At 47.3% G+C, this 103,914-nt stretch overlaps 2 protein-coding genes and 1 long non-coding RNA gene across 8 annotated transcripts; 1 reads left to right on the top strand and 2 right to left on the bottom strand.

Annotated features, from left to right (window-relative positions):
- Positions 1–323: 323 nt before the first annotated feature.
- DSN1 (DSN1 component of MIS12 kinetochore complex) lies at positions 324–25,807 on the bottom strand. 3 transcript variants are annotated; one of them, XM_081898167.1, is made up of 12 exons: positions 25,688–25,807; positions 24,668–24,704; positions 23,100–23,157; positions 21,598–21,960; positions 16,211–16,284; positions 5,748–5,820; positions 4,541–4,628; positions 3,958–4,017; positions 3,216–3,287; positions 2,416–2,563; positions 1,892–1,979; positions 324–922 (listed from the first exon to the last, which is right to left on the bottom strand). In XM_081898167.1, exons 1-12 carry the CDS (start codon positions 25,717–25,719, stop codon positions 825–827), a joined length of 1,191 nt encoding a protein of 396 aa, XP_081754293.1. In that variant the 5' UTR covers positions 25,720–25,807; the 3' UTR covers positions 324–824. The 3 variants fall into 3 exon arrangements, with proteins under 3 accessions (XP_081754293.1, XP_081754294.1, XP_081754292.1); XM_081898168.1 differs by lacking the exon at positions 25,688–25,807 and adding an exon at positions 25,486–25,618; XM_081898166.1 differs by lacking the exon at positions 25,688–25,807 and adding an exon at positions 25,371–25,426.
- Positions 25,808–30,367: 4,560 nt separating this feature from the next.
- On the top strand, positions 30,368–36,525 carry LOC309362605. The gene is made up of 2 exons (XR_014165032.1): positions 30,368–30,803; positions 35,327–36,525. It is a non-coding gene; the product is annotated as an uncharacterized lncRNA (long non-coding RNA).
- Positions 35,659–78,130, bottom strand: PBX4 (PBX homeobox 4). Of its 4 annotated transcripts, XR_014165002.1 has the most exons (10): positions 77,915–78,123; positions 66,705–66,778; positions 46,404–46,645; positions 43,282–43,472; positions 41,907–42,042; positions 40,229–40,385; positions 38,505–38,611; positions 37,369–37,455; positions 36,610–36,783; positions 35,659–36,485 (listed from the first exon to the last, which is right to left on the bottom strand). XR_014165002.1 is itself a non-coding variant. In XM_081898164.1 (9 exons), exons 1-9 carry the CDS (start codon positions 78,106–78,108, stop codon positions 36,393–36,395), a joined length of 1,281 nt encoding a protein of 426 aa, XP_081754290.1. In that variant the 5' UTR covers positions 78,109–78,123; the 3' UTR covers positions 35,659–36,392. The 4 variants fall into 4 exon arrangements, 2 of the variants coding, with proteins under 2 accessions (XP_081754290.1, XP_081754291.1); XR_014165001.1 differs by lacking the exon at positions 38,505–38,611 and having other exon boundaries at positions 77,915–78,130; XM_081898164.1 differs by lacking the exon at positions 36,610–36,783.
- Between the last annotated feature and the right edge of the window lie 25,784 nt (positions 78,131–103,914).

The following is a 103,914-nucleotide window of genomic DNA, read 5'->3' as shown; positions in this document are numbered from 1 at the left end:
GGAGGCGGGCAGCGGCTGGAGGGCGGTTCCTCCGGTGGGGAAGAGGCAGAGGCTGGCTCAGCTGGCCGCTTTGTGCTGCAGTGGCCACAGCAGATGGAGGCTCTGGGTGTGGCGCTGCTTTGGCATGGCAGAAGCAGGCGAAGGCGGCGAGCTGATGCTGGGAGGTCCAGCCTCCACCTCTTCCCTGGCGCCCTTCAGAACTTGGTGTCTTGGGCCCCGCGGCACTAGCCTCTATGGGTAAGACGCCCCTGCTGGTTATGGACTACATACATACATGCACCTGTGGATTTAAAAAAATGAATGAAGAGGGAAAGAGCATTGGACAGTTTTATCTTATTTTAGCTCTGTGACTAAAACCATGGCATCATATTATATATATATACACACACACACACGAAGCTGTGATCTGCAGCCATTACCAAGTGTTTCAAGCTAGACTCCTATTACCTATCAGGTCAAACCTGTGAGTTAGAAAAGAGAAAGTAAAAGCCAGTACCATTTTACAGCTGCAGTTAGGATTGTGATTGGAAAATCCATTGTCATCCTCTTTTAAGTTTGTGGAACGATGAGTGTCCTGTGCTTCAATGCAATTGGGGGTGGGGAGCATTTTCTTATTTGGTTGGAAGAATGGAAGTATTACTGTCCAGCAAGGATCTGTCCAATAGGATAGAACATTATTTTCATCTGCCCCATCCTTTTGCGCTGCAGGACAAGAATGCCACCGTCCCTGAAGTGCAGATCAAACCCAAAGCGGGCCATAGTGCTGAGAAGTGGGCAGCTGCAGAGTTGCATCCCAAGCTTGCAAATGGAAGAAGAATGCAGCTCTACCCCTCTGGAGGCTGGATCACAGATGGGGTTGTTGGGGGAAGTCTGAGCAGTTTCCGGGCTGGTGAATTTTCTAAGTTCTGGAAAGTCCCTGATGCTGAAATTGAAACAATAATCCTTAGTTGTCTCCAGATGCTTCTCATGGTTAGAATACAGCAAAAACAGAGACCATCAGATTGCACATTTATGGCAAATTATTTATTTGCAAGGTTTCGTGTTTGTAAGAGGAATAGCTAGCTTTTTGACTAGCCTAAGTTGTGGGAACTGCCACATAGTCTCTACGGATTAAGTCAAAGTACTCTCTCTCCTCAGCCCCAATTATCTGTATCTGTAAATTGGACAAATAATGTATTCAGTCTCTCCCAAATATAATTTGCCTTCTAGACTTCTATTTATCAGAGTCTGTAAACCACCTAATCATAAAAACTGCTAAAGTCAAAAATTAAAATTCAGCTTACCTAAAAATACAAAATAAAAATAGCAATTAAAATATACATTAAAAAATAATGGTCAAAGAGAATTACACCATTTCATGTGTAAGACAAATAGCTATCAGCTTTGAAGATTAGGGGATGTGTAAGCACATGGAAATTCGCAGTATAGGAAAGAACAACCCAAGACTCTGCATTAGCACCTTAGGAAAATGAGAGACCTTTATTACGTAGATCCAACAATCCTGGCAACTTCAAAAATATTAATTAGAACAGACCTACAAGCCAGGGATATTTAAAAAAACCCAGTAATAAAAAACTACAGGTAGGGCTGAAAAGATCAAATCTGAACTAAATTTGTAAGATGTGAGAACAAGTGATCACTTTCAGTTTTCTACTTATCCAGGAATTGAGACAAAGTTCACATAGGATATGCAGTGTCTTCAGAATGCTGCAGGTGTAGCAAAATACACCCTTGCACAACTCTCTGATGGAAGGGGGGTGCACCCCCATGCATCAGAAAAATGTTGAGTGAGCATGCTCTTAATGGGGAGAAGAGGGTTTTTTTAAGGCACTATTTTACATTTGCTGGTTAAGCAGCCATAATCAATGCATGGCTAAAAATAAATACTTACCAAGTTTCACTGAGAGCTTCTGAAGATACCGTGTAACATCTTCTATATAACTTTGACAAACCTTCACCATCTGATGGACTTCATCCAGCTAAGGAAACAAACATTTTAAAGGTCAGAACCCAACAATGGGTTTCATCTGGATATTCCTAGGTTTTGCTTTTCAGAAGAACATCCAGATCTATTAAGCAACAGAAATCAGAAGCCACCTTTCCATGGCGAGTGGACCCTGTCACCCTCTGCTCCATTTAAACCTTAATTCTATCTATGTTTTTAGCAGTTTTTACCTTTAAGCTGCCTTGAGCCCCGTCAGGAAAAAAGGCAGGGTATAAATAAATATATAAAATAAATATATAACTATAACAACACCACAGCAATTGTGGCTAGGAGCCACGGATAGCCTTATCCTCTGTGAATTCTGCTAATCCCCTTTATGGCCATCACTACAGCTTGTGGTGACAATTTCCATGATTTAACTGTGAACAAGGTCTTCCTTTTGTTTGCCCTGGATCTTCAGCACGACTCACCACTAGCTCCATGTAGTCAAAGACCTCTCCTTGAGAATCCAGTATTTTCTGGTAGTCTGGCTTGGCTTGAAGCACATGGGCCTGGGATGCCCCAGTATAGCTATAAGGCTCCTCTGGCACTTGCTTCAACTTGTACTCCTGTAGCTGCCTAAAAGTCAAGTTTCAGGGCTTAATAGCTGATGCCATCCAGCATACTAACATCAGTAAGCAAGTTTATAGGCTCATATCTGGGGGCAAGGCAATACAGGCAAGGCAAGACAATACAGCCCAATAGACTGATCTAGCATCCACATTTGTATTAGCACTGTGAGCATGCCGAGAAGTTCACATATATAAGTGTGTAACTGCCTTCTGGCAAACATGATGAGCCTGCTTTCATCATGGTAAGAATAGTCCATGCAATTGCATGATAATCCCTGCCCCTTGGCCGGCTTCACAGCTGAATTGCTTGGTCAGAGTGTTGCTGAGGCACTATAATTGTCCTGTACCTCCCCTGCCTCCCCACCACCTTGTTCTAGCTACAAACTTGGAACTAGGAAATGAAGCAAGGAGGCATAAGGTCAGGAACAACTAGAGAGGGCCCTGGCAACCACAAACTTTGACCTGGGTACCAAAGTCAGGCATATATTGTGGACCTCTGTCCGTATTTAGTTCACTTTTTGCACCCCCCCCCCTTAAGCTTCTCAAGTTTCTTTTCACTGAGTTAATTTTACAGCCTCTGGGTTACTTGTGCTCTGCTCAAAGTTCAATTTAGTGACCACCTCCAGTTGCCTTGTCAAAGGGAAGATGGCCGCTCTAACCTGGATATATCCTCTGCATTTTTCTGGTAAGACAGAAGCAGTTCCTCCCAGGCTTGATCCTCTGCAGAGAACCTGGAGAATGAAGAGAAAGACAACAGACTGTTTCCTTTAATGCTAAGGTCTGAGCACAAGAGCCCTCCCCTCCTCTCCTGTGGTTTCCAGCAACTAATATTCAGAAGCACACTTCTTCCAACTGTGGAGGAAGAACATTGCCTCCAGTCCGTGAAGGCAGAACACAACCTCTTTCATAGATCTAATCCTCTTTCAAAGTCCTCTGAGTGAGTGGCCATCACTGCCTCCAGGGGAAGAGAGCTGCATATTTTAACTACGTGCCGTGTGAAGGACTTTCTTTTATTCAGCCTCTAGTACGCCCTACAAGCAGGGCAGGAGTGAGTAGCTTTGCTCTGACGGGACAAGATTGCACATAAATTATACTCCTCCGCAAGTTATTGAGAAGTTCCAAGATATATGAATAAAATATTCAAAATAAAATCATAGGTCATAGAATCATAGAGTTGGAAGAGACCGCAAGAGCCATCGAGTCCAACCCCCTGCCAAGCAGGAAACACCATCAGAGCACTCCTGACATATGGTTGTCAAGCCTCTGCTTAAAGACCTCCAAAGAAGGAGACTCCACCACACTCCTTGGCAGCAAATTCCACTGTCGAACAGCTCTTACTGTCAGGAAGTTCTTCCTAATGTTTAGGTGGAATCTTCTTTCTTGTAAGATTCCAGGTCTTACCTGACTGTCGTCTCCTTTAAGGCAGCCACCATGGAATTCAGCACCGGATCTGCTAAGCCCCTAAAATAGAAAGACTTAAATGGTTATGAAGTATGGCAGAGGGGCTCCTCGTAACTTCAGTGTAATTCTGCGGTGTTGTACTGTGGGCCCACAACTAACGCGAGGGTTACGTTCCAGGGATCGCACCTGGAGTCAAAATCATGTTTAGTCAAAACCCATTCGGTTCAATGAAGGGTGGCATTGTCAAAGTCATTTTTCCTGGAAGCCTGCTCCCTTTCTATTTTTGTTGTTGTTTTTAATTACCATGTGTGTATTTTATTCACACGTTTTTATCTTATGCTGGTCTGCAACCTTCATAAAGTTTGATGATTACCATGTGTGTAAAGCTGAATGCACACAAATTAAATGTGTGCAAATTGTGGGTTTACTGTATCTGGTGCTGCTCACAGGCCATTGCCTGAAGCTTAGCTGAGATTTTACTAGCCTGAGTGACAGCTTCATGTGATGAGGTGAAAACCAAGAAGGCAATCAACCCAGGATTGTGTTAAGTGCACGATTGGGATGAAGGGCAAGTAGCCATTACCCCTGGGAGTCCTCAAGGCATTTTTGCAGAGTTCCATCTAGTTTGAGTTTCTTTGTACAGTGGTTCAGATCTTCTGAAAGTAGGTTCACTGAAGGTAGAGATAAAGAGAAACCATAGTAAACAAAAATTCCATGTGAGGGGCCAACTTAATATGGGCTGAAACAGTTGTTTTTCATCTCTGTTCCAGGGAGCAAGTCAGCGTATTCTATGTTATATGTTCAAATAATGTGACAGCAGGGTCAATAGCTCAATTTGAACCTCTGGCTCTCTCTCCTTGCATGACTACAACTCCTATCAGCTTTATATGGCCCTACTGGCTGAGGCTGACGGGTGTTGTAGTTCAGCCACTTACAGAGTGCTGAAGGCTCCCAACCCCTGGAGTAAACAGTACCAGGCAAACGGAACCATGGTCACCTAGCTGAAGTTCATTTCATATTCCTAGCTAGAGCATTGCGTGAACCAGATATGCACCCCAGAATATACCTCAGAATTCCCTGCAATGAACAGAGGTTCCAAGGCACACAGGAATACAGAAAGTTTCTGACATCTTTCCCCGTTGGGGATTGAGACTTAGACCTTCTGCATGCCAAGCAGGGCCTCTCCCTCGGAGTCAGGGCCTTTCTCTTGAGGCTTTTCTCCACAGACAAGTCAACATGGAAAAGTGTTCATTGAAGGTGAAGAGTAAGATAGCCAGTGCATTCTAAAGACTGACACGGGAGTACAGTGAACCTGCAACATGGGGGTTAGGTTCCAGGGATCACACCTAAAGCCAAAATCATGTATAATCAAAACTCAATGGGTTCAATGGCAGGTGGGTTGCCAAAGTCATTCTTCCCAGAAGCCTGCCCCCTTTTTTTCTTTTTTTGCCACAGAACTAAAGCTGAATGCACCCAAGCTAAATGCACATAAGTTGTGGACTTACTGTATTGCACAGGATTTCCTATGCACCCATGGTAGATCCTTAACAGATGGCCCTAGCTTTCTCAATTACTTCACCAGAATTGAAGTTCAACAATTTAAAGCAATGGGGTTATAGGGAAAGCAAAGGTGTATAACAGCAACAGTGTACTACTGGCCTGCGTCTTTTGCAAAGCTACTTCAGTTCCGGGGCAGTCATGAATAATTTTTAGGCCCTCAATAAAACTGACTTCCATGCATCCTTCAGCTATGCCACACTTTGTTTAAGTCAACTGATGTTAAGACCCACCTTTCTGTTCAAAAGTTTCAGGATCAAAACCTTCAGACTGCTTTAATGAGCACTCAAGTTTCCGGGCAGAGTACTAGGAGGGAGGGGAAAGAAAAGTATTTGTAAGCGGGGGCATTTGCTTCCATAGTGTTCACAGCATTCAGATAGAGAACTACTAGAAGGGAACAAGGCAGATATCAAATAGCACAAGAAAAGAGGAGCCACCAGCAACAAAAACCAATGCAGGCTTTTCAGTATTGTGGCCAAGGCAGCATCTTTACTCACAAATGCCCTTTTATTCTCTATACCAGGAATGAGCAACCTGTGATTCTCCAGATGGTGTTGCATGCTGATACTGTTGCAAACTGCTTAGAGTGTTTTTTTGTTAAGATAAAACATCAGTTGGGCCATGAGGACCCACATAAAATTGGTTTGGAGGCCCTCAAGCAAGTTAACCTTCTTAGTCAATGCTAGGTTAACAGCTCCTGTGTCTGGCACATCTCTCTCTGGGGCTTTGGCCCTGCCTAAACCCGCTGCTGGATTTCCACCAAGCCTCAGATGAAGACTGCTGGCCGAGGCACCACACTCAACACATTACTGGGCCATTTTTTTAAAATATGAGACAGCAGACAAAAAGCTTTCAGATGCAAGGAATGCCAAGCTTTAAAGAGTTCACAGTGCCCAAGTTTGGGTGTAGAAACTCAGAAATAGTCAAGTGAAGTTGGGATCTGAGCCAGAGCTCCACCGGCATATGAAGTGACAGGTCAAAGAACTTTAAGAGGGCAGGTGGAGCCTCCAACTGCGGAGACCGAGGTTCTAAAGCTAATTTTAATACATTGCACCTGCCAGTTGGAAGAGGAAATCCACTCCAATGATGAGGGGAAAGCATGACAGAAATGGATAATTAGAACAACATCAGCAACATACATGGCATTTACAGCAGTGGCAAAAAAGACAGGCACAACACAACAGCTACGTTTGTGTCCCAGGAATCTTACAATCTAAAATTTGGGAGTGGAGACCACAAGGTAGACTGAAAGACATTGAAAGGGGGTGGGGGCAAGGAATGAATAAGACCAGTGATTTTTTAGTTTACTGCTTTTCTTAAGTCATCCCACCAAAAATACAGAGCAGCTAACAACTGCAAACTTAAAATCCCTTATCCGGGAGAAAATCCACTAAATTAAATAGGACTCACTTCTGAGTAGATATGGTAAAAACGACACTGTAAAGCCACAATTAAAGCCTCATACACTCACATAAAAATGAATAAACAGTAATAAAGCCAATTTTATTCTATGCAATTTGGGTCACCTAATTTTTTCTGTGACAGACAGTAAAACAGGCAAATTTAAAATCCTGACTCAGCAAAACTATAAATAACTAAAAGCCATCTGTAAAATAATAATAATTTAATAATAATTTATTATTTATACCCCGCCCCCTGGCTGGGTATAGATAGACAAGATGGAAACTAAAATCCAGGCATAAAAGCTGAAGAACTGCCAAACTACTCTTATTTTGCAGAGACAATAATAAAATAGTATCAGCGATGTTACGAGATCTTCACCTGGTGCCAAAGATACAGTAAAGTAGGTGTCGGGTTAGCCTCTCTAGGGAGAGCACTCCAGCTAATGTGTGTGGTGGTAGTAAATGTGACTGCTGAATGCAGTTTCACACACGTTAGCTTGGTTTTACAGAAACACGTTGCAGAATAATGACATTTTTATTATTTGTACCCTGCCTATCTAACTATATGAAGCCGCTGGGAGAGATCATCAGGGGGTTTGGGCTGGGTGTTCATCAATATGCGGATGATACCCAGCTCTACCTCTCTTTTTAAATCAGAACCAGTGAAGGCGGCGAATGTCCTGTGTGAGTGCCTGGAGGTGGTTGGAGGATGGATGGCGGCTAACAGATTGAGGATGAATCCTGACAAGACAGAAGTACTGTTTTGCGGGGACAGGGGACAGGCAGGTGTGGAGGACTCCCTGGTTCTGAATGGAGTAACTGTGCCCCTGAAGGACAAGATACACAGCCTAGGAGTCATTTTGGACTCAGTTATCCATGGAGGCGTGTGTTCAGGGCTGCTACTAGCTCCATCTGGTTCACAGGCTGAGACCCTACCTCCCCGCAGACTGTCTTACCAGAGTGGAACATGTTCTGGTTATCTCCCGCTTGGACTACTGCAAGGTGCTCTACGTGGGGCTACCTCTGAAGGTGACCCAGAAACTACAACTAATCCAGAATGCGGCAGCTAGACTTGTGACTGGGAGGACTTCCGGGTTAGCGCGATCAACTAATGGCGGATTCCCTCTGAGCTCCGGAGGGAATCGGCTCCGCAGGATTGGGTCTTGCCGCTGCGGCGATGCGGGGACCCTCAAAAATCACAGGTGGTGAAGCCTGTGAGCATGGTGACTCGGCGGGCACCATTTGCACCCCCCAAGCTGCGAAGGAGCCTTTTTAAAGGCTCTGGAACAGGGAAGGGGTGAGCGGCGCGGTGCTGAGAGTAGACTGCTCCTTCTGCGGAGCGAAGCCGCATTGCCATGGTCGGAGAGCACTGACTTCTTCTTGTGAACAATTGGACTTTAAAGTAACAACCCGTGAGTAGTACGGAAATTGGGATTCTTAATTTTTTTCTACGAATTAGGCACGAGTGGGGAAGGCTTAAACAGGAAGTCAGGCCCCCTCTTTGTAAATAATTTAAAGCAAAGGACTTGCTAACTAAGGTCGAGAGAATTCTTTTTTTCCCTTTTTTGGTAAAAGACTTTAATTTCACGGTTTGGCATTATAAGAAATCGTACTGGAGGATAAAGAACTAATTTTGAGAGCTGAAGTGTCACCCCCCCGGAGCCGGGAGTGCTCGGCGAGAGAGCCTGCTGATGAGGTATTGAAGAGTTTGACAGCTGTCAAATTAGCTGTCAAGACAGAAAAAGGAGAACTTTGTTTCTGTGGCTTCTGCTGGTTATTTTTGTTACAATTCGTTGAAAATAAGGAAGAGCTGATACAAACTAACTTGACTTTTGGATTTGAACTGAAAGAAACATTTAAGGAACCAAAATCCCTCTAGAGGGGGTTTTGGGACATTACAAGAATGGCTGGAGGAGGGAAATTCCAGGCTGAGCTGGGCAGAGTATTTGTTCTCTTGGGAAAGTTACAAGGCCAAATTGATGTTTTGGCTACAAATGTTACAACTCTGGACTTAACAGTAAATAACTTCATTGAATTTGATAAGGATTTGAATCAGGAAGCCTGTGCAACTGGACAAACAGAGAAACTCGAGAGATTTGAGAATTTGGAGAAGGAGACATATGTTGCTTCTGAAAAGGAAGGAGGAGCTGTAATTTCGCAGATGTCAAAAGAGAGTTTGAGGCCTGATATGATGACAACAAAGGAAAATAAAGACTTGATGAGGAAAGTCTGGCCTGAATTGGAGATTGAGAAATGGAGAGATCTTCTTATGAGGAGATCTGAAGACCTAAGGATTACAAATTTGATTAAGGTAGAAGTTAGAGCTTTGGGGATTTTTGGACTTTTGCTCTACTTTTAAGTATGGAGGTCTGGCTGGAAGAAACATGGATCCTGTTGGGCCAGAGCTTCTCTGAGATTTGGTGTTCAATATTAAGGACTATCAAAAAGACTGGCAGAGAGGAACTGAGAGAGAATTAAGAGCCTCAGACGTGAGATCTCCAGGCTGATAGTAGATCAAGACTGATGGACACTTGTTGGGGGCTGAAACCGGGAAAGGGGGGGTGGAGTTTGGGAATCCAAAGGGTTCATAATTACAATTTAATCTGTTTTTATTTTGTTTGTTATTAGTATGAAAATTGGGAAATTCGTGGAAGGGAATCTTGGTCGATCTTAGAAAAAATGTTTTAAGAATAAGAATTGATGGATAAGTATTGATGTTTAAGTTTGGATAAGGTAGAATTGGACTTTAAAATGAATTAAATGAAATGAAAATAAGGTTAGCAAAAATAAATTGAGGAAAGGGATGAAGGAGAAAAAGTAAAATAATATGTTAAGATAAATTATTAAGTTAAAGTTGAGAAATAAGTAATACGGATTTGCTGAGCTAATAATTTGAATTGGAATACAAGAAGGGGAGGTGTGAGGAGGTCTGAGAAATAAGTCAAAAGAAATTAAGCAATTGAAATTTTATGTGTTTTTAACTGTTTTTAAGTTTTGTATTTTTGTTACTTTTTGTTTTTTTGTTTGTTTTTATTGTGGAAAAAGCTAATAAATATTAATTTTTTAAAAAAAGACTTGTGACTGGGAGTGGCCGCCGAGGCCACATAACACCAGTCCTGAAAGACTTTTTTTTTAAATGAATATTTATTAGCATTTTCAAAAAGGACAAAACATATAACAAAAACAAAAATAAACAAAAAAATACAAAAATCCAAAACTTAAAAAAAACCAATTAAAAACACCTGACAGTTCAAATACTTATTTTCTTTTAACTTGTTTCTCAGACTTCCTCACACCTCCCCTTCTTGTATTCCAATTTAAATTATTGGCTCAGCTAATCCTTAGCTTACTTCTCCATTTTAACTTAATTTAATTTATTCTAACATATTATTATTTAACTTTTCTTCTTTCTTCCATTTCCTCAATTTATATTTACAGACCTTATTTTCATTTAATTTAGACCATTTTAAAAGATCAATTTTAACCTAACCAAATTTACACATCAATATTTATACCTCATTATTTTTTCTTAAACATTTTTCCTAAAGTCGACCAAAAATTTCCCTTCCATGTCTTTCCCCATTTCCATACCAATAGCAAAGCAAAGTAAAAATAAAACAAACTATATTTATATACCCTTTGGATTCCCAAACTCCACCCACCCTTTTCCCGGTTTCAGTCCCCAACAAAAATCCATCAGTCCCAATATACTGTTTAGCCTGGAGATCTCACGTCCGAGGCTCTCAATTCTCTCTCAGTTCCTCTCTGCCGGTCTTTTTGGTAGTCTTTAATGTTAAACTCCAAATCTCGAAGAAGCTCCGGCCCAACAGGATCCATATTTCTACCAGCCAGACCTCCATATTTAAAGATAAAGCTTACTGGGTACTTCAAATCTTGTCTTATACTCCTTTCAAGTCCAAATGTTCCCCAAGCTCCAGCTTCCACCTCCAATTCAGGCCAGGCTCTCCACATCAGATTTTTATTTTCCTTTTTTGTCATCATGTCAGGCTTCAAAATGCTGCTCTCCTTTAACTTCTGCAAAGTTTCAGCTTCTCCTTCCTTTTCTTCAGGGACAACATCTGTCACCTGCGCCATATTGTCAAAGCTCTCCGTTTTCTCTATTTGTTCAATTGGATAGGCTCCTTGTTTCAAGTCCTTATCAGGTTCAACAATGTTCTTTACTGCTAAGTCCAGAGTTGTAACATTTGTAGCCAAAACATCAGATTAGCCATGTAGCTTTCCCAAGAGAACAAATACTCTGTCCAATTCAGCCTGGATTTTCCTTCCTCCAGCCATTCCTGTAATGTCACTAAACCCCTCTAGGGGGATTTTAGTTCCTTAGTACAGTGTTTCCCAACCGGTGTTCCGCGGCACACTAGTGTGCCGCTGGACGTTGCCTGGTGTGCCGTGGGAGGGAGGCGGGCGAGTCGGGCGGCGGGAGCAAGGCTTGCGGACGGCAGCCGGCAGCGCGGAGCACGGCGCGCCCTTCGGAGGACGCCCCGTGCTCCGCGCTGGTGTCGGCAAGCCTTGCGCACCCGGGGGATCTCCCCCCGAGAGCGCAAGGCTTGCGGGCGGCAGCTGGCAGCGCGGAGCACGGGGCGCCCTTCGGAGGACGCCCCGTGCTCCGCGCTGGTGCCGGCAAGCCTTGCGCACCCGGGGGATCTTCCCCCGAGAGTGCAAGGCTTGCGGGCGGCAGCTGGCAGCGTGGAGCACGGGGCGCCCTTCGGAGGATGCCCCGTGAGCACGGGGCGCCCTTCGGAGGACGCCCCGTGCTCCGCGCTGGTGTCGGCAAGCCTTGCGCACCCGGGGGATCTTCCCCCGAGAGCGCAAGGCTTGCGGGCGGCAGCCGGCAGCGCGGAGCACGGGGCGCCCTTCGGAGGACGCCCCGTGCTCCACGCTGGTTTTGGCCAGCCTTGCGCACCCGGGGGATCTCCCCCCGAGAGCGCAAGGCTTGCGGGCCGCAGCCGGCAGCGCGGAGCACGGGGCGCCCTTCGGAGGACGCCCCGTGCTCCGTGCTGGTGTCGGCAAGCCTTGCGCACCCGGGGGATCTCCCCCCGAGAGCGCAAGGCTTGCGGGCGGCAGCTGGCAGCGTGGAGCACGGGGCGCCCTTCGGAGGACACCCCGTGCTCCGCGCTGGGGTCGGCAAGCCTTGCGCACCCGGGGGATCTCCCCCCGAGAGCGCAAGGCTTGCGGGCGGCAGCTGGCAGCGCGGAGCACGGGGCGTCCTCCGAAGGGCGCCCCGTGCTCCACGCTGGTTTTGGCCAGCCTTGCGCACCCGGGGGATCTCCCCCCGAGAGCGCAAGGCTTGCGGGCCGCAGCCGGCAGCGCGGAGCACGGGGCGCCCTTCGGAGGACGCCCCGTGCTCCGTGCTGGTGTCGGCAAGCCTTGCGCACCCGGGGGATCTCCCCCCGAGAGCGCAAGGCTTGCGGGCGGCAGCTGGCAGCGTGGAGCACGGGGCGCCCTTCGGAGGACGCCCCGTGCTCCGCGCTGGTGTCGGCAAGCCTTGCGCACCCGGGGGATCTCCCCCCGAGAGCGCAAGGCTTGCGGGAGGGAGCTGGCAGCGCGGAGCACGGGGCGCCCTTCGGAGGACGCCCCGTGCTCCGCGCTGGTGTCGGCAAGCCTTGCGCACCCGGGGGATCTCCCCCCGAGAGCGCAAGGCTTGCGGGCGGCAGCTGGCAGCGCGGAGCACGGGGTGCCCTTCGGAGGACGCCCCGTGCTCCGCGCTGGTGTCGGCAAGCCTTGCGCACCCGGGGGATCTCCCCCCGAGAGCGCAAGGCTTGCGGGAGGAAGCCGGGAGCACGGGGCGCCCTTTGGAGGACGCCCCGTGCTCCGCGCTGCTGTTGGCCAGCCTTGCGCACCCGGGGGATCTCCCCCCGAGAGCGCAAGGCTTGCGGGCGGCAGCCAGCAGCGCGGAGCACGGCGCGCCCTTCGGAGGACGCCCCGTGCTCCGCGCTGGTGTCGGCAAGCCTTGCGCACCCGGGGGATCTCCCCCCGAGAGCGCAAGGCTTGCGGGCGGCAGCTGGCAGCGCGGAGCACGGGGCGCCCTTCGGAGGACGCCCCGTGCTCCGCGCTGGTGCCGGCAAGCCTTGCGCACCCGGGGGATCTTCCCCCGAGAGCGCAAGGCTTGCGGGCGGCAGCTGGCAGCGTGGAGCACGGGGCGCCCTTCGGAGGACGCCCCGTGCTCCGCGCTGGTGTCGGCAAGCCTTGCGCACCCGGGGGATCTCCCCCCGAGAGCGCAAGGCTTGCGGGCGGCAGCCGGCAGCGTGGAGCACGGGGCGCCCTTCGGAGGACGCCCCGTGCTCCGCGCTGGTGTCGGCAAGCCTTGCGCACCCGGGGGATCTACCCCCGAGAGCGCAAGGCTTGCGGGCGGCAGCCGGCAGCGCGGAGCACGGGGCGCCCTTCGGAGGACGCCCCGTGCTCCACGCTGGTTTTGGCCAGCCTTGCGCACCCGGGGGATCTCCCCCCGAGAGCGCAAGGCTTGCGGGCCGCAGCCGGCAGCGCGGAGCACGGGGCGCCCTTCGGAGGACGCCCCGTGCTCCGTGCTGGTGTCGGCAAGCCTTGCGCACCCGGGGGATCTCCCCCCGAGAGCGCAAGGCTTGCGGGCGGCAGCTGGCAGCGTGGAGCACGGGGCGCCCTTCGGAGGACGCCCCGTGCTCCGCGCTGGTGTCGGCCAGCCTTGCGCACCCGGGGGATCTCCCCCCGAGAGCGCAAGGCTTGCGGGCGGCAGCTGGCAGCGCGGAGCACGGGGCGCCCTTCGGAGGACGCCCCGTGCTCCGCGCTGGTTTTGGCCAGCCTTGCGCACCCGGGGGATCTCCCCCCGAGAGCGCAAGGCTTGCGGGCGGCAGCTGGCAGCGTGGAGCACGGGGCGCCCTTCGGAGGACGCCCCGTGCTCCGCGCTGGTGTCGGCAAGCCTTGCGCACCCGGGGGATCTCCCCCCGAGAGCGCAAGGCTTGCGGGAGGGAGCTGGCAGCGCGGAGCACGGGGCGCCCTTCGGAGGACGCCCCGTGCTCCGCGCTGGTGTCGGCAAGCCTTGCGCACCCGGGGGATCTCCCCCCGAGAGCGCAAGGCTTGCGGGCGGCAGCTGGCAGCGCGGAGCACGGGGTGCCCTTCGGAGGACGCCCCGTGCTCCGCGCTGGTGTCGGCAAGCCTTGCGCACCCGGGGGATCTCCCCCCGAGAGCGCAAGGCTTGCGGGAGGAAGCCGGGAGCACGGGGCGCCCTTTGGAGGACGCCCCGTGCTCCGCGCTGCTGTTGGCCAGCCTTGCGCACCCGGGGGATCTCCCCCCGAGAGCGCAAGGCTTGCGGGCGGCAGCTGGCAGCGCGGAGCACGGGGCGCCCTTCGGAGGACGCCCCGTGCTCCGCACTCGTGTTGGCAAGCCTTGAGCACCCGGGGGGCGCGTGGGGCACCCTGAAACAGAGGGTTCCCCATGCTGCGGACTGTAGCCTGCCGCCCGACGCGTGGGGCGCCCTGAAATAGAGCGCCCCTCGCGCCAGGCAGACATGGGCCAGCCCCACAAGCTCGGGGGACAGCGGGGAGGCGCAGCACCGTCATCCCACTGTTCCCCGACCTAGTTTTGGGGGGGGGAAATAAAGGGAAAAAAAATTTCCTTTATTTCCCCCCCCAAAAAAAGTAGGTGCGTCCTATTTCATAATAAAGTAATTATAAAATACTTTCTTTGTGTTTATTTGATGCCTATTAAAGAGAGTTACTTTATATATAGTCAATATAGGCACACAGTTAATTTTTTAAACATTTTCTAATGGTGGTGTGCCTCAAGATTTTTTTCATGAAACAAGTGTGCCTTTGCCCAAAAAAGGTTGGGAAACACTGCCTTAGTATTCCTTTCAGCTCAAGTCCAAAGGTCAGGTTATTTTGTATCAGCCCTTCCTTATTTTCAACAAATTATTACAAATTAATCAACAGAAGCAACAAAAACAAAGTTCTCCTTTTCCGTCTCGACAGCCAACTTGACAGCTGTCAAACTTTCCAGTCTTTCATCAACAGGCTCTCTCGTGACACATTCCCGGGTCCAGGGGGGGGGTGTGAAACTTCAGCTCCCAAAATTAATCTTTTTATCCTCCAGCAAAAATTCTTATAATGTCAAAACTGTGAAATTAAAGTCTTTTACTAAAAAAGAAATGATTCTCTTGACCTTAGCTAGCAGGTCCTTTGCTTTAAATTGTTTACAAAGAGGGGGGGTGGACTTCCTTTTTAACCCTTCCCCGCTCGTTCCTGATCTGCAAAATTTTTCTTTAAAATTCCAATTTCCGTATTACTCACGGGTTGATGTTTTAGAGTCCGAATGTTCCAAGGAAAAAGTCAGCACTCTCCGATAATGGCTTGCGGCTTCACTCCACAGATGCAGGAGTACTCTCAGCACCACGCCACACCCCATACCCGTTCCGAAGCCTTTAAAAAGGCTCCTTCACGGATTGGGGGGGGCGCAAATTGTGCCCGCTGAGTCACTACGCTCACAGGCTTCTATGCCTGTGATTTTAAAGGTCCCCGCGTCGCCGCAGCGGCAAAACCCAGTCTCTGCAGAGCCGATTCCCTCCAGAGCTTGGAGGGAATCCGCCATTAAACGATGGCGCCAACCTGGAAGACCAGTCCTGAAAGACTTTCATTGGCTCATAGTACTAACCTTCAAAACTCTAAACGGCTTCAGCCCAGTATACCTGAAGAAGCGTCTCCACTCCCATCGTTCAGCCCAGTACAGTGCTGAGGACCTTCTGGTAGTTCCCTCACTACAAAATGTGAGGTTACAGGGAACCAGGCTGCACCCGCCCTGTGAGATGCCCTCCCATCAGATGTCAAGGAAATAAACAACTATCTGACTTTCAGAAGACATATGAAGGCAGCCCTGTTTAGGGAAGTTTTTAATGTCTGATGTTTGATCGCTTCTTCTTATTATTATTATTATCATCATCATCATAAATTCTGTTGGGCTGGAGAAACCCAGCCAGATGGACGGGGTTTAAATAATAAATTATTATTATTAATACTTCCAACAAATATAAAAGCATAATAAACATTACACATTAAAAGGCTTCCCTATACAGGGCTGCCTTCGGTGTGGGTGCCACTACCGAGAAGGCCCTATGCCTGGTTCTCTGTAACTTCGCTTCTCGCAGTGAGCGAACCACCAGAAGGCCCTCGGGAGATGGACCCCGATGTCCGGGGTGGAGACACTCCTTCAGATACACAAGGCTGAGGCTGTTTAGGGCTTTAAAGGTCAGCAGCAAGAACTAATAAAGAGTAGAAAGGAGAGCGTTTTTGTGAGACAGACAGCCTTACCCGGAAGCTGGAGTGGAGAAGTTCCACCATTCTGTCTGTCTCTGGCAAGTCCAGGCTGATTGCTTTACTCAGTTCTGAAAGTTAAGCACAATACCACTTAAAGTCCAATAATACTAGCCAGATAATTGATAATTCAATTGTGCATTTTTAACATATTTTCAGTACTGTACAGTACATTAAATAGTTGCATAATCAAAGCATACCTCATTGCTAAGCTGTAACCATTTGCCATCCACCACAATTTTATCGCGGGTGGCGCTGTGGGTAAAACCTCAGCGCCTAGGACAGTGTTTCCCAACCGGTGTTCCGCGGCACACTAGTGTGCCGCTGGACGTTGCCTGGTGTGCCGTGGGAGGGAGGCGGGCGAGTCGGGCGGCGGGAGCAAGGCTTGCGGACGGCAGCCGGCAGCGCGGAGCACGGCGCGCCCTTCGGAGGACGCCCCGTGCTCCGCGCTGGTGTCGGCAAGCCTTGCGCACCCGGGGGATCTCCCCCCGAGAGCGCAAGGCTTGCGGGCGGCAGCTGGCAGCGCGGAGCACGGGGCGCCCTTCGGAGGACGCCCCGTGCTCCGCGCTGGTGCCGGCAAGCCTTGCGCACCCGGGGGATCTTCCCCCGAGAGTGCAAGGCTTGCGGGCGGCAGCTGGCAGCGTGGAGCACGGGGCGCCCTTCGGAGGATGCCCCGTGAGCACGGGGCGCCCTTCGGAGGACGCCCCGTGCTCCGCGCTGGTGTCGGCAAGCCTTGCGCACCCGGGGGATCTCCCCCCGAGAGCGCAAGGCTTGCGGGCGGCAGCTGGCAGCGTGGAGCACGGGGCGCCCTTCGGAGGACGCCCCGTGCTCCGCGCTGGTGTCGGCAAGCCTTGCGCACCCGGGGGATCTCCCCCCGAGAGCGCAAGGCTTGCAGGCGGCAGCCGGCAGCGCGGAGCACGGGGCGCCCTTCGGAGGACGTCCCGTGCTCCGCGCTGGTGTCGGCCAGCCTTGCGCACCCGGGGATCTACCCCCGAGAGCGCAAGGCTTGCGGGCGGCAGCCGGCAGCGCGGAGCACGGGGCGCCCTTCGGAGGACGCCCCGTGCTCCACGCTGGTTTTGGCCAGCCTTGCGCACCCGGGGGATCTCCCCCCGAGAGCGCAAGGCTTGCGGGCCGCAGCCGGCAGCGCGGAGCACGGGGCGCCCTTCGGAGGACGCCCCGTGCTCCGCGCTGGTGTCGGCCAGCCTTGCGCACCCGGGGATCTACCCCCGAGAGCGCAAGGCTTGCGGGCGGCAGCCGGCAGCGCGGAGCACGGGGCGGCCTTCGGAGGACGCCCCGTGCTCCACGCTGGTTTTGGCCAGCCTTGCGCACCCGGGGGATCTCCCCCCGAGAGCGCAAGGCTTGCGGGCCGCAGCTGGCAGCGCGGAGCACGGGGCGCCCTTCGGAGGACGCCCCGTGCTCCGTGCTGGTGTCGGCAAGCCTTGCGCACCCGGGGGATCTCCCCCCGAGAGCGCAAGGCTTGCGGGCGGCAGCTGGCAGCGTGGAGCACGGGGCGCCCTTCGGAGGACGCCCCGTGCTCCGCGCTGGGGTCGGCAAGCCTTGCGCACCCGGGGGATCTCCCCCCGAGAGCGCAAGGCTTGCGGGCGGCAGCTGGCAGCGCGGAGCACGGGGCGCCCTTCGGAGGACGCCCCGTGCTCCACGCTGGTTTTGGCCAGCCTTGCGCACCCGGGGGATCTCCCCCCGAGAGCGCAAGGCTTGCGGGCCGCAGCCGGCAGCGCGGAGCACGGGGCGCCCTTCGGAGGACGCCCCGTGCTCCGTGCTGGTGTCGGCAAGCCTTGCGCACCCGGGGGATCTCCCCCCGAGAGCGCAAGGCTTGCGGGTGGCAGCTGGCAGCGTGGAGCACGGGGCGCCCTTCGGAGGACGCCCCGTGCTCCGCGCTGGTGTCGGCAAGCCTTGCGCACCCGGGGGATCTCCCCCCGAGAGCGCAAGGCTTGCGGGAGGGAGCTGGCAGCGCGGAGCACGGGGCGCCCTTCGGAGGACGCCCCGTGCTCCGCGCTGGTGTCGGCAAGCCTTGCGCACCCGGGGGATCTCCCCCCGAGAGCGCAAGGCTTGCGGGCGGCAGCTGGCAGCGCGGAGCACGGGGTGCCCTTCGGAGGACGCCCCGTGCTCCGCGCTGGTGTCGGCAAGCCTTGCGCACCCGGGGGATCTCCCCCCGAGAGCGCAAGGCTTGCGGGAGGAAGCCGGGAGCACGGGGCGCCCTTTGGAGGACGCCCCGTGCTCCGCGCTGCTGTTGGCCAGCCTTGCGCACCCGGGGGATCTCCCCCCGAGAGCGCAAGGCTTGCGGGCGGCAGCTGGCAGCGCGGAGCACGGGGCGCCCTTCGGAGGACGCCCCGTGCTCCGCACTCGTGTTGGCAAGCCTTGAGCACCCGGGGGGCGCGTGGGGCACCCTGAAACAGAGGGTTCCCCATGCTGCGGACTGTAGCCTGCCGCCCGACGCGTGGGGCGCCCTGAAATAGAGCGCCCCTCGCGCCAGGCAGACATGGGCCAGCCCCACAAGCTCGGGGGACAGCGGGGAGGCGCAGCACCGTCATCCCACTGTTCCCCGACCTGGTTTGGGGGGGGGGAAATAAAGGAAAAAAAATTTTCCTTTATTTCCCCCCCCCCCAAAAAAGTAGGTGCGTCCTATTTCATAATAAAGTAATTATAAAATACTTTCTTTGTGTTTATTTGATGCCTATTAAAGAGAGTTACTTTATATATAGTCAATATAGGCACACAGTTAATTTTTTAAACATTTTCTAATGGTGGTGTGCCTCAAGATTTTTTTCATGAAACAAGTGTGCCTTTGCCCAAAAAAGGTTGGGAAACACTGGCCTAGGACTTGCCGATCGCATGGTCGGCAGTTCGAATCCCTGCGGCGGGGTGCGCTCCCATTGCTCGGTCCCAGTGCCTGCCAACCTAGCAGTTCAAAAGCACCCCCGGGTGCAAGTAGATAAATAGGAACTGCTTACTAGCGGGAAGGTAAACGGCATTTCCGTGTGCGACTCTGGCTTGCCAGAGCAGCTTCGTCACGCTAGCCACGTGACCAGGAAGTGTCTGTGGACAGCGCTGGCTCCCGGTCTCTAGAGTGAGATGAGCGCACAACCCTAGAGTCTGTCAAGGCTGGCCCGTACGGGCAGGGGTACCTTTACCTTTACAATTTTATCAGACATGGATACAGATTGTTTCTTCACATCAATAACACTACTACAGATATCTCATCTGGCTCCCCATTATGCCCAGCATTTGTGACTGACCTGGCCTGCAATCCTACACACACTTGCCTGGGAGTAAGACCCACTAATCACAGGGATACTTACTTCCAGACATGTATAATAGCATTGCACCATTAAGAGTAACACATATGCCTTTCCTTAACACAAATTAGAGAAATTGAATCATCTTCTGGACCAATGAGGAGGAGGCCTGAAAGAGATTTCCCACAATGGATTTCATCCTGCCATTAATACAAGTCTCTACTAGTCCATGCAGGAAGTGCACTTTTTGGACATCACAGTGCATCCATAACCACCACCTTATTGAGTAACAAGCCACTTCCAGCTACCATCCAGAACACACTACAAGTGATAACCGATTAATGCCTGTCCAAAAGACTCACAATCACGTGCAGCACTGAACCCGGAAGTGACCGTAAACGTCACCAAAAATATCATTAAAAGGGCGTAATAGGGCAGGGTAAGATGTATGTGTGTTCCACCAATGTGTGAGGTGACAGGGAACAGAATCCTCACGCGAAATGGTCATCAACTGCACACAATCCACTATCTTCAGTCAAAACCTACAAAATATTATTTTTTTCTCCTGTTTTTCGGAAGGGGGGGCACACCTCCACAGTATCATGGATTTTTAAGGAAAAACTACAATACTCATCTAGGAGGTAAATAAAGATCAACAATGGGCAGTGTGTCCCTATGAGTCACCTACAGTAGAAGCCCAAGTGCACCACTGCAAGCCAGATTTTCCTGAGATCAAATGAAACCATGATTTGAAGTGGTTGTGCCTTCTGGGGACCTGGTTTGTTAGGTATTGTTTGCAATAGCACACATGTAACATAAAACCATTATAAACACCAGGGAGGAGGAAGGGAAATCATTCCACAGAGGTCCGTGCTTCTGAGGTTGATTTCCAAATTGAAAATCATGGTTTGCAGAGAACAAGTGTTACATCTGTACCAGACCTGTGAAAGGTCTATATGTAGCTGAGCACATTAATTTTATCCAGAGAACAGAAAGGCCCTTCTTATGGAAGTACTGAGTCCAGTCAATGCAGGGTTGCATCTGTTCAGGGATAATACATTTAGCTGCTGCTGTAAGTAATGAATATTTATTCTATAGTTCCATAGGAACAAAGGTGAAAGCTGTTCCCTAGTTCTGCTGGATCTCTCAGCGGCCGTTAACACCATCGACCATAACATCCTTCTGGACCATCTAGAGGAGCTGGGGGCACTGTTATACAATGGTGTTATAGAATTATAGAATGCGGCAGCTAGACTGGTGACAGGGAGCGGCAGCCGAGACCATATAACACCGGTCCTGAAATACCTACATTGGCTCCCAGTACATTTCCAAGCACAATTCAAAGTGTTGGTGCTGACCTTTAAAGCCCTAAACGGCCTCGGTCCTGTATACCTGAAGGAGCTTCTCCACCTCCATCATTCTGCCCAGATGCTGAGGTCCAGCTCCGAGGGCCTTCTGGCGGTTCCCTCACTGTGAGAAGCAAAGCTACAGGGAACCAGGCAGAGGGCATTCTCGGTAATGGTGCCCGCCCTGTGGAACACCCTCCCATCAGATGTCAAAGAGATAAACAACTGCCTGACATTCAGAAGACATCTGAATGCAGCCCTGTTTATGAGTGACATTTGTTGGAAGCCGCCCAGAGTGACAGGGGGAGCCCAGCCAGATGGGCGGGGTACAAATATATTATTATTATTATTATTATTATTATTATTAACCTAGCCCCAGCTTAAGGGACGCAGGTGGCGCTGTGGGTTAAAGCCTCAGCGCCTAGGACTTGCCGATCGAAAGGTTGGCGGTTCGAATCCCTGCAGCGGGGTGCGCTTCCGCTGCTTGGTCCCAGCGCCTGCCAATCTAGCAGTTCGAAAGCACCTCCGGGTGCAAGTAGATAAATAGGGACCGCTTACCAGCGGGAAGGTAAACGGCGTTTCCGTGTGCGGCTCTGGCTCGCCAGAGCAGTGATGTCACGCTGGCCACGTGACCCGGAAGTGTCTCTGGACAGCGCTGGCCCCTGGCCTCTTAAGTGAGATGGGCGCACAACCCCAGAGTCTGTCAAGACTGGCCCGTACGGGCAGGGGTACCTTTACCTTTACCTAGCCCCAGCTTAGTCGTGACATTATGCTGAAAACATACCAGAAACATCCATGTGAAGAGGAGGCAAAGACTTCCGGCGATTAGTGCCCAGCTTCAAACTGTAGCGATTCAAGGAATGACGCATGACTCGTGGGTTAGGGAGATGGCCAAAGGATTGGTTAAACGAAGTAGAAGCCTGTCCTGATCCAGGACGAAGAATCTGCAGAGGTCCTTTCTTAGGGCTGGGGCCGTGGGCATCCCCTTCGTTTGGACTGGGGCTTAGATTGCATTTTCTCTTGCCAATTTCTGCTAACACCTGAGTGTGACTGGCTCCTGGGTCACTCTGGATACCACAGCTGAATCGAATGTTATCTGGCTCAGAAGCACATCCTGCCTCCGTTTTCTCCTGACTGCACACATTTTCTAGAAAGAAGGGAAAAGAGGAAACACTAAACAAAAAACTTGAAATACTATGAAGTGCAGATCCAAGTATACACAATGGCAACAAAGTATACAATGGCAGTTGACATTTAAATTCATGCATGAATTTAATAAATGCATGAATTTATTTTGCATAACAAAGGGCTTGAAGGTGCCATAGGAATACACTGTGAATCCACCAGTTTGAATGATCAAGAGGGTGAAGAGGAGAACTTTGGCTACCTGAGAACAGCTTCTATGCCAATCAGTGCCAAAGTTCATGTTGTAGCACCATAGCATGTAATGTGTAGGCACACTAGTTCTAGTTCCTTCTTCCACAGGCACATCAAATTTATTACTGCAAATATAACATGCCTTTCAACCTACCAGGGGCAGTGAAGGCAGCTCACAAGATAATACAATGCAATCAAAACTATGTATCAGATTTTAAAAGCCAAAACAACTTTTTCTAAAAATAGAATTGCAGGATCATCAGCAGCAACGAACCTACAGTTGTAAATGTCTGGGAGTACAAAAAAGGGTTTGCAAAATGTCCAGGTGGGCCTCCCCAGGAAGATGGAAGGTTGGGGGGGGGGGAAATCACTAAATGGTATCCCTGCTTGCTTAATAGTAATCTGTCAGATTACCATCCTGACAGCATTGTTGTCTGGTTTAGTGCTTTTAATTCCAAAGCGTCCCAGTTGAGGGAAGAGCCTCAACTGGGAAAGCAATGCTTATGAGCTGAAGCTGTACAAGTTTAAGGCAAACAATTTCAATCATCAATTTATTTGTTTTTATTTTCTGATCTCCCCATTACCATCAGTGGAGTTTATTCCTAGGTTGCAGAGGACTGCAACCTAAACTGCAATTCAAGGGCTGTGAGATTCTAAGAAGTCCTGTGGTGTATAGAGAGGATACAGATGGGAAGTATGAATTTGCTGCATAGATTCCAGCTTCTTACCTATTAGCAGAGTTTAGTTGGCATACTTTTGAGCTATCAAAATATTACATTTCCCCCTTCAATCACAATTTTATTTTTAAATAACTGGAAATGAACTGTTCAGTTTCTCCTGCCTCAGCAACAGAGCATCCATGCATACAGTAACCATGTAAAACAATTCAAAAACTATCAATTCCTTTACCTAATGTTGCAACATTTTTTCTATCTTCAAAGCCAGGCTGATTTTCTTTAGAAGAGTTCTAAACAAAAAATGAATATTTCTCATTACACATTATCAGATATTTTTTTCCTCCTCACAGGATTCTACAGGTTTTGCAATGATGTAATCTTGCAAGATTTATTATTTTCTTCCTAAATTTCAGCCCAACCTTCAATGCTCAATGTAATAACTTGTTAAATCATTTAAAGCCTAATCCTGCACACATTTTACATGGAAGCAGTCCCAACAAATTCAGTGTGTTGTATCCGATGACGTCCCATTAGTGCAAGGGTCTCCCTCCCTCTGAGCAACATGACTTCCTTTCCTTGCATGCCCACAGCTCCAAAATCTCCTCCGGGGCAGGGGCAAAACAGAATGGGAGGGTGGGGAGAGGAGAGGAGAGAGAGGTAAGTCCCATTGTGTAAAATGAAGTCCTTATGGGACAAATTCACTGGATACAACCCAGTAAAATCTGCACAGGATTAAAGCCTCAGATTATGGTTTACAAATGTGAAGGCAAACCCAAAAGCAACAATGATCCATCCACTGAAAAAAGCAAAAACCAATAACACAAAGAGCAGCTAATAATTCATACCTATGGAAAAAATAACCAATGCCCGGAGATTTAGTCAGCCATTGTTACAAGAAACTAGAAAAGAAACTAGAAACACAGTGTTTCAAACCGTGTTTATATTCCAGTATGGTTATAAATGCATCACATTCCCATTAAACTACATTCCGTATAAAAAAATTCCTTCCAGTAGCACCTTAAAGACCAACTATGTTAGTTCTTGGTATGAGCTTTCGTGTGCATGCACACTTCTTCAGATACCCACGAAAGCTCATACCAAGAACTAACATAGTTGGTCTTTAAGGTGCTACTGGAAGGAATTTTTTTTGTTTTGACTATGGCAGACCAACACGGCTACCTATCTGTAACTACATTCCGTATGTGATCCACATCTGGAGCAAAAAGTGAGCATTTTAAAATTACCTCAAATAAGTTAAAAAAGAAAAGGCTACCCTTGAAGAAAAGATTAGAAATGCCTCCCTGCAACACTGTCCAAAATCAGTCGTGACCTCAAACATGATTAGTGCCCCAATTTCACATAATATAATTAGGACATGCTTTTTTTCAAAAAAGGGAAATGCATAGCCAGACCTGACACTTGTGTTACAGATATACTGCACACTAAACACCCCACTTTTCTGCTACAAAGAAATGGGCACAGTATTGTCCTTTTGTCATGTACAGATACTTATTTTATTAACTGGCTCTCACACATTGGCCTATTATTATAGTAGAAATCGGACTGCCACCGCGTATGTTTTTAGCATAGCTTAATGTCTTTTAACAGCTGCAGCAACTGAACAGGTGCAGCATTCTCAAAAATGCTGTGCCTGTTGGGTTTCCAATTTTCTTGCAACTATTTAAACGAAGAATTCATCAGGAAAGCAAGTTAGCAACCCTAAGTATGGATTGCTTGGAATTTGTTATTGCGGCATTATGTTTTATGCACTTTATAGCTGGTAAAGAACACTTGTGTTACCTGTTGGGTGATGCCCTTTGGAAGACTGTCTTCTTTACTGAAAAGTTAAACAACAAAAATTAAGCCTTGGGCTTCTACCCCATTGCTCCAATACCTCATGCACTGCACCTTGCATTTCTCCCACACCACATTCTGCTCCCACAACTAGGACCAATTCACCTTCCACTTAACTTTTGCAAAGCACCTACCTGTTACACACCTGTGTTATCATTAGCATTTCCTGTAGTAAATTTTATTTATTTTTAATTATTCAACCCCATTCTTCCCCTCCAAAATGATGGTCAACACCTTATAAAGCCAAGGAAACAAAAAACAGCAGCAATGCCTCCAGGAGGGAGCAACCCTTTCCCGTGGCAAGCCCTGTCCTCTGCAATTCCTTACCAGTAGCCGTTCCGCAAGAATCATCCCCCTGAAAACTTTTTTTTTTGTTTAGACAGGTTTTTACAATATGGGTGGTTTTTGTTTTTTTAAAAAATCCAATCAGTATTTATTGAGGCTTTTATTTTGCTTTTAAGGCTACTGCTGTTGTTTTTATTATTTGTGTTGTAGCCCATCTTGCTATACAACATATCTATGAAAGTGTAGGTTTTATCTACATTTGTAGATAAAGTAACACAGACAGAATTAAAAACAGCATCAAGAAAAGCAAGAACACCAAGAGCAGCGCTCGCAATCGAGGCCCCAAGCAGCAACAGAAACAAACCCTTGCTTAAAACGGAACGTTTTCCAAATAAAGAGGGTCATAACCAGCTTCACTCAGAACAGCGGCGGCAAGTGCAGAATGGCGCCCCGCCCGTTTCTCTGCTTCGCCTGCCGACTTGTGCGCCTCCCTCTGCATCGCTCGGGGTTGGGCTGGATGACCTTCTGGGATCCCCCCCCCCGAAAGGCGCGGCGGGCTTTGCCCTGAGAGGCCACGGCCCTCGCCGCCCGGGGATTGACTCCGTCGAACAGCGCCCCGCCCCCGCCGCCCGAAAGACCGAGGCGCCCCCGGCCGGGCTCCCTCTCGCTGCCCTCCGTCACCTGCCGGGACGAGGCGCCGCCGCCGCCGCCATTTCGACGTCGCCGCTGCCGCCAGAATCAAACTAGCCCGCCGCCACGCATGCGCGCCGGCGCCCCACCCGCCCTCGGCCCCAGAGCCTTCTGGGAAGGTGCTGTTGGCTTACCCCGACGCATGCGCGTCTTCCTCTTCCCCGCCCCCTCGGGCGCGGTTGGGAGCCGCAGAGCTAGAAAGGCGCGAGAAGCGGCGAGGCGAGAGGGAGGCGGGAGGCGGGGCCTGAGCCCGGGGCCATCTAGCCCCGCCCCCCGCCCGCCAGGCAGGACCCGAACCCGCCCCCGACTGAGCTGCGGAGGAGGGAGAGGAAGCAGCCCCCTCCGGGCTTCCAGCTCGTCTTAGGCGCCCCACGGCCACCCGGAGGCGCAGGTTCGCACGCCGCCTCTGGAAGTGTAGCAAAACACACAGACGCGCCCCCGGGAGCCAGGTTGGCACCCGAAGTTTGACAAGAGGGCAAAGCAGCAGGCCTGTCAATCAACTGACAGCAGGATGACTTTAGGTGACCTTTTTTCCCCTCCGGCCAACAGAGTGTCTTGCAAAGTGCCCCACAAGTCAACACTTTGCCCAACAGAGGAAATAAAGAGCCCCCAACAGAAAATGAGAAATTGAGGAGCGCCTGAAGGAGCGTCTCCACCCCCATCGTTCTGCCCGGACGCTGAGGTCCAGCGCCGAGGGCCTTCTGGCGGTTCCCTCATTGCGAGAAGCAAAGCTACAGGGAACCAGGCAGAGGGCCTTCTCGGTAGTGGCGCCCGCCCTGTGGAACGCCCTCCCAGCAGATGTCAAAGCGATAAACAACTACAGTGGTGCCCCGCAAGACGAACGCCTCGCAAGACGAAAAACCCGCTAGACGAAAGGGTTTTCCGTTTTGGAGGCGCTTCGCAAAACGAATTCCCCTATGGGGTTGCTTCGCAAGACGAAAAAAATCTTGCATCCCCCCGCGGGGTTTTTTTCGCTTTTTTCACCCTTTTCTTAAGCCGCTAAGCCGCTTATCAGCTGTTCCGCTGATAAGCCGCTTAACAGCTGATTGCTGGAAGCCGCTTGACAGCTGTAGCGCTAATCCGCTAAGCTTCGCAAGACGAAAAAACCGCTAGACGAAGAGAATCGCGGAACGGATTCTTTTCGTCTAGCGAGGCACCACTGTACTTGACATTCAGAAAATATCTTAAGGCAGCCCTGTTCAGGGAAGTTTTTAATGTATGATATTTTAGTGTTTCCTGGTTTCTATGGAAGCCGCCCAGAGTGGCTGGGGGGGGGGCCCAGCCAGATGGGCGGGGTATAAATAATAAATTATTATTATTATTATTATTATTATTATTATTATTATTATTATTATTATTATTATGAGGGTCTCGGTGTAGTTGTCATGCACGTTGCCCTTCCTCCCCTGCCCCCAGCCCCAGAAACAAAACCTAGCAACACACACAGAAGTGGCCAGGATTTAAGGGAAAGACAACGGCCTTGCAGTGCATTCCAATATTACCACTACAGTGGTACCTCAGGTTACAAACACCTCTGGTTAGAGACTCCGCTAACCCGGAAGTAGTACCTCGGGTTAAGAACTTTACCTCAGATGAGAACAGAAATTGTGCGGCAGCAGGAGGCCCCATTAGCTAAAGTGGTGCCTCAAGTAAAGAACGGTTTCAGGTGAAGAACAAATTAAGTTCGTAACCAGAGGTACCACTGTACAGGTTAGAGGAATGGTTGAGGCTCTCATATAAAACACACCTCAGGTTGATCTACTTACGCTTCCCTCTCAGCCTAAATCTGAACCATTCCAGTATTCTTTTATCAACTCCATCACACCCGAGCTCAACCAGAACAGAGCAGAAGGGCCTGGCCAGGGACAGGGTGTCCCATTTCACCACCTGAGGTGAAAGGATACCACCCCCTCACTTACCTGGGTTGTGCAGCTTCCACTGCACCTTCCAGGTTCAGAGGAGATCTTGAGAGAGCCCTGAGAAATCTCCCCAGAAATCTCTGTTCATCCATGGTAGCAGGACCCCCTTGGATTCCGCCACCTGAGGCAGCTGCCTCAGTTTGCCTCCTGGGTTCAGCCTGCCTATTTTGGTGCTATCCAAACCAGCTAAGTTCACCAGCCACACATCACTGGCCAGGACAGATGCAGTGAACCACAAAACTTCCACAAAAACCACATTCCAATACCTGTTCTGGGCCTAAAGTTTTTTCCGGGGGAAATGCCTGGAATGGCAACATCTAAGAAACCCAAACCAGGGTGCTATTCAACTAATGAATTAAAACAGTGCAGCTTTCAGCTCCCTGCCTTTTCCTCTCCCTGTGCGCCTGGAGGGGGATCCCCCCCAACCCTCAGGGTGGACGCAGGGAGAGGGTGCGTAAATCACATTACGCACGTAAAGGTCATTCAGTAGAATAACTTGTTAGCAGAATACTGCCCCAAATTCAAGTCACATTGTTGTTTTGGCCAATTTTTCTGGATTCATCCTTTAACTACAATGAATAGCAAGCCTGGATTCTGTGAAAGTTTGGGATCTTACTGCACCAATCCCATCAGCTACAGTGGTACCTTGGTTCTCAGACTTAATCCGTTCCACAAGTCCGTTCCAAAACCAAGGCGTGCTTTCCCATAGAAAGTAATGCAAAATGGATTAACCAGTGCCAGACTTTTAAAAACAACTCCTAAAACAGCAATTTAACTATCTAATGAGACCACTGATCCATAAAATGAAAGCAATAATACATTGATTGATTGTGTAATACAGTCACACAATCAATCAATCAGTAGTTGAACTGGGCTCCACAGTGTCACAAAAACAAAAAGAGCCGCAGAAATAAAAATGCAAAATAAATAGCAAAGACAGACAGACCTCAGCACAACACTCAAAATGGAAGCACGGCACTCAAATCAGAAGCGTAACACTCAAACCGGAAGTGTGGCACTCAAAACGGAGCATGTTCGGCTTCTGAAAAAAAGTTCGTAACCCAGAACACTTACAGTTTGCAGAGTTTGGGTTCCTCATTGTTTGAGTACCAAGGCGTTTGAGAACCAAGGGACCACTGTATTCTTGTCTGTCTTTGTATCCCACCTTTCCTGCAAGGTGCTCAAGATGGCTTAGAGTGTCCCCTCTCCATTTCATCCTTGCAACAACTCTGTGAGGTAGGCTAAGCTAAGAGTGAGTGACCAGCCCAAGGTCACCCGGGGAGCTTCACGGCTGTGATGTCTCAAATGGGTTGGCAGGTTTAGCTCAGAAGTTGGGGTTGCAGCCATAATCAAAAAGTTTATTGCCTGGAATAGGTGCTTGAATGTGGATTCTGTTGAAGTTTTGCGGGATTTGCATCATTCCCATTTGCTCCAACATAAGAGTTATTTGAATGGCTTGTAAATTTGCATTCCAGGTCCTTTTCCTGAAATACACATTTTGCCTGGAAACAGAACATGGTTTCTGTAGATTTTGTGGCTTACTACATCACTCCCATCTGGTCCAATGTGATTTCAATTGGGTTCATTTTGATAGCTTGGAAGTTAGCTTTCTGGGCCATTTTTCTGTAAATAATATAAATTTCCTGGAACATGGTTTATGTGAGAGTTATATCATTTAGTGCTTCAATCCAATCTAGTTTTGCATGGCTAGTGAATTTGGATGGTCTGGAAATCTCCAGGCTATGTTCTGGTATCAGAACATAGACTCTGGACTTTCTACATAAATTTCATCTAGAAACATGTCACCAATATATTTTGTTGATTTGGATAGCTTTGAAGTTGTCCTGTTGTGTCGGGTGGTTTCTGGGTATAAAGGGATAAATGCAATTATAATATTGGGAAACTTTCAGTTCTAAAATATTGCTTGTCTGTCTCTATAAACAATGCCAAACACAGTGTTAAATAATACATCCTGGCTTTTACACAATTGAAAATCCACTTTCAGCTAGCTAAGAACCCCTCCTTGAAATTAAGGTGGCAGTTTCCAAGTATATCAGATCACACAGCTTACTCTCATGCTTGATTTTAAAATAATTTCACAACTGCAATATGAGCTGTATTCACAGCTGCTTTTGGGGAACTTTTTAATCAATCATCAGTGCATTCTGTATTTTGAAGGATGTATTAAAAGAGCTCTTTATAATAAGAAACTAAATATGACTCAAAGAAAGAAACAGCTACCCTAAGAGTTTAAACTTATAGGACTCAGGGTCAGAAAACAATTAAGATTTCCTTCATCCAATTTTCATTTTTCTCATTAGCTTCTCATTAGAAGCTTATGCAGCAAAAAAACATTTTCATATCTCCATGTCCCAGTAGCTATAGATTGGCATCAGTGACTAGATGCATCTAGTCTATATATCTGGTCCATGGGGCCTGTTGGAGGCTGTGTAGTTGCAACACATTCTATGGATGAAGGAATCTCTGCTGGTCTTAGCCTTGAAAGATCTAAGTCCATGTAATCCTAAAACGTAACCATGACCTGTATGACAACTATCACATAATAATAAGAAGAAGAAGAAGAGGAGGAGGAGGAGGAGGAGGAGGAGTAGTTTGGATTTGATATCCCACTTTATCACTACCCTAAAGAGTCTTAAAGCGGCTAACATTCTCTTTTCCCTTCCTCCCCCACAACAAACACTCTGTGAGGTGAGTGGGGCTGAGAGACTTCAAAGAAGTGGGACTGGCCCAAGGTCACCCAGCAGCTGCAGGTGGAGGAGCGGAGACGCGAACCCAGCTCCCCAGATTAGGAGTCTACCGCTCTTAACCACTACACCACACTGGCTGTAGAGGAGATCAAGATGCACAATATCAGAGAGTCCTGTAGAACAAATATGTTTTAACAAGATGAAAACACAGGCTTTCTGCCACACCCAGTTTTCAAGAAAATTTTAAGAGACCAAGATTCTAATTGAGCACGCAAACAAAAAGCCAATCCCTGAAAGAAAACATTTTGTTGCAATTGAAGTACAAGCCCAATCAAACTTGTATCTTTTTTGTGCCCCTTAGAGGAAAGCTGAGATGACCCCTGGGTCCCTTGCAACTCTGCAATTCTATGATTCTGTGACCTGAATTCCATCTTGCCTCTCCTCCACCTTAAGCACCTCTGTGATTGACAACTGGTCCAGGTAGTTCAACTTCTGAGGCTGAAGACTATACATTTGCTGAGACTCAGCACCCTCCCATTTGCAGGGAGCTACTTCAGGGGTGCCCCTTCATGGATCACTGCCTTGCCGTGGCGAAGGGGCTTGAATAACTCAGAGAAGCTATGAGCTATGCCGTGCAGGGCCACCCAAGATGGACAGGACATAGTGGAGAGTTTTGACCAAACGTGATCCACCTGGAGCAGGAACCGGCAAGCCACTCCAGTATCCCTGCCAAGAAAACTCCATGCACAAAGACAACAGGCATAGAAAAGTTATGACGCTGGAAGATGAGCCCCTCAGGTCGGAAGGCGTCCAACATGCTACTGAGGAAGAGCGGAGGACAAATACAAGTAGATTCAGAGCTGATGAAGCAGCTGGGCCAAAGCCGAAAGGACGCCCAGATGCGGATATGCCTGGAAGCGAAAGGAAAGTCCAATGCTGTAAAGAAAAATATTGCATAGGAACCTGGAATGTAAGAACCATGAACCTTGGTAAGTTGGATGTGGTCAAAAATGAGATGGCAAGAATAAATATTGACATCCTGGGCATCAGTGAACTAAAATGGACAGGAATGGGCGAATTCAGTTCGGATGACCATCACATCTACTACTGTGGGCAAGAAACCCGTAAAAGAAATGGAGTGGCCCTCATAGTCAACAAAAGAGTGGCAAAAGCTGTACTGGGATGCAATCTCAAAAATGATAGAATGATCTCGATACGAATCCAAGGCAGACCTTTTAACATCACAGTAATCCAAGTTTATGCACCAACCACTGGTGCTGAAGAAACTGAAATTGACCAATTCTATGAAGACTTACAACACCTGATAGAAATGACACCAAAGAAGGATGTTCTTCTCATTATAGGGGATTGGAATGCTAAAGTAGGGAGTCAAGAGATAAAAGGAACAACTGGCAAGTTTGGCCTTGGAGTCCAAAATGAAGCAGGGCAAAGGCTAATAGAGTTCTGCCAAGAGAACAAAGCTGGTCATCACAAACACTCTTTTCCAACAATACAAGAGACGACTCTACACATGGACATCACCAGATGGGCAGAATCGAAATCAGATTGATTATATTCTCTGCAGTCAAAGATGGAGAAGCTCTATACAGTCAGCAAAAACAAGACCTGGAGCTGACTGTGGCTCAGATCATCAGCTTCTTATAGCAAAATTCAAGCTTAAATTGAAGAAAATAGGAAAAACCACTGGGCCGGTAAGATACAATCTAAGTCAAATCCCTTATGAATACGCAGTGGAAGTGAGGAACAGGTTTAAGGATTTAGATTTGGTGGACAGAGTGCCTGAAGAACTATGGATGGAGGCTCGTAACATTATACAGCAGGCAGCAACTAAAACCATCCCAATGAAAAGGAAATGCAAGAAAGCAAAGTGGCTGTCCAACGATGCCTTACAAATAGCGGGGGAGAGAAGGCAAGCAAAATGCGAGGGAGATGGTGAAAGATACAGGAAATTGAATGCAGATTTCCAAAAAATAGCAAGGAGAGACAAGAAGGCCTTCTTAAACGAGGAATGCAAAGAAATAGAGGAAACAATAGAATGGGAAAAATCAGAGATCTGTTCAAGAAAATTGGAGATATGAAAGGAACATTTCGAACAAAGATTTCCATAATAAAAGACAAAAGTGGAAAGGACCTAACAGAAGCAGAAGACATCAACAAGAGGTGGCAAGAATACACAGAGGAACTATACCAGAAAGAAATGGATGTCTCGTATACCCCAGGTAGTGTGGTTGCTGACCTTGAGCCAGACATCCTGGAGAGTGAAGTCAAATGGGCCTTAGAAAGCACTGCAAATAACAAGGCCAGTGGAAGTGATGATATTCCAGCTGAACTATTTAACATTTTAAAAGATGATGCTGTTAAGATGCTACACTCAATATGCCAGCAAATTTGGAAAACTCAGCAGTGGCCAGAGGATTGGAGAAGATCAGTCTACATCCCAATCCCAAAGAAGGGCAGTGCCAAAGAATGGTCCAACCACCGCACAATTGCACTCATTTCACACGCTAGCAAGGTTATGCTTAAAATTCTACAAGGCTGGCTTAAGCAGTATGTGGACCGAGAACTCCCAGAAGTGCAAGCTGGATTTCGAAGGGGCAGAGGAACCAGAGACCAAATTGCAAACATACGCTGGATTATGGAGAAAGCTAGAGAATTCCAGAAAGACATTTACTTCTGCTTCATTGACTATGCAAAAGCCTTTGACTGTGTAAACCACAGCAAACTATCACAAGTTCTTAAAGAAATGGGAGTGCCTGATCACCTCATCTCTCTCCTGAGAACTCTGTATGTGGGACAAGAAGCTACAGTTAGAACTGGATATGGAACAACTGATTGGTTCAAAATTGAGAAAGGAGTACGGCAAGGCTGTATATTGTCTCCCTGCTTATTTAACTTATATGCAGAATTCATCATGCGAAAGGCTGGGCTGGATGAATCCCAAGCCGGAATTAAGATCGCTGGAAGAAATATCAACAACCTCAGATATGCAGATGACACAACCTTGATGGTAGAAAGTGAGGAGGAATTAAAGAACCTTTTAATGAAGGTGAAAGAGGAGAGCGCAAAATATGGTCTGAAGCTCAAAATCAAAAAAATGAAGATCATGGCCACTGGTCCCATCACCTCCTGGAAAATAGAAGGGGAAGAAATGGAGGCAGTGGGAGATTTTACTTTCTTGGGTTCCATGATCACTGCAGATGGTGACAGCAGTCACAAAGTAAAAAGACGCCTGCTTCTTGGGAGAAAGGCGATGGCAAACCTAGACAGCATCTTAAAAAGCAGAGACATCACCTTACCAACAAAGGTCCGTATAGTTAAAGCCATGGTCTTTCCAGTAGTGCTGTATGGAAGTGAAAGCTGGACTGAAGGCTGATCGCCGAAGAATTGATGCTTTTGAATTACGGTGCTGGAGGAGACTCTTGAGAGTCCCATGGACCGCAAGAAGATCAAACCTCTCCATTCTTAAGGAAATCAGCCCCGAGTGCTCACTGGAAGGACAGATCGTGAAGCTGAGGCTCCAATATTTTGGCCACCTCATGAGAAGAGAAGACTCCCTGGAAAAGACCCTGATGTTGGGAAAGGAGAAGGGGAAAAGACCCTGATGTTGCACAAGGAGAAGGGGACGACAGAGGACGAGATGGTTGGACAGTGTTCTCGAAGCTACAAACATGAGTCTGACCAAACTGCGGGAGGCAGTGGAAGACAGAAGTGCCTGGCGTGCTCTGGTCCATGGGGTCACAAAGAGTCGGACACGACTAAATGACTAAACAACAACAACAACTTCAGGGGTGGGGCAAGAGACATACTTTAACATCAGCCACTTCCTGATGGGGTTGCACTACCTTGAAAGAAAGATGTTCATGGCTTGGGAGTTCTCCTAATCCAACATTGTCAACGAAGATACAGGCAGCTTCACAATGTAGAATGCATCCCACACGCTTCAGCTGGTGGTCCAGTTAGTCTCTTAAGGATAACTGGATTTCAGTGATTACTCTCTAGTAACTTCTACAATGCACCATGTCTGGAGCTGCCTCTGAAGAGTTCAGAAACCACAGCTAGTGCAGAATGCAGGGGCCAAATAGTATGATCATGTTACCCTGGCTCTGGTCCGGCTGCACTAGCTCTGCACATGTTTCCAAGCCCAATTCAATGTGCTGATTTTAACTTGGGAGAACCTTGCATGGCTCAGGCCCTCCGTGTTTGCTGGAGCACCTCTCCAGATATGATCCTACATGTAGCCTTGCAGTGGTCAGCCAAGAAAGAGCCTCTGAGTGTCCTAAGAGATGCTCACAGGGAGGTGACAAGGGAGAAGAGCTCTTTTGGTGGTGCACTCTATGGAACGCTTGCCATGGTGAGGCTGTCTGGCACGAGCGTTAACAACTTTTGGGTGCAGATACAAGACCTTTCTCTGGTCCCAGGCATTTGACGGAACATGACAGTATCTGTTGGCTTTTATGTGTTATTCTTCTGTTTGGCACTGTTGGCTGGCTGCTGTGCCGAGATATAGGCATTTATGGGATGGATGCTTTTTTTACTATTACGTTGTTCCTTGTTTCTGCATTTTAAATTTTGCATTATTTTCTGCAAGCTGCCTTAGCATAAGGTGTTTTAAGAAACGCAATGAACATTAACAATAAAACATCACATGAAGACATAACAATTTAGTCTCTCCCTGGTAGCATATGCTTCTTTTAAGACTGACTGGTCATAGGGTAAAAATGGGTGTCATATATACAGTAGTCTGCAGTCATATCTCAGCTTAGTAAGTAGAGATATGAACAAGCATTTTACCTGCAAACTGAGTGAGAGCCTTTGTATGACTCATGATTAAACCAGAAGTTACCTAATTAACCACGTTTTCCCATTTTGGCCTAACTAGAAAGCCATGATTACTAGTTTTAGGCAGACTGGCTGTTAATTTTTTTAATCATCGCAGAGATGTTTATCATTCACAAAACATCTCTTTATAAAGTTACATGCAGGATTCTGCTACAGATATAGGGGAGGCTTCTGGGTGCCAGCTAAACAGCACCATCCGGTGAGCTTTTGCTACAAGCCTTCAGAATCATTTCCCCAGAGCTCAGTTTCCAAAAGAAAGAGAGGTTTGAAGCAAACACTCTGCTGCTCTACCAAATGTTGCTTCTGTTTTCGCCCATATGTCATAACACAGGAACAACAGTACCTTCATCTGTCCAAGCACCTTCATAGGTGACTATATTGTTTATAGGGCAAAATATTTCCTTCTTTTCTTCATCCACCTGCCAGGAAGCTGTTAGCTGACAAACATGAAGGAAGGCTTCGAAAGAGGCAGAAAGGAAAAAAAGGACTTTGGAAGTTTATTCTTTGATAAAATTTCAACTGAAAGTGGTGGACTTTGCTATTAACATTTTTCTAAATGCACAAAAATCTATTCACAAGGAAGTCTGTGTTTACTCTAAGACATTAAATTAGAACTACATGAGAGTGACACAGAAGATGAAATTTCTATTCGAGAGCAAAGTCCAACAATCATTTTGGTAAAGCAATGGCCTGTTCTGGTTAATGAGTTCAAAGAAAAAGCCTTCCTATACAAAATTACAATACAGAGAACGCATACAATTACAATACAAGAGGGGCTATTTGTTAGTAACTAGCATCTAGAACAGAATTTTTATAATAAAAACACATAGAAATTAAAATCAGTTGCTATTTTTTTAAATTGGAAAAATGGAGACAAATTCAAAAGTTCATTGGAGAAACACTTTCAGACTTGTAAGCATAAAAGTGATATTTCTTTTTAAAAAAGGAATTTGGTTTGGTAAATGAAGCCAGTTCCTTTAAAATCCAAAGGGCAGAAGCCAGAAGACTCAAGCACATCATGCCGAGAGGTAGAGAGGTGTCCATATATAATCACAATCTTCTATTGGTTTTCTTTTTTTCTTTTTCTTTTGTCTGAGGTAATTAGCTGTGTGTGTCAAGTTGTAGAATCAAAAGTATTGGCAAAAAAAGAGCAACATTGACAAGTTACACTAACGACCTCTTTCCTCTCCTCAACAGGTCCTAAAAAATTTAATTAGACGCATCTGAATTAATGCTTCCGGGATCTCCGGCAGGTGAAGTGATTGATGAAGGGGTAGTAGCATCCTGCCAGCTGCCATTAGCCTGAAGAGGGAATAAATGCATTTTGTTGTTAAGTCCACAAGGTGTTACTTGCATCCTAAACCATTCTGATTCTGATTTCCCACAGCACAGTGGGAGATCACTGTGCCATGTACAAGACACATACTTTGTTCCATAAGACTTAACCTCAGAACAGAAGTCTTGACACTGCAGTTCACTTTCTGGAGCACAGAAGGCAAAGTACTGTGTGAATGCTGCTTCCGCTGCATTTGTTTCACGGCTTTTCCTGTTCCCCAAATGGGATTCCTTTGCTCTTGCTCAACTTCTCCAGCTAACTTACCTAAATGGATAAAATTTTACTGCTTATGACTGTATTATCAAACAGAATTCAGAGCAAAGGTTGGAACATTATGTGTAGTGACAGCCACTCCCACATTTCCGTTCCCACAAGCAGAAACAATCCATGGCCAAGGGTGGAGTTCACTGTCGCTTGCAGTCTCTTCCTCCAACTGACAGCTCTCTCTTCCAATGGGAGGGGACGTGAGTCTTCTAATCCACTGGGCCAATCTGACTTGGTAGGTAAGCCATCTTCTCTCTCTGACCATCCCCTAACCACTTGGGATCCTGGTCTTCACTGTACCATGAATGACACAGAAAAGGGATAAAATAAAAAAGGGGCAGGTTCCCCCCCCCCAATCCCCTGGATGACAAGGGCTGGACAAGGACTGGAAGTAGGCTACCTGTTTCCCCTTCTCTTTGGAGCAGTGCTGCATTGTGGCAGGGTGTTAGCAACACCATGGCTAAGGTCTCAGCAAAGTACAGTATTATTTTAAATACACCTGCAGAGCTGGGCACATTACCCTTCGTTGCCCAGTCAGACTTCTGAAGCTTAAGATATTCACTTTCAAAATCAGAAGTTCCTTACATCAATACGCTGCGTTGAATATAGAGGGTTCCCCACAATGCTGTCATATCTTCCTGCCTGATGTATGACATGGTGTAAGGAGTCCATCTGTAACAATACAACCAATTTGGCAAAAGAGATAAAATAGCTCAAACAGTTATGCAGATACTTCGGTCGCCACCTATAGCACCACCATCCCAACGCCATTTATGTGGCCTCCAATGGAATGCTTGAAATGTTACCATATCCAGCTGGGGCAATGGCTGCAAGTTAAATCTCTGTTTCTAACTTTGTGTCCACCTTCTGCAGCATATGTCATCTCTCCAGCACTGTGACACAATTGTGTGCTATGCTCAGAGCATGGAGACTGCTTTCAGACTAGGCAGATAAAAAAAATGATGATGGATGAAACTCTGGGCCTGGGACTCAAGTCCTCCAGTGCCCCTGCTCTAGAAATGTATGACACAGCCTCACAAAGTACCTCACACTTGCATTACATGAGTGCTGCCTTTTAATCTCGAATCTAATTTATTAGGAGCTCTAAACCCAGGGTGTGTATAATTATAGTAATGAACTATCTGGAAGTGCTGTTACTCTCCTGCCACAAATGCTACCGGTGATGTTAGAGTACCATCATTTCTTAGCAGCTGTTTGGCTTCACCTCTGTTCAGATACAACAGTCCCAAAGCAGGAATATGCTATATTCAAGTATTTTTCAACTCTGCTGCACAAAAAAAAGTTATGCTCAAGTCTTTCTAAGCCTTACATGCAAGTCCTCCTGTACAAATGTGTGTGTGACTAGCCCTACCCTCTCATGCATGACATTCCTACATATACTATGGGCCAATCCCAACCCAACCCCTTCTGCCCCACTATCAGAGCTCATGTTGCCAACCCCATCTTAGAACAGAAGAAGCTAATTTTTCCTTGCAAAGACTGGAAAAAAGAGACTTGGCCCAAGGAGCAAAAAAAAATTTGTTATGAAATTATCTTTCTCCTATTAAGTCACTTCTACAGGTGACCATCTTATTGCAAAATTCCCAGAAGATCTTAAAATCCAGTAATTCATAAATGTGGTGCTTTGAGCACTTAGATGTAAGTGTCTGCCTGCTGAAGACTGCAGGGGATTTCTCACACGGTTTTCTCTGCACACCCACCTGTGACTGCACATTGGCTCCCACTGGCGAGTTCTGGTAGGAAGTGAGTGATTGCAGGTTTATAAAGGAATCTCCAGAATTTGTCATTTTAAATGACCCAGAGGAACCTGAAGAGGAAAAGAAGTTACCTAATGGTATGTCTGCACCTGCTCATTTTTGCGCAATTTTATCAAGACATTAGCACAAGGAGCTGCTGTGTTTTGCACCTGATCCCATGATTAACTTTCTGTAGTGCTCCACTTTGGGGACTTAGTGAAAAGTTTCACAGTCCCATTTCCTTGTCCATCCCCATCCCCTTGTTAACTCTGAAGCAGTGGTTCCAAATGGCGCCCATGGGAATCCTGAGGTTCCTTGGAAGTTTTTCAGGGATTTGTGATGCCTGCCCATAACATCTCTCCTTCCAATGCACAGCTGCATGTGTGTGTTCTAGGATACAATCTCTTGTAGTGGTGAGGCTCTACAGGCCTGGCCACTACCTCCCATGAACCAAGCACACACCATGGAATATGTCCCAGCTTATCTCCCTGGTAGCCATTGCTCAAAGCACCCTTCTGTACTCACAATCATAGTAGTTAAAGGTGAGATCCCCAGGGATAGAAAAGGGTGACTGCACACATACAGATGGAAACAGTCCACCAAACACGCAAAACCCTGACTGGCAAAAACAAAGATCTCCCTACACAAACTGTGGTAGAGAACCCTCTCCCCATAAACTAACCTTGTTTGGACAGAGATATAGCAGGCAGCCCAAGCATCCTTTCCATTTCAGATTGGAACCACAGAATGAAGGGAGGGAGAGTTCCCCCCGCACTGTTCTCCTAACAAATACCACACACCCACAACATGATTCATATATATGCTTGTGCTACTAACAATTTATGAACTTTACTATTAGATAGAAAATGTGACACGGTCTTGGACTTGATGAACTGACACTTATATGTTTATGGTGGTTCTGAAGAAATAATTGCTTTCCCATATATTTCTTTGAAGGCCCACCTAGAAATGTGGCTGTCTCATCCAGCAAGGTAGACTGGCTACAGTTCAGGGGCAGGCATGGGAAAGACATGAAAATTAGTACTGGGATGATGAGGGACAAAACTGAAGTGAAATTAAATGCAATACTACAGAGCAATGTGCAGACAACAACTCAAACAACCCAGTGGGTGTACAAAGATGGGTGTACAAACTGGAAGCTATTCCAGTTCCCAAGATGCTTCAAACAAGTTGTTCCTCAGTGAGCAAAAATAACTCTAAAAATGCATTGACTTGCCCTTTGACAAGCCTTATTGTGTCTAGATGGCAATCAAGCTTGTCAAAGAAGAAACAGAAATGCTTGTTAAGTATTTTCTCTAGCACTTTCTATTTGTAACACAACCTGAAGAACAACTGGATCAAAACATATTGGGAACTGGAAATGCTCCAGTCCATCTTGGTTCACTCAGAAGTTTACTGCTATTCAGGAAGTTGCACTTATATATAGCAACCAGAATGGCTCTTGGAAGGCAGGAAAAGGCAAAACTTGTGGGGGGGGGGAACCAAAGGATTTAGACATGCACTGCAGTTCTAAGCAACTTTCCAAACAAGGCCAATGAGGTCTATTCACATTTCTGTAGCTTTTTTTACTTCAGAACAGCACAGAAGAGGCTCTTCCAACTGCACACAGGTTTCCCCAGCAGGTGTCCAGGGAAATCCTGTTCTAGAGGCAGGGTTTCTGCACTTACCAGAATTTGGGGTGGGTGGAGAACTTGTCTGGTTGCCCTGGGCCACCACATTGGTTGCATCCACCGCTGTCTTGGCTGCATAAATGTTAGCCTCCTCCTGGAACTTCCCCATGTTTTTCTTGTACCGGATTCTCTTGTTACCAAACCAGTTTGAGACCTGCAACAATAACTAAGTTAATGTGTGAACAAATTAGTGTATAGGCAGCTATCAACAGAAGAGAGGAGACAAAGATTGTTCCCAGAGTGTGCAAAATAAAGCTATAATTCCAGTCTCTGGCTGCACACACCAGCTGCTGACACTGGTCCATCTGCAGAATTGCAAATACTTTGGGACCAGCACGAATAGTGCTTTATACCAGTGTTTCCCAGCCTTGGATCTACAGCTGTTTTTGGACTACAATTCCCATCATCCCTGAGCACTGGTCCTGCTAGCTAGGGATGATGGGAGTTGTAGTCCAAAAACAGCTGGAGACCCAAGGTAGAGAAACACTGTTTTATACAATTCCTTTGTGGAATTGGATGCTAAAAGCTGAGTGGCCAGCTTTTTATTTTCCTCTCTTTCTCTTTTGATTCTTTGTTTTTGTTTAGATTAGTTTGTTCTTTTATTGTAAAGTATTATGAAAAGTCTTAATAAAATCTTTTAAGAAAAACTTTCCTACTAACCGAAATGACAAATGATTGGCATAAGTCACTCTGTAAGCCAACAGATTTTATTTCAATCTGTATAGGCTCCTAAAGTTGTTCTTAACCAAATACAGCTTAATTTTTGTGGCAGAAAATTTCAACCCTGAAACCTGATGGATGTCAAGCAGAGATTGACTCAGTCTGCATGCTGCTACCAAGCTTTGCAAAATGGTGAAACTACAGGATAGCCAGCCAGACCAGCAGAAAATTTCCAAAGGACAGAAGGTTGAGTGGCAAAGACTGACTCTATAAAAACATCCTGGTCAGGTTTGCTTTTTGATTAAAGTAAAAAAAGAAAACAGAAAAGGCTTGAAAGAACTGGATTTGGTAATACTGTAAGAACAACTGAGAGGGAATCCAAAGTTTTATTTTGCTCACTAAGAGATTTTAAGGATTTCTTCTGTCAACAGTGAATTGATTTAAATCAATATGGTTTAATCAAGACTTAAAGCCTAACACCAAGAGAAAAGACTTACAAAATCAAGCTTCCGGTGTTTACATCAGATATTTCTTTAAATGAAAACAAAAATCAAACTAATTACCTATATTAGGTAATTAAATATATTGCTTTACAAATAGAATTTACACTTCATAGGTACATTCCATGTAGGGTGGAACTCAACATTGTGTCAGCATGCTTGCCTGATGGAACAATCTCCCCTTTCCTCCCTGGCACCATGTTCAAGGTTCTCCCAACCCCACCCCCCACCCCTGAGTGGGGGTGGGGCGGCAAGAGGAAGCCCTTGCACTGGCTTCTGGTAGTGCACTGGGTTACTTGAATCTAGACCATGGTTTCTTACAATTTTTAACTGTTGTTTTAGTCTTTTATACAATGATTAAATGTTTTCAAAAAGAAGAAAACTTACATGAAATTCTGCAAAACTTTGAAAACCTTTGTTTAAAGTCTACAGGATGCAACGGTCAGAAACAAGCATCTGCCTACACAAATGTTTGAAAAACAGACAACCACATTCACTGGAGATGGACCACCCACCTGCGAGACTGTGATGCCTCCTTTCTTTGCTAGTTCTTCTTTGGCTTCTTCACTGGGGTAAGGGTTACTCAGGTGAGAATAAAAGTACTCATTCAAGACTTCTGTTGCCTGCTTGCTGAAGTTCCGCCGCTTACGCCTGGGAACACATTGAAATTATTCATACAGTTGATGTCAGAGCACACTGTGTGCTGGCCCAAGGGCTTAAGGAAGAGCCAAGGAGGGCTGCAGGAAAGCACACAGTGGAAAGATTTTATCCAAATGGGAAGACGGAGTAAGTATGGCATGAGGTGTGTGTGTATATATATATCTGTATCTGGACTGAAAGGGCAGCCAAGATTAAGTAGACTGCTCTAAATACAATTAAAAATACTTACAAAGTGATATGACAGATTAAATCCTTGATTACCCCCCAAATCTAAAGCACACTTTCCTGAAATTCAAGACAGAAAACTTTCAGATAACAGATAATACATTTCAGAGCAGGAATACACAAAGAACAAGGAACCATATCTCAGTGGCCGAATACATCCTTTACATACAGAGGTTCCTAGGCTCTGGCCCTCACAATTCCAGTTTATTTATTTCGATTCTACCCTTGAATAAAACTCCCAGGATGGCAGTGAAAACAATCAGTTAACTGGTGCTGAGAAATGGCCCCAACGAAGACCGTGGAAATCTGCTAATAGATAATGCTGGGTTAGATGGGTCAGTCTGGAGAAAGAGGATGCCTCTTCCTACTGCAGAAGCATCTGGCTAAAGGTGGCTCTCCATACAGGAGGCAGATCCCAGGAAATCATAAAACTGGGCCTAAACCTTGATGTTTCCAATGCAAGGTATATAAATGCAACTTGCATAATTAAAAATAGCAAACACCACAGTTCATGGGTGAATTTGCTAGATTGCACCCCAAACAGGATATTGTTAAACCATAGATGTCCCAGCACCTGCCAACCTAGCAGTTCGAAAGCATGCCAATGCAAGTAGATAAATAGGTACCGCTGTGGCAGGAAGGTAAACAGTGTTTCCATGCACTCTGGTTTCTGTCACAGTGTCCCATTGCGCCAGAAGTGGTTTAGCGATGTTGACCACATGACCTGGAAAACTGTGGGTGGACAAACGCCAGCTCCCTCGGCCTGAAGCGAGATAGGCGCCACAGCCCCATAACCTTTGACTCTACAGTCCAGGAATCCTTTACCTTTTTACCTTTACCTAAACCATAGATGCTAATAGCTGCCAGTGTTTATTGTCTACGCATTGTATCAGGTTCAATATTGTCGTTCCCCATTGTGCCCAGTGTCACACTTTGTACAGCCTTCTATGCCACCAAAACCCTGGACACAAGAAGGGTCTCCCTTGAGGCTTGATCATGTATTACCTTGCATCCAGAAACCGTGAGCGCAGGATCATCACAGCCTCACAAGTGCTCTGTTTCAGCTGCATCTGAATGGTGCTGAACTTTCCATGAATTATATTCACCATGCGCTCAATTTCTTTGGGTGAAATTGGCCTCGTCCGGCTCTGTTCTCGGAGCAGATTCATCACATGGGTGGTGAACTCACTGCAAGCCTGGAAATAAGAAGCAGAGAGGCATATTGTACTCAAGCAACGGTCACCTTTAATTCAAAACTTATAAATAAATGGGAGTGATAATTATACAACAGACTAGACAAGGGGCAGATAACTTGGCATCACATGCAGTCTAAATATTAATACAAGATTATAATATTTTAAAATATACTTTAGGTGTCTTTGTGAGATTTAATATGTAGAAACAGCATATTCTGTAGTCTATGTTACACAGGTCTGATTTTTTAAAAAAACTGCAGAGGGCCATTACATTTTATTATTAATAGGCAGGTATTTAAATACCGTATTTTTCGCCCTATAAGACACACTTTTTCCCCTCCAAAAATGAAGGGGAAATGTGTGTGCGTCCTATTGGGCGAATGCAGGCTTTCCCTGAAGCCTGGAGAGCGAGGGGGGCCGGTGCGCACCGACCCCTCTTGCTCTCCAGGCTTCAGGAAGCTATCCACTAGCCGTGGGAGACCCAGCTCTCCCAAGGCTAGCGGAGACCTTGCCGGCACCCAGAAGCTTGGGGCGCGCTGAGCTCCGCTCGCCCCAAGCTTTGGGATTAGCGTAGCACTCCGCTAGCCCTGGGAGAGCCGCACGGCTCTCCCACGGCTAGCGGAGACCTTGCTGGCACCCAGAAGCTTGGGGGCGCTGAGCTCCGCTCGCCCCAAGCTTTGGGATTAGCGTAGCACTCCGCTAGCCCTGGGAGAGCCGCACGGCTCTCCCACGGCTAGCGGAGACCTTGCCGGCACCCAGAAGCTTGGGGCGCGCTAAGCTCTGCACGCCCCAAGCTTCGGGATTAGCGCAGCGCTCCGCTAGCCTTGGGAGAGGCGGCTAGCGGAGACCTTGCCGGCACCCAGAAGCGCTGGTGTTGGCAAGCCTTGCGCACCCGGGGGATCTCCCCCCGGGAGCGCAAGGCTTGCAGGCGGCAGCCAGCAGCGTGGAGCACAGGGCGCCCTTCGGAGGCCGCCCCGTGCTCCGCGCTGGTGTCGGCAAGCCTTGCGCACCCGGGGGATTTCCCCCCGGGCGCGCATGGCTTGCGGGCGGCAGCCGGCAGCGCGGAGCACGGGGTGCCCTTCGGAGGCCGCCCCTTGCTCCGCGCTGCTGTCGGCAAGCCTTGCGCACCCAGGGGATCTCCCCCCGGGAGCGCAAGGCTTGCGGGCGGCAGCCGGCAGCGTGGAGCACGGGGTGCCCTTCGGAGGCTGCCCCGTGCTCCACGCTGGTGTCGGCAAGCCTTGCGCACCCGGGGGATCTCCCCCCGGGCGCGCATGGCTTGCGGGCGGCAGCCGGCAGCGCGGAGCACGGGGTGCCCTTCGGAGGCCGCCCCGTGCTCCGCGCTGCTGTCGGCAAGCCTTGCGCACCTGGGGGATTTCCCCCCGGGCGCGCATGGCTTGCGGGCGGCAGCCGGCAGCGCGGAGCACGGGGTGCCCTTCGGAGGCCGCCCCTTGCTCCGCGCTGCTGTCGCCAAGCCTTGCGCACCCGGGGGATCTCCCCCCGGGAGCGCAAGGCTTGCGGGCGGCAGCCAGCAGCGTGGAGCACGGGGCGCCCTTCAGAGGCCGCCCCGTGCTCCGCGCTGGTGTCGGCAAGCCTTGCGCACCCGGGGGATCTCCCCCCGGGCGTGCATGGCTTGCGGGCGGCAGCCGGCAGCGTGGAGCACGGGGTGCCCTTCGGAGGCCGCCCCGTGCTCCGTGCTGCTGCCGGCAAGCCTTGCGCACCCGGGGGATTTCCCCCCGGGCGCGCATGGCTTGCGGGCGGCAGCCGGCAGCGCGGAGCACGGGGTGCCCTTCAGAGGCCGCCCCTTGCTCCGCGCTGCTGTCGGCAAGCCTTGCGCACCCGGGGGATTTCCCCCCGGGCGCGCATGGCTTGCGGGCGGCAGCCGGCAGCGCGGAGCACGGGGTGCCCTTCGGAGGCCGCCCCGTGCTACGCGCTGCTCTCGGCAAGCCTTGTGCACCCAGGGGATCTCCCCCGGGCGCGCATGGCTTGTGGGCGGCGGGCGGCAGCCGGCAGCGCGGAGCACGGGGTGCCCTTCGGAGGACGCCCCGTGCTGGTGTCGGCAAGCTCGGGGGACAGCGGGGAGGCACAGCACCGCCATCCCACTGTTCCCCGACCTGGTTTTTTGGGGGAAAATAAAGGGAAAATTTTTTTCCTTTATTTCCCCCCCAAAAAAGTAGGTGCGTCCTATGGGACGGAGCGTCCTATGGGACGAAAAATACGGTACTTTTTTACACTAATATTGCTGCATACATTATGGCTTGACCCAATTTGTTTTGTAATTATTTTTATTTGCCCATATCTACACATAAAGGCCAATCAGCTGTACCAATCTCTGCAAAAAGCAGACTGTGCTCTGTTGAAAGTCAGTGAGAAAAAGGAAGAATTTTGAAGACCTCTGTACAATATTCCCCTATGAAACACATAAGCTGGTGTTGGCTTCTGGAGAAGAAAGGCAGCGATCTCTGCAAACCACTGGTCTGTGGCAAAGAGGAATGCCCACCCAACGCTATGGACTCAGCCACATTTAATGCAACCAGGAATTAGAAAAGGTCATAATCCTGAGGCTACATAAAAGCTCACAAAAGGACACAAGACTGCAGCCTAAATGAATTTATTCCCTCAAACACTTTTACTTCTTCTCCCCCCCGCCCATCTAATTTTTTTTGTTTTTACAAGTACAAATTTATAACAAAATTATTTAAATAACCATACTCTGAGATTCTCTGAATCTCCAGACTTCCCTCCATCCCCTACATGGTTCCTTGTACCAATATTTACAACTACATATCAGTCTATTCTCCATAGTCTATGGAGAATAGACTAACAAAATAGACTAGTCAAAAGTTGGATGTATACTCCCTGCTCTGTGATCGCAAAGGAAAAACAATTGTTTTTAACTGAGAGGATAAAAACTCTTCCATGCAGAAAGATCACCTGTTCATATTTCTCTAGCTCAGAGTGGTATATCTGTCGGATCTGTGACAGCTTGGCCCTGTAGTCAGAGTGCTCAATGCTATTGTCATTTGGACAGCCACCTGAAGTTGCTGCTATGGCCGCAGGTCCTCCTCTTCCCCGCTTCTCCGGCCCGGAGACACCCTCTGCCAGCAACATGTTATCAAGTCTCATTAGCTGAGCATCAGGGGGATCTTCTTCCTGAATACCGCGTATACTTAACACTGGATAAATATAAATAGGGAGCAGAGGATTATTTCAGAAGCAGAGAAAACAAAGTAGGAGTTTATTTGCCCCATGATCTCTTTGCACATACAGTAACAACCATGACCTCAGAATGCATAGCACCCAAACAAAAGGCTAACAAAGATTGAATAATTTATTTATGCTTCATATGCAATTGAACTCAAAGGAGCGAGCTGAGGCTAGAGAAGAGATGGCACATCTCCAGAAAAACAACAAAAAAGCAGGAAGACACATATGGTCAATAGCATCCCAAGCTATTTGCATTTTCCATACAGAAGCACACATCGAACACTTTCAAAGGCCAAGGGAGAGCATAGCTTAATGCAAACTTCAGCATGTGCAACAAATTCTTGACTATTTTACATTGTCATTTGGAACTCCTTCCTAAGCTTCCTTCTCGATCTCTGAAGTCCTCTCTAAAGCCAAGTGTCCCAGAGGTTCACTTTTTAAAATGGAAGTGGTGTAGAGCAGTTTTGTGCCATTTCCTTGGCCAGAAGAAAGCTGTAGCAGCCGTTGACTGCTATGTACTACAAACTGACAGCTTCTTCCATGGGTGGAAAAACCCATATGCCCAGTAGACACTGGAGCCTTTAAAAAAATGAGCCTGGAAAATACCGTATTTTTCGCTCTATAAGATGCACTTTTTTCCTCCTAAAAAGTAAGGGGAGATGTGTGTACGTCTTATGGAGCGAATGCAGGCTGCGCAGCTATCGCAGAAGCCAGAACAGCAAGAAGGATCGTTGCGCAGCTCTAGCTTCTGGCTTAGCCCCTCAGTCCCTTCCCCCACCTCCCGGAAAAGCCCCCAAGAACCACGCTCCCTTTAAAGAGCGGCGCATGTGTGCTGCTCTTGGGAGCTTTTCCCCAAGGAGGGAGAAGGGCAACCGTCACTGACGGGCTGCCCTTCTCCCTCCTTGGGGAAAAGCCTGCAAGCGCTCTAAGCGTGCACTCTAAGCACACGCTCTAAGCAGCTCGTGAAAGGCAGCACGGAGCAGAGGCTGGGATGCCTGCAGGCTCTGCTCAGCACTCCCTTTAAAGAATTTTTTTTCTTGCATTCCCCCTCTAAAAACTAGGTGCGTCTTATGGTCAGGTGAGTCTTATGGAGCTGAGGAGGGGGAAGGGGTTACATTTTCATTGCCCCTTTCCTCCAAGTAGTATACAAGATTCTCCCTCGTTCCAATTTATCTTCAGTAGTTTAAGGCAGGTATAGGCAAACTCAGCCCTCCAGATGTTTTGGGACTACAACTCCCATCATCCCTAGCTAACAGGACCAGTGGTCAGGGATGATGGGAATTATAGTCCCAAAACATCTGGAGGGCTGAGTTTGCCTATGCCTGGTCTAATGTGACCCAACAGAGAGTTGTTAATGGAAACAGAGAACCAATTAAAATGGAAATACTTTAATGAAATCTGAGAGAATGTAACAGATTGGTTGCAATATTTTCAGTTAAATGAAATGTTTAACAATGATAAAAAGATAGGATTTGCGTATGAAATCTCAACTTTTCAGAGAGAAATAATAGAAAATGAAATGAAATTAATTTCTAAATTGTGCAATCTGTTGTTGGAATGGGAAACGAAGGATGAAGAGGTTAAGTCAGTCATGATTAAATGGGCACAAGGTGTGGGACATAATATTCAGATGATGGAATGGGGAAAATTACGGAAGAATGATATAAAATTTACAGCATGTGTGGCGGTTAAAGAAAATTACATGAAAATGATGTATAGATGGTATCTAACTCAAGTTAAATTAGCAAAAAACCGTATAAAACTAAGGAAAGCAAGTGTTAGAAATGTAAAGTAGCAGAGGGGACATTTTCTAATTGCTATATTATAAAGAAATATTGGGAAATGATTTATAATGAAATGAAGAAAATGTTTAGGATAACCTTTATTTAAAAAGCCAGAAGCTTTTTTAATAGTTATAATAGGAGTGAATCTACCAAGAGCACAAAAGAATCTGTTTACGTATACAACAACGGCCACACAAATTTTACTAGCCCAACATTGGAAAGTAGATTGTGTCCCATCTAAAGGAGATTGGCATGTTAAAGTAATGGAATATGCTGAAATGGCAAAAATGATGATGAAATTAAGACGAAGAGACGATAATGAATTTAAGGGAAAATGGAAGATGTTTATTGCATATATACAGAAGCAATGTACACAGGTTAATGTTAGCAGGATTTTAAGAATACTTGTAATATTATCATAAATGGATAATAGATGATTTAAATATGTTAGAAACTTAATAATGGACATGCAGTATTTTGATAAATAATTGAACCAAGAAAGGGATTAGAGGGAAGTTAATTTGTTTTGTTTTTGTATTGTTACTGTTTTTTTATGTTTGTTATTTTTGGAAAATTAATAAAATGTTACTAAAAAAAGAACAGAGGTTTGAAAAAGAGTCATCCCACATTGGTTGCTTTTTTTCTGTGTGTGCAGGCCAAGCTTGCTGCTTCATATTTCTCATTTAGTCCCTATGCCTCTCCTGCAGCCCCCCCCCCCCCACTTCCCACCCTTACTCTCTGTGCTCTCTAAGGTAGGTGGAATCAGGCTGCAAGAGAGGCAGGGCCTCAACACACTTTCCGCCTTTTCCACAATCCATCTTTCCTAGCCCAGGCAGAGCAGAGCACAACGGCTGAGCAATGACACGATCTCAGATAATGCAGATCACCTGGAACTCAGGAATAGCTCTGCCCAGAACATCAACTGGCAGGTTGTAGGAGTCGAATGGCTGTGAGCATTTGCAATGCCACCCGTTGCAGCAAAGCACCCAGTGTGTACACACCTGCATCCTAAATGCTAAATTCATCTCACCAGACCTGAAGGAAGCTCTCAGAAACTCTATTAGTCATAAATAATTTTTATTAAATCCAAAAGATTTAACAGGATTCAAAAATTAGTCACAGGTTATAGTGTGGGCTTTTAATTGCATGGTGACTTAAGTTCCCATGTAAAAGAGCTTCTCTTCACTCAGACAAAGCACTTTATTTTCCAAGGAAAGAATGGATTTGTCTCTGTTAATTAGCTGAGAGAACTGTTATCTTCATTAAATAGCCTCAAAAAAATCACTTGAACCGAATTACTTTAATATTTATCAGTTAATTAATCAATTAAATGAGTAATAGTACAACAATAAATTGACTAAAAGAAACCTTTCCATTGGTTGGCAGCCCTAATTTTTATGAATGCTTTTAATGGACAATTCTCAGCCCCATAAACCCCTGAGAACCTGGGCAGCCACTAACATGCCATGGTTTGTTCTGATAGCTAATCATAACACTCTCTACATATTCATCAAAATGGAAAATAATTAGACTGAGCCAAGTGAAATTCCCATCATTTCTAATTAGCCCTTAATTAAAACACATCACAACCTAAGGTACTGAGGCCTCACTCAATATGCAAATGCAATCATTGCAATATATTTACATATCATTAATTAACATGCTGCGGTGCTGTAATGAACTGTACGAGAGCACCGGTGCCAAAACAAGAATGATATGCCATTTGTTAGGCTTGTTTTCCAATCCAGATTTTTCTCTTCCATGTAGCAACAGAGCAGCAGAGGGCTCTTACGATGGAACATTTGTGCTACTAGAGAGGAAAATCATATCTATTGATTAACTGAAATATTCAAGAAGCAGACACAGGATGATCCAGCTGATTCAGTCAACTGAAGTTAAGCCCCGGCTGAAATGTCCAGTTCTCTTCAGGGACCAAGGAAGATAAGGTTCAACTAGTGTTAGGGAAACGGCAACAAATGTCAACAAAAACAGCAGCACTGGCAAACAGTGCTTAAAGGTTTCACTCAAGAGAAACTGGAAGGAGAGAGGGAGCTCAGTGGTTGAGCTTAAGTGACAATGCTAATATTTAAGTCAGGCTTCCTCAACCTCGGCCCTCCAGATGTTTTTGGCCTACAACTCCCATGATCCCTAGCTGGCAGGACCAGTGGTCAGGGATGATGGGAATTGTAGTCTCAAAACATCTGGGGGGCCAAGGCTGAGGATGCCTGATCTAAGTATTTGAATGGCAATCCTTAATTTGCTCGTGTAGAACAAGTCAAGGCCTCTGCAGGCCTGAGCGCCCAACCCCACTTACTTTGCACCTGGACAGCAACACACCCTCTGATCCCAAGGACCTTATAATCTACCCTCAGATGCAAGATGAAATATTTTGGCCATGCAACTCTATTAAAATCAAGGAGGATGAGAGACAGGGAAGCATCCCTTCTGATTCCTCATCCTTAGTGCTACTGAGCAGCAGCAGCAGCAGCAGCAGCTTTGGCAGAGTCTTCCTTATAAACCTCAGCTGCTGCTATTAACACTGGGAAGAAGATAGTTTAATGAGCTAATTTCCATATATATCAGCAGCTCAAGCATTCTGGCTCCATCCAATGACTCAGTGTTGTCCTGGCTCAGTTCAGAATATGACCACAGCTAAAGGAGCTGCCAACTAAGATTTTACTGGAATATATTCCTATGCCTACTTGCTTGGGAGTAAGAAAGCATATAGGATCAGGCTGCACATGCAAAAGCAACTAGAAACACTAACATGTGTTCCTGCTCCTCAAAGTGCATGGGCATACGTTCAAAGATACTTTCAGCATTAAAAAAAGAAGAACAGAAAGATGCTCTCAGGTCAAATCTAGAATGCAAACACACAATACAGTTAAAGCAGGTGACTTCCCCCAAAGAACCCTGGGAATTGTAGTTAATGGTGCTGGGAATTGTAGGTAAAAGGTAAAGGTAAAGGACCCCTGGACGGTTAAGCCCAGTCAAAGGCGACTCTGGGGTTGCGGCGCTCATCTCCCTGTTTGTCCACAGAAATGCCTTTTACCTTCCTGCCGCAGTGGTACCTATTTATCTACTTGCACTGGTGTGCTTTCGAATGGCTAGATTGGAAGGAGCTGGGACAGAGAAACAGGAGTTCACCCCATCGTGGGGATTCAAACTGCTGAAATTCTGATCAGCAAGCCCAAGAGGCTCAGAGGTTTAGACCACAACGCAACCAGTGTTGGGAATTGTAGCTGAAAAGTAAGGTAAAGGTACCTCTGCCCGTACGGGCGAGTCGTGTCCGACTCTAGGGTTGTGCGCCCATCTCACTTAAGAGGCCGGGGGCCAGCGCTGTCCGGAGACACTTCCGGGTCACGTGGCCAGCATGACGAAGCTGCTCTGGCGAGCCAGCACCAGTCCAGCACACGGAAACGCTGTTTACCTTCCCGCTATAAAGTGGTACCTATTTATCTACTTGCACTTAGGGGTGCTTTTGAACTGCTAGATGGGCAGGAGCTGGGACCAAAAGAGGGGAGCTCACCCCGCCGCGGGGATTCAAACCGCCGACCGTGCGATCGGCAAGTCCTAGGCACTGAGGTTTTACCCACAGCGCCACCCGCGACCCAGTTGAAAAGTATGATGTTACAAAAGGAACAGGACAGGGATGTCCCCTGTCACCATTATTGTTTATACTGGTTCCTTGAAGTTCTGGTGAACATTATAAGAGCAGAGGAAAGTATAAAAGTATAAAACCAAGTGGCTCGTTTTAAACTCAAAACTAAAGGTAAAAACTAAAATGTCGGTGAAAAATATGAATGTACTATTAAAAGAAAAATTACAACGGATCACAGAAATACGTGTGGGGAAGAAAATTGAATATTTAGGGTATGGTTAACTGCCAAAAATATAAATGTATTCAAAGACTATTACATACCTACATGGAAATAAATTAAGAAGGATTTTGAAGTATGGGGAAGGATGAAATTATCATTTTAGGGTAGAATATCTGCTGCAAAAATGAATGTGAGAGGAGAGACTTCATCAGGCAAGGCCTTCTTCCACCTGCCTTGCTCCTCCCTCCAGTCTCTGCTTCTCAATTTGTATTTTATTATTTTATGCACTGTGGCTTGCCGCTGTTTTATTGATTGCAGTTTAGAAATTATTTAACCATTTGATAAGAAAGTCAATCTACAAGAATATATTAGAACAAAGAACACCATGGTGGATTTCTCCATTGGAAGCAATCTCAGTTTAAAAAGTAAATATGAGAAGCGAGTGGGCCACCTATAAAGACTTGTTAAAAGAGGCAGGAGACCAATTAAAATGGAAAAAAAAGAGGATATTAGAGAATTGTTAACAGACTGGATGCAGTATCATCAATTAAATGATGTTTTTAAGGTTGCCAAAAAATGGTTTCGATACGAGATCAAGGTTTGAAATAGATCTGTTGGAAAATAATGTGAAAGTTTTATCAAAAATGTACAAATTAATTTTAGAATGGAATAAAAAAGACGAAGAAGTTAAGCCAGTGATGATACATTCGGCTAGAGACTTTGGATATAATATCCAACTTTCATCCTGGGAAAAGTTACAGAAAGAGGAAATAAAATTTACTACATGCTGTTCATTGAAAGAAAGTACAGTGGTGCCTCGCAAGACGAAATTAATCCGTTCCGTGAGGCTCTTCGTATAGCGTTTTTTTCGTCTTGCGAAGCAAGCCCACTGACAGCTTAGCGGATTAGCGCTACAGCTGTCAAGCGGCTTCCAGCGATCAGCTGTTAAGCGGCTTATCAGCGGAACAGCTGATAAGCGGCTTAGCGGCTTAAGAAAAGGGCGGAAAAAGCGGAAAAAACTCGCGGGGGGATGCAAGATTTTTTCCGTCTTGCGAAGCAACCCCATAGGGGAATTCGTTTTGCGAAGCGCCTCCAAAACGGAAAACCCTTTCGTCTAGCGGGTTTTTCGTCTTGCGAGGCGTTCGTCTTGCGGGGCACCACTGTAATATGAAAACAATATATCGTTGGTATCTAACACCGAGTAAAATTGCTAAAGTGTACAAAACAAGTTCTGAACTTATCCACGACCCTTCCCCTCTGCAGGGAGGTGGGACCGATTCGGATGGTCGGCCCCGCCACTTAATGGATCCAATTGGCTTCCAGAGAGTGGTAGGGGATGTTTTATCCCAAGTTGATGGCCTTTCAGCTGATTCCCGCTGGAAAGCGGAGTTAACCAGGGCTATTGACTGTCTGGCTCCGAAGCGCCCTCTCCGGCTGCATGGAGCCTGGACATGGTTTCCCTGGAGCTGAGGGTGATGAAACAATCGTTGAGACGGCTAGAGCGCCGGTGGTGGAAAACTCATTCCGAATCAGACTGGGCACGGGCTAGAGCTCAATGTCCAATCTACCAAATGGCAATGGCGACGGCGAAGAAGACGTTCTTCGCCGCCTCCATTGCATCTGCAGAAAACAGCAGCAGGAGACTCTTTCAGGTGGTTCGCAATCTATCGGAACCACCTTCATCACCGGGGCCTGGCAGGGACCCCAAGATTTCCTGCAATGCTTTTGCAAAGTTTTTTGCAGATATCAAGTCGCTCGGATTCAGAAGGAGGTAGACTCCACCGTGGGAGCAGGGCCGGGGCGGAAGAGTGCTAGAGTCCTGACTAGTCATGTTAAAGGTAAAAGGAACCCTGACGGTAAGGTCCACTCGTGGCCGACTCTGGGGTTGCGGCGCTCATCTCGCTTTACTGGCCGAGGGAGCCGGCGTACAGCTTCTGGGTCATGTGGCCAGCATGACTAAGCCGCTTCTGGCGAACCAGAGCAGCGCACGGAAATGCCATTTACCTTCCCGCCAGAGCGGTACCTATTTATCTACTTGTACTTTAACGTGCTTTCAAACTGCTAGGTTGGCAGGAGCAGGGACCGAGCAACGGGAGCTCACCCCGCTGCGGGGATTCGAACCGCCAACCTTCTGATCGGCAAGTCCTAGGCTCTGTGGTTTAACCCACAGCGCCACCAGTGTCCCTTCTAGTCATGTTACATGGGATCAATTCCAATCTGTCACCCCCGAGGATGTGGACAGGCTTGCTTGGACAAGTGAAACCAACCATCTGTCTCCTTGATCCTTGCCCATCCTGGCTAATAAAAGCGAGCTGGGGAGGGCTGGGCAATGGGCTCTGCGGGGTGGTGAATGCTTCCCTCTGCGAGGGAGACTTCCCAGACCCGCTGAAAGACGCGGTCATTAAACAGCTTCTTAAAAAACATCTTTAGACCTGGCCAATATGGCCAACTATCGTCCAGTCTCAAATCTACCATTCTTGGGCAAGGTGATAGAGCGAGCGGTTGCCGAACAACTCCAGGCACGCCTGGAAGAAGCGGACCATTTGGATCCCTTCCAATCGGGATTCAGGCCTCACCATGGGACTGAAACTACCTTGGTTGTGCTGGTTGATTATCTCCGGTGGGCTAGGGACAAAGGTGAGAGCTGTTTCCTAGTTCTGCTGGATCTCTCAGCGGCCTTTGACACCATCAACCATAACATCCTTCTGGACTGTCTAGAGGGGCTGGGAGCTGGGGGCACTGTTATACATTGGTTCCGCTCCTTCCTCATGGGCTGTGTCCGGAAAGTGGTGTTGGGGGATGAGTGTTCAGACCCCTGGGCTCTCAATTGTGGGGTGCCTCAGGGTTCCGTCCTCTCCCCCATGCTTTTTAATATCTCATAATTCATCAGTATCAGATGACACCCAGCTCTACCTCTCTTTTAAATCAGAACCAGTGAAGGCGGTGAATGTCCTGTGTGAGTGCCTGGAGGCAGTTGGAGGATGGATGGCAGCTAACAGATTGAGGATGAATCCTGACAAGACAGAAGTACTGTTTTTGGTGGACAGGGGGCGGGCAACTAAAAGCATTGTTACACTGCTTTGTCAAATTTTCTGCTAATGCACATTTCATGTCAAGGAAAAACATTACCTACACCACTGCAATTAAAAATGGAGCAGAATTTCAAAAGGGGCACACTATTGAACATAGCAATAATTACTGGAAATCCCTGACCCATCCCCGTACCATTAGTTGATTATTCATTGATTATTTATTAACAGCATTATACGCCACCCTTAAGCCAAAAAGGCTCTCGGAGCTGCTAACATAATCAGTTCTAAGATGGTCCCTGCCGTCAGGGAGGCTTGTGCAGATTGAAGACATGTTTCTTTTTTTCTTATGAATCAAACCAATGACAAACATTACCATACAGTACTTGGTTTAAAACCCAGTAGTTCTGGTAAGGTTCATGTTGCCATTTCTCCCTTAGCACCAACTTCTGCAATTATTCCAGAACTCTTCCTCTTCAATAAAGAAAGGCAGTGGTCTGAGGGCAATGGGGGATGCCAAGAACCTTTATATTCAAGGATCAGGGCACTCTTAGGACCCCTCCAACAAACGTGAATAACGCCAAGTGCCCTTGTTGATCAGCAGTCTGTCTTAAAATTAGAAAAAGTCAAAACACAAGAGGTGGCCTAGAATATATGCTTGGCCAAATGGACATAGTGGCAGAGAATCACCACATTTAGTGAGAGAAACACCAATTTTTCTCATAGTTTACCATTGGTTCTTGCAAGCATGCGGGCACTTGACTGAAGAGAAAAGGGAAGAGGAGAGCACAAACAGAAGGCCCAATATTTGAAACTGATTCAGAACTGAGAACAAGCTTGTGACCCTTTATCGTTAAAACAGAGCCTCAACCCTGATGCTACACTATGTATGACCAGGTCTTTGTTTGCTTGAAGCAGTAACATCTGCTCCCCATAATTTAAATAAGGAACAGACAGGCCATCAGACATTCAAAAACCTATGAGACCTAAACAAATCCGACGTAACTATGGGGCTGCAATCCCTTGGTACAAATATGTTCAACTTGAAATGAATTTCAACTTGCACATTTTAAAAGATGCAAACTGCACACCCAGAAAGGCAAATCCCACCAGGAAACACATTTCATTAAGCAGAGTTTGCGAATCCATGCTCTTTCAGCTGCAGAAAGGGAGAGAACAAACCCAATAAAAGATAAAACAGGCAGCATTCTCCTAGTTCTGTAAAGCTATGTTACAATAAAGGCCAATTGCTGTTAAAAGAAAACAGAATATGCTACCCATAGAGCAAGCATGCCCAGGTTGCTCTTTGCAATGTTTCCTAAGCCTTTTCTAGCCCAGGAAATATCACTGTAACCAATAACATATATCTGTAGTTACTAGAGTAAAACCCACGAAGAGAAGCCTCTTCTCCTAGTCTTTCCATTACTTTGAATACGTATATGTCAGGGTTTCTGGGAGAGAGGAGGAGATGACAGAGGAGACGGAGAGCGAGTGGGAGGAGGGGCAGAAGGATGAGGAAGAAGATGACGGAATTCTGAGGGAATCCACGAGTCTGAGCAGCGAGTCAGAGGATTCTCAAAAGGGGGTTACCTTAATCAAGCAAAGGGGAGGAGAAGGGAGAAGCGGAGAGGAGCCCAGTGGAAGACAGAGGAAGCAAGAGACGTCTCAGCCGGAACGGAGTAAAGGGGGTGGAGTCGTCAGCCTCTCGGAGGGAGCAGGATTAGGAGAGAACAGAGAGAGGGGGTTGGAGCAGGGTGTTCAGCCGGAAAGGGTGGAGAGCAGAGCAGGGGGTGGTGTAGCGGTCGAAAGAAAGGTCAGCAGCAACGTACGCGCGCCAAGTTCAAACGTAGAGGCGCGCGGAAGTGGAGAGAGCTCAGGGGAGGAGCCCGGCCCTAAAGCCAGAAAGAGGGGGGAAGAGGCGGCAGAGGATTCAGCCTCAGGCGAGTCACGGAGAGAGGGAACCCAGGGGGGCAGGAAGACCCTGCGGAAAAGAAAGGAGAGGAAGAGGTGGTCTAGAGCCAGGCTATTAAGTTGGTGCGGAAGAGGGGAGGAGTCAGAGGGGACTTCAGCGGTCTAACGTGGCAGACGTACGGCCACAATGCTGAACTGTATGAGAAGCAGAAATCTTCAATAAACTTTTCCTGTAAATAAGCTGCAACGGAGTGAGGTCTCTTGTGAGCTGGGACCAGACCTGGGTGGCCGTGACAGTATAGTTACAGGCCTGGGTTATGCGACATAAAAATAAAAATAAAAATTCTCAAGTTACTGAAAATCTAGTCACTAAAACCTTGAATAAGCAATTGATCATATACAGAAAGCAAATGTAACCAAGGATAGAGACAGACACTAGCTTTCAAAAGGGCTGAAGGAGGTACAATTCTTCATTTTCCATTACACTGTTTTCTTTTATCCCCTTGCTGTCTATGGTCAAACAGGCTTTGAAGAACTTAAACAACCTGCAAAACCTGTCAACTGAGAGGACAGAAGGATGAGTGTTCTAACAGAGGGAATAATACACTCTAGCCCAAAAGAATAAACTGTCAGCTGAGAAGCTGCTGTGTCCCATCTCACCCCAGCCGGAGTCAACAGGCAAGCTACTCTCTCTCACGGCCTCTGTCATACAGGGATAATAATGCTGGCTTACTTTACGTAGCTCGTGTAAGGATTAATGAATTACCGTGTAATGTAGAATGAACACAGTGCTATTATTAATTATTGTTAGGGAAAGACCTCTTTAAATATTATGTCTTTATTATTGTTTTCTCCACTATTATCATGTAAATAGGTGTGGCTTCATCGAACTTTAAGCTGCACTGAAGAAAGGAAAAGCTTCTCCACTTCAACTAAAAAAAGGTGTGTGGACAAAGAAATAGTTAAATTGGGCAGTAAAACTGTCACCATTGAGTGGAGATTACCACAGACTTCTGCCTTCCCACAGAACTTTCCACCTAATCCTCACCTTTGGTTTGATTGAAAAAAAAATCTCAAAACACAACCAGACAGCACAACCCCATCATGACCCCAAGACAATCACCTGAGACAACCCATTTGGGGCTTCACTGAGTGTGACAGAGTGCAAGACAGAGATTGCTGACCCATGAGGCACCATCAGTTTGCACCCATGCAAATTACACTGAAATGAACAGCGCCTGGGCAAGAAGAGCTCAGCCATACCCTTTCACCACTCCCCACAAATAAAGGCGGTTGAGTTTCCCGCATTTGGGGAAATTGCAGGGGTCAGCACACCCACAGTGAAGTGGAGGAGCCTCACCCTGAGAAAACCTCCTTCATGATCAAGGAATCTCCCCTGCCAGGTAAGGATACCATCTGAGGGAGGCTTGTGCAGCACTGAAACACAAGGATGTAGTGTCTGTGGGTCCAAGAGACTAAAGAGTCAAAATCAGAAACTATATCCATTATTGGGTGAGCAGGTGCAAAGAAGGACAAAGGCCCTGCACCTTTGGCCGTTGTGCAAAAGTGAGAGTTTCAGAAGGTACAGCTTCTCTCACTCCTGCATTACTAAACGCTCCTGCTAACATCCCCTCTTCTACACAATTATTTGAAGTAAAGCAGCCCTGGCTACTTTTGCATTCGGTCCATATACCAAGATCACTTGCATGTTAATCCTGTACAGATGGGAGACGATCCCAACCACAGTCCTAACCCTGCAGGTAGCCACTTGCTTGGGGGCTGTCAGAGTCACCCGTTTGGTCCCAGCTCACAAGAGACCCAACTCCGATCCGGTTTATTTACAGAAAGTCTTTATTGAAGATCATGGTTGCCTTTACACTCCATCTCTGTGACTCTACATCTGTACCGTTAGATCGTTGAAGTCCCCTCTGAATCTGTCCCGCCTCGGCACCAATTTAAGAGGCTAGCCCTGGACCACCTCTTCCTCTCCTTCCTTTTCCGCAGGGTCTTTCTGCCCCCCTGAGTTCCCCCTCTCCGGGACTCGCCCGAGGCTGAATCCTCTGACGCCTCTGCCCCCCTCCTTCTCGCTTTAGGGCCGGGCTCCTCCCCAGGGCTCTCCTCACTTCCGCGCGCCTCTACCTTTGAACTTGGCGCGCGTACGTTGCTCCTGACCTTTCTCTTGACCGCTACACTGCTCTCGGTGCTGCTCTCCACCCCTTCCGGCTGAGCGCCCTGCTCCGATCTCCTTCCCCTGTCTCTCTCCTGCTCTGCTCCCTCTGACACACTTGTAACTCCACCCCCTTCACTCCGTTCCGGCTGAGAAGCCGGCTCCTGCCTCCGACCCCCACTGGGGCTTCTCCCTTCTCTCCCCTGCTCCTCACTGTTTCCCCCTTGTCCCCCTTTCGGTCTGGCCAGGGGAGCCCCCTTTTGGGAATCCTCTGACTCACTGGTCAGACTCATGGAGAACCTTTGGGCATCGTCATCCTCCTCCTCATCTCTCTGGGATTCTTCCCCCTCGCTCTCTGTCTCCTCCCCCATCTGCTCTTCTCTCCCTGAAACCCTGACATCCATCCCCCCCTCGAAGCCCCCCCTTCCCCCCTCCCGCTCGCCGGGGGCCGGTTGTGGAAACTGTGGCTCTTCGGGGGTAGGCTCAGGATACAGGTCGTCTACGTCAATGTTCTCTGCTGGCAGTTCTGTGTATGTGTGTTCGAACTCGGGTTCTTCCCCCAAATGCTTCTCAGTCTCTGCTTCCATCGCTACTTCCTCCGGTGCTGCCCGCCAAGGACCTATCAGCCACCTCTTACGCCATTCCTCCTCTGGCTGCTCCTCCCACCAATAAGGGGTTTCCGTGTCCACCCCCGAGCACGATCCCCTGGGCGGGCTTGATTCTGGTGTTCTTCCCTCGGGGGAAGAGAAACCCCTGAACGTGCTATCTGACAATGTGGGTGTGAAAAGCCAGTCATCAAAGTACTCAGCTGGCATGGGTCTATGTGGGAAAAGTGCATGGAACTCTTCTTTCAAAAGGGGTTCGTCTAACTCGTAGCCTGGCACCCAACTATTAGCAGTGGCTGGTGTGCCCTCCCTGGCGAGAAAGTATTCAACCCCCTCCTCCCCCCATCTCGAGTCCAGTATCTCTGTGACCTCGTTAAGGGGTTCGGCTCTAGGCGACCCCCCCTTCTTTGGTGCCCCTTTGCGTGGGTCTGGTACTGTTACTGACTCCTGAAACCTGTGCGGGGCCTTGTAGGGAGTGAGCACCGACCTATGAAAGACCGGGTGCACTCTGGAGCCTTCCGGAAGGGCCAGGCGAAATGCTACTGGATTGATCCTAGCCTCAACTTGGTAGGGTCCTAGCTGCCTGTGTCCTAGCTTCTTCTTGGCTAACGATTTGGCTGGCATAGCTTGGGCTGCTAACCATACCCAGTCCCCCACCTGGATGTCTTCTCCCGCCCTTCTGTGCTTGTCCGCCTGCACCTTATAGGCCTGCTTGGCCAGCTCTAAATGTCTCCGCAGCTCCTCGTGCACCTCTTGCAACTCTGCTGCGAACTGGTCGGCTTCTTGAGGCACCCCCTCCTCTGGTGCTATAAGCCTCGGAAAGGTTCTGGGATGACGGCCATTGTTCGCGAAGAACGGTGTCACCCCGGTCGATGCGTGCTTCGTGTTGTTGTAGGCAAACTCAGCCATCGGCAGGTAGTCCACCCACGCTGCTGGTCGCTGATTGGCGTAACACCTCAGGTACTGCTGCATGATCGCGTTGACCCTCTCTGCTTGGCCGTTGGTCTGCGGATGTCTCGCCGACGCTAGGTCGATCTTGACGTGCAGGATACCCAGAAGCTTCTTCCAGAAGTTGGAAACAAATTGGCGCCCCCTGTCGGACAGGACGGACTGCGGTAGTCCATGCACTCTGAACACGTGGTCGATGAAGAGTTTGGCGGTCTGTTCTGCCGTCGCCACCTTGGCACAAGGAATGAAGTGCGCCATCTTGGTGAACAAGTCCACAACCACCAGCACCGCCGTCTTGCCCCTGGCGCTGGGCAGGTCAGTAACAAAGTCCAGTGCTACCCTCTCCCACGGTTGCTGCGGCGTTTCCAGCGGTTCCAACAATCCCACCGGTTTCTGGTGTACTGGTTTGGACCTCTGACAGGTGTCACACCTGGCGACGTAATCCGCCACCTCTCCCCGCATCTGGGGCCACCAAAAGTCCCTGGCCACTAGTTCTATTGTCTTCTCCTTGCCGAAATGTCCCGCACTGGGAGCGTCGTGCAATTGCTGCAGAACCTTTGCGCGAAGTTCATCGCTAGGCACGTAGAGGGCACCCTTGCGAGTTAAGAGTCCGTCCCGCAACTGGAACTCATCGTCTCTTTGCGACCCGCTGCGGAGCTCCTCCATCTTGGACTGTGCAAATTGATCCGCTTGCAACGCTCGTCGCACCGCGTCCAGGTCGACTGCGATAGCCGCGCACGCCCACGCCTGCGGTGCGAAAATGTGCTTCGCTGCAATTGGTGTCATCTCCTCCAGGTATTGCGGTTTCCTGGAGAGTGCGTCTGCTATAACATTGGAGTCCCCCGGGATGTATTCTATCTTGAAGTCGAAATCTGCAAAGAATTCTGCCCAGCGCATGTGTCTTTGGGTCTGCAGCCTTGCCGTTCGCCAATACTCTAAGTTCTTGTGATCCGTGCGGACTTGCACTGTGTGCTTGGCTCCTATGAGGAAGTGCCGCCACGCTTTGAAAGCTGCATGAATGGCCAACAGCTCCCTGTCCCATATGGTGTAGTTCCGCTCCGTCTTGCTGAGCTTCCGGGAGTAGAAGGCACCCGGCCTCCAATTGCCTTGCGGATCCTCCTGCAGAAGGACGGCTCCAACCGCTCTGTCGGACGCATCGGTTTCCACTCGCATGGGTCTGCCGGGATTCACGTGCAGTAGCTGTTCCTCGGAGGCGAAGAGGCTTTTAAGCTTCCGAAAAGAGCGCTCTGCCTGTTCCGTCCAAGCGAACCTCTTCTTTTTGGAACTGAGGGTGTCCGTGATTGCTGCCGTCTCATTGGCAAAACCTTTGATGAATTTGCGATAAAAATTGGCAAATCCGATGAATCTTTGGACCTCCTTCCGATTGCGTGGGCTCTTCCAGTCCAACACCGCTTGGACCTTGATTCTGTCCATGGCCAGGCCCTCGTCGGAGAGCTTGTAGCCAAGAAAATCCACCTCCGTCACATCAAACTGGCACTTCTCCAACTTGGCGTACAGCCTGTGCTCCTTCAACCTCTGTAGGACCTCCTTTACATCCTTCTCGTGAGCCTCCGGCGATTCCGAGAAAATCAGGATATCGTCGAGAAAACATACACACTTCTTGTAGAGGAGTCCCGCCAGCACGTGATGCATAAATGCTTGAAAAACGTGGCTGCCATTTTGGAGACCAAACGGCATAACTCTGTATTCATACGTGCCTAGAGGCGTGAACATGGCAGTCTTCCACTCATCGCCCTTCCGGATGCGGATGAGATTGTACGCTCCACGCAAATCCAACTTGGTGAAGATCTTACCCTTCCTAACGGTCGCTAGGAGGTCGTCAATCTTGGGCATGGGAAAGGCCTTGGGCTTAGTCAGTCTGTTTATGAACCTGTAATCCACCACGAGTCTTTTTTGGGGCGTGTCTTTTTTCTTCACAAAGAAAACAGGACTGCCTCCCACTGCCTTGGATTCCCGGATGAACCCGCGCTTCAGATTCTGCTCTATGAATTCTCTGAGCTCTTGCATCTCGTCCTCAGACATGGAATACAGCTTTGCAGTTGGCAGCTGCGCCCCTGGCACCAGGTCGATCGCACAGTCGTAAGGCCTGTGAGGCGGCAACTTGTCAGCTTCTTTCGCGCAGAAAACCTCCAAGAATCCCTCGTACTTGTGAGGCACTGCCTGCACCATGCCCAGGTGCAGTTGCTGCTCAGCTCCTTCCTCCTGATTGGGTTGGATGCAATGCTGAGCACAATACGATGAGCAGAAGGTGATCTGCCGCTGGTACCACGCTACAGCGGGACTATGTCTCTCCAGCCAACTCATGCCTAACACAATGGGTGTGTCTGACAGGTGGGTGACATTGAAGCTAATGACTTCCCGATGATTTCCAATCTGCATCACCATGGGAGGCGTCTGCTGCACAACTTGCCCTCCCAGCAATTTCCTGCCGTCCACTGTGACCACGTTCAGAGGGGTCGTTGCAGGCAGGAGCGCTATGCCATGCTGCTTGACAAATTGCCTTCCCACAAAATCCGCGTTGCTTCCTGAATCAACCGTGATCGGAACTTCCAGGGATTGTCCATTTGGCAGCTGAAGGGTTGCAGTGAGTTGCACTGCTGGCTTGGGGGGTAAAGGGTCTGTGCGTTGCAAGGGTGCTGGGGACTGTTCTACAGATCCGCCTGGCTGAGCCCCAGTAGCTCCGCCTCCAGCCAGGCACTGTCGTTTCCCTGAGGCTGCTCCGTTTGCACCACCTCCGCTGACACTGTTGCTAGAGCTGCAGTGTGCTTCTGGAGCCTCTGGGGGCACTCTTTCGCCATATGGTGTGCACTGTCACAGATGTAACATTTCCTGGTCCCTCTAGGCGGCTTCGCCTTCACTGCACCGGAAACAGGGGCTCTGGATGGTGTCTGAGCCCTAGCACCACCGATTTCCATCGGCTCTTCACCTTGCCTCCCCAAGGGCGAGGGGTGCGACTGGTTGAAGTCCCTGGGGACAAAAGGGGGGGTTCTCGCTGGTGCACGCGCCTGGGGTCCCTCCCCCTCGTGCCACGGGCGTCCCTCATGTCGGATTCCAATAGCCAAAGCCCGATGCACGACGTCTTCCAGGGTCTGGGGTCTATCCCCCCTGGCGATCTCATCCTTGACGGGGGGGCTAAGCCCCTCCCAGAAAAGATCTCTGACTGGTTTACTATCCTTCTCCCAGCCCAACGCAGTTAGCAATGCAAAGAACTTGGAGTGATATTGGCGCACAGTGGCTTTGCCTTGTCGCAGTCCGTGCATCTGTCTACGTGCAATATCCACATCCACAGAGGACTGGAAACAAGCATCCATCGCTTTAATAAATTCATCAGAACTGCGGCGGGCAGGGCCATCTTCGCGCCACAAATTGCGCAGCCAGGCTCTGGCCTCCCCATGCAGATGCGAAATTATGAACCCCACTCTCTCCTCCTCATCCTTAAAATCATGACGGAGTAAATGCAGTGCATACACGATGTCCGCTCTGAAGTTAGGGTAATCTTGAAGGTTGCCATTAAAGTGCGTAACTAGGGCGCCCCCCCGCCGTCCAAGTGCAACGCCCTCCGATCTGGACCCCGGGACCCCTGCCCTGGCCGCTTGCTCCCACCTTGTTCGCAGGTCCTGGCAAGCCTTGTCCAGTTCGTCATTCTTCTTCTGCGATGCAATGACTGCAGCTGTGAGCTCGGTAACTTGATTCCTCAGCGTAAGCAGCTGTTCCTCCGCGCTCATGGCTGCTCCCGGTGGTGAGCTTTGCAAAAAAAAATTTTTGCGTTCTGGAGAGGGGACTTACTGTCAGAGTCACCCGTTTGGTCCCAGCTCACAAGAGACCCAACTCCGATCCGGTTTATTTACAGAAAGTCTTTATTGAAGATCATGGTTGCCTTTACACTCCATCTCTGTGACTCTACATCTGTACCGTTAGATCGTTGAAGTCCCCTCTGAATCTGTCCCGCCTCGGCACCAATTTAAGAGGCTAGCCCTGGACCACCTCTTCCTCTCCTTCCTTTTCCGCAGGGTCTTTCTGCCCCCCTGAGTTCCCCCTCTCCGGGACTCGCCCGAGGCTGAATCCTCTGACGCCTCTGCCCCCCTCCTTCTCGCTTTAGGGCCGGGCTCCTCCCCAGGGCTCTCCTCACTTCCGCGCGCCTCTACCTTTGAACTTGGCGCGTGTACGTTGCTCCTGACCTTTCTCTTGACCGCTACACTGCTCTCGGTGCTGCTCTCCACCCCTTCCGGCTGAGCGCCCTGCTCCGATCTCCTTCCCCTGTCTCTCTCCTGCTCTGCTCCCTCTGACACACTTGTAACTCCACCCCCTTCACTCCGTTCCGGCTGAGAAGCCGGCTCCTGCCTCCGACCCCCACTGGGGCTTCTCCCTTCTCTCCCCTGCTCCTCACTGTTTCCCCCTTGCCCCCCTTTCGGTCTGGCCAGGGGAGCCCCCTTTTGGGAATCCTCTGACTCACTGGTCAGACTCATGGAGAACCTTTGGGCATCGTCATCCTCCTCCTCATCTCTCTGGGATTCTTCCCCCTCGCTCTCTGTCTCCTCCCCCATCTGCTCTTCTCTCCCTGAAACCCTGACAGGGGCAAACAAAAATTTCTTCTAGGTGAAGAGTTTGCCAGCTCTACTGCTCATGCCTCGCTCTGGCATACAGGAATATGGAGACAGGCTGGAAAATATGTTGTACTCATCTGCAAGCATGCATGAATTGTTTACTGAAAAGGCAAAGGACAGTGTAAGAGATGTATAGTTCACATGAATTTTAGAAGACTGCCTGCCAGTCCAGGTTGACAGTCAACATTATCTGCCATTCACAGATCTTTGTGTCATGACATCTACGATTGCTGTAATGGTTGCATGCCAGACCCAGCATAAAAAGCATCACCTGCCATTACCAAGCTGATTATGTTATTCTGAATTTTATGCAAATTACATTCATTATGCAGAAATTAAATTATACAAATTAGCCACAGCTCTCTAGAGCAAGACATTTCCACTGTGGTCTTCCGTGTTCAACAAGTTGTCTATCCCATAAAAGAGGTTTGTCTACAATCCAAATACAATCAACTCAGAAGAATAAATACAATACGGAGGTCATCAAAGTAGAAAGAAATATTGAGAAATGAATGGTGTTTGTCACCAAATAGCTGATAACACTGGGTGGCTTCAAGCAAAAGCCATTCACTTCTAGAAAGTTAGCATGAAGGGAGGATGATGTTAGCCCTTGATATCTTGGCTAATGAGAAATGTAGCATACATGTAGCATGGGGAGTGTATGTGTTTAAATAGTCAAACAGCCATCCTTCATCTTTTTTTAGTACATACACTAGTTCAAACAACATACAAGTATTTCACAAGAATGCCTGGATATTTTCAATTTACTAATTTAGGTCACAAGCCTACACAGAAAGTTTGGCTGCTAAAATCCTAATGAAGTCAATGGGTTTAAACAGCGACTCTCTGAAGAGATGTACCCCAAAGTCTGTTCTGTTTTGTTTTCTAAATTGGTCCTATTTCTTTTCTCTTTTCTTCTTATTTGTGTGTCACCTTAACTCTGTGCACTTGTAATTATGTATTTTTTATCTTTCCATAAAGAAAGGACATGTACCCCAAAGTCTCACTGATATCAGCTTGTGGCTGGAAGGCTACAGTGCATTAATGGTAAATTTAGCACTTAAAGACAGTTGCAGCAGCCCATGTGCCAGAAAGATTAGTTTTCAGAAATGAATTTTGTATAAAAATACCAACACACCTGTTTTTTCTTTAATATCGCATAGCACGCTGAAGAGAGCAGGTTTCATTCGGTGGCAATTCAAGGCATGTTTCCTGAAAAGGAGGAGGGGGAAACAGGATGAATGGCAAAGGAATATAACAGATAAGAAAAAGAAAAAGGTATAACAAAGAAACAGGCAAAACATTCCATTCAAAAGCCACAGTCCACATTGCACCAGAAAATTGCTCTGCAAGGTTCATTTACAGTCTGAAATGCCCTATTGCCTATACTAGCTAAGCACCAGGAAAGTTAAACTTGCATAATTATACAGATGCTTGTGTATTTTAAGAGCATATGGGAAGCCTCAAGGCTGTATTCCACATTAGCATTCTTGCACTTCCTTTAACAAGGCAGCCTGCTTCAAAATGAGGAACGCTATGTAAAACCACAAAAGGAATATTTAAGCATCCTGCTGCTTAACTCTGCACCAGCAAAGCCACAGAACTGTCAGAATCCCAATCTATTATTCACTCACAAAACACAAGAGTGAAAGATCGCTCTACGAGTCTTAAAAACAAACACTACAATTGATATACAGCGGCTAAAGTCTTCACAGACCCTCTAACTCAAGGGTGTCAAATTCAATGGACAGGGGGAACAAATTCCACGTTCAGGGGATGCCCAGGAGGCCTGCTATTAGTTCTTCACTAATAAATGTCACTTCCACCCGAGTCCCCAATTTCACCGATGTTCTTCACCAAAATCAGTAAAATCAGAAGTTGTGTCAGCAGTTCTGGCAACTTACACAGCATTTATAGCCTGAATATGAGAGCACAATGGTCTTCTATTTTGCCATGCTGTGTCCTGGAGACCCCAGGAGCAAATGAATATATGAAACTGTCTTACATGGAGTCAGACCATTGGGCTATGAACAGCCTTCTTACCTGCAAAGTGTTTTCTATTAAACAAGGATGTAAGCACCTATCACCAGGCACAGGCTCTTATGGAGTGGTGGCCTCCTGCACTGTTAGTCTCTGAAGGGCCTGACGATGTCTCTGAGCTGACGCTCATACACAAACTACAAAATAACTCACTCAACCACCACAATGGCCAAAAAACAAAGGTCATGTAGCCAAATGCCCTGCAATGCAGGAATCTTATCTACATCATCCATGACAGATGACCATCCAAGCTCTGCTATAAACCCCCAAGAAAGGAGGGTTCACTACCTCTTGTGGTAGTCTGTTCCACTGTCAAATAGCTCTTACTGTCAGAAAGTTATTCCTGGTGTTTAGTCGGAATCTCCTTTCTTGCAACTTGACTCCATTGGTTTGGGTCCTCCTATCTAGAGCTGAAGAAAACAAGCTGAAGAAAAATCACAGTTTGAAAATCAAACCAACAGCCCACTGCTAAATGTCTTATCTCCAACAGTAAGCTAGCAGAGAGTGCTTTAAAATATAATGCTACAGAACAAACAGGGCCATTTTTATTTTGCTATACAATATTTGTGGACTATTTTTCAATCATGCGGATTCTCAAAGTAGCTCATAATAATAAAATCAGATTCATAGTGGATTATACTGCCATCACAATTTTAGATTTGGAATACCACAAGCACTCAGAGGCACATGTGGCTGTGGCTCTTATGCTGCTTCGCTGTCATTCATGTCCAGCCCCCGGGAATCCAGTGCATTTAGGGTCACCTTCATCATACTGTCTTGTCCACAGACTGTACAATGGTACCTCAGGTGAAGTACTTAATTCGTTCCAGAGGTATGTTCTTAACCTGAAACTGTTCTTAACCGGAAGCACCACTTTAGCTAATGGGGCCTCCCGCTGCCGCTACAGCATGATTTCTGTTCTCATCCTGAAGCAAAGATCTTAACCTAAGGTACTATTTCCGGGTTAGCGGAGTCTGTAACCTGAAGCGTATGTAACCTGAAGTGTATGTAACCCGAGGTACCACTGTAGCTATTTCTGCTAAGAATCTAACTTAATCTCCAGGCTCTCGTGGATGGAATGTGAGGTTTCTCTTCTGTTATCTGATGCTGCATTCCTTACTTTTGCTTGGTATTTCATGCTTTTTGGTTTTAGATACCGGTACGTTTGTATTCTTATTGCACAACACTCTGGGACTTTTTGTGAAGGACAGGTAGCAAATATTATCTATGATAATTAAATTGCCTAACCTAATTAATGGACATGGGGAGTGGCTGGGGAAACCCAGCCAGATGGACAGGGGAAAATATTTATTAATTACTACTACTACTACATTAAAACATTGGGCTTCACCATATTCCATGAATATAATAATGCACCAAAGGGCAATACACCACCTTGTTTTTATATTGCATTTCTATTAAGGCCAGAACTACATATCACGTGCAAATACAATCAGCTGTAGTCTGCTGCCTGGCAGCCCTTTTGTTTTAAGCACCACTTCAGGTGGGCACCATTCATACTGAATAAGCAAGGGGTGTTACCATGTCCCAGTCTAGCTCTTCTGCTCCAAATCTCCTTGCACTTAGAATACATCATACATTTTCAAACCAGGAAGCAGGTCGTCATGGGGTGGAGTGGGAGGATTAATATTTAACTGGCACCACAACCTTCAGGATATGTCAGGTTGTAGCTCTAAGTGCAGCCTTGCACATCTCATTAAAAAAATTCCCAAGTTGGAGCAGTCACAGCAGATCAGTGACAATGCACCAAAATCAATGGAATTGAAAGCCAGCCTCTCTTTTATGCAGGGTAAGAATTTCAGAGTGCACCACATGAGACTGCAGAAGAGCAAGGGAGTGATATTTCTGAAGGTTCTCATGTAGAGTATGTTCTCTGTATGGGAAACTAGCACAGCAGTGAGAATGTTTTAGCGTAGAATTCCTCTCCTTGGTCTAGTAGTTCCCCATTTGCAGGGAGCTTCTTACATAGAAAGTTTGAAGTGGTGGAGTCCAGTTGTACCACCAGTATTGATATATTTAACAGAATCATATGCTGATACTTTTCATGGGCAGCACTACTTCAGGCGGAAATTTGTCCCCCTCCCAAGAGCTTCCTATACAAACAAATCTAGCATGCGAGGAGTATGGATTCAGCAAAGCTTTCTCTAGGATTTATTTTTATATGTACAGAAGATGGGGAAAGTGGAGGCATTTAAGCAGGCACCCCTCCACCAACACTCTGAATATATAAATTGGCCCCAAGACTCTTGGAAGAAGAGACACAACAGTTAGAGCAACTGAGGCTGCAATCTTATACACACTTATCTGGAAGCAAGTCCCACTGAACTGAACTCAATGGGGGCTTCTTCTGAGCAGACATGTATAGAATTTCACTTTGAAAATACAAAGGAGAAACAGTGGGCCTTCATGCTACATGGTCCATCCCCAAAATCATTTGGGTAAATAAAATTATTACATTAAATGTTGCCTTAGCAAGCAATGACAAATACAAATAAACCATCGCTTTCAGATTTCATAAAGTTCAAACTCAGTATAGAGATCCGTCAATGAATAATATTGAGCTCATAAATTAAACTCTCCAGAACTTGCTTAAATACTCAATGGTAGCCAAAGTTCATTACTCATTCTTGGGACAATACTCTTCCAGGACTTCTACATTAATCCCATAGTTCTACAATTTCCATAGCTGAAAGACTCTACAGGAAGCCAGCCCACTTACTCCTGTTGCAAAATTTCTAAATGCACTGCATGCAGGGCTGCTTTCGAAGACCGTCTGCAAACTACAGTTAATTCAAAACACAGCTGCAAGACTGTCAACTGGAATTAGGTGGCAGAACATCTCTCATTAGTGATTAAACAGCTGCATTGGCTTCCAACTCAGTTCTGGGCACAATCCATGGTGCCAGTTCTTAGCTTTTAAGGCCTTCATGGTTTAGGACTACAAAAGAATCATCTACAGTGGTACCTCAGGTTAAGAACTTAATTAGTTCTGGAGGTCTGTTCTGAACCTGAAACTGTTCTTAACCTGAGGTACCACTTTAGCGAATGGGGCCTCCCGCTGCCGCTGCGCCGCCGCCACACAATTTCTGTTCTCATCCTGAAGCAAAGTTCTTATTTCTGGGTTAGCGGAGTCTGTAACCTGAAGCGTCTGTAACCCGAGGTACCACTGTATCTCCAAGCAAGTCTGCTGATACAGTACAATGACTGATATTTTGGGACCCTACTGCAGCACTTGCAAGCAGGGACCACCTCACCCAGGGAGGTTTGACTGACACCTACCTTGATATAATTTCTGCACTTTTTATTTTCACAGGTCTTTCAAATGTGAAACTGTACCCCTGATTATTGATTTTATGCTGGTCTTTTTATCTACTGCTTTTAGAGTTTATTGCTTTATTTTTATTGTGGTTTTATCTGCCCTTATTCTGAAACCTGTCCTACTTTTTTCTTTAAACGGTTGAGTAAGTTAGGCTTCTTAATCGACAGATTTTAAACATTTTAAACAAATGCACGTTACAACGGGGGGGGGGGGGGTTCAAACAGCCACCTCAGCTTTAGTTCAATGTCAAATCCATACTTGATTTTTGTGTATAGGGACTTTTGAAATTTAATGATGTTTTAAAAATATTATACACCAGAATACTTAGGTATCTGCCACCCTGGAAGGCAGACTCTTTAAAACAGAAAAAGAAAGAACCTTACATTAGAGTAAATTCATTCAACATTCCACAGCTCACAGCAGTCATCCAGCCCAGTCTAACCTAACAGACTTAACAAAACATGGCACAAATTGCCTGCTTCTATTGACATTCTGTTCCTCGAAGAGGTGGCACCCTGCTGAACACGAAAGGTAGTAGTTTGTGATTGCACAAAAAGTCAAATGCAAAGATCCAAGTACACAGCATAACTTTACTTCCTCTGGCAGAGTGCAGGTCTCCAAGGGCAGGACAAGCAGTAACATTCTGAATACAAGCAGAGGGCTCAGACTGCTACCAAGCAAGGTTCGCTCCAAGACTCAGATTAATAAGACTGGCCTTGACTGCTGTCAAAGAGGCAATAAGGCTGCCAAGTGGAACATAAAGATGCCCCCTCCCCAGTAGGAGACTTCCTACTGACCAGGAAGTGCAAGAACCAATAACAGTAGATTTCTGGCTTTGTTTTAAGTGCTGAATTTCTTATTGCTAATACAGTGGCACCTCGGGTTACATACGCTTCAGGTTACATACGCTTCAGGTTACAGACTCTGCTAACCCAGAAATAGTGCTTCAGGTTAAGAACTTTGCTTCAGGATAAGAACAGGAATCGTGTTCCGGCGGCGCGGAGGCAGCAGGAGGCCCCATTACCTAAAGTGGTGCTTCAGGTTAAGAACAGTTTCAGGTTAAGAACGGACCTCAGGAATGAATTAAGTACTTAACCCGAGATACCACTGTACTCACAATACTTCATAGGGAACAGTAACAAACTGTTATGAGATGTAGCAGCACTGGAACGTTCTAGTAACACTGAGACTTGTACAGTGGTGCCTCGCAAGACGAAAAGAATCCGTTCCGCGATTCTCTTCGTCTAGCGGTTTTTTCGTCTTGCGAAGCAAGCCCATTGACAGCTTAGCGGATTAGCGCTACAGCTGTCAAGCGGCTTCCAGCGATCAGCTGTTAAGCGGCTTATCAGCGGAACAGCTGATAAGCGGCTTAGCGGCTTAAGAAAAGGGCGAAAAAAGCGAAAAAACCCGCGGGGGGGACGCAAGATTTTTTTCGTCTTGCGAAGCAACCCCATAGGGAAATTCGTTTTGCGAAGCGCCTCCAAAACGGAAAACCCTTCCGTCTAGCGGGTTTTTCGTCTTGTGAGGCGTTCGTCTTGCGGGGCACCACTGTAGTAGTGTAGCCAGCCCACATTACATAGAGTGCTTGGATTTTGTTCCATAGGTACCTTTACGCCCAGCATTGCAAACTTCAGGCCAGTACATGGCTCTCCTTTGACCAGCCAGGCTGAAGTTTACCTTGCACAACTAAGAATAAATGTCAGTATATGCCTGTAAAAATCTTTAAAAGCAATCCTTGAGGACAGGTGCCTGTCCGCATGCACCGGCTCATGTAGCTTTTCAAGTTACTGCACTAGTTGAGCATCCTGGTGTGTTGCTGAACAAGTGTAGACTACGACTCATGGTGCTGCAGTTAATCCTTTCTGCATTTCGCCATGCACAGCAAATCAAAGGAATGTGGAAACTGGCACATGAATGAAATGAGGAGAAAAAGAGGGAACACACCACTGCACGAAGGAGGAGAGAACATCTAAATATGTATCCACGGATAATTTAGAATGTAAACTGGGAAATCGTTTTAGAGAGCAAATATACAGAGTGCTACTTTGTTTTACGGTGCCACAGATGAAGATTCTAAGCTGTCAAGATGAATAAATTAAAATTTAGTGTACCTTAGAGGTTCTCTTTTCATGTTTCTACATGAACGGAAATATTAACATAACCCAATACTTATACCTCAAATGTATCTGCTGTACACTGGAACTACCCCAGAGCTACTGCTGCAAATGCATAAAGGCTTCAGTCCTAAGGCCACTTATTAGGCCATAAGGCATACTAAGTTCAATAGATTACTTCTGAGTAAGCATGGCAGAGGGTTACACCAAAAGAACAAATTACACACAGAGATGTACCTAGGCATCCTAACCCAGCCTGGGTCCACAGTTGAATGTATGCGTTTTTGTTTATGGGTCCTCCTATCATTGGATGATTCCACCACATCAACAGGATGGGAATTTATTCTTGGGTTCAAGCAACACCCTTCCACAGAATTCAATTCATGACGGAGCTGCACACTGCACAGAGCAAATATTTTGCTTCATATGCACTGATGTTTCTTGCAGCAAACTCTCAAATTGGAATTTTGGCACCTGTGCCTAAATAATCAATGTATTCTATTTTATTATCAATGCAGAAGAATTACTACCAAATCACATGCAGCATCAGGGCAAAGTGAGTAACTGGAATGATGCTAATTCCTTTTGCTCTTCCTATATCAAGCTTGTTACCTCCCATAATTAATTTTAGTCCCATGAGAAAAACACAAGAGAGGCCACTGCGCTCCTAAAAAGGATGCATTTGTCAAGCCAGCATCTCATTAAACAGAATCACCTTGGTTTTCTTGTGTTCATAACAATGGCATGAGTAAAGACAATAGGTTCTAAGATACTTTTTCACACAGAATTCTGCCATAAACGCAGCCTTTTATTCAGGTCAAGATGTTTTTGTTTTCTACATCTGCACCTATCAAAGTGGTGGAGGCACAGAATATTGCCTCTGAAAAGCTGTGTTACAGATTGCTATGACTAGTTCATAACCTTACTTTTTAGACTGCTTACAAAATAAATGCTCAAAAATTCAGCATAGATAGTTAGCACCTTTTGTCTCCCAGCAGTAATGCAGTAATCCAGCCCTATATTACTATTTAGAGCAGGGGTCAGCAACCGTTTTCAGCCGTGGGTCGGTCCACCGTCCCTCAGACCATGTGGTGGGCCGGACTATATTTTTTTAGGAGGGAATGAACGAATTCCTATGCCCCACAAATAACCCAGAGATGCATTTTAAATAAAAGCACACATTCTACTCATGTAAAAACACCAGGCAGGCCACACAAATAACCCAGAGAGGCATTTTAAATAAAAGGACACATTCTACTCATGTAAAAACACACTGATTCCTGGACCGTCCGCGGGCCGGGTTGAGAAGGCGATTGGGCCGCATCCGGCCCACGGGCCTTAGGTTGCCTACCACTGACTTAGAGGGATAACAATACTAGACCATTATTGCAGAACATGGCATTCTGTTGAAAATTCAGTGGCATAAATGCTTAGAACCATAGAACTGGAAGGGATCCCTAAGGGCCATCTAGTCCACAATGCAAGAATCTCAACTAAAGCATCCCTGACAGATGGCCATCCAACCTCTGCTTAAAAACTTCCAAGGAAGGAGTATCCATCACCTCCCGAGGGAGTCCACTGTTCAGCAGCTCTTACTGTCAGAAAGTTCTTCCTAAAGTTTAGTTGGAATCTCCTTTCTTGTAACTTGAAGCCATTGGTTCAGGTCCTACCCTCCAGAGCAGGAGAAAACAAGCTGGCTCCCTCTTCTATGGGGCAGCCGTTGAGATTTTTATATGTACCTCATATCTCTGTTAGCCATTAATGCCTCAATTCAACACAGAATTAGACACACTTACAGCTCCTGCCAACCTAGCAGTTCGAAAGCACATCAAAGTGCAAGTAGATAAATAGGTACCGCTCCGCCGGGAAGGTAAACGGCGTTTCCTTGCGCTGCTCTGGTTCGCCAGAAGCGGCTTAGTCATGCTGGCCACATGACCCGGAAGCTGTACGCCGACTCCCTTGGCCAATAAAGCGAGATGAGCGCCACAACCCCAGAGTCAGCCACGACTGGACCTAATGGTCAGGGGTCCCTTTACCTTTAAGCTCAGTTTAATGTGTGTTTATTCCAAAGTGTGTTGCCCTCTTCCATTGCGCTCACATCCTAGTAAGTGTTCTTAGGGATTCAGCCTTAAGCTCATCAATCTCAGATAGCTTAAGGGCAACTAATTCTGTGCTGGCTTGTAGCCAGTGACTTTAAGGGTGATGTTCCCGTGAGCAGATAGGTTTAGGTAGTTCTCTAGGAATAACTAAGGAACAAGTGCCTTACTTCTGTATTGTTTATATGATCTTCATATACAGAAGTACACCCTCCACTTTCCCCCCCGCAAGGGAGATGCTCAGTTTAGTCTTGTTAAAAGATTAATCTGACTCACCAAAGGCTACCAAGGAAGTAGCTACAGCACTTACAAACCAACTCTTGGGTAAAGAGTTTCATCCTGGAACAGCCAGGAGTGGAGGGCAGGTGCACACCTATATAAATAGGACCTTGCAGTCCTGCTCCCTGATTTCTTTTAATTTCTCTGTCAACAAAACTAATGCAAGATAAAACTATATTATGAGTTTGTCCTATTGAATGTACATTGCTAAAACTGTCCAACAAATATGGGCCACCTGAAGGAATTGTGAATTGCTGTTTCAAAGTAAAAAAGTTATGTATAACTTAGCAATATGCTTATTTTAGCCCCCAAGGTACAGTATGAAGGAGCACAGCATTTTCTGTGGTGAGTAAACAGGAATTTGGTATTTGTATCAAATTGCAAGGAAACACATGGGGCAAAAATGTTCTTTTGAAGCTGTGGGACAATTTATATGAATTGCCACCACAGAGAAGACCAATTATGACAGACAAAAGTGGATTGCTGACTTTTATATGCACTGAATGAATTGTACATGGTTGCTTCAGCTTACAACTCAACCCACATTTACAATGCCACAACTCAATCCAGGATGGACAAATAGTTGATAGTCAGCAGATGCCACTTTACAGCACTTATAAGTAGCCACTTGCCCAGTCACCTACAGCAAGTTAAGAATCAGCTCCAGGCTACCAGGATGAGAAGTTGTTTCTTGTTGCCATTTGGCCACAAATGACTCACATAGGCAAGTGCAGACAAGGAAGTTAGTAAACATGTTTTGAGCCTAGTAACTTTTGTAAACTTATTTGCAAGGCAGCTGTATAGTTCTACCCAATTCACATTCTCAATGCACCAAGTTGGCTACAGGAAGTGGGTCTTAGCAGAGTGGAGCAATGTTTGTGTTTATGGGCCACAATTTTGCTTGGGGTTACAGATCAAACACTGCACAGAGGAACTAAGCAGGAGTCCAAGAAGATGCAAGGGTTCCTCCCTCTCCTCTTTCAGACCAGTCTATTTGTGTATCTTTACTAAGTAGAAAAATTATAATTTATGTTTTTAAACTCATTATTACACAGAAATTTCACTTAAATCAATGGAACTGCAAAATAATTTTCTGCAAACTCTTAAGGCAAAGACCACACAACTTCATGGTCCTGTGCAGCACCCCAGCACATGACCTACATGACCAATGCAGAAATCAAAGTAACGTATTGAAATAAACATAGGTATAAAAAGAAGTCAGTCACTATTCTCCCTACCTTATACTGCCAGCCATTTGCAAAAAAATGCAGGTAATCTGTAAAATGGATGCAAATACAGTATGTTCCTCAATGTCAATGCACCACAGGCATTAACTAAGTAAAAACCATTCTCCTGGGATGACTCTTCAACAAGTTGCCAATTAATAGCTGTCTGGCCACAAATTCTTCACAAATGTGGGGCCACAGATAATCCACCATCTTATTTTGGTTCCTCACTCAACAAAGGCAAAAAGAACAACAAGATAAATGCAACGAGTAGGCTGCATCAAATCCCTGACCAGATTTTTCATTAGCGGATATCTCAAGTAAGAAGCACAATATAAGGATCTGATCCAAGGATACCAAAGCTATCAATCTTTTCCTTCTTGAACATACCATAGGCTTATCTGCACTTGCACAGAGTCCCTGTTCCTTGCAGACCTGCCCAGACTTGCTGCAAGTTCACTATTAGCCTTTGCTGTGATGCCTCATGGCCTGCCCACTGCAGGTACTGACCATGGTACCCTTTAAATAGCAAAACTATCTTCCCCCACCGCAATATTTTACGCTGGAATTGCTTCTGCCTTAGTGAGCAATGGAGAAATATACCAATCCTCTGTAACTTGGGGTCTGACTCCTCCCTAACTACACTCTTCCCCGACGAAGAATTATTCTCTCTTTCTTATACCATTTTACCAAGTCCCATTTAGTTCCCATCTTGCCTGGGAAACTAATTTACACATTGTTCGGGGCACTGGGACTCTTAGGTCACCTGGTGATCGACCTACCATGGGAGACCATTACAGATGATGGGATCCTTGACCAGATCCCAAGGGAAAGGCCATCTGTCACCAGACCAGGCTAGTCAGCAGCCCAAGACTCTACAGGGATCACTGCATCAAGCTTCACACCTGACATTTTCAGGTGCGCGCCTACAGAGGCTGAGCATGAACGGAGCAGGCTCGCGGGTCAGAAGCGGGGACACAAACTGCCCGAGGAGTTTGGGGGCTTCGGGGCCGCGGGGCCTCTCCTGCTTTCCTCGGAGCTCAGGTGCTCCTGCCATAGAGGGAGGGGGGGCTTCCCAGCCCTTTTGTCTATGGATTCCCCGCTGGATCTCGGGGGGGGGGGACCCTCGCGCAAAGGCAAAGTTTCCGTCTCGCTCCCCCCGCCCGGCCTGGGCCCGCCCCATCTCCCGCGCCGCCCCCCCCAAGCCCGGCAGCCCTTCCCTCAGGCCAAGGCGGCGGCGCCCCCCCCCTCACCTGGCCTGCGCTTCGTCCAGGCTCTGGTCGGTGATGGCCATGATCTGCTGCAAAATGTCCCCCGTGTCCTGGAGCCCCGGGGGCGCCTGCGGCGAGGGCGGGCCCGGCGGGGCGGGCAGCCGGTGCGGAGGGGGCTCTCCGGCGCCTCCCGGAGGGGGCTGCAGACCCGCCAGGAGCCGCGACGCCTCCTCCATGGCCGGCGGGCGGCGAGCGGAGGCGCCTCAGGCCGGCGGTTGTGCGGCCCGATCCCTCCCCCCCCCCGGTGGCGGCGGCGGCGGCGGCGCTGGCTCTGGCGGACGCGCGACTGGCGGCGAGCAGGCCCCGCGACCCTGGCTCCTCGCGCGCGCCCCGCCCCGCCGCGCACGGGCTCCGCCTCCGCCGCCTCCTCGCCAAGCGGCAGCCCCAGAAGCAGCAGCAGCGGCGGCGTCGGCGGCGCGTCTCCTCCCGCTCCCCCTCCCCTCGCGCGCCTGCCCTCCCAGCGTCCCGCCCCCTTCGGGGACAAAGCCAGTCTCTCGGCGGCCGCAGCGCCATCGCCGCCTCCCAGGGAGAAGGGGCGGGGCCGCGCCCAAGACGCCTTCCCTGATTGGCTGCCCGCCCGCGGCCCCGCCCCCGCCCGTCTCGGCCCTCCTCAGGCGGGAGGGATCCTTTGGGCGCTGCTCCTCCCGGCGCCGCCCTCCTGGGTCTCCGGGCTTCGAGGAGGCGGCGGGCGGGCGAGGAGGGGAAGCAGCGGCCCCGAAGTCCCGGGGGGGGGGGCAAGAGAAGCGCCTGGCGGCGGGAGGCCGAGCCAGCCCTCGCTCCGACTGGACCGAAGGCGCAGATGCAGGCAGGACGCTGCTTTCCTGTCCTCCTCCAGGCCCCGCGTCCATCCCTCACGAGGAACCCTGCAAAATACACTCGGCGCTCTGCATAAATGAGAGAAGGCAGGATAACTTTTTGAAAATGAAAACAAATGGGAAATGCTCCTCATAATGGAAGATGTTTGATAGGTATGTGCCACATTCTGGATGATTTGATGCTCCCTCTCTATTTGTTATTACTCTGCCTTCCTCACCCTGTGACAGATGACTCCACAGAAGAAAGCCATCTCTTGCAAAATCACAAAGATTCATGCAACCACTTCAGCAATCAGGTTGTGACCATCACAATGGAAGTTGTGCTCCCTAAAATAAATAAAGTCATCATTTGTGTGCATGCATATATATTCTGGGAATCCATGCTTTGACCCATGCACCACATTTTTCTCTCTGCCTTTATTCACAAAACACATACAGAGTTTCCATCTTTCTAAGCTTCAGTTACACTCTTCTCTGCACATGGTATTTTACCTCCCATGCTGGTCACAGAAACATTGAATCTTCGAGTTGGAAGGGGCCCCAAGGGTCATCTAGTCCAACCCTCTGCAATGCAGGAATCTGAGCTAAAGTGACCATCCAACCTCTGCTTAAAAACCTCCAAGGAAGGAGAGTCCACCCCCTCTCATGGGAATCTGTTCCACTGCTGAATAACTCTTAGAGTCAGAAAGTTTTTTCAAAACGTTTAGTCAGAATCTCCTTGCAACTTGAAGCCATTGGTTCGAATCCTACCTTCCAGAGCAGGAGAAAACAAGCATGCTCCCCCATGTGAGAGCCCTTAAGATATCTGAAGATGACCATCATATCTCCTCCCAGTCTCCTCTTTTCTGGGCTAAACATACCCAACTCCTTCAAGGGTCCTCATAAGACTTAGTTTCCAGACCTTTCATCATCTTGGTTGCCCTATTTACACTTTCCAACCTGTCAACATCCCTCTTAAATTGTGGTGCCCAGATTTGGACACAGTGTTCCAAGTGTGGTCTGACCCAGGCAGAAGAGAGCAGTTCTATGACTTCCCTTGATCTGGACACTAGACTTCTGTTGATGCAGCCTAGAACAGCATTGGCTTTTTTTGCTGCTGCATCACACTGTTGACCAGGGGTTGGCAAGGCTTACCCCGCCTGGGCCAATTCACTTCAGCGGAGATCCCTCTGTGAGCCGGATCATGCGCGTGCATGCCCCCAATTTCTGGCAACTGCGTCTGCGCAGACACGATTTCCGGCACTGCGGAAGCAAGTCCCTGTGCCGCGCTGCGCCGGTTTAGCATACCATGTGGGACCTCGCCAAGAGGGAGGTTTGGGGGTGGCTTGTGGGCCAGTTAAATGACCCCCGTGGGCCGCTTGTGGCCCATGGACCTTAGGTTGCCTACCCCTGCTGTTGACTCATGTTAAGCTTGTGGTCCACCAAGACCCCTAGATCCTTTTGACATGTACTGCTAGTAAGCCAGGTGTCCCCCATTTTACATTTGCGCAGAACCTGACATTTGTCCCTTCAGAAATGCATTTTGTTAGCCTGAGCCCAGTTCTCCAATCTGTTAAGGTCATTTTGAATTCTGATTCTGTCTTCTGCAGCATTAGCCACCCCAATGGCTCAGGGAGAGGACGGAACCCTGAGGGACCCCACAAGTGAGAGCCCAGGAGTCTGAACACTCATCCCCCAATACCACTTTCTGAACACGGCCCAGGAGAAAGGAGCAGAACCACTATATAACAGTGTCCTCAGCCCCTCTAGACAGTCCAGAAGGATGTCATGGTCGAAGGTATCAAAAGCTGCTGAGAGATCCAGCAGAACTAGGAAACAGCTTTCATCTTTGTCCCTAGCCCACCGAAGATCATCGACCAGCGCGACCAAGGCAGTTTCAGTCCCATGATGAGGCCTGAATCCCGACTGGAAGGGATCCAAATGGTCCGCTTCTTCCAGGTATGAGCAATCACCTTGTCCAAGAATGGAAGATTTGAGCCGTTAGTTCATTTTGTTCAATTATTTTAGCATATTGTTATGGTTGAAATAAAAATAAAATAATAATAATAAATTGTCCAGTTAGTAGCTCCTTATAGACCAACTTAAGTTTGTTCTGGTATAAGCGTTTGTGTACATACACACTTCTTCAGATACCTGTTGTAAGTCATTTGAGTGTCATATGAGCAGCAGAGGTGGGATAATTTTTTTTTCATAAAGAAACAAAATTATACAAATATAGAATTGTAAAGATTTTCTAGTACCACTATTTATTAATGTGCTGCTCTTTGTAGTTCCAATGAAGCCTTGCTTGTTTTCATTGACTCTCAACTTCTGTCTTCTTATTTCCTCTCTTTCTTCCCTTCCTCCATTTTGCCTAGATAGTCGGTGCAAATTTGAACCATGTTTTACAGCTCTCACGATTTTCAACCTATTAATTCTGTGCTGAATTAAATTTTGTACATTTTGCTGTTCAGTGTGGTTCAGTAACATTTGAATTCAGTCCCCCATCCCCATTTATAAATACACAGAAGCTCGCTCGTTTTCCTATCCATTCATACCAACTCAGACCCAGTTATTATAGTAGAAATGGAAAAAGCTAACTACTACATACATGAAGGTTTGATTGATTGAGAACATTACTTGTGGTTATTGTTTTCCCTGTAGATTTGAAGCTTGAGTCAGTTCAATCAATAAATGCACCAATATTAATAGGAAGGCACAGCGCTCTGCCTGGAAACCAAACATTATCCTCTGCAAGGAAGCCTGGGGAGTGATGGGAACTCGCTCAACAACTGCTTCTGCTGATTCCTTGAAATTTCCACAGATGAATATTCACAGATTTTTAGCTCAAAATGGTAAAGGCCACAGCGGCAGTCCTGCACACAGGCTGCTGACATCCCACTGAAAATGGAAGTTAAGCAAGTTGTGTTCATATTTAGACAATGAATGTTACAGTGATTCAGCAAAAGTACTCCATATATAAGATTTATGAGTATCACAAAGAGGAAACATTCTGAGTTAAATTGCTTTTTACATGGGAGTAGGAGAGAGAGCAATAGCCATAATTTCAAACTAAATGTATATATTCAGTTGTGCTCACTGGATATAAGCAGAGAACCTGACTCTCCTCTGTGCATTACAGCACCTGATATTAAGGCAATATGAAGTAGCAGCCGCAACACTGCCAAGAGCTACAGGAATCATGAACTAGGCAGGGTGTTTAGCTGTCTGATAGGGGTAATCAGATGGGTTCTGTCACAGAACAACTCTTAAAAGTATATTCTTCAAAGATGTTTCGTAAGCTTGATGACAGGCTGGATAGTCAATGTTAAAAATACCAAAAGGTTCATTTATATAATACCTATGCTGAAACCATTTCTAGATCAGAAGCTGCTTGCCTGTTGTTTGGGAGAATAATATTCTGCAAGTGAAAATAGGACCTGCTCTCTATATTTTGGATAGCTGAGGATACATAATGCTCACTGGTGATCAGTCCATACCCTGCCTTCCCCAACCTGGTGCCTTCCAGATATTGTTGAACTACAACTCTGTTCCAGCCAGTGTGGCCAATACTGTGTGTGTGTGTGAGAGAGAGAGAGAGAGAGAGGGAGAGAGGGAGGGAGGGTGGGTGGGTGGGTCACCAGGCTGGAGAAGGCTGTGCTAGACCCACAAAGACACCTGCCTGCCTGCAGTACCAGACTTACGGATAAGCAAAACAGGCTATAGCTTAGGGCCCCACTCACTTGGGGGCCCCCCCAAAACTCAGAAAACAAAACAAAACTGGATGTACATTTCCAAAATATAAGATAAAAATAAAATAAAACCTACATACAGCAACAGTGTTTTGTGTTGTGTAGGCTTCTGTGATGTACGTAATGGGCTCCACCTGCTAGCCTGCTCCCTAAAATACCGCTGGTTTGTTGTTGATAAAGGACAGCAGGACATATAAAGGGCCCTATTACCTTCAGTAGCTGAAGCAGGCTTCCTTAACCTCAGCCCTCCAGATGTTCTTGGCCTACAACTCCCATGATCCCTAGCTAGCAGGACCAGTGGTCAAGGATGATGCGAATTGTAGTCTCAAAACATCTGGAGGGCTGACGTTGAGGAAGCCTGGCTTAGGGCCTCATCAAACCTAAATCCGGCCCTGCCTGCCTGGATGTGTCCATGGAAGAAGAATCTGGCCAGGGAGAGTGAGAGAAAGAACCAGGAGGTTTTGGAGCTAGCTGGCAAGAAGAAGGCTGCTCTACCCTGCCTTTTCTTAACACTTGGGGGAAGTCGCTGGGGCCGGGGGGGGTGGAGCATGAAGCAATACATTTTAGGTTTCAACCAGATTGCTGTGGTTGGGGGCGGTTGCTGACACATTGCCTGAGCACCCGCTGCTGTGCCAGCACAGATATCTGATCCTATGAACTCTGTGTAGATATTTCAGAAACCCATGTAGGCTGTGAGCCCTTGGGCTAGGGAGGGAGGGGAAGAAAAAATCCAGGAAGAAACCTAGCTGTTTTCACATCTAACAGAGCAGCACACTGTTAAGCGGAAGATCAAAACTTGATTGCAGCAATGACTTGCTCTATTAAAATGTATCATAACCTCCTCTAAGGTAAGAAGGTTCAGAGCCCAGGGAGTGATGGTGGGGCAATAATGAGTGGCCAGAGGGAAAAGAGGGAGAAGACTGGGAAGAGACAGTGTCAGAAGCTGAAGAGTGAACAGGCCTTAATGAGCTGGAGAGACTGTGGCAGAGAGAAGTTCAGACTCGGAGGCAAAAGCTGAAGCAGGAGAGGAGGGAGGTAAAGAGGCAGAGATGAGTCTGGCTGGGGAAGAGTCACAGGTGTCTCCACCTCCTACTGTGACAAGTGCCCCTTGCCCTGTCTCCCAGAACCAGAAGAGAGCTGAAATCAGCAGAGCAATGACAGGCTGAACACAGACACAGTCTCCAATCGCTTGGAAAAAGCTCTGGAGAGGAGGGGACTTAGGCAGCTGTGCGGAGGCAGGGACTTTTAGTCTCAGCAACTGATGCATGGAGTAAGACCTACCAGGGATGAGCTGCTATGCTCATTAGGCCTGTCACTCTGCAAAATCTGTGAAGATCCTGGTTTTGCTGATAAAGAGTTGAGTCCAACTTTGAGTGGTGTGATTTACTGCTGGCTCTGCTGGCTCTGTGACAGTAGGGGTTCCTGTGAGCAGGCTGCATGGACCCCAGAGGATCGGGGAGGGGCGTGCAGACTCAGAAAAGAGGGAGATACAGACACACTCCCCAAGATGGCCAAGTACTTAGTCCCTTTCCTGGTCCAGTAACATTTTGTTTACACTCATATAACATTTCCTTTTCAATAAGTACGGCAGTTTTTTCATATATTTTTTAATGCTATACCCTTTTCACATAGTGGAGTGGGGATGATATACATAAACCACCTTTTCCCTGCTCACAGATAATCATGTCTCTACTGGATAATGAAATGAAAAGGAATTAAATTGTAGGGCAATAGTTCACATGGATACTGCTGAGGGAGCAGGGAGACCTATCTTCTAGTCCTGTGATGAATCACCTGCGCTTATACAAAATGGACAGGGGTATAATTAACAAGTGAATTCTTGCATGTCAGCACAACAGAAGAAAGTTCATTCTCAAGCTGAAGCCGGAAGCAGGCAACTGACACAAACCTGTACATCTTGAATGCAGATCCACCCTCTTTCCTTGTGAACCACACCTTTCCTCCAAAAACCTCTATAAATTGAGTTAATATTTAAGCCATAGGGAAAGATTTTTGATGCAGAAAATGAGTGTACTTGGATTATTCCAGGAGTCCATGGCTTTGTGCTGGGCCATGGGACTCATTCTTATTTTTAAAAAATAAATGCTATCTGCTGCTTAATTGCCCACTTTCTCTAGTTCCTTTTGTATGCTCCTGTTCCACGCAGGCAGTGTTCGTGTCACTATTGAATAGGGGCTTAACATCATCAGAGATGACGGGATGCAGGAGCTCCCTGTGCAGTTTGGGAATGTCTTCTGAAAATGTCTCTCCCCCATCTGGCAAAGGAAGATACCAGACACATCTGATCAAATGCAGCTGCATAGGTTAATGCTCATCTAATCCCACTGGACGTAATGAGCACATCAGATGCAGCTGGGCTTGTCATTCCCCATTCAAGGCCACTAGGTGCCTGCAACAACTTGCAACTAGAGGTGGATCAAAGCACAGAGAGAGTGAAATTCAGCAAAGCAGGAATACCTGTGCTTTTGAGAATGTCCATGAAACGAAAAAATAAAATAAGATCCAGAACTTTAAAGCCGACATATTCCCACAATGACAATGCTTAACTATTCAAATAAACTTTTCTTACATTACAAAGTGTACACGGCATACGTTTAAAGCAAATTATTTCCTCCAAGAATCCTGGTAACTCTAGTTTCCCCCTCACAGAGCTACAATTTCCAGCACCCTTAACCTCTGTCAGGATTATTTGGAGAAATTCATGGGGGGAGTTCAATGTAGCGCTCAGCAGATGGCCCCATCAGCGCAATCATTTCTGCTTGCCTGACAAAAAAAATCTGCCTTCTCCTCCCTTGTTTTGTTGACCCCCTTCCAGAGCCAATTTGGGAGGTGTGCAGGGGGAAATGGGGAAAGGTGCTGTGCACTAGCAGAAGTCCTTGCATGGGCTTCTGTTGGCAGGACTAAGTAGTTGACCCCATCCCCATGTACTTTAAATGTGCGTTGTGTGTTCTTGGGGGGACTTCTTCTCTCTACCTTGAGGGCTGAACCTATCCGAAGCTGCCTTATAGCAAGTCAGCCTATAGTTCTTCATCTCGTCCAATATTGTCTGCTCTGTCTTGGCCGCGACTCTCAAAGGTTTCTGGGAGAGGTCTTTCATACCACCTTAGGACTACCTGGTCCTTTTAACTGAAGATAGATGTCAGGAACTGAGCTTGGGACTTTCTGTATACAGATAGTTCCTAAAGGGCCAAGATGCCATCCCCACTGTGACAATGTTTGCAGGGTTTTTAAACTCATGTTGCAGAATCAGGGGTAGCACTATCGCAGCATAACGGGGACAAAAGTTAGAAAGCAATCCTCTGGGAAGGCTCTATGGATCCTTCGCTTTGGTGCCCAGAACTGATAAAATAATGACCACATCTTTCCCATGTACTCATCCTCAAGAATGTGATGAAGGGTTCAGCTAAAGCACCCACAAACTCTCTTTAATTACTGGATGAGTGTCTGGCTTTAGAAGCAGAGAAATCTAGTTCTGTGTGCCCTTCTCAGATTATGTAAGACAAAAGCGTCATTTATTGAAAGAAAAATCAAGTAAGGTCAAAGGATTTTTATTTTTATTTTAAGTAATGCACGACAGCTCTTAGCTTCAACTTCTCTGTTTCTTAACAGGGGATGGGTTAGGGACAATCATTGGCAAGACAGCAAAAGAAGAAACACACATTCACCAGAAAATTCCATGATCTAAAGCCATCATACCCTGAACTGGTGCAGTCATAGCTGCCCAGAGTAGAACTGCCAACATTTGATGCGAAAAACACTATCCCTTACGCAGGAACAGGAGGCAGAGAAAGGACAGGAAGAAGTATAACTGAGATAGTCTCCAGATGACCGGTTTACTGATGCTTCACATTTAATTATTTGCACAATGTTTGCAGGGACGTTGACGCTGCAGCCTGATTACTGATTTGTTTGAGGAGAGCCATTACGATGCTGTGTCACCCAGTTGTTATCCTGTACCTTTCAGTGCTTTGGCCCCTCACTTTCTCATTGGAAAAAGTTGTGTTTGCTTGTTGTGCCCAAACTACTTTCAGCTGTGCAACCTGAATGTACCAGTACAGTATGTGATCGAATCCCACCCGAAATACCAACAGTCCTGGAAGTGCCCAGAACCTGTCTAGTCAGGTGAAGCCAATATGGAATCTGGTGGGTTGAGGGCAGAAATGGGGAGAACCTGGGGGTGGAGCCCAGCACAATCTGGGAAGTCAGGGTGGAGCTTCCTGGCTTTTCAGATCCCAGCACTGGCTAGCAAATAGAACTGATTGCACAGAAAAAATACTGCCTGGTTTGCAGCTTTGAAGTCATGGAATCATAGAACCACAGAGTTGGAAGAGACCACAAGGGCCATCGAGTCCAACCCCCTGCCAAGCAGGAAACACCATCAGAGCACTCCTGACATATGGTTGTCAAGCCTCTGCTTCAAGACCTCCAAAGAAGGAGACTCCACCACACTCCTTGGCAGCAAATTCCACTGTCGAACAGCTCTTACTGTCAGGAAGTTCTTTCTAATGTTTAGGTGGAATCTTCTTTCTTGTAGTTTGGAACCATTGCTCCGTGTCCGCTTCTCTGGAGCAGCAGAAAACAACCTTTCTCCCTCCTCTATGTGACACCCTTTTATATATTTGAACATGGCTATCATATCACCCCTTAACCTCCTCTTCTCCAGGCTAAACATGCCCAGCTCCCTTAGCCGTTCCTCATAAGGCATCATTTCCAGGCCTTTGACCATTTTGGTTGCCCTCCTCTGGACACGTTCCAGTTTGTCAGTGTCCTTCTTGAACTGTGGTGCCCAGAACTGGACACAGTACTTCAGGTGAGGTCTGACCAGAGCAGAATACAGTGGCACTATTACTTCCCTTGATCTAGATGCTATACTCCTATTGATGCAGCCCAGAATTGCATTGGCTTTTTTAGCTGCCGCGTCACACTGTTGGCTCATGTCAAGTTTGTGGTCAACCAAGACTCCTAGATCCTTTTCACATCCTTCTCAAGCCAGGTGGCACCCATCTTGTATTTGTGCCTCTCATTTTTTTTGCCCAAGTGCAATACTTTACATTTCTCCCTGTTAAAATTCATCTTGTTTGTTTTGACCCAGTTCTCTAATCTGTCAAGGTCGTTTTGAAGTGTGATCCTGTCCTCTGGGGTGTTAGCCACCTCTCCCAGTTTGGTGTCATCTGCAAATTTGATCAGGATGCCCTTGAGTCCATCATCCAAGTCGTTGATAAAGATGTTGAATAAGACCGGGCCCAAGACAGAACCCTGTGGCACCCCACTATTCACTCTTCTCCAGGATGAAGAGGAACCATTGATGAGCACCCTTTGGGTTCGGTCAGTCAGCCAGTTACAAATCCACTGAGTGGTAGCATAGTCAAGACCGCATTTTACCAGCTTCTTTGCAAGAATATCATGGGGCACCTTGTCAAATGCCTTGCTGAAATCAAGGTAGGCTACATCCACTGCGTTCCCTTCATCTACCAGGCTTGTAATTCTGTCAAAAAACGAGATCAGGTTAGTCTGACATGACTTATTTTTCAGAAATCCATGCTGACTATTGGTGATCACAGCATTCCTTTCTAGGTGCTCACAGACTGTTTGCTTAATGATCTGCTCCAGAATCTTCCCTGGTATTGATGTCAGACTGACTGGGCAGTAATTATTTGGGTCCTCTCTTTTCCCCTTTTTGAAAATAGGGACAACATTTGCCCTCCTCCAGTCTGCCGGGACTTCGCCTGTTCTCCAGGAATTCTCAAAGATGACTGCCAGTGGTTCTGAGATCACATCTGCCAGTTCTTTTAATACTCTTGGATGCAGTTCATCTGGCCCTGGAGACTTGAATACATCTAGACTAGCCAAGTATTCTTGTACTATCTCCTTAGTTATTCTGGGCTGTGTTTCCTCTGCTGAATCATTTGCTCCAAATTCTTCAGGTCGGGCATTGTTTTCTTTATCGGAGAAGACTGAGGCAAAGAAGGCATTGAGGAGTTCAGCCCTTTCTGTGTCCCCTGTTTGCATTTCACCATCTTCTCCTCTGAGTGACCCCACTGTTTCTTTGTTCTTCCTTTTGCCTTTTTGTTGCTTTTGACCTCTCTAGCAAGCCTGAGTTCATTCTGTGCTTTAGCTTTTCTGACTTTGTGTCTACACGTGCTGGCTATTTGTTTGAATTCCTCTTTGGTGGTTTCCCCCCTTTTCCGTTTTTTGTACACATCCTTTTTAAATCTTAACTCAGTTAAAAGTTCTTTAGATAGCCACCCTGGTTTCTTTAGGCACCTTCCATGTTTCCGTCTCATTGGTATTGCCTGAAGTTGTGCTTTTACTATCTCCCTCTTAACAAACTCCCAGCCATCATGAACTCCCTTTCCTTTTAGTATTACTGTCCATGAGATCTCACCCACCACTTCCCTAAGTTTTATGAAGTCGGCTTTCTTAAAGTCAAGAAATTGAGGTTTCCAGATGCATGTGTGAAACAAGCTGGAGACTTTGAGCTCAGAATAAAAGAATATACTTAATGATCCCTTCCAAGCCATTTACATGAGGAGACTGAAGCACAGAGATGACTCCAAGAGGCAGAGAGGAGGAGTGTCCCCACAGGAGACCCACTACCCAATTTGCCACCCTAGCTTTCAGTCAAGCAATATTGAATGTTGATGTTGGTATCTGTCTGTCTCGACAAACAGTGGAGTGAGCCTCTGTGTGCTGATCACGGGGGCTAATTGAGAGGCGAGGTCCGAGTCCAGTCCGAGGTTGATGGTGCAATATGAAGGCAGTCCGTAGAAGTTGAAGCTGGGAGCAGGGCAGGGCGTCGGGTGAGGTTAGGAGCTCCGGGAGGGAAGCAAGTCAGGGATCAGGCTGGAACCAACAACTAACGATGTTGCCCACAACTTGGGACTGGGGCTGGCTGGCTTTTATCTCCCCCGAGACCAAACACTGATTGTATGAAGAACTGCAAATACAATCTCAACCCCGCACTGAATCACCAATCCCTGATTCTACATCCAAGGAGGCATAGGGTGGACCCGATCCTCAGGTGACTCGCCTCCCCTGGCCTGGAGGTGAGCACTCCTCCTGTGGGAACTTAGTTCCCTCTGCCTCTCTGCCCTGAGCCTCTGCAGCTCAGGAGAGGCTGGAGGGTTACTAGACCCAGAGGCAACCTCAGCTTCCCCTGATGGGACTGAGAGTGGAGCACCTGCAGGCAATGGGTCCTCCATCCCCTCAGGAGCCAGAGCAGACTCAGCTGGTGCCTTCACCTGAGGATCCAGCACAGGTGAGGACCCTTCAGGCTCATGCCCCAGCTGGTTCTGGAGGCGGGGAATCCTGTGCAGGCTGGGATTCCTTAGGTTCAGCCTCCGAATCCGATTCCCAGGCCATCACACTCTGGGGTGAAGTTGAACTGCTATGTTAGCAGCACCAAAGTGACTTCCCTGGGGCACAAACCTGGGCAGTGTGTATGGAGCTCGTGGGCTGCCTAAACGACAAGGCTCTCCTCTTGGCCTCCTAAATGTGGTCCAGAGGAAAGCAAAGCAAGATGTTGGGCACCAGCTTGGCTGCAGGAGTTGCCAGAAGGAGGCACACAAGGTGTCACCCAACCGCCTTAGGGACTCCACCCTGGATTTGTGTAGGTTAGCCTTTTCTTCTCCTGAAGATGTCCCACAAGGCAGCAGAGGTTTAGGATCAGAGTTTTCCTTCTCCTAGACGGGCTGCCTTCCCAGCTTTATGAACCCCATGTGCCCCTCACTTCCCTCTACAGCAAGTGCAGAAACCGCCTTCTTGACCCTTGGACCCACTCTTGGTCTCATCTGCTCGGACCGCCAGAGCTTGTCTTTGCACACAGGAAAAGTCCCTAACTCACTGAGGGTTTCAGACCCATTGGCTACCCTAACCTGGTTTAGCCAGCCAGTCAAAGCCATTTCCCGGAATTGTGGCTGCTATCTCAAGCTGACAGGTGAGAGCCGAGTGCAGGGCAGGGAGTACCAAAGTAGACAAACTGCCCCAGAAGGAGCACAATGTGCCTGTCCCCACCAAAGGTACTGCCTGTCCCCTCTGCTAACATTCCATGCTCCCATGAATGAATTTACTGCCCTAATAATAGTCTTTACCCTCTGCTTCACTCCCACAAACTAGTCCCCAGCTTGCCCCTAAAAATATGACAGACACCCCAGCATTGGTAGTTACTTAAGTGAAGTATTTACACTTTTTCAGAGTCACAACTAGTGGTCAAGCAACATCTGGTGGTTCCCCACCCCTAGACTAGCAACACTGCAATTACCTGGGGCCACACACAACTGGGAAACATTTCCAAGTGCAATGGATCTTCCTCTTCATTTCCTCATGAATTCCTCCTCTGTGCCCCCAAAATGTGATCTGGAGGGTTGGAGGACCAAATTTGTGGGTGCACGGGGCGGGGGCAAGAAGGGATAGTTGTGTCACACAAAGAAAGGTACATTGCACTTGCACATGGGTAGTGCTGGATTCAAACCCAAGTCTTAATCTGGAATCGATATGTGAAGTAGAACTGAAACTGAATTTGGAGAAACAATGAATTGGATCATAAATTTTCATCCTGCAAGTCAAACAATGCATAAAAGCAAGCTTTAATATCATCCATCCAAAATGTAGTTATGTAATCCTTCCCAATGAAATGCAGATTTTGCAGTGGGGGGAACTGAAGCCACCTGAAGAGAAATCTGAATTGAAGGTTTACATTTTCAATTTTGGAAAAAACTGAGAGACTTGTATTGTGTGACTCTTCCATTTGGCACTATGGTTATCCACCTGCTACTGGAGCAAGAATGAAGCAAGAATGACCAAAAGTCATGGAGAGCAAATCCTAAACATTGTTTCTAATCTATCCTATCCACCCTGAGAGAATAAAGGCAGCTGCCTCTGGTTTATAGTTCAACAGTACTTGACTACCTTATCTACCAACAGGGTATCATTACGTTCCCCATAAAGTATGGAAAGATAACAGCTGCCAAAAGTAATTGTTCCCCCAACTGGTATTATAGTTCTTGTTTACTACTATGCATGCTTAGATGCTAGCACAGGGAAGGCCAGCAGGGTGAATGCAGGCTGGATCCAGCCCATGAAGCAAATTTGCCCGGCCTCTGGCAATCCTTCCAAATTGTAATCAACATAAACATTTGCCTACAGCTTTGTTTTGTTTAAATAAAAATGTCTGTTTCAGCTTTACTTCGAATAAAAAAACCATTTTGCAAAAGTTGATAGCTGAAGATATTCCAAATTAGTGGTGCATCTCTCTTTGTGGCCAAATTCATATGCTTACTGAACTGTAATACTCTTCCAGCTAAGCAACACCAACTATATTGTAGAATTTGAGACAGTTTCATATCAAACAAACCATGAACTGGAGCCAAGGTTTGGGAGAAACAAATCAGGAGCTTGGATGCGACACCAAGCTAGACACTTTGCGAACTGTCACGCTGGAGGAAGGAGCAAAGTGGGAGTGTTTAAGCTTAGGGCACAGACTGACTGGAGCGGACACCTCACGGTGTGTGAGCATGGTCATTATCTCCCTATTCCTTGCAGCAGCAATGCAAAGTAGGTTGGTCTTATTATTGCCATTATTGCAGGTGGAAGTATGATAGGATACTAGCTTGCCTAAGGCGACTTATTTCATTCATGACAGAGGTGATATTTGAGGACTTCCTCGTCCATGGCACACACTCCTAGGGGCTAACAAAATGTTATGGGGACAGACATGGCTGACAAGGAGCAGCGTCTCCTCAGTAAGTCTAGCAACAAAAATGTATGCTGTGATGTCATTGTGTTTTGCATTTCCTGACTCCAGTTCATGGCTTCCCACTTGCACAGGGCAAGGGAAATACAAGCTGCCTTGCTGTGTCATATAGCACATGATTATTTCACTAGACATTGCCAAGGGACCATGCAGAAGACATGCAGGGCAGCGGAAGCCAGGCATTTCCCCGTAATGGCTAGTTAGGCCTACGCTGTACTAATTTTGGCCATCCTTGCTCTCATAAATGGAGGTTAAGTTATATATATATAGTTCTGAACGGAGCTACTCCTCTTTTATACCAAAACCACTGGATGTTGGATTGTTTCCAGGCTCAATTCAAAATACTGTTTAGGAACAGGATTATTAAAGAATCATCTCCTCCCTTAGGATTCTGCCCATCCAGTGTGGCTGCGTACAGAGTAGTACCACTTTGGAAGCTGCAGCTAAACTGAGATGCATCCATTTCAGGGCAGCTGTTGTGAAGCTGTTAACAGCATCAGTGAATTGCAGGTTTGTGCTGGAAAACTAGCCAGGTACTGGGCATAGGGTGGAGACCTCCCCACCCCTTCTGTGGGGTGAACAGAGCGGCTGAGGTGTGCATAGCCTTAGATCAGTTGGAGAGTCATTTTTGCGAAGCCTCCCTCCATCTGAGATGTGGATGGAAGGAATGCACACAAACACATTCTTCGGACAGGCTTAGACTGCTCCATTGGGCCGCCCTTTCTATCGAACACCAAATGAGATAAAATTGTTCCATTACATCTCTGGCGTATGTAGTTCTTGAATATTGTTATTCATCTGGCCACATCTGCATGTGACATTTAAAGCACTATTATCCCATTTTAACACCCATGGCTTCCTGGGAACTGTAGTTTTGTGAAAGTGTTGCTGAGAATTGTTATGAGATGCTTATTCTCCTCATACAGCTTTATCTCTCAGAGTTCGCTGGGGACAGATGGTTAAACCACTCTGGAAATGTGAGGGGAATGGCAAGGGGTCCTCCTAGCGACTCTCAGCAACCTTAACAAACAACCACAGTTCCCAGGATCCTTGGGGGGAAGCCATGATGGCTGCTTAAAGCAGTACAGTCATACCTCCTCGGTTACATAAACTTTGGGATATGTAAGCTGCAAACCCGGAAGTATATTTCCAGGTTTTTGCCGCACATGCATGTTAAGAAGCACTCTACCGCTGTGCGTGCGTGCACAGAAGCAGTCTCTCCAGGATCCGGCTGGACCTCTGGAACGGATCCCGTCTGCAACCGGAGGTATCACTGTATAATACTGCTTTAACTGTACAGTGCAGATGGGGCCTGAGATTGTCCATCTAGGTCAGTACTGCCTACTCTGACTGGCAGTGGCTTTCCATAGATTCAAGCAGGGGCCTCGCCCAACTCCTACCTGGAATCGCTAGAGACTGAACCTGGGACCTTCTGCATGCTGAGCTCTGCCACTGAGAAGCAGCCCTTCCCTAAGTTAGGGCCCTCCACTCCTGTCAGCTGCAGCTGAGCTGCATTCAGGAGAGCCAGCTTGGCTCCACAATAGTGGGTGCCCGGGGCCATGGGTGCCATGCAGCATGTATGGCTCTGGTGCTAAAATTTGTGGGTGCCCGGCCCCTTTATGGGGAATTTTGTGGGTGCTTGGACACCCAAGGTCCCAGGGAGCTGGCACCTATGGCTGTGCTGGTCCACTGCAGAGCAGGAAGATAGGAGGGAGATGCAGCAACATGAAGCCCCAGGACTCGCCACAGGGGGCAGTTTCGCACAGATCCAAAAGTTCCCTGGTCCAGCTCTGCAAGGAGACCATTTGCAGCCTGCAAAAATGTCAGGCGAGAAGGAGATCGGAGGGTGGACCTCCAACTTTGCATCTCTTCTGGAGCAGCTCGATCAGACTGTTTATAACAAAACCCTCAACAGTTCACTTTGCACTTTTTAAGCAAAAAATAGCCCAGAGAAAAGTCAAAATGGTTCCTCGCCCAAGTAGCATATGTAATTTTGTTTTTAATTGTTTGCAAAATCGAACATTTGTGGATTGGGGACATTTCAAAGGCCAATTGCAACTGTAGGGATGAATATAGCCAGGGCTTTAGGGGGCAATGCTACACAAAATGGCAGGAAACTACCGTATATAGGGTAATCAGAAAAGACAGATTTGGATCTGCCTTGGAAAGGCGTTTCTGGCCATCAGAAGCAGCTTCTGGCTCTTGAGCTCCTGGGCTCCTGTTGCTCTGCGATTAGGACTGGCCGCCTGCACCCTGGCTGGCTGGCTGGCTTCCTCCCCTGTACATTTTTAAAAAACAGTTTATTACAATTCTCATGAGGACTGTAAAGCTGCTGTTGGAACTGAGGGAAGCGGAGAGTGTGAAACAATAATTCAATACTCGCTCTTACTCAGTGGACATTTCCCCTAATATATAAACCCAAATCATCCTTTCTGCAACTTCAGCCTTCAAACTCTTGTTCCACACTCATTGACAAGTGGGAACAATTCTTGTCGCTTTGCTTTATGGCAGCCTTGGCTAGCCACCGTGGGCCTCTTAATCTTCTTTACCCTATGCTAAAATGTATGGTTCTCTTGGCATTTCCTTATATGCAAGGCTCTGTGCATTCGCACTGTGAAAGGATTTAACTCCTGTGTCCAGGGAATGAAGTAAATTGAAATAAATGAGACTTAGTTCTGAATAAACCTGGTTAGAATCAGGCTTCAGGTACCGTAATTTTCATCATATATATATATATGTATGTATATCTGACTTGCATTCTAAAACCAGCCTCAATCATCTTTGTTTCTCTCCTTGGAAACTCTAATTTCCTTTTGCTACTTTTGTGAATTCAGACAGATTACCATTTTCATCATCTGCAGAATTTTAATATGACCAATATTAATCTTCCTATATGATGACAATGTGGTTTTATTGTCACAAACTCCCTCCGGGTTCAGTGACTTGCTAAAACAGATTTTGAGTAGGCAGTGCAAGAGATTAAATGAATCCCCTTCCCCAGCAGCGCTGATTCCCAAACGACATCCCCAAGGGGTCTTGGCAATAGGCAGGTCCTCCTTGCACATTCCACAGGCGTGAGGCCAGACATTCTTCTAGTAAGTCATGCTAGCACTGCACAGAACTCCTGACCTGCAGAGACATACCATGCCTGTGAGATCTGGGGATCCCCGGGGTGCCATCAGAAAAGAGCAGGGGGCGAGGCCCAAAACGCAGTAGGGATGGCTTTGCAGCATTGTGGAGGGAGCGAAGCAACAACACATCCTAAAATAGTGCTGAGGCCCATTCCAAAGTGTTGTTGGAAGGAAGGGATGGGTGGATCCTAAAGAGGTGGGAGACGAGATCGGGGAGCTGGAGAAAGGCAACCAGAGCAGAGCCAGGGAGGTGTGAGAGATGGAGGAAGGAGACGGTGATCTAGAGAGTCAGGGGCTTTATCCTGGAAGAGGTTGTCGGAGAGGAGTCCCACGCCCAAGGGCCACTGCCAGCCCCTCCTGTCAGAGTCAGTCAGATTGCCAAGGACATGGAGATGCTGGCACCAACCCAAACAAACCTCACGGGCCCAACCCACTTGCCAAAGGGCCCCTTCGCTTGCCCAGAGCAGAACCGCTAGCCATTTGCCACACCAAGACTTATGCCCACTCTGCTCTTCAAAAGGAAGGGTGGGGCGCCTTTAACCCTTGCCCTGCCTGTCTACTGCTCAGATTTATGCCAGAAAGAATGTGACAGGAATCCAAATCCCAGTTCTTCAACTGGCAGCGATGGCCAGGACACAAAATCTAGAGAAGAGAGGGGCTCCCATAAGACCATTTAGCCCAGAGTCTAAAATTGCCAAACTGCACCACTAGGCTGCACTAGTACCATTGGTGCGTAAATTGGCATGTTTGTGTAAGCAGATGAGCAAAAGCGCAACCATGCCCCATCTCTTTGGCTATAATTACACAGCCTGTCAATCAGGGTTGGCTAGCCTGAAATTCAGGTGTCATGAATATCACAGGCGAAGTGTTTGTGGCAAGCCCAGGCAGCAACAGGAAGGGCTGCTGAGAGCATCACTTTAGACCTATTGCTACACCTGCTTCTCCCTTTCAGAATCAAAAGCAGCCTCTTGGGGCAAAGGGGGGCTATAGTGTTGTCCTTTGGACTAAACTGATCTCTATTCTATGGGATTCTTTTTTTTTTATAAATATTTATTAAGGTTTTTTAATAAGAAAATACAATAATAATAAACATTATTGCTTTGTTTTAACAAAGTTTCATAATATTCTTGAACTTCCTCACGTCTCCCGCTCCCATTTGCATCTTTAATAATTTTTGTCAAGCAAATTATCATCTTATTTCCAAATCTATGACCACATGCTTAAATATCAATTCTTAATCTATTTTAATGATGGCCAATTATTTATAACCAAGCATCCTTCTTAACATTCCACTAAATCACAATATTTCTGCAGGTAGGTCTTGAATTTCTTCCAATCTTCTTCAATCCTTTCTTCTCCCAGGTCTCGGATTCTGCCAGTCATCTCCGCCAATTGCATATAGTCCATCAGTTGCATCTGCCATTCTTCCAGTGTGGGTAGATCTTGAGTTTTCCAGTTCTTAGCAAGTAGTATCCTTGCTGCTGTTGTTGCGTACATGAAAAATGTTCTATCTTTCTTTGACACCTTCTGGTCTACAATGCCCAGAAGAAAGGCCTCTGGTTTCTTGGTAAAGGTATACTTAAACACCTTTTTCAACTCGTTATATATCATTTCCCAGAAGGCCTTCACTTTAGGGCAAGTCCACCAGAGGTGAAAGAATGTTCCTTCATTTTCTTTACATTTCCAACATTTGTTATCAGACGAATGGTATATTTTGGCAAGTTTAACTGGGGTCATGTACCATCTGTATATCATTTTCATTACATTTTCTTTCAAAGCATTACATGCAGTGAAATTCAACCCAGTGGTCCACAACCTTTCCCAGTCCTCAAACATAATGTTATGCCCAATGTCCTGTGCCCATTTTATCATAGCCGACTTAACCATTTCGTCTTGCGTATTCCATTTCAGCAGCAAATTATACATTCTTGAAAGTACCTTAGTCTTAGGTTCTAACAGCTCTGTCTCCAACTTCGATTTCTCCACCTGGAATCCTAGCTTTTTATCACTCTTAAAAATTTCCTTAATCTGAGCGTAATGTAACCAGTCTCGCACTTTATCCTTCATTTTCTCCATACTCTGCAATTTCCAGTTGTCCCCATCTTTTTCTAACAGTTCCCAATATTTCGGCCAGTAGGCTTCCATATTGGGTCTTTTCCAAGCCTTAGCTTCCAAGGGTGAAAGCCACCTCGGAGTTTTATTTTCTAATAAGTCTTTGTATTTTGTCCAGACATTAAACACTGCTTTTCTGACAATATGGTTCTTAAAGGCCTTGTTTATCTTAACTTTGTCATACCACAAATATGCGTGCCACCCAAAAGCATTGTTAAAACCTTCCAAATCTAGCACGTCAGTGTCTTCAAGAAGTAGCCAATCTTTCAGCCAGCAGAAAGCTGCGGCTTCATAATACAGCCTTAAGTCTGGCAGGGCAAAGCCCCCTCTTTCCTTTGCGTCTGTTAATCTATTCTATGGGATTCTTAGGTCCCACCAACACCATAGAGCACATGGCTCCCCCCAACCCCAAATCCAGGAACCGGTAGTTTGCTATAGATGCTGGGCATTGTAACTCTGTGAGGGGTAAACTACAGTTCCCAGGAGTCTTTGGAGAAAGCCAGGTGCTTCAAACATTTGGCGCAGCTGTGACCTATGGGGCTCAGAACTCAGGTGTACTGAATTATTCATGTCAGAAAGGAATTTCTCCCCAGACCTGACATATGCCATTGGCTTTTCCTACCCGCCACACCCATTTCTTCGGAGACATCAATAACTGTTTGCAGCATTGTGCTAGGAGTATGACTCAGGGTTCAAGTCCTGCCCCCGTTATAAATTAGCTGCAACCTCAAGCTGGTGCGGAGGGATTATGTTTGGAGGATGAACTAGACGACCCTCAGGATCCCTTCCAACTCGACAATCCTTGATCCCATAAGCCCAGTTCCACCAGCGTCCATGAGTCCTGCTTTCCAGAGAAGATTCCTCTATTTCAGGGTAGAAGATATATTTTGATCAACCAGTGGATCTCTGGGTGATTTGCAGTCGACTGCCAAGAGGTTCTGACTCCCAGTTGATTAACAATGGCAGCAACACTTTCTCCCACCTAAATTAGGTTGCTAAAACAGGAACAGGTAGCTAGTTGGGAGTAAGCTGAAATTCATTTCAATTCTGACAATGGAAACACATTTCTAGACCTCGAATGTGCTCAATGATCCTGTCTATTGCACCTGGTTCTTGCTGGTAGCGCTTCATACAGCGTCCACCATCTGATTTACATCTGATTTACTTGGGCCCGTGGCAGCACTTGATCTAGCAGGCCATGGATGCAGGCAAGGGATCGTGTGGGGAAGGAAGGGTGCAAGGGGAGATCCAGGGATCGTCTCCCTTCTCTTCTTTTTTCTTGTTTAATAAAAACAAATGAAGGTAAGAGCCAAATACTGCATATAAAATTGGGTAAAGGTTCTTATAGCAACAACAACTGTTCAAGGACAAAACCCCTTAACCTTTAGCTTCCCTTTCCTTTGTATCACGATTTGTATATTCCATACAGGAAGAGAATCTTATTAAAGATTCAAGCCACTCCATAAAGCTCCCCCCACCCCCATTACAGTGAGTGGCAGCTGTCAGTCTGTGTCTTCCCTCTGCAGATTGTTTTATCTGTGCCTGGTTTTCTTAATTCCCTGTCTGTGTCAATGGAGACACTCCCTTTGGTTCCAGTAAAAACAAATCACAGGCTGAGGGTTTTTAAAAAATAAAAAGGCTTTGTGTATTGGGACAAACCTTTAAAATGCTATCATGACAGTGTAAGTTTTAAAATCTTAATGGGAGAGGCACGTAACCGTCATTGGGCAAAGCTTAAACAAACAGGGCATGCAATGCTTCATTGCTAATATTTATTACAGGGTTGTCACTTGAAGATTGCTATAAATAAATGTGTTGTAAAATACAGAAGAGTGCACAGAGCTGTAGCAAGTTGTTAAATAAACACAGAAACTGCCATTTTTATTTCTTCAAATGCTGCTCTAGCATCACTCAGCAGCCTGAGCTCACAGATCTGCACATGATCCACACCTCTGTGGATCCCCAGGCCTTCCTCTCCCCTTTGAGCGATTCTGCACCATTTACAAAGTTTCAGGCATGTACAGGATTGTGCCACAAAGCAGCTTTGCTAGGTACTTTTGAATGGCACGGATGCTTTTTGATGGAAGGTTTTCTGAAGAGGTTTGCCTGCTTTCTTCATGGCCTGCTCCTGAAACTTTAACAGCAGCCTTGCCGGCAGAAATCAAGCAACAATTCTTGTCTTGCCACAAGGAACAAATGTGAGGAGTTGGCTGCCTTTGTGTGTGAGACAGAGTGCTGTTAAACACCCGGGAATAGTAGAAATAAAAGGTAGCAGGCCTTGTTCAAAAGAACTGCCTTAGAATGGGCACACTGTTTACAAAAATTAGAGAGTGACAGGGAGTCTACTTCAGACTTATTCACTTTTATTTTAAAAGGGTATCTGGAATTGACAGGGTATATTACTGGGTCTGGAGGTAAGCCATCAATTTATGAATTATTTGAACAAAGAAGGGGAGCCAAAAGGGGGTGAAATTGCAGCCCGTTTAGTGAGAGCAAGGGCTCCTAAAGGGCAGTGCCTGGACCATCCAGGGCCCATGAGCTTCGTTCACGTGATCCATGGCATCTCTGTGGATTTGTGGTTGAAGCTGGAAGCTGGCACATCAATTACATTAAACACTCATATTGCTTTTTATTATATTTTTATTTTATTACTTATATTGTGTTACAATTTAAATTCTATAGAATTCAAATTGTAATACAGTAACATACAATATTTAAGAAATAAAAGAAGCAAAAAAAAAAAAGAGTTAGAAATCATGCAGCACCTAGCACCGTGCACTGCAATTGCTATAACGGGGGCAGAGAGGATTACGTGGTCTGCCAAGAAACTTAGCAATTTTCAAGTGGTCTGGGGGAGGGAAGCGTGGGGACCACTGGTTTAGAGGATAGTTTGAAAGTTCAAAATAGTTTTCCATTTGAGAGGTGGACTGATAGCAACTAAATGAAATTCAACGAGAACTAACCTTAAAAGTTTACACACAGGAAAAGAGAGCCAAGAAGAGAAGTATAAGATGCATCATTTGTTTTAATAGTACCTTAGAGCATATGCCTTTTCTGCTCAGAGCACTGGCCAGCAACCAGCAGGGTTGGATTTGTGCCAAGCAGCTATTTTCAGTGCCACTGCTGACCCGTGGGACATAAAAAGCAAGAAGACCTAACTCTACCCACAAGCAAATGCAGAGTGCATCCCCCCACCCACCACAAAAACTACAATGAAGTTCCCATACAGCAGGGTGGGTGGGCTTGGGAATAAGTCGTGGGAGATCTTCCTGATCAGAGGATGGTGTTTCTCAATGGACCGGAGCCACAACGTGTGTTTTGTTCTGGCAGTTAACCACAAGCATCCAGAGCACTTTTCAATAAATGTTTCACAATGGCAGCGCTGTGCTGATCCTTCTAGTTTATCTGGGTTATCAGCAAGCAGTGTAGGGGGAAGTAAGGTCTCCCTCTGGTGCCCCAGTTTTGAGTGTCAATGACCCACAAAATATGACACATAGGAAAGCAGAAAGCAGCTTTCTAACGAGTCAGCCCTTGGTCCATCTAGCTCTATATTGTCCCTAGTGGCTCCCTAGTTTCAGGCAGACCTTTCTGGAAAAGCCAGGGCTTGAACCTGGGACCTTCTGCATACAAAGCCGATGTTCTGCCCCTGCCCTACAGCCCACCTGGAAGCATCATTTGGATCTGAATGGAGAAATGCTGACTGATGAGCTGATGTGATCAAGAAGCAGAGGAGGAGGAAACAGGTAAGGGAATTCTACAGACAAGGTGGTGGGTGAAAGTCCCTCACGTCTCCCATGTGTTTCCGTAAATCAACATCTGGCATCATTTGCTGGTCTTGCTTGATATACAAGGTACCCTGACACCTATATCAGCTCTCTGTTTTCAGAGCTGGAACTGCATTGGATATATTATTTATGCCACTTCTTTTGGTCATAGAGCTATTGGGGTATGCAGATCATCCAGGAGGAAGGAGGGGACAACAGTTGCAGCCCTTTTACTCCCAAACCCAGTCTTCTTTATGAAATACAGTGGTACCTTGGGTTAAGAACATAATTCATTCTGGAGGTCTGTTCTTAACCCGAAACCGTTCTTAACCTGAAGCACCACTTGGGGCCTCCAGCTGCCGCCATGCCACCGGAGCACGATTTCTGTTCTCATCCTGAAGCAAAGTTCTTAACCCGAGGTAATATTTCTGGGTTAGCGGAGTCTGTAACCTGAAGCGTATGTAACCTGAAGCATATGTAACCCGAGGTAAACGGAGGCTGTAGCTTTTGAAACCCCTGATTTATGCTCCAACAGCTCAAATGTTTCAAAAATTAGCATCCTGTAATGCCTAGGAAGAGGTGGGGCTGTGCGCAATTTGTGGGAAGGGTTGCCACAGAGAAGGTGTGCTGGTCAGTGTGGTGGGGAGCCTGTGCCTGCCAGATGTTGTTGAACTCCAGCTTCCATCAGCTGTGGCCAGCATGGCTGTTGGTGGGGGATGATGGGAGTTGTGGTTCTGCAACATCTGGAGGGCCAGATTCCCCACCTCTGGTTCCACATCTGCAGCCCAACAGAGCAAGGGTGAGGTCAGAAGCCTCTTGGAGAGCTCTCCTTCTCCAGTCCCAGAAGCAATACACACTGCTCATTGGTCCCTCCTGAAAGCCAAGTGAGGTATTTGGGAGAGAACAACGTAGCTCATCTCTCACTACAAGGATCCATTCACAAACAGTGGAGAGCCATGGTTTAGGTCATTTGGCTCTCCCACAAACAGCACACCCTTTAAAAGTGTCCACATGTCCTGTTAATAAATGAGGTAATCTGGAAAAGAAACACAAGAGACTTTCTAAAATCAGTTTGGCGTAATCAGCTTAATTTTTCCAAGGGTCATTGGTGGAAGCACCAAGCAACCTGTGCAGATTTGTCCCTGTGCACAACTGTCAAGCATCCATGACAGACTCTTGAGACTGAAGAAAACGCAGCCAGTTTCTTGTAAGCAGCTGTCCAGTTACCTTTATCCACATCCAGCTCTTACTTCCGTACCAGAAAGCAAACTGGACTCCATTTTAAACATTAAGCTGCACTAGTCCCCCAGCCAGAGTTTCTGATAGCTCCAGCCCTGCTTAAGCAGCCATTAAAAGGAGCCCCAAACATTTGAGGGATTGAGGACTGGAAGCTGACTGAAGATGTCACTTCACAATCAACTGGGAAGTTGTCCTGCACACGTCTAAACAGAAATGGAAGTGAACTGAACAAGACCAGCAATCCCATCCATCTCAGTGGGGTTTTCCCTGGGAGGAAATGCCAGTGGGTCATTTGCCCACGGGGCTGATCTGCCTGCTCTTAATGGTACCTAGACTCTACTCCAGCTCAGTTTTGGATTATCATTATTATATTTATTTAGTTATAGCCCACCTTTTCATCAGACAGGGGCTCAAGAAAGCTTACAGATAGAAACAGCCAAAAACATAAGGGGGGGTAGTAATTAAAAAGCAATTAAACACTAATAGAATCAAACCACCATAGCCTGGTAGCAGTATTGCACAGCTCCTGTTCATTTCAGTGGGGCTTGTCTAGGAAATCCTCCTGCTCTGTTGCACCCAGTGTATGAATGATGGGACCTAAAATCTGGGGAGGGGCTGCAGCTCAGTGGTAAAATCTCTGCTTTGCAGGTGGTCAGTTCCACATCCCATCCCTGCCACCTCCAGTTAAAAGGCTAAAGCAGCAGATGAGGTACCCCTCATCTCTCATGCCTGAATCACAGACAAGCAGCCGCCAGTCAGCATAGTTGAGCTTAGATGGAGAGTCTGAGCAGGACAAAGGCAGTTCCCTCTGTTTGTGCTTTAAGTGAAATGGGGTCAATAGCTTTGGGAACTGGTAGGAACCAACCGTCCCAAGGAGTATTCACAAGCAGAAGACACAGAGACTGAGAGGGACAGAGCTTGACTAAGCTAGGACAGTGTCAGGTGGTGGAACATTAATGTGCAAGGCAGCAGAGTGCTGTGCTGTAATGCATCTCCTTTGCCCTGTGCCATGTTGGATGTTGAGGAGCCCCTAGTGTTCTGCAGGCTCTCAGTGCAGTTCTGCAGTGTTCTGCAGGCTCTCGGTGCATCTTCTCCCCTCTGGCAAGTGCTGCTTCTTTCCCCATCCCTTTGCTAGCAATGCCTACCAGGGATGAGGGAAGCTCACGTGGTGTCGGACGGCAGCTGCCGTCACCCCTGACCAAGCTGGCTGGGGAATGAGGGCCACAGGCTCCCTATCCTTACAGGTGCAAGTGGTGGGGACGGAATCAGCTGCATTCCACCTGCACTACTTTACTGTCAAAGTGGGCCCTCCCTTTGTCTTGCCACTGCAGCCCAGCTCTCCCCCCCCCCGGCATTTTCCCTTTGTACTGGGTTTCAGTTCCACTGCTCCTTCGCCATGCTGGTGCCCTCCAGATGCT

This window comes from Podarcis melisellensis, assembly GCF_964234715.1.
Source record: "Podarcis melisellensis genome assembly, chromosome: 2".
NCBI lineage: Eukaryota > Metazoa > Chordata > Lepidosauria > Squamata > Lacertidae > Podarcis > Podarcis melisellensis.
Note: the sequence above shows the minus strand (reverse complement) of the source record. Positions and strands in the feature narration are given on the sequence as shown.

Excerpts from the sequence above, each read along its gene's own strand:
- DSN1 (XM_081898166.1), bottom strand. The coding sequence starts at position 25,411 with ATGACCCTCTTTATTTGGAAAACGTTCCGTTTTAAGCAAGG. Across the intron at positions 24,705-25,370 it reads ACGTTCCGTTTTAAGCAAGG|TAAAGAAGACAGTCTTCCAA; the intron begins GTTTGTTTCTGT and ends TTAACTTTTCAG. Across the intron at positions 1,980-2,415 it reads TTGACTACATGGAGCTAGTG|CTGGATGAAGTCCATCAGAT; the intron begins GTGAGTCGTGCT and ends TTGTTTCCTTAG.
- PBX4 (XM_081898164.1), bottom strand. The coding sequence starts at position 78,108 with ATGGAGGAGGCGTCGCGGCTCCTGGCGGGTCTGCAGCCCCCTCCGGGA. Across the intron at positions 38,612-40,228 it reads TCCACCCACCCCAAATTCTG|GTTCCTCTGGGTCATTTAAA; the intron begins GTAAGTGCAGAA and ends TTTCCTCTTCAG. Across the intron at positions 36,486-37,368 it reads ATTCAACGCAGCGTATTGAT|GCTAATGGCAGCTGGCAGGA; the intron begins GTAAGGAACTTC and ends TTCCCTCTTCAG.